This window comes from Vipera berus (assembly GCF_964194415.1).
Source record: "Vipera berus genome assembly, chromosome: 6".
NCBI classification, from domain to species: Eukaryota; Metazoa; Chordata; class Lepidosauria; order Squamata; family Viperidae; genus Vipera; species Vipera berus.
Window position 1 is genome coordinate 8,351,606 of NC_138208.1, and position 142,323 is coordinate 8,493,928.

General features: G+C 44.4%; 6 protein-coding genes across 12 annotated transcripts in view; 4 read left to right on the plus strand and 2 right to left on the minus strand.

Annotated features, from left to right (window-relative positions):
• The window catches only part of LOC308670438 (phospholipase A and acyltransferase 1-like), a gene marked incomplete at its 3' end in the record, with an annotated part of 16,162 nt that extends 15,273 nt beyond the window's left edge, over positions 1 to 889 (plus strand). The window contains exon 5 of the mRNA XM_081331940.1: positions 815 to 889. Within this exon, the coding sequence (XP_081188066.1) occupies positions 815 to 889 (75 nt within the window). The remainder of the gene's footprint in view (positions 1 to 814) is intronic.
• Positions 890 to 4,099: 3,210 nt separating this feature from the next.
• On the minus strand, positions 4,100 to 10,130 carry MED21 (mediator complex subunit 21). Its single transcript, XM_081330861.1, has 4 exons — positions 9,937 to 10,130; positions 8,870 to 8,984; positions 6,465 to 6,565; positions 4,100 to 4,913 (listed from the first exon to the last, which is right to left on the minus strand). The coding sequence occupies exons 1-4, from the start codon at positions 9,976 to 9,978 to the stop codon at positions 4,740 to 4,742; spliced, it is 432 nt and encodes a 143-aa protein (XP_081186987.1). The 5' UTR covers positions 9,979 to 10,130; the 3' UTR covers positions 4,100 to 4,739.
• An 840-nt stretch (positions 10,131 to 10,970) lies between these two features.
• Positions 10,971 to 36,651, plus strand: TM7SF3 (transmembrane 7 superfamily member 3). The gene is made up of 12 exons (XM_081330841.1): positions 10,971 to 12,340; positions 19,318 to 19,478; positions 21,035 to 21,185; positions 21,688 to 21,808; positions 27,188 to 27,359; positions 27,685 to 27,904; positions 28,792 to 28,878; positions 29,890 to 29,970; positions 32,303 to 32,455; positions 33,806 to 33,903; positions 34,415 to 34,577; positions 35,394 to 36,651. The coding sequence occupies exons 1-12, from the start codon at positions 12,262 to 12,264 to the stop codon at positions 35,654 to 35,656; spliced, it is 1,749 nt and encodes a 582-aa protein (XP_081186967.1). The 5' UTR covers positions 10,971 to 12,261; the 3' UTR covers positions 35,657 to 36,651.
• Positions 36,652 to 39,610: 2,959 nt separating this feature from the next.
• Positions 39,611 to 51,095, minus strand: FGFR1OP2 (FGFR1 oncogene partner 2). 3 transcript variants are annotated; one of them, XM_081330860.1, is made up of 6 exons: positions 50,860 to 51,095; positions 47,069 to 47,205; positions 46,067 to 46,184; positions 44,972 to 45,114; positions 43,823 to 43,936; positions 39,611 to 42,255 (listed from the first exon to the last, which is right to left on the minus strand). In XM_081330860.1, exons 2-6 carry the CDS (start codon positions 47,201 to 47,203, stop codon positions 42,124 to 42,126), a joined length of 642 nt encoding a protein of 213 aa, XP_081186986.1. In that variant the 5' UTR covers positions 47,204 to 47,205; positions 50,860 to 51,095; the 3' UTR covers positions 39,611 to 42,123. The 3 variants fall into 3 exon arrangements, with proteins under 3 accessions (XP_081186986.1, XP_081186984.1, XP_081186985.1); XM_081330858.1 differs by having other exon boundaries at positions 39,611 to 42,258; XM_081330859.1 differs by having other exon boundaries at positions 39,611 to 42,258; positions 50,843 to 51,069.
• On the plus strand, positions 50,806 to 88,237 carry INTS13 (integrator complex subunit 13). Of its 3 annotated transcripts, none has more exons than XM_081330823.1 (17): positions 50,806 to 51,041; positions 54,204 to 54,435; positions 56,404 to 56,478; positions 57,807 to 58,045; positions 59,560 to 59,640; positions 60,210 to 60,300; positions 62,872 to 63,000; positions 66,455 to 66,539; positions 77,421 to 77,528; positions 78,125 to 78,214; positions 80,122 to 80,300; positions 80,662 to 80,832; positions 82,474 to 82,628; positions 83,640 to 83,870; positions 85,724 to 85,863; positions 86,719 to 86,854; positions 88,068 to 88,237. In XM_081330823.1, the coding sequence occupies exons 1-17, from the start codon at positions 50,911 to 50,913 to the stop codon at positions 88,105 to 88,107; spliced, it is 2,313 nt and encodes a 770-aa protein (XP_081186949.1). In that variant the 5' UTR covers positions 50,806 to 50,910; the 3' UTR covers positions 88,108 to 88,237. The 3 variants fall into 3 exon arrangements, with proteins under 3 accessions (XP_081186949.1, XP_081186950.1, XP_081186951.1); XM_081330824.1 differs by having other exon boundaries at positions 57,807 to 58,009; XM_081330825.1 differs by lacking the exon at positions 50,806 to 51,041 and adding an exon at positions 51,472 to 51,546.
• A 38,364-nt stretch (positions 88,238 to 126,601) lies between these two features.
• The window catches only part of ITPR2 (inositol 1,4,5-trisphosphate receptor type 2), a 182,328-nt gene continuing 166,606 nt past the window's right edge, over positions 126,602 to 142,323 (plus strand). For 2 of the 3 annotated variants that reach the window (XM_081330820.1, XM_081330821.1), the window contains exon 1: positions 126,619 to 126,988. In XM_081330820.1, coding sequence (XP_081186946.1) covers positions 126,897 to 126,988 — 92 coding nt within the window. In that variant the 5' untranslated portion in view covers positions 126,619 to 126,896. Of the gene's footprint in view, positions 126,989 to 142,323 lie in introns of all 3 variants that reach the window. The other variant, XM_081330822.1, reaches the window with a different exon arrangement.

Below are 142,323 nucleotides of genomic sequence, written 5' to 3' on the forward strand. Positions count from 1 at the left end.
CATGACTAGACGCCAAAGGCGCACGGAACGCTGTTACCTTCCCACCGTAGTGGTCCCTATTTTCCTACTTGCATTTTTACGTGCTTTCGAACTGCTAGGTTGGCAGAAGCTGGGACGAGTAACAGGCGCTCACTCTGCTACGCGGCACTCGGGATTCGACCCGCCAAACTGCCGACCTTCTGATCGACAAGCTCAGTGTCCTAACCCACTGAGCCACGCGTCCCTTTTGTACCTCCTACTGGTGGCCAATTTATTGGAAATTACTTACTGTAATGCAATAGCCTTGTTTGTAACCAAGCTTTGGAAAAAGTTGACTTAACCGTAGCCTTGTCTTCTGTTGCTTCTCATTTCCAAACTCCAGATTTGGAATTTTGTCAGCAGTGACAAAAGGTTTCCATCACAGGCATTCAGTTCACATACAACACCAAGGCAAAATTTGCCTGTGTTGAACTAAATCAGGGTTGTGACGCTCTGATGACCTCTCAGGCCGAACCCCAAGCGGGCGCTTGTTTCAAATCTTGCCCGATTTGATTTTTCCAACTACTTTTTTTAAGCTCTTGAGAGAGTTGAAAAAGCACACAAAAAATACAGGAGGAAGTTTAGGCTCTTATCAGCTCTCTTTTTAAAAAATATTTTTTTTAAAAAAATAGCATGGACAACAAGTCATCACAACCAAAACGGTTGTTAACTAGGATTGCGGGGTGGGGGTGGTTAAAAATGATTCCTCACTGAATGTTTAGAACGAAATATTTTGACCGAACATAGCCAAAGTCTGACAAATTTCTCTCTCTCTCTTTTTCCTTTTCTTTTAAAGGCAGAAAGATTTAACTTTACGGTAGATCGGGATTTCGAGCAAGAGATCAGAAGATGCCTGGCTGAGGTCGATTGAGGAAGTGGAGAATGTCTTTCCACCTTCCAGAAAAAGGTTCCTTGAGCCTCACCGATGTGGATCAAATCTTTTCAATATAATAAAAATTGAGTTTTCAAAATCGACCTCGCTCAAAAAGTGTATCTTATGCTTTCAGCCTGGACAAAATTAGGAAGGAATTTGGGACTTGGCTTCGTTTCAATCGGGGCTTCTCAAACTTGGAAATTTTTGAGACGTGTGGACTTCGTCTCTCAGAATTCCCCAGCCAGCACGGTCCCCGAAATTACGAGCAAAATGGAGCCCAGAATTTATGTTGCTAAGCGAGTCATTTGTTAAGTGAGTTTTGTCCCATTTTATGACTTTTCCTGCCACGGTCGTTAAGGGAATCACTACGTCGGTCAAGTTAGTAACACGGTTGTTAAGCGAAGCTGGCCTTCCCCCATTGACTTTGCTTGTCAGGTCGCAAAAGGGGAATCACGTGATCCTGGGACACGGCGACCGTCATAAATGTGAACCAGTGGTCAAGCACCTGAATGTAAATCACGTGACCACAGGGATGCTGTAGTGGTTGTGTGAAACATGGTCAGAAGTCCTTTTTTTTCAGAACCACTGTAACTTTGAACCATCAGTAAATGAGCTGTTGTAAGTCGAGAACTACATGTACACAGCTTTGGTGTCAGCGCTGCTGACATCTGACGTTTTTGCATTGACAACAGAGGGAGAGGGAGCCATTTTCTTCTCTTTGCTTTTAGAGTTAGATGATGCTGGGGAGGTGGGGGGAATGTGCATGAGAGTCTAGCTCATGGGTTGGCAACCCGCCACTGTGGAGCCCCATGCAGCTCTTTCAGCCTTCTCCTGTGGCTCCCAGTCGCCCTCTGCCATTTGCAGAGAGACAGACAAGAGACAGAGAGAGGCACTTGCGCTTCCCTTCTCTCTCTCTCTCTCTTTGTGTGTGTAAAAATGAGTGGCCTCACGCTGTTCTCTGACAAGCTGACAAGCTTACTGGGCAGAGCTCCTGCCTTTGCTGCATCTCCACAGGAAGCAGCAGCTCTCTCTCTCCCTCTCCCACACACATACACACACTCACACACACTGAGCGGGGGAAGAGGACTGGCAGACCAAGGGCATGAAACCCAGCCCAATAAGAATGTGTGTTAGCTTGTTGGAGAACAGCATGAAGCCAGCTTGCCAGGTGAGCAGAAGATCGGAGAGAGGGAGAGAGAGGGAGAGAAATAGAGGGAGAGAGAGAGAGAAGTCATGCACAGCAGCCCGTTTTTTTTTAATTAAACTCTTCAGTCAAGCTCCCTCCCCCCCTCGCACGCGGGTTTTGCGGCTCCCAGTGTTTTCTTTTCTCTGGGAAATGCTAGACCAGGGGTTGGCAACCTGAAAAAGCAAAAGAGCCACTGGGAACCGGTTCCATCACACATAAAAAAAAGTGGGAGCTGCGCGCGTGCATCCACGCACGCGCATAAAACAAAATGTTTTGTGCATGCGCAAAATGTTTTTTGCGCATGCGCGTGCATGGATACATGCGCGCGGTTCCACTTTTTTTTTATGTGGACGCACCTGCACGCCAGCGGCGACGGGTCTCCGTGGTGACGGGCGCTGGGTTGCGGCGCCGCCTTCAGCCCGGGCGTCGCCGGAGCCACCCCCAGGACCTCCAAACTGCCGCCCGAACACCCGTTTGGAGACCTCCTGGTGCCGGTTAAACCGGCACCAGCAGGTCTCCAAACCGCACCTCCGCTCAAACACCAGCAGGTCTCGACACGGGTGTTTGAGCGGAGCTGCACGTGCAGGTCTCCTGCGCCCGCAGCTCTCCAAACCTTTGGAGAGCTGCGCGCGCAGCTCCGCCCGAACAGCGGTTTGGAGACCTGCTGGTGCCGGTTTAGAAAGCTGAAACCGGCACCAGCAGGTCTCCAAAACGCACCTCCGCTCGAACACTAGCAGGTCTCGACACGGGCGGAGCTGCGCGCGCACCTCTCCAAAGGTTTGGAGAGTCTCTTTTCCTTTATTTTCAGCAATAAAAAAAGCTTTAGGTAGGTGTGTTAATTTAATTCTCGCATGGTCAGCCTGATCTTCCTGAATTCACAAAACACATTGAATCACACACTTAATGATGTGGCTTGATAATAGAAGATTGTCAACAAAAATGTCATCAGCTAGCTTGTTCTTCAATATTTGGTATGAAGAGATTAATCCCAGAACTTTAAAGGGCTGAGGGTTCCCCCCCCCCTTTTTGTCTGACTTCATACTATTTTCATTGTGGTTTCTTCAAGCAGCTGATCAGGAAGCAAATCCTTAAAACAAGCCCATTCATCTGATTTTAACACGCCTTTTTGTTTTTCATAAATCCAAGAAATAAAAAACAGGACGCATCTGAGACCAGATCCAATTTCTATACAGCTGTTCTGTACCAGCCTGCTACCGGCCCTGCAGCAAAAGCAGGGACAACCCCTTTACAAATGGCAAGAGGCTGGAATAAAGCCTGCCAAATTTATTCACATAAAACAGAGCAAGACAAGACACCAACCATGAAACAGGAGCTAAGAAACAGGAACTATCCAAGCGGTTGCCTTCAGCAAACCAGCCCTCCCACACATTCCCCTTAAATACAGTTCAGGGCGTGGCCTCTCTCTGCCTCCTTCCGAGGTGCCCCATTGCCTTCCTCTGTTTACTCCTGATTGACTGCCTCCTGCGTCGGGTGTCCTTGAACAGGGCCAGCTGTGGGTCATCTTCATCCACGCTGTCAGGCTCACACAGCTGGGTCTGCGTCGTGACCAGATGAGAGGGGCCTGGCTGGGGGCTCTCATCAAGCTGTCCAATCCCCTCAGCAAGCTCTTCAACACCCCCCTCCTACTCCTCTGAGTCGTCCGACCCAAATGCCGAACCCACAGGCTGATCCTGAATCACAACAACAGCAACCCCAAATTTAACTGAGGTACCCCAAAGATGCTTTTTTCACGAGGCAAGTGGACTTTCTTGTTGTTTTTTTCCTTTGAAGAGGGTTTCGCTTCCCGTCCCAAGAAGCTTCCTTAGCTCGAGCTGAAGAAGCTTCTCGGATAAGAAGCGAAATGTCTTCAAAGAAAAAAAACAAGAAAGTCCGCTTGCCTCGTGAAAAAAGCATCTTTGGGTTAACTATGACCTGGATGACTGAGAAGACATTTAACTGAAATACCCTCATGCACGGACCCACATTTAATGTATTAAAATGAACTTAAAAAACATCATTACTCAATGTAACACCAAACCTTTATTCACGTAAACCCAGGACTACAAAGAGAGTCCTTTTAATAGTAGTTGGCTAGTTCAGTATTTTGGCTTCTGTTGCCCATCAAATTTAGCCAGTTATGTGCTGTGTGGAAAAGGCAAGAAACCTCCTTTTCGTTCTAGTTCCAAAGCAGACCGCACAAGTATCGCTATACCGAATAATTACATTTCTAAGTGAAATTGACACTGCTTCGACATTTCCCAGGATGCTTTTTTCCCCCTTCTACAGAACTTCCAGATAATATTCAGGCATCTTCAGTGAGAAGCAAGTAGCCAAGCATCTCTCTACCTCTTGTAAATTTGCTATAAAGTATTGTGTCATTGTTGGCGTGAAGACACAAGAAGCTTTGCCAGAGGCCAGCTGTTCCAGCCCACTGATAAAGCCAATCAAAGTATAAGGCTGAACTGAAGTTCCTAGAAATCTTCTCAAACCGGCATACTGTCACAGAAAAGGTATGGCTAAATGTTGCATCTGGTAAGCAGAGTCTCTCATAAAGAGTTCAGGGTGCAAAAGCAAGTTGTGTTCGTTGCTCGTTCTCTTCCTTTTGCACCATATCGCACCTGTCAAGCTGGCGTCACGGCCAAGCCTTGCCGGGTGCCCCAATTACTCTGGGAGAGGTTGGCAACGGCTGCCACTCCGAGTCTTTAATTGGGACTGGGCAATGTCGGCTAAGGCACTCTGTATTTTTTCCAACAGCAAGTCTCCACGATAAACCACTTCTTCGAGACGGGCGGCAGCCTCGTGGTTCTCTTCCTCCAAGCGGTACAAGTTGGCAGCCTAGGGGTTCAAAAGGGGGAGGGAACAGGACTTTGGGGTGACTACTTGAAAACTGCACTTCAAAGAGGGAGAAAGGAAACAGTTATTCCATCATACTTTTTCTGCCTGGAACTTCTTGATGATGTAATACCTCGTAATATCACACGTTTATATCATTCAAAATAAGAGAAAATGTCTACAAAAAACTGCGCTACTCGGAACATCTTACATTTTAAGGAGATACCTGGTTGATACCTAGGACGCTGGCAGCAACCCGTGTCAACCATTAGTGCCAGTCAGTTTGAGTGTTCAGTTGACTGAGGTTTATGCTTTATGAATAAAAGCTTAATAACAACAATAATAATAATAACGTTGGAAGGGACCTTGGAGGTCATCTAATCCAACCCCCCTGCTCAGGCAGGAAACCCTATACCATTACAGACAAATGGCTGTCCAGTCTCTTCTTAAAAACTTCCAGTGTTGGAGCAGTCACAGTTTCTGGAGGCAGGTTGTTCCACTGGTTAATTGTTCTAACTAGCAGGAAATTTCTCCTTAGTTCTAGGTTGCTTCTCTCTTTTTTTGTTTTTCACACTTTGTGTTTCAGAGTTTGCAACATTCGGAATGAGACAAAATGTATTTAAGTCTGTCCTGTAAGTTTTTTTTAAAGCTTCTGTATTAGTAATTTTGTTTCACACATTTGCAACATTTGTATAATTCAGAATGAAACAATATGTATTTAAGTATGTCCTGTAGGTTTTTGAAGCTCTTGAATTAGTAATCGTTTTTGTTTTTAAATTCAACTCATCTAATTGTGTTTTCTTAATCATGGATTGTACCCACTGATTAGGTTCATTTTTTTCTTTTTGCTTAATGCTACAGTCTTTGAGTTTTGTTAGTTTAATGTTCATAGCAAGGTGGAGTAGAAGTATTTTCAGTTAAATAAATGTTGCAATAAACTCACGAGTTTACTTCTAGATTTAAAACAAGAGAAGATCAGTTAAATATCAGGATTCAAGCAATTTTGCAAGATATTGCAATTAACTTTAAAAACCAAACTGTTCTGCAAAGAGCTGAGATGCTGGCAGATTCTTTACTTCCTATTTATCTTTTCCTTAACAGTAACCAGATAAATATTTTCACTATTCTAAATTTTGGATGCAAGCAGTTCTTTAAATGTAAACTTAATATAAAGCTGCAGCATAAATGTGTACTCGGATGCCTCACGTAATCTAACGACATGTAGTGCATATATATAATTGTCTGCAATGTGGTATCCGTTATGTAGAATGACATTAACAAAAGTGAAATTTTACCAAAATTGATACCATTTTGCACCATTTATGTTGTACATTCGTATTTGCTTTTGGCTTTAACTGTCTACTCTGTTAGCTAAGTAAAGTCATAGTGGGCTATACTGAAACTAATCAGCTTGGTAGTAAATGCTAGTACTCTTTCCAAGCATGAATTTATGCTACAGCCAAACAAAAACTATGCATTATCACCCAAACATTTTGTGATACTCTGATTGGAATGAATATAGTAGTACACAATGTATGAATGGTGAATTCCCACCTGTAATGTAGCTGTGGACTCTTCACTTGGCAAGGAATCTATTAAAACATCAATGTCCTTAGCTGTTCTTGCAATTAATGCAGCAAAGAGCTGTGCATATTCTATAAAAGCAGTAAAAAATAATAATTTGCATCACACGTATCACTGAGGAATAAAAACTATGTTGTTCAGTAATATTTTAGATGAAATATGCTTCATACACCTGAGGAGGTATTTGCCGAGTTATTTTTCCCCCGTGGGATAATATATTTGGAGTGTAGAAGGGAATTCGTGTCTCTGAATAATTTAAAGAAAAAGGTCATAAGGGTACAAGCACCTGGTTTATTATTATTATTTAAATGTACATGCTGCTTATGAGAAGGAAGGACTCACTGGAGAAGAGCCGAATGCTGGGAAAGATTGAGGGCAAGAGAAAAAGGGGACGACAGAGAATGAGGTGGTTGGAAGGAGTCACCAAAGCAGTAGGCGTGAGCCTAAATGGACTCCAGAAGATGGTAGAGGTCAGGTAGGCCTGGAGGAACGTCGACCATGGGGTCGCGCTGGGTCGGACACGACTTTGCAGCTAACAACAACACATGCTGCTTAACTCCCAACAGCTCTGGACAATTGAGAGAACCAACTGTATGCTTCAAAGCACAATTTGGAAGTGGTGAGTAGCAGTTCCAAGTGTGGCAAAGTTTGGGGAGAAAACTAAGGTGTGCATGTAACACACTTGCCTACAATTTCTATATGTGTATATCACACTCCAAAAAAAGAGAGCAAAGCCAAGACAATAACACTGATTCCTATGTGCAGGCATATCGTTTCTTCCCTTTGCCCCAAATAATTACAAATATACAGGTAGTCTTCGACTTACGACCACAACTGAGCCCAAAATTTTTGTTGCTAAGTGAATTGCGCCCCTTTTTACTACCTTTTCTGCCACAGTCGTTAAGTGAATCACTGCAGTTGCTGAGATAGTAACGTAGCTGTTAAGTGAATGTGGTTTCTTCATAGACTCTGCTTGTCAGAAGGTCGCAAAAGGGGATCACGTGACCCCAGGACTCTGCAACCATCATAAATATGAGTCAGTTGCCAAGTGTCCAAATTTTGATCAGGTGACCATGGGGATGCTGCAACGGTGGCAAGCGTGTAAAACAGATCATAAGTCACTTTCTTCAGTGCCGTTCTAACTTTGAGCAGTCACTAAATCAACTGTTGTAAGTCAAGGACTTCCTGTACACTGCTCTACTAAAAGGTAAAGGTAAAGGTTCCCCCGCACATGCGTGCTAGTCGTTTCCGACTCTAGGGGCCGGTGCTCATCTCCGTTTCAAAGCTGAAGAGCCAGCGCTTTGTTGATCGCAGACTAGACGCCAAAGGCGCACGGAACGCTGTTACCTTCCCACCGTAGTGGTCCCTATTTTTCTACTTGCATTTTTACCTGCTTTCGAACTGCTAGGTTGGCAGAAGCTGGGACGAGTTAACAGTTAACTCTGTTACGCAGCACTCGGGATTCGACCCGCCAAACTGCCGACCTTCTGATCGACAAGCTCAGCGTCCTAACCCACTGAGCCACCGCATCCTTTATACACACTGCTCTACTACTTTCCAGCAAAAACCACAAACAAGAAAGAAGAGGCAATAAGGTAACAGGAAGGGAAGGGAAGAATAATAAAAAAAATTGAAGGCGATAGAAGTATTTATTATTTATTTATTTAATTGGATTTGTATACTGCCCTTTCCCGAAGGACTCAGGGCGGTTTACAGGGAATTAAAACAAGAAATATAAAAATTAAAAACAATTAAAAAGATTATAACAGTCCCTGAAAGAGTAAAAAACCCCAATTAAAATTAAAATTAAAATTCTCAGCCTGGGCCAGAGCGCTCAGTAAAGGAAAGGAAAGGTCTTCAAAAATTTAATATTGAAAGAGAAATTTACAATTGAATTTGCTGCAGTGGAAATTTACAACTGAATTTGCTGCAGTGGAGAAGCAACCATAATAGATGGGAAACAGGAAAGGATAGCATAAAGGAAGGATGCAAGTGAAACACATAGGCAAAATTGTTATCTGGGTCTTCAGAATGGGAAAAGGAGCTATAAGAGAAAATAACTAGCAAAAGCGGAAAGAACCTATTTTTCTAAGAAGTCACCAAAAAAAGGGGAGCCAGAATTCAGGCAACTGAGCATGTGCAATTAGTTGGCTAATATTAACTGACACACCTTGCATAAATTATCTCTTAATTGTAATGTACATGTGATGTACGATTTAGTATGTAGTAGGAAATATGTAGGAGGCGGTCGGAAAACCTTCAAGGGCCCTCCTTCATGGCATCTGCATCTCCTCTTGGGTGGATGTGAGCTCACCGCCCCACTGACAGATAATACTTCGGTATAATAGAAGAGATAAAGGATACATTTGACTTGCCTTCGGTTGGATTAGCAGGTTGATCTTTGTTGATCGCAGTCTGTATGTTGCTGAAGGAGGCCGGGGGCGCGCATTGCTGCAACACCCCAATGGCATTGCAGAACTGATCTGCAAGCTATAAAGCAAGGTAACATGGTTAGCTTTCAAAACTAGAGCATTGTAATAGATCTAGACTCTGAGGAAAGCCACATTTGCAAACTAAAGTTAAAGACTTTAATAATAAATAATGATAGCCTTCCTCGTGCAATTATTTAATGCAGTTACATAAATAAGCCTGGTTTCACTAGGAATATGAAAAGAAGATTAAATAAATGGTTAGCAATCCTAAATGTGGATTGCTCCACAAGATGGCCTATTGTGAAATGGATAACATTTTATAAACCATTAAAATTTACAGTGTAATAATAATGTGAACAGAAACTACAGGATATAATTTCTACCTGTTTAAATGTATATCCCTTAACTACACACATACACACAAACATATATACATACACACACATATACATACACACATACATACACACACACATATATACGTTAATCACTGTTTACATAGATGGCAATAGAATTTCATTTTTAACGTGTGCGCTTAACAGTAAAAAATAACATTAAAGATAGTCTTATTATATTATTATTTGTTAAATTTATTTGCAGCCTATCTCACCATAGGGCTACTTTAGGCGGCTCACAATAATAATAATTTTTAAAAAAGAAAATGAAAGGAGGGTAAACCAAAGGAAAAATAGACAATAAAATAAGCAATATAAATATACAGGATGACAATATTATATTATAATAATAACAATAATGTAATAATTTCCAAATTCAGAAGGAAGAGAGTGGGGGAAAGCAGATGCCAAGGCTAAATAAATGGGCCTATTCTGCTCCTACATTCTCAAAGAATAGGGACTTCCAGGTCTGGAGGACAGCATCTCCCAGAATTCCCCAGCCCCCAAAGCCAAGGCAAAGGATTCTGGGGGTTGTAGTCTACACTTCCAAAGGCCCAGCCCGAAGCAGCACCGGGGCTCGCCTTCGGCCCCCAAGCCCGCCGGACTCCCACTCACCGAATTCACGGCGTCCTGCAGCTGCGTTAGACGGTCCGCCATTTTTCTCCCGAAAGCTCCGAGGAAGAGCGACCAGCCAATGGGCACGTTTTATATTGGATGCGGAAGCGGGCAGGAAAGCTGCTAGGCAACGCTTCATCGTTGCCTCTCTAGGCGGCTCGCTTCCGAGATAAAGTCGCCGTAATCAATGCCGCTTTCCTGATCTCTATGGTAAGGGTGATGCTCCTCTGGTGGACGGGAGGAGGTATTGCTGTTCTCTTCGCTATAAGAGTACTTTGGTACTGAGAAACGAAATAATTTTATGCAAATATATTTCTAAGAAAAATCTCAATCCCAATATATATTCCTATTACTTTTGAGAAAATGTGAATGAAATGCTATATTTATGTTTGCTTACTAATTTTATGTAACAAAGAGCTTGTTGAATAAAGTCTCCAGACCATTTTTAATCATTTATAATGTAGATTTATAAAGGCCTCTCCAATTATTATAGAGTCTAGGCAGGAGGAAAACGTTTTTATTTTCTTTAAAGAAAATTTATTATCAAGCATAATATATTTCTAGCCCTGGTTAACCTTCATGACATTGACCACTTTGGGCATATATAATCTGATTTTTGATAGGAAAAAATGTTTCACCTGCTGGATTTTAGGTACAGAAAGCTAGAAGTCCTGCAAAGATTCCTCTTGGGAAATAATTATCAATTGCAAGCTTTACATAATTATTTGCTCGCGATCACCGTCTGGGGGTGTGTGATATATTTCGGGAAAGTGCATAGACTCAGACTGGGAGATAAACCTTAATTTAGGTCAGTGGAAAATATTTTTGGCTGGGTCAACAGACTGACCTGGGAAAGGTGTTGTAACCACAAGCCATAATTTAAACAAACACACACAGTTGTAGATTATTTCTGTCGCCTAAAGTGAATTGTTTCTCAACTAGCTGGGAATTCTGGGAGTTAAAGAGCACACATCTTAAAGTTGCAAAAACTGAGAAACCTCAGCCTAACTCAGCTCCAGTCTGGTCTGTCTGAACCTTGAAAACCCAAGGATCTTCAGCTCACAGTTGCAGGTGGAGATAATGGATATTCTTGGAAGTCAGAATGGAAGGAGAGACATTTCACAAATCTTTAAACCAACTAACGTCAGATCAAGTGTTTGTTTGTTTGTTTTAAGGACCTTGAATTCCTGGGTGTGAAAAAAGTGGGGATCCTATCTTTTGTGCTGGGATCAATCCGAAACCTAATGGCTGCATTTATAAAAGTGTTTCTGCTTGACTAGTTTTAAGTGTTTTCTTCTTCCCCGCGGCCGCAGATGCATTGGGTTCAAAATACTGGGCTTGTGAACTAAGCCAGAACCCCCAAGTCTAGATTTGTGGTGTGTCAGAGCTGGGTTTTCTGAGTTAGAGAACTTCTTCAAATTCGGGCTCTGAGTTGAACACTTCCCATTGCTTCTACACTTAAATTGAGCTTGGAGAACTGTGGATCCGAAAGACCACATTCTCCACATATAGCTAATGCTGGTGCTCTTCTCCGCCTGTTCATCATCTCCTCCTATCCTATCTCTGGTTTATCTTCTCCCTCTCTTTCTCTTTCTCCTACTCCTGTTTTTATTCCTCCTTCTCTTCTTCTCCTGTTTACCTTTTCCTTCGTCTCTTTCTCCAATTTATCTTCCCCCTCTCTTTCTCTTACTCTCTTTCCCCTTCTCCTGTCTATCTTCTCTTTCTTCTCCTTTTTATCTTTTCTTTCTTCTTCTTCTCCTCCGGTTTCTCTTCCCTTTCGCTTTGTCTTTCTCCTCCTCCTCCTCCTCCTGTTGATCTCCTCCTCCTCCTCCCCTCCTCCTCCTCCTCCTTTTTTTCTTTCCCGGTTTACCTTCTCCTTCTCCAATCTCCTCCTTCTTTCCCACCGCGCAGGCGGCGCTCGCAGAGATCTACCCCCACCGGGGCTCCACGGGGAGAGAGAGAGAGAGAGACTCTCCATCCTCCCACGGCCACCCGCAATTCCCCAACGAAGACCCCAGCCGGGCCGCTGCAGGAACCAGCCGGGCAGAGCGCTGGGCTCGCAGAGAGGAGGGACCAGCTGCGCCCCCCCGTGCGCAAAAGGCTCGCCCGCCCCTGCGCAAAGCCCGGAAAAGCAGCAGCAGCGGCGGCCGCGCGCGTGGGCGTCCCCGGGGGCGCGCTTGGCAAAGGGGGGGGGGCGGGGAGGGGCTGCGCGGCTTCTGGCTGGGCGAGCGGAGCAGCCGCGGGGTCTCCACGCGCGGGGAGGTTCTGCGGGTGGCCCTCCCTTGCCTCGTTTTCCTTCGGAGAAGCGGCCGAGCTTTGGGTACCATGCTGCTTCTTCTGCCCGGCTGGGTGCTTCTCTGGGCGCTGCTGGGCGCGGGCGAAGGGGCGCAGGAGACCCCCGCAGGTGAGGCCGGCCGGGCAGGGCGCTCCCCCACCCGGGAATAAAGACAGGGCTGGGGATGGGATGGGGATGGGGTGGGGTGGGGGGAAGAGAGAAAGCCGGGGATGGCCCTGCGCAAAGGCGCAGCGCGGATCTCCAGTCGCCTCGCCTTGTTGCGCGCCTTGGCTTTGGGAGGGGTCCCCTTCCACCCCCACCCCCACCCCACAAGCACTTGGGGTCTTGGAGAACGATCTGGGGGGTGGGGAGAGCAGGGAAGGATTTGTCTTTGAAAGACCACCTCGGTTTCTGATTCAACTTCCCCCGAATTTGGGAGGGGGGGAGATAAAGAGGGATCTAATCAGGGAGATCCCTGGGGAACCCCAGGAACGGTCGTGGGGGGGGGGCGGGGGAGGGAAAGAAGAGGTCAATCATTGCAACAAGGAGGGATCGTTGTTGCGGTGCCCAAAAATCTTGTTTGGTAGTAGATTATGCAACAGGTCTCGAAGGAATGCAAAGAGCCGGCTGGGGATACAAAAAAAACAACAAAAAACTGATGTCAGCGCTTGGATAATAAGTAACGTTTGTGTGTCTGTGCCTGGGTTTATATGTTTTTTTGTCTATCCGACAAAGAGAATGTCTGTAGCTCAGGGTTGAAATGAGAGGTCCTTGGCGCTCTCTGAACTTGGCTGTTTTCTTGCAGGCGTTTCATGACCCAACTAGGTAACCTCATCAGTGCTAGAAGGGAGGGGGAGATAAACAGGATTCCCACTTGCTCAGAGATTTGAACTGTGGGGTCCTTGGCGCCCTCTGAGCTTGGTTGTTTTCCTGCAGACGTTTCATGACCCAACTAGGTAACGTCATCAGTGCTAGTTTGGGTAATGAAATATGTGCAAGAAAACAACCAAGCTTAGAGAGCACAAAGGACCCCTCGTAGTTTCCCCCCCCCCTCTGCTTTTCACCTTGATGCCTTCAGTTTTAGGAGACAAATGTTGAACTAGACATCAAAAAGCTTGTGGGTTGATTTGGGGCTCAGTCGTGCTTTCAATCTATCCGCCTGGGCTTAAGGAGGGATCTGTTCTGAGGTTAACATGAGTAAGTGGGAATCTAACTCAATTAATTAAATGTTGCGGGTTGTCAACAGAGGCCCGGCTAGCCAGTGTTGCAGGTTGAAATAGGCCTGGCTACTTTGTGGTTTGGAAGATCTTGCAAAAGGAGGCAGAGTGTACAAGTGAAGACAGGCTGCGAATAAACTTAAAAACATTTCATCACTGCTGATATAGGAGAGTGGGGGGGGGAGAAATAAAATAAAACGCCTTCCGCTACAAGACTGAGCAGAAAAACTTGTGTTGGATGTTGGGTGAGTCATTGTTAAAATGACAAAGCCCTGAAGGCTGGAAAATATGCTGGACCAAGATGCAGGCAATGAGTGGGGTCTGCCTTCCCAAATGAAGTTGCTTCCAGAGGAAACGAAGCAGTCATGGGAATTGTAGGCCATGAAAGAACTGATCATGTGTCCTTGTGTTATAGTCATGGGTTTTGCTAACAATGAAGCTTGTCCTTTGCTCTCTCAGCAAATGAACAAGTGCATTCTTCTTGCGGAGGGAGTCTGAGGGCTAAGCATGAGATGTTCCTTAGCCCCGCAATTTAATTATCTTTTCCAATTAGTTCTGCCAATCTTCCTTGTTTTCCTTGCCGAATTGCACAAAGGTTCAGCTTGTGGGACGTTGCGGTGCTGTGAAAAACCAGAGGAACAGGCAAAGTACAAGAAGAGCCGGTCTAAGAGATATAAGAATATTCTTCATTGTCCAAGTGTGATTGGAAGCACGAGAAATTTATCTCCGGGGCAGAAGCTCTTTATGGAGATTTTCAGTTATCCAGGCCATGATTGTCAAGGTGTTTTTTCACGAAGCAACTGGACTCTCTTGTTTTTCTTTGAAGACGTTTTGCTTCTCATCCAAGAAGCTTCTTCAGCTCTGACGGGATGGTGGGGAATGGAAGGATTTATACTCCTTGCAGACAGCTGGTCATTTGCATTCTTTTAGAGAGGTGTTGAGGCCACCTGGAGGTTTATCTGTGTCCTCAGAGTCACCTGAGTGGGGCAAATGGGTGTGGAGGAAAACATCCTGCATCCAAGAAGCCCACACACCCACTTGCACTCCTCAAATGACCCTGAGGACACAGGTAAAGCTCCAAGTGGCCTCAACGACTCTCTAAAAGAGGGGTGTCAAATTCAATTTCATTGAGGGCCAGATCAGCATTGCGGTTGCCCTCAAGGGGCCGGGTGGGTATGGCCAGGGTGGGCATGGCCTACTGGGTGGGCATGGCTAGAGTGCGTATGGCCTACTGGGTGGGCGTGGCCAGCTCTACATCGTTCGCATCAAGGGTGCCTATGGGGGCCTGGGCAGGAGTGGGACAGATCTGAGGGTCTCTGGCAGAAGGAGGGTCTCTGGGCCAGGGCCAAAGCAGTGGGGGCCGTTCCCTCACTGTTTCCAGGATGGCTTCGCGGGCCACATGAAACCACTTCGTGGGCCGGATCCGGCCCCCGGGCCTTGTGTTTGACATGTCTGCTCTAAAAGAATGCCAATGTCCAGCTGTCTGCAAGGAATATAAATCCTTCCATTTCCCACCATCTGGTCAGAGCTGAAGAAGCTTCTTGGATGAGAAGCGAAATGTCTTCAAAGAAAAAACGAAGTCCAGTTGCCTCCAGAAAAAGTACCTTTGGAACAAGCTCTCAGCATCAGCCAAAATCCATTTCAAGTAATCAAAATTGACTTGTTATTATGAAGAAAACAACAACCCCACCATCCACAGTTGGACAGTATCTTTATTAGGGGCGAGCAAAGTATCTTTAAAGACATTAAGCCCAAACTGAATCAATCCCATTTTGACTTAGCCAGCTGTGTGAATCGAAGTATTGGCTACAGGTGGTCTTTGACTTATGACCACAATTGAGCCCCAAATTTCTGTTGCTAAGCGAGACGGCTGTTAAGTTTTGCCCCATTTTACAAACTTTCTTGCTTCAGTTGTTAAGTGAATCGCCATATTTGTTAAGTTAGGTTGTTAAGTTGCTAAGTGAGGTTTTGCCCCATTTTTCGACCTTTCTTGCCACAGCTGTTAAGTGAATCACGCCGTTGTGAAGTTTGTAACGGGGTTGTGAAGTGAATCTGGATTCCCCCATGGAAGGTTGCAAAAGGGGATCACACGAACCTGGGACACTGTGACCATTGTAAGTAGGAGTCAGTTGCCAAGCTTCTGAATTTTGATCAGGTGACCCTGGGACACTGTGACCGTCATAAATACATGTCAGTTGCCAAGTTTCTGAATTTTGATCACATGACCCTGGGGATGCTGCAACGGTCGTAAATGTGAACAATGGCCATAGGTCCCTTTTTCAGTGCTGTTGAAACTTTGAACAGTCACTAAATGAATTGTTGTAAGTTGAGGACTGCCTGTACAGTTAATGCAGTGTTGTTGTTGTTGTTAGCTGCGAGGTCGTGTCCGACCCATCGTGACCCCATGGACAACGTTCCTCCAGGCCTTCCTGTCCTCTACCATCTTCTGGAGTCCCTTTAAGCTCACGCCTCCTGCTTCAGTGACACCATCCAGCCACCTCATTCTCTGTCGTCCCCTTCTTCTCTTGCCCTCCATCTTTCCCAGCATTAGGCTCTTCTCCAGTGAGTCCTTCCTTCTCATTAGATGGCCGAAGGATTTGAGTTTTAGCTTCAGGATCTGGCCTTCTACAGAGCAGTCAGGGTTGATCTCCTCTAGGACTGACCAGTTTGATCGCCTTGCAGTCCAAGGAACTTGCAGGAGTCTTCTCCAGCACCAGAGTTCAAAGGCCTCAATTCTTTGGCGCTCAGCCTTTCTTATGGTCCAACTTTCACTGCCATACATTGCAACTGGGAAGACCATAGCCTTGACTATACACACTTTTGTTGTTGTTTTGGCCTATTGACCTGGATTGCGTTCAGTGTATAAGCATTTCCCTTCTGTACGTACCCTCTTTTTACACAACCGCTGTAGTGCATAGCGTACTTAATGCCAGTCTGCTCACCCAGCCAAAGATGCAATACAGGTAGAATACAGGTAATCCTCGACTTACAACAGTTCATTTAATGACCGAAGTGACAAGGGCACTGAGAAAAGCCACTTACGACCGTTTTTCACGCTGACGCCCTTGCAACATCCCCACAGTCACATGATCAAAATTCATACGCTTGGCAACCAGTTCATACTTATGACGGTCGCGCTGTCCCAGGGTCACGTGATCTCCTTTTGCGACCTTCCGACAAGCAAAGTCGTTGGGGGAAGCCAGATTCACTTAACAACCGGGTTGCTAACTTAACAATTGCAATGTTTCATTTAACAGCAGTGGCAAGAAAAGCCATAAAAGGGGGCCAAAACTCACTTAGCAAATGTTTCATTTAGCCACGTAAATGTTGAGCTCCATTGTGGTCGTAAGTCGAGGACTGCCTGTATTTAGCTTAAGGCACAAACCTAAACTTGAGCATGTGAGTGAGTTTTGTTTTTTTCTCCTTGTGACCACCAGTAGCATGCAGGCTATTTCCTTCTGCTTTGATTTCTCACAATCTCCAGTCTGTTTAACACAGGCTATGGTTTATACTAGGATGCTTTCAGACCCTGCTTATCATCAGTGTAATTAAATTTAGCTGGGCAGTTAATCAGAGACAGAAGAAACATTCTCATTTTTTGCTCCAAATTGGGACAGCAGGAGGATGGGCAAGTTAGTTCAGAAACTCAAGGATCTCCGTGGCTCACTCCGAGTCTGTGTACTTTGTAGGTCTTGTGTACACAGGACCTAAATCAGCTGTCCACACAATTTGACCTGTTGCACCGTCAAATTGCATGTCTGTGTTTGCGCCATCCAAGAAAACCAAATTGTATTATTAAGGTAATTTTTCCCCCCTTAAAGTCCTGATTGCAAGAATGCTGCAATCTCTGTTACTGTGCTGAATAAATTGTGGATGTGGATATCTAGTCAGAAGCTTCTCTCTCTGTTAAAAGTCTGGTGCAGGATGCTTAGTTTCTGGTTGCCTAGGGACCGGGTGTCGTTATGTTGCACAACTTGAAGAAGAGTTGGAAGGTTAAAAGAGTTTTTGGATTTGAATATCTAGTGGAAGGACAGCGCACAGGGGTAGGCAACCTTGGCTCTTGAAATTCTTTTAATTCTTTTTCCACCCTGTCAAACGTGTTATCCAAGCAGTTTTCCAAGCAGTTTGTATCAAAGATACAATCCTAGAGACAACAAAGATACAATCCTAGAGACAACAAATACAAATGGGCCTTTTTTTTTAAAGAAAGCTGTAGAAAAAACCCCACTTTGTCCACGATGATGCCGAGCCTCCTTGAGCCAAGACAGAGTTTTTAATTTTGATTTGGAGGAACAGATTCTCCCTCGCCCGAATTCAGTGCTTATACGTTGCGAGGCTAAGTCAGTTGCCTGGAAAAAAGATGAACTTGGGATTTTGATAATCCAAACGGACCTGCTAGGTTTCTGGGCTTCAGATGGCTTTCTACCTAAGAAAAAGTCATTTTTAATATCACAAATTCCTAACTCGTTTCCAGAGATAAGCAAGCGCCTTCATTACTTTCCTTAGCGGCAGGCCAGAGGCTTAAGCGTTGAACTGCAAATTAAGCGTTGAACTGGAGAGGCTAGTGCTTTACTTTTTAATTTGTTCACTATTTAAATTTGTTTGCCGTCATCTAGCTTCGACGTGGTCTCCACCCTCCGTAAATTGTTCACTTTACTTCAGTCAGGGTCAAAAAAAGATTGTGGTTGTATGGAGTCTAGACGACTTGGGCTGAACTTAAGTTGCAAGATTAATAATCAAAACCTATATTTGGTTTTATATATTATAACCGCAGCAAGAATAAGTTATGCGCAATCCTGGAAGAATGAACGAATACTTTTAGAAGAAAAAGTAATAAAAAAGATACCGGAATGCGCGGAGATGGACAGATTAACTATGAGGCTGAAAGATAAAGAAGAAACAGAATACTACCAAAGCTGGAATTTATTCTACAAATGGCTAGAAGAGAGAACCAAAGAGTAGGACTTGATTATGTAATAATAATAATAATAATAATAATAATAATAATAATAATAATAATAATAATAATAATAATAATAATAAGAAGAAGAAGAAGAAGAAGAAGAAGAAGAAGAAGAAGAAGAAGAAGAAGAAGAAGTAGTAGTTGGAAGGGACCTTGGAGGTCATCTACTCCAACCCCCTGCTAAGGCAGGAAACCCTATACCATTTCAGACAAATGGCTGTCCAGTCTCTTCTTAAAAACCTCCAGTGTTGGAGCATTCACCACTTCTGGAGGCAGGTTGTTCCACTGGTTCATTGTTTTGACTGTCAGGAAGTTTCTCCTTACTTCTAGGTTGCTTCTCTCCTTGACTAGTTTCCATCCATTGCTTCTTGTCCTGCTTTCAGGTGCTTTGCAGCCCCTGAGATATTGGAACACTGCTATCATGTCACCCCTCACCCTTCTCTTCGTTAAACTACATATACCCAATTCCAGCAACCGTTCCCTATATGTTTTAGCCTCCAGTCCCCCAATCATCTTTGTTGCTCTTCTCTGTACTCTTTCTAGAGTCTCGACATCTTTTTTACATCGTGGTGACCAAAACTGGATGCAGTATTCCAGGTGTGGCCTTACCAAGGCATTGTAAAGTGGTATTAGTACTTCACATGATCTTGATTCTATTCCTTTGTTAATGCAGCCTAGCACTGTGTTGGCTTTTTTGGCAGCTGCAGCACACTGCTGGCTCATGTTTAAGGGGTTGTCTACTAGGACTCCGAGATCCCTCTCACAGTTACTACTATCGAGCAAGCCTGTATTAGCATTTTATGAACCCAGATCACATGCTGTTTGAAAAACTAACGTATGTATGTAGAGAAGAAAAAAAAACCAATAAAAAGCTTATAAATTAAGTTGCAATCCGTCTTCAGGAGCCTGTTTTCCCTTTTTTGCAGCAGGCCTTCTCCTCGAGTTGTCCTTGGGGAAGTTCAGGAATTTCTTGTTGAATGAAAGTGTCCCAGCTGAAGCTGTCCTGAAGAACATCGCCGGCAACGTGACCGTCATCCTCTTTCAGATCCACGCCCACCAGCAAAATGTGACCATTTCCTTCGACAAGGTATTGCAAGACCCATTTTCCAACAGTCATTTAGAACAGAGGTCCCCAACATTTGGGGCACCAGGGACCGGTTCCGTGGAGAGAGGTTTCTTTCCGCGGACTGGAGAGTGCGTGGTTTTGTGTGCTGCCTGCATCCCGCGGATGGGGCTTTGCTTGTTTGTGCAGACCAGTTGCTGGCATGCCATGGCCCGGTACCGGTCCACACACCGGGGGTTGGAGACCCCTGATGTAGACACAGAAATGTTCGTATTCTCAGCAGAAAAGCACTGTGATGGGTTTAAAAAAATATTTTTGGTTTCCAGTGATGCAAGTTCTTCACGTCAATAGCCGGTTCTTAGTCTGAGCACATGAGAGCATTGTTTTTCCCTGCTCTGGGTATCATACTAATATCTGGTCCGCTTGTATTTGGAATGACCCATTAGAATGGTTGTCAAAATTAGTAAGATTCCATGCAGGGGGACCCTAGTGGGTTGTGCTGAGTTGTGTGTTGATTTCTCCCTGAAGCTGAAAGAATGAAAAGAGTGAATCCAACAGAAGAGAAGATTTGTAGTTCAGGATTCAACTGTGGGGTCCTGGGGGCTCTCTGAACTTGGTGGATTCCTTGCAGACGTTTCATTATCTAACTAGGCAACATCATCAGTGCTATAAGGGAGGAAGATTGCAAGGAGGAAGAGGAGGATGAGGAGGAGCTAAAGAAGAAGCAGAAGCTTAAGCAGAAGCAGCAGCAGAAGAAGAAGGAAGAAGAAGAAGAAGAAGAAGAAGAAGAAGAAGAAGAAGAAGAAGAAGAAGAAGCTTAAGCAGAAGCAGAAGCAGAAGCAGCAGAAGAAGCTTAAGCAGAAGCAGCAGAAGAAGCTTAAGAAGAAGAAGAAACTTAGGAAGCAGAAGCTGAAGAAGAAGAAGCTGAAGAACTACTACCACTACTACTACTACTACTACTACTACTACTACTACTACTACTGTGGGTCCTTAGTGCTATCTGAACTTTGTTGCTTTCTTGCAGACATTTCATTACCCAACTAGGTATCATCATCAGGGCTAGGAAGGAGTGGGGTTAGCTCAAGTGGTTTACCCTGCCAGTGTAGGTGAGAATGTGGTTCACTAAATTAAATATCATTATTAAATATTAAGCATAGTTAGTTAACACAGAATAAATCACTAATTATTATCAGCTATAATAAATTAGATCAGTGTCCATAATTTAATTTCCCGTGAAATAGAAATAGAAATTCTGCACTATATGTTGAGAAGCTCAAATTTAGGGTGGGTTATAAATTCCTATATTAAATTACAACCCAGCAATGGTTTCCAGTTGCATTGAATTCTACATCAAATTTACTTTTTGGAGGTGAGGTTATTCTGGACCCTAAAGTATATTCCTGCAAGTTGACTAGCCATTCTTTACTACTATTTTTAATTAGAATTGTTTATTCAGTTTATAAGCTGCCTAGGAAGTAGGGTTACCTTGAAAAGTGGGCTATTAACAAGATAACAACAGAAGAAAATTGAATGAAAATATTTGTTGCTAGAAATGCACAATAATTTATTTCATTTCTCAGGAACCTTTTCCTAGCAACTCAGGAACTGGAATAGACAAAGGATTAATTTCGGTGCTTCGACCTGAACAAACTGTTTGCACCTGGTATTTGCAAGCTGCGGGTTCGAATCAGGTGTTGAGCACAGCGGTTTCTTTACCATACACCGAAAAAGGTAAGTTTGGTCTTACTGAGGTTCAAACTTCTATCTATCTATCTATCTATCTATCTATCTATCTATCTATCTATCTATCTATCTATCTATCATCTATCTATCTATCTATCTATCTATCTATCTATCTATCATCTATCAATCTTATCTATCTAGCATATTTATCTCTCTCTCTCTCTCTCTCTCTCTCTCTCTCTCTCTCTCTCTCTCTCTCTCTCTCTCTATCTATCTATCTATTGTCACTAAATGAATTGTAAGTGAAGGATTGCTTACCTATAGCTGTCCAACTGACAGCAATATACATCTGTATACACAGCTGCATATTATATTTCAGCCTGGGCTGAATACAACTCAGTTGTATTATTATCTTATTACCAAAGATTATCAAAGTTAATATATTGTTATCAAAAGCAGTGGAAAAAATGTTTCATTTTCAAGATCTGGCATACTCCTTCCTTACTCCTGTTGTTTGATCCCCCCCCGCCTTTTTTTTTATTCTGCCTAGATCCAATACCTGGTGGATGCAACTTGGAATTTGATTTGGAAACGGACCCCAACCTTTATCTAGAATATAACCCGGCTGCGACACACATTAAATTTGCTCCGGCAAATCTGGGGTACGCAAGGTAGGTACAGTTGGCTGTTGTTCTTAGGTGAAATAAATAAGAGTTCAGAGCAAAATTGTGGGTGATGGTTGAGGTCCATCTTAAGACATGGTACCGTGTTTCCCCTAAAGTAAGGCCTACACCAACAATACGCCCTAGCTTGATTTTGGGGGGTGGGCCTAATATAAGCCCTATGCCAAAAATAAGCCCTAGTTTTGGGGCGAGACACACACCTAAAAATCAAGCTAGGGTGGGGGTGTGGAGCTGCCCCACCTGCCCCGCACGCACTTTCCTTGCAGCCAGGCCTCTCCTTGCTGGCCCACTTCTTCTTATGAGGGCTCTTCTGCAGCCAGGCCTGCATTTCTCAGTCCCAGCGCTTTCTAGAAGGCCTCTGCAGCCAAGAACCGAGCTATGGGTTCAATCCATAGCTCGGTTCTGCAAGATCTCAGCAGCCGAGCATCAAGCTATGGATTGAATCTATAGCTTGGTACTCGGCTGCTTAGGCCTTCTGGAAAGGCCTGACTGCAAAATGCAGGCCCGAATGCAGCTGCAGAACTTTGGCCCCAGAAGAAGTGGACTGGCTGGGTGGGGCTGTCGGTGCCAAAAGTTAGGTAAGGCCTACCCCGAAAATTAGACCAGGTGCCTCTTTTGGAGGCAAAAAATAAATAAAGACCCAGTTCTTCAAAAATGTAGTAAGGAAACAGAATTTGGATAACTGGAAGTAAGCTATCTTAAAAGGGTAGGGCTATCACCAAGAAAGAGCCTAATGCTGGGAAAGGTTGAGGGCAATAGAAGAAGGGGACGAAAGAGAATGAGGTGGCTGGATGGAGTCACTGAAGCAGTAGGTGTGAGCTTAAATGGACTCCAGAAGATGGTAGAGGACAGGAAGGCCTGGAGGAACGTTGTCCATAGGGTCGCGATGGGTCGGACACAACTTCGCAGCTAACAACAACAACAATCACCAAGAAGGCTTAACTCTGGGGTAGATCTATATATCTTTAAATATTTACATAAATGTTCACACAGTTCAAAGTTTGTTGTTGTTGTTAGCTGCGAAGTCGTGTCCGACCCATCGCGACCCTATGGACAACATTCCTCCAGGCCTTCCTGTCTTCTACCATCTTCTGGAGTCCATTTAAGCTCACGCCTACTGCTTCAGTGACTCCATCCAGCCACCTCATTCTCTGTCGTCCCCTTCTTCTATTGCCCTCGATCTTTCCCAGCATTAGGCTCTTCTCCAGTGAGTCCTTCCTTCTCATTAGGTGGCCAAAGTATTTGAGTTTTAGCTTCAGGATCTGGCCTTCTAAAGAGCAGTCAGGATTGATCTCCTCTAGGACTGACCGGTTTGATCGCCTTGCAGTCCAAGGGACTCGCAGGAGTCTTCTCCAGCACCATAGTTCAAAGGCCTCAATTCTTTGGCGCTCAGCCTTTCTTATGGTCCAACTTTCACTGCCATACATTGCAACTGGGAAGACCATAGCCTTGACTATACGCACTTTTGTTGACAGGGTGATGTCTCTGCTTTTTAGTGTGCTGTCTAGATTTGCTATGGCTTTCCTCCCCAGGAGCAAGCGTCTTTTAATTTCTTGGCTACAGTCCCCATCTGCAGTGATCTTGGAGCCCAGGAAAACAAAATCTGTCACTACCTCCATTTCTTCCCCATCTATTTGCCAGGAATTGAGAGGGCCAGTTGCCATGATCTTGGTTTTCTTAATGTTAAGTTTCAACCCAAGTTTTGCACTCTCCTTCTTCACCCGCAACAAGAGGCTCTTTAGTTCTTCTTCACTTTCTGCCATTAGAGTGGTATCATCTGCGTATCTTAGGTTGTTGATATTTCTTCCGGCAATCTTAATTCCAACTTTTGATTCATCTAGCCCTGCCTTTCTCATGATGTGCTCTGCATATAAGTTAAATAGGCAGGGCGACAGCATACAGCCTTGCCGGACTCCTTTCCCAATTTTGAACCAATCAGTGGTTCCGTGTCCAGTTCTCACTGTTGCTTCTTGACCCGCATATAGGTTTCTCAAGAGACAAATAAGATGGTCTGGTACTCCCATCTCTTTAAGAACTTGCCACAGTTTGTTATGATCCACACAATCAAAGGCTTTAGCATAGTCAATGAAGCAGAAGTAGATGTTTTTCTGGAACTCCCTAGCTTTCTCCATGATCCAGCGTATGTTGGCAATTTGATCTCTAGTTCCTCTGCCTCTTCGAAATCCTGCCTGTACTTCTGGTAGTTCTCGATCCACATACTGCTGAAGTCTAGCTTGTAGGATTTTAAGCATGACTTTACTAGCATGAGAAATGAGTGCAATGGTGCGATAGTTTGAACATTCTTTGGCACTGCCTTTCTTTGGAATTGGAATGTAAACTGATCTTTTCCAATCCTGTGGCCACTGTTGAGTTTTCCAAATTTGCTGGCAAATTGAGTGTAGCACTTTTACTGCACTGTCTTTTAAGATTTTGAATAGCTCAGCTGGAATACTGTCACCTCCACTAGCTTTGTTGTTGCTCAGCTTTTCTAAGGCCCACTTCACCTCACATTCTAGGATGTCTGGCTCGAGGTCAGTGACCACATCATTGTGATTATCTGGGACGTTAAGCTCATTCTTGTATAGTTCTTCTGTGTAATTTTGCCACCTCTTCTTAATCTCTTCTGCCTCTGTTAGGTCCCTGCCATTTTGGTCCTTTATCATGCCCATTTTTGCATTAAACGTTCCCTTCATCTCTCCAATTTTCTTGAAAAGATCTCTGGTCCTCCCTATTCTATTGTTTTCTTCTATTTCTTTGCACTGTTCATTTAAGAAGGCATTCTTATCTCTTCTAGCTATTCTCTGGAATTCTGCATTCAATTGGGCATATCTATGTTTTTCTCCCTTGCCTTTTGCTTCCCTCCTTTCCTCAGCTATTTGCAAAGCTTCCTCAGACAGCCATTTTGCTTTCTTGCATTTCTTTTTCTTTGGGATAGTTTTGGTTGCTACCTGTTGTACAATGTCACGAACCTCTGTCCATAGTTCTTCAGGCACTCTGTCTATCAGATCTAATTCCTTAAATCCATTTGTCACCTCTACTGTATATTCAACAGGGATATGATTTAATTCATACCTGACTGGCCTAGTGCTTTTCCCTACTTTCTTCAGTTTAAGCCTAAACTTTGCAAGGAGAAGCTCATGGTCTGAGCCACAGTCAGCTCCTGGTCTTGTTTTTACCGACTGTATAGAGCTTCTCCATCTTTGGCTGCAGAGCATATAGTCAATCTGATTTCTGTGTTGACCGTCTGGTGATGTCCATGTGTAGAGCCGTCTCTTGGGTTGTTGGAAAAGAGTGTTTGCTATGACCATCGTATTCTCTTGACAAAATTCTATCAGCCTGTGCCCTGCTTCATTTTGTACTCCAAGGCCAAACTTGCCTGTTATTCCAGTTATCTTTTGGCTTCCTACTTTAGCATTCCAATCCCCCATGATGATAAGGACATCATTTTTTGGTGTTACTTCTATAAGGTGCTGTAGGGCTTCATAGAACCGGTCAATTTCATCCTCTTCAGCACTGGTGGTTGGGGCATAGACTTGGACTACTGTGATATTGAATGGTTTGCCTTGGATTCGAACTGAGATCATTCTGTCATTTTGAGGATTGTATCCCAGTATTGATTTTCCTACTCTTTTATTGACTATGAAGGCTACTCCATTTCTTCTGAGGGATTCTTGCCCGCCGTAGTATACCTGATGGTCATCTGAATTAAATTCACCCATTCCTGTCCATTTTAGTTCGCTGATACCTAAGATGTCGATGTTCAGTCTTGTCATCTCTTGTTTGACCACGTCCAGCTTTCCTTGATTCATGGATCTTACATTCCAGGTTCCTATGGAGAAAAAATCTTTACAGCATCGGACTTTCCTTTCACCACCAGACATATCCACAGCTGAGCGTCCTTTCGGCTTTGGCCCAGTCGCTTCATTCTTTCTGGCGCTACTAGTACTAGCCCTCTGCTCTTCCCCAGTAGCATATTGGACGCCTTCCGACCTGAGGGGCTCATCTTCCAGCGTCATATCGTTTTGCCTTTTGGTGCTGTCCATAGGGTTTTCATGGCAAAGATACTGGAGTGGGTTGCCATTTCCTTCTCCAGTGGATCACGTTTTGTCAGAACTCTCAGCTATGACCTGTCCGTCTTGGGTGGCCCTGCACGGCATAGCTCATAGCTTCATTGAATTACGCAAGCCCCTTCGCCACGACAAGGCAGTAATCCATGAAGGGGAGTTCAAAGTTAGAAGAAGTTTAAAAAAGAAATTGTAATTTGGCTGAAGTTTGGTGGCTGTTTCTCAGATGAAATCCTCTATAGTAACAGAATAACAGAGTTGGAAGGGACCTTGGAGGTCTTCTAGTCCAAACCCCTGCCCAAACAGGAAATCCTATACCATTTTGGACAAATGGTTGTCCAATATCTTCTTAAAAGCCTCCAGTGATAGAGTACCCACAACTTCTGGAGACAAGTCGTTCCACCGGTTAATTGTTCTCACTGCCAGGAAATTTCTCCTTAATTCCAGGTTGCTTCTCTCCTTGATTAGTTTCCATCCATTGTTTCTTATTCTGCCTTCAGGTGATTTGGAGAACAGGTTGACACCCCCCTTCTTTGTGGCAGCCGCACACCTAGTTCTTCTTGCATTAAACTAGACATAATTCATTTCCTACAACTGTTCTTCCTATGTTTTAGCTTCCAGTCCCTTAATCATCAGCAAGCTGTTGCTGTTCTCAGCACTTCTTCTCCAAATATTACAAGATTTGTCACCATTAAACCAGAAAGAGTCATTATTTCCCAGTTAATTTCACTATGCTTGTAGCATCAACATGCAACTTAATTACACAAGGCGTAGCAACAGCTTACAGATCAATTATCCAAGGTGTAAACCTGTGGGTTTTTCAAGTGTGGCTGAATTACACTTCTCAGCATTTTTGGGGCTTGGATCTGCTACTTGAAGTTGCTTGCATTTGTATTACAACATGGTTAAAATTGTCCCTCAAATTGAAGTAACACATGATAACTCATAGACATATATACGGTATTCATGTAATGTTTTGCAGTGGTTCAGAAATGGTTTGCCATTGTCTTTTTCTGGGATATTTTTTTTTACCATTTCATCCATGCCAGTGGTATTTTCTCATAATCTCTGGTCCAGGTTCTAACCAGGTTTCAGTCGGATGAGTATTTGGAGGTCAAGGGAAGTCAGGTAGTTGCCATCACCTGCTGACATGCTCTTGAGATCCATAAGTTTCTTTTTCTGTTTGAAATTATTCTTTTAAGTGATTGGGTGGGGAGGAACAAAAGATCTTAAACACTCTGGAGGCACGGCACGAAGGCGTGGTTCCCATCTAAACCTACTTTAATTTCCTTCTATTATCCAGAGGCTCAAACCCACCATCATGTGATTCAGGAGCAAGTCTGGCTTCCAGGTGGAGGCTCAATTATGATGTCTATCAGTATTTTCTTCCTGAGAACGACTTATCTGAAGCCATGTTTGTGAGTCACATGAAAAGAATGTCTGAAGTTCAAAGTATCCAGGGTCATGGATCTAAAGTAAGTCAACGCTGTTTTTCATTGCAGATGGAGTGGTGTTTTGGGTACTCTGGGATATAACTAACTTAAAATGCAGAACAGCCCTCTTGGAAACTTGAATGGTTTTCTTCCAGTGGGAATCTTTAGGTCTGTGTGTCATGATAGATAGATAGATAGATAGATAGATAGATAGATAGATAGATAGATAGATAGATAGATAGATAGATAGATAGATAGGAGGATAGATGGAGAAAGAGAGAGAGAGAGAGAGAGAGAGATGAGATGAGATGAGATCTGTGACTCGATTTTTTTCTTTACACGCCATCTATTTTTTATATCCTCACAGATGATGACCTTAACTAGCCAAGATAGAACTGAGCTGTACTTCTCTTCGCTTCCTGGGCAAGGCGTGATCTACAATGTCATTGTGAGAGATCCTAAGTGGAACACTTCAGCTGCATATGTGCCTGTTCACACATATGCCTGTAGCTCTTCAGCTGCATATGTGCCTGTTCACACATATGCCTGTAGCTTCTCTGCCTTGGTGAATAACTGCTACACCTTTAGTAAGTCAACGGAGCACCCATGGTTGTGTAGAGGCATCCACAGGTGGCCAATAATGTCAAAATGGCAGCCGCCACCACCATGACGTGAAAACCCTTCTTTTTTGCATGTCTTTTGATGGAAGTTTAAAGTGGGTTAGGGTTTTCAGCCATGGGCAAGGCCGTTGTAATGCCAAACGGTCACTAACAAATGATTGAGGATGGCCTGTAACCTCCATAGTTTAACATCCATCGTTATATTTTGAGAATAGCGCTGAGAAGAAAAGAATTATCAGAGGAATAAACCAGAGGACTTATCAAGAGGCCGTTAGAAGTTGTGTTGGATGAGTTTTATTAAACTTCCCTTAAAATATCAGGAAGACATCCTTGAACTTAATAAAAACCAGTAATTATGGAGGATGATAGAGCTAAACTTAGGTAGATTTCTTAGGCAGTATTGCACATTGGTTGTGGTAAAAATAGTCAAGATGTCAGCCACAATGGTGTAATAGAAGTTCTATATATATAAAAAACAGCCGGAGCTTAGGCCACATAATCACAATCACCATTCCAATGTTTTGACCATATTGGATTTAACAACATGGGGTCATTTGTTTCTCCAAGTGGTCTGATAACTCTAGAAAAAAGAATTTAAAGGGGTGGCAATTTTAGGACCTGTGGACTTACTTCAACTCCCAGAATTCTTCAGCCAGCCATCCTGGCTAGGGAATTTTGGGAGTTGAAGTCCACAAGTCTTAAAATGGCCAAGGTTGGACACCCCTTCATTTAATCCTTCTAGAACCCACCCTCTGGAGAGTCTTCCTCTAGCTAAGGAGGTGAAGTCATATTTGTTGATGAGAGAACCCAATAATAAACCATAGCTTAATCCTAATTCTCTTCTCTATTTATAGGAAGGTTGTCCACTAAAATATTTTTCACCACGTTGGCTCTTCTTGGTCTCTTCATCTGTTTCTTTGGACACAGATTCTGGAAAACAGGTACTTTTCAGGAGGCGTGTTTGATTCTGGGGTAGACCTTTCCAAATCAGGGTTGATCTTGCCCGGTGTTAATCCTATGGAATCGTTGGATTGATAAGAAGTCTAGGATCTGGAGTCTAGTTTATTGTTTTGAAGAATATATATATATATATATATATATATATATATATATATATATATATATATATATATATATATATATATATATATATATATATATATATATATATATATATATAGCACACACTTCTCAATTTAATCCAGAAAAAACATGTCATTATTGTCATGGAGAGAAGATCCTTTTCCAATGGGATTAAGAAGTCTATGGTCCTTCAAATGTTGGAGACCCAGTTCCATCCAGCTTGACCAAGATTGTCAGTCTATCCAGTGAGATAGACATAAAGAGATATAAGATGTCAGTGCCACGCCTTGTGCATTGTGAACTTGTGTGGGCTTTTATATCTGTAGAGTGAGACCTTCTCAAGATACCCCCTGGTTAGTGTCCATTTTTGGCATTCCTGTTTTCTAAGAGTGTCGCCTCCCGTCTTTTGCTCGGGAACCGTGTTTTGCCACCGCTCACTGTGTGGGTTTAACTGTTTAATCGTCCTTTCATCTCCTGTTCAATTCTGAGCTGTTTACAACTAAGAACCAATACAATATACATCTGTAAAAAGATCTAAATATAAAAGCATAATAAAAATATAAAAATATAAGAGCAAAGTGCACTTAACGATTTGGGGGGAAAGCCGAGCAAAGCCGAGAGATGCGACTGTTGTGATGAGGGAGCAAAAAAAAGCAAACGCTTTTTTGAGAAGGGAACAGGAGGACCTTTTAAAAAGATTTTTTTTTAAAAAAAATTAAATTTAAAAAGTTTTAAAAAGACATTTGGGGCTCAATTGCTGTCATAGGTTGAAGACACTGTACCTGTATATCCTGGAGAGAGAGAGAAAAAAAAAGATTTTGTTTTATTTTTATTTTTTTAATTTTTATTTTTCTCCCCCTCCCCCTTAGGTTTATTCTTTAGTGGCTTTATCTTCACGGCTTTCTTTTTCTACATTGTCATTACAAAAACAACTGCTCTCAGCTATGATGGTGAGTTGAAATTTGATCGGAAGGCGAATCTACGTGTCCCAGGATAATGTTGCAGGATCCCATCTGGGTCGGTCACCTGGAACAAACATTTTGTCTTCTGAGCTTTCGGATGTACTGGAGTCCATCTTGAGGTAAGTTTTCTCTACTGGAATATGTGCTTTGGGCTATTCTCTGTGTGATGTTTATATTGTGCCTGTTGTGTAAATGGCTTTTTAGGTGTGGATTGAGGTGTGGATTAACACACCAAGGACTTAATATCCAGCCATCAACACCCCAATCAACATTTAAAAAGCCATACACAAGAGGCACCACATAAATACAACACACAGAACAAAGCACGCATCCTTCTAGAGAGAAATTCCCTCAGGATGGGCTCCAGCCGGAATCTTAAAAGCTCGGAAGATGAAACCTCTGGTCCCGGTGACCAAACCAGATTGGATCCTGAAATTTTACATGGTTATATTTGTGCCTTGCAAAAGCTGTTGGAGGCTCCACATTGGAACAGAGATTGGTGTTTCACGAGGGAGGGTGGACTTGAACCAGATTCACCCCGATTCTGAGGTGACATTTCTCATTCCTTCAGCCAAATTAAGCAACCACTGATGTGAGAGAAGGGGGAAGAGGCTGGGAAACACACAGAAGGAAAAATTGATATAAGCAATCAAGAGGTAGTAGGTTGGTACTTTTGCATATAAATTGCAACTCAGCCTACAAAGGGAAGACATGTTTTGGATTCTTCAATGGTGAATTTGCTGGTAGATGGGAAATTTCTTTTTGAAGATTCTCTATTTACTCAAAAATTAGCCCGAACGATGCCTTATATTAAGTCCCAGGTTCTCTGCAATTACTCAATAGTGTCAAAGATCAGTTGGAGCTTGATTTACTGTTCTCGTCAGTGCTTAATATACTTGCTTTCATAATGGGACTGTAGAACTATGGGGGTGGGGAAAGCTGGCTGGATGTATAATAAATGATAAATTTACATGCTTTACTTTTCAACAAAAAAGGGACGCGGTGGCTCAGTGGGTTAGGACGCTGAGCTTGTCGATCAGAAGGTCGGCAGTTTGGCGGGTCGAATCCCGAGTGCCACGTAGCAGAGTGAGTGCCTGTTACTCGTCCCAGCTTCTACCAACCTAGCAGTTCGAAAGCACGTAAAAATGCAAGTAGAAAAATAGGGACCACTACGGTGGGAAGGTAACAGCATTCCGTGCGCCTTTGGCGTCTAGTCATGCCGGCCACATGACCACGGAGACATCTTCGGACAAGTGCTGGCTCTTTGGGTTTGAAACAGAGATGAGCACCGCCCCCTAGAGTCGGAAATGACTAGCACGCATGTGTGGGGGAACCTTTACCTTACCTTACTTTTCAACATTTCAAAGCATGTCTCAGTTCTATTGAGGGGCCATCTCTTTCTGCAGTAATGACATTACAAATAGCCTTGGAATGGATAACGTTTGCAAAGCGTTGTGTCCATAAGGACCACTGCACTCTAGAAAGTTTGCAGGGAAGAGCAACAAAGATGATTAGGGGACTGGAGGCTGAAACATATGAAGGACAGTTGCAAGAATTGAGTATGTCTAGTTTAGTGAAAAGAAGGATGAGGGGTGACATGATAACAGTCTTCCAATACTTGAGGGGCTGCCACAAGGAAGAGAGAGTCAACCTATTCTCCAAAGTCCCAAAGGGACCTTTGGGATAACCATGACCTGGAGAATCTCCATAGACTTCTATTCTCCAGAACTTGAAGGTAAGACAAAAAGCAATGGATGGAAACTAATCAAGGAGAGGACTAACTTAGAACTAAGGGGGAATTTCCTGACAGTGAGAACAACAGCTTGCCTCCAGAAGTTGTGGGTGCTCCATCACTGAAGATTTTAAAGAAAATCTTTTAAAATATTTTAAAAGAAGGGATTGGGCAGCCATTTGTCTGAAATGGTATAGGGTCTCCGGCTTGATCAGGGGGTTGGACTAGAAGACCTCCAAGGTCCCTTCCAGCTCTATTCTATTCTTCGATATTCAACCATGGTTTCTGTAAGATTTTAGAGATGTTACTGTATGGACATCAACTCTCAGAATTCTCCACCAGCATGGTCATTGCTAAGAACTGTGGAAATTCAAATCCACAGCATGGCTTCTCATGGGGAGTCTGGTTACTAAAGTCAAGCTCATGTCAGTTTTTGAAGAACCAGGATAGGTCTGCTTCCCTTGTGGTGAAAATGAGCGAGTAAATAATGAGTAATCTTGCAAAGACGAGGTATAGTGGAATACTTATTCCTACCGCTCTAATCTTTCTTCTCTTCTCCTCCTTCATCCCATCCCTTTGTTTTTCCAGTCAATCTTGGTCTTGCTGCAACAGCCGGTATCAACGGAGGCCTCCTCTTAGTAGGAATTTGGTGGCTATTTGGTCTTGTGATCCCATGTATGCTAATTGTAGGAGTAGTGCTGGGGTTTCTTGTGTCTTCTTCATTTTTCTTCACTCCAATAGGTAAGCAACAGAAGCGTTTCCATCATACTCACTTCAACTTCAACATCTAAGAAGCATTTTTTTATTGAGAAACAAATTGCCAAGGCATCCATATAACAATAGTGGCCCGTGAACGGACCTCATGCTTTAAAAAAAACTTGCATTTTTTAAAAAGTTCTATTTATAATGGTAGTAGTTAAACACTTGTATAGAACGTATACAGTTACATGTGTGGTTTGTTTTTTAAACGAACTAGTTATAACCTAGAATAAGCTCAAATAAAATGGAAGAAGAACTAGTTATAACCTAGAATAGGCTAGAAGAAAATGGAAGAAGTAGTTATAACCTAGAATAGGCTAAAAAGAAAATTTGGCCTATTACAGGTAGTCCTCAATTTACAACAGTTCATTTAGTGATTGTTCAAAGTTACAATGGCATTGAAAAAAGTGAGTTATGACCATTTTCATAACGTTGCAGCATCCCCATGATCATGTGATCAAAATCCAGTTGCTTGGCCACTGGTTCATATTTATGACAATCGCAGTGTCCTGGGGTCATGTAATCCCTTTCTGTGACCTTCTGACAAGCAAAGTCAGTGGGGAAACCCGATTCATTTAACGACCGTGATGCTAACGGCAGTGATTCACTTAACAACTGTGGAAAGAAAAGTCATCAAATGGGGCAAAGCTCCCTTGACAAATGTCTCACTGAGCAACAGAAATTTGGGGCTCAATTGTGATCGTAAGTCGAGGACTGCCTGTATCGTTGTTATTTGATTTTTGTACATAAATGGTGCATTCAAAATAAGATGAAATAGTTTACTCTTATGTATTATATATCATTTTCCAGGCTTGCAAATTTGAATTGCTTTACACTCGGTGTGGCACCGAAAAAGTAACTTACAAGTGGTCCTCGCACTTATGACCGTTGCAGCATCCCCACAGTCACGTGATCAAAATTTGGACACTTGGCAAACTGACATGTATTTATGACAATTGCAGCATCCCCATGATCTCGTGATCACTATTTTGAGACCTTCCCAGCCGGCTTTCCAACAAGCAAAATCCAGGGGGAAAGCTGGATTCTCTTAACGACCGCAACGATTTGCTTAGCTGTGTTAAAAAGATTGTAAAATTGGGCGTGAGTCATTTAACAATCCCTTTGCTTAGCGATGGAAATTCTGCCAAAATCTCCACTCCTGAGTCACTTTTTAAGTACAAGTCAACTGTCCTTGAAGCAAAATTGCGAAATTTCTAACACACACACACACACACGTCTTTTCTTTAGGGAGGAAACTTCCTAGAATTTGACAAAGTGAAGCTGTGGACAGAGGCAAGAAGCTGTGTTACAATTCTGTGTCTATTGTTCCAGGAGACTACAACGTCTTTCAAGACGATGCTGTTTACTGGCTCACTTTCTGTTGTGTCGCCTTGGTGATTCCAGTAATTTTTGTCTGCTGCCCCAGAGTTGTAAGTATTTCTTGCAGTTGAACATGAATGCCAATGTTCCTAGGCTGGGAGGTGAATCAGATGCCACAACTGAATAATCTTCAGCAAACTTCGGCCTTGTGATTTACAACTCTGATTTAACTTCTCATAAAAAGGCCGTCATCCAGGAAGGCTATATTCAAGATGTGAGGATGGCTGAGGTTGGTCTATTGTTATGTCCCCAATGGGGAAACATCTCTCTCTCTCTCTCTCTCTCTCTGTCTATCTATCTATCTATCTATCTATCTATCTATCTATCTATCTATCTATCTATCTATCTGAGATATATGAGAGACCCACCAAATTACAGGTACTCCTCAACTTACAACAGTTCATTTAGTGACTGTTCAAAGTTACAGCGGCACTGGCAAAAGTGACATGACCATTTTTCACATTTACAACCGTTGCAGCATACCAGTACCTACTTTGAATGGCTTTCCTTCCATAGAGTACTGTCACCAATCCTAAAGGCATTGTATGTTCTTCCTCTTAGCTCAATATCTTGACATGCGGCTTTGTCGGTTCCTACACGGTAGTGTTGGCTACAGCGTGTTACATCTACACCAGCCTCTCTTACATTGGCATAGATCTACTCTGGAGGATTCTGAATGAAGACTTTAGGAGAGCTTACACCAGTGTGCCCTTCCAACCTAATGGTAAGTTTTGAGATAGACTTATATACCGCTTCACAGCCCTTTACAGCCCTTCACAGAGTTGGCATGTTGCCCCCAACAATCTGGGTCCTCATTTTACTGATCTCGGAAGGATGGAAGGCTGAGTCAACCTTGAGCCAGTCAGGATGGAACTGCAGGCAGCTAGCTGGCAGTCAGCAAAAGTAGCCTGCAGTACTACATTCTAACCACTGCGCCACCAGAGGTGAGTGAAATTGGGTGCTTGGTGGGTCAGACTCACCAATAAGAGCATCTGCAGCAAGTCTATGGCACCTCTTTCTCTAAAAACATTTTCAAGACCATGGAGGACCAATGGAAGTTGAAGGGAAATAATGGATGCAGTGAAGATGGACTTAGCTTGAACTGTTTCGAAGTCTACGGAGATTCTCAGTCATCCAGGTCATGGTTGTCTATTTGTCTATTTCAGGGGTCTTCAAACTTGGCCCTTTTATGACTTATGGACTTCAACTTCCAGAATTCCTCAGCCAGGCACGCTGGCTGAGGAATTCTGGGAGTTGAAGTCCACAAGTCCTAAAAGGGCCAAGTTTGAAGACCTCTGGTCTATTTGTTAATTCAGATTTCCTTGAAGCCTTCAAAACAGTTGTCCCAAAGGTGCTTATTTTTCCAAAAGGCAACTGGACTCCCTTTGTTTTTTCTTGAAGACGTTTCGCTTCTCATCCAGAACTGAAAAAGCTTCAGCTGTTTTGAAGGCGTCAAGTAAACCTGAATAAACAAACAGACCTTTGGACATAAAGAAAAGGGGCGGTGGAAACATTCTAACTGTATGGCTTCATCTTGTAGATATTATCCTCCTGGCCGTTTGGACTATGCTAGCAATCGGAGGAATAACCATTCAGTTGCGACGAGAAAGACATGAAGCTCCTTTCCCACCACACCCGTATCGGATATGGAAGCGTGAGAGAGAGCGCAGGGTCACCAACATCTTGGATCCTAGCCATCACGTCCCTCCCTTGAGAGAGAGGATCCATAATCAGCTGTCCCAGATCAAGGACCTCTTTCAGAAAGAGCAGACGGCAGGCGAAAGAACACCGCTACTCTTATAAACTGATTTACGGATGGAAAGACTTGAGAAGCGTGGATGGACACCTTTGGGATGGGGCACGGAAGCCAAGGACTTTCTCGGTGGCCTTTTCCACGTCTGCCGAACTGGAGAAGAATCCACAGTTGGCCAAGAACCAGGGGTAGGCAACCTTGGCTCTTTTACGACTCCTGGACTTCAACTCCCAGAATTCCTGAGCCAACCATGCAGGCTCAGGAATTCTGGGAGTTGATGTCCACGAGTCGTAAAAGAGCCAAGGTTGCCTACCCCTATCCAAGACAAATCTACTCGTATTTGTTTTCAAGCACCCAGGAATTTTTTGTCTGCAATTTTAATCTTTGATAGAAAAATGTGTAGTTATTGGGGCAGGAAAGGTAGAATAAAAAGGTAGCTGAATACGCGGAGTGTGCAACTTTAAAACCTCGGAGCCCTGAGAGACAGAAAATGGTAATTTCATATCCATGGACCCTCAACAGTCCAAAAAAGGCATCCCGTTTTAAGGGAAACTTACCTTCTGGACAGGATGTGCAAAATGTTGTGTGTGTGTGTGTGGGGGGGAATTACTAATTGTGGCCTTTGTATTTTTAGGTACTGAAACAAGTTCAATGATCAGTGCTAGTAAAAGAACAGGTTGAAATTGTCAAGCGGCACTAAAATTTGAATTTTCTTGGACTGTGTTTACTAGCTGTGTGTGACAAACAAACATTTTGACTTTGAAATATGGAAGAGGGGGTGGAATTTCTCAAATACTGTAACAAAACTCTCCATTTAAAAAAAAAAGGCTAGAAAAGTGAATGATTTCTGAAATTGAGAATTTTTTTTAAAGAAAGGACAAGCATGTAATATATCTAATGAGATTTAACAGTAGTTTTCAGATTGGGCTGTTGTTTCTTTAGAATTAATTAGCCCCCAAATATTTTTTTTCCTCTTAATATTTTTATAAGATAAAAAAATAGTATGGAGAAGCATCTTTGACACTCTGATTGAGAAAATGTAAACAAAAAAGGCCTAAGCTCTTTTCAAATTGAGCATACTTATGTAGGTTAGTTATGCAAATCCAAACCCCAAATTTCTAATTATTTTCCCCTGACTATTCTGAACAGCTATTCAGAGATCATTTCTGCAGTTTTGGAGAACAAGCAATGATCCAGGGCAAGACAACTGTTCGGTTTTAATTTATTACGGAGGAAAAAAAAACACACATGTAAATGATGTTAGTTATATTCTGAGCCTGCTCAGTCGTGGAAAAGTATTTGAGAAATCCCTTTTTTATTGGGATTTTGTGATGTTTCTAAACTATGGAACTAAGTTCCTGAATTTTCTGAAGGTGTGGAGCCTATTTCCCCCCCCCCCTCAGATAATGCTTTCCTTCTTTTTCCCAGTTGTAAAAGCTATTCTTATAATTCGATTCGGTGTAGGAGCCCCAGGCTTACAGATTTAACGGTAGCCTTTAAATGTTTTCCCCCTAGTGCAGAGAGGCAGCGTTTATTCATCTCTCTTTTCTGTTTTAAAACTGTTGCGTTGGTTGTTTCTTGGGCTATTTGAGTCAGGTTGGAACTTCACATAATTGGGAACGGGAATTGGAAGGTAGTGCCTAAAATGGGTTGAATAGCACAAATTGCGGTGATTTTTCCATCCAGCCAAGAGATACATTTTTTTTTCTCACGTGAGAAAATAGTGCCTAGCCAAACCAGTTTTATATCTCCCGTTTAAGAGAAACGTGATATGCCTTCTATTTTCTTGGTGCAGAAAAGAAGCAATTTATTGCTTTGCTAACTCACCCCTTTGCGTCCACGTATGCTGCAGATAAGAGGCCGCAGAACAGATTGTGCTGTTGCCATTTCTGGAAAAAACACCCGTAATTTTCAGACCGGATTGTCTTAAGTTGTGTCCCTCTGCTGTTTTACGGTCTGAAACAGTTAAAACGGATGGCAGCAATGGTTGGATGTTTTTGAAGATCTTCTAAAGCCATTCTTGTGCTTGACCTTCAAAAAAAATATAAACCTGAAATAATTTTTAGTGCAAGAAAGATGGGTTAGGAGGCAGTAGATTTGATAAAAGGTGTACAGTTGCAGTTTGTAGTAGCTGTTCATAGGTCAGCTGCATTTTAAGGTTGAAAGAGTGAAGATAACCAACATGCCTCCAGCAGTTTCGTATTGCTGACTACTTTTTAGTGCCGGGATGAATTGTCACATCTGAGGGCATGACACTCGGGAATCAATTAGCTATGAGTTTTTAACGTGCTATAATTGACAATGCAACCAACAAAAGTCACCCAATCCCTTTTTATAATAAACGTAAGTTTAAAATGGAAGTGAGCGTGGTTTTTCTTCCACAGTACTATCCCTATCTTGCCTTTCATCTAAAGCAGGGATCCCCAACCTTGGCAACTTTTAAGATTTGTGGACTTCAACTCCAAGAAGGCTGGGGAATTCTGGGAGTTGAAGTCCACAGGTCTTAAAGTTGCCAAGGTTGGGGATCCCTGATCTAAAGAGCCTTAAATGTTTTCCAGTCCAGAAAAAGAGTGAAGTGTTCAAAGCCACCTTGATATTCCAAAGGAACTACAGAAATAAAGTGATTATTTGACTTGTTTGGGTTTCGTTTAGGAATAACTTCCCTAGTAGGACCAAATCTATAAATGGGCTCTAACTGGCATCAGGTTTCCTAATTCACCTACGATGGCCACCACACTGCGTGCTGCTCTTTCTTTGTGCCCTAAGCAGGCTTGTAGTAAAGTACAAGAAATGGTTCTGGTTATCTTGCCTAGCCTCCCAAAAGCCAGACTTTGTGTCTCCTCCTACCAAACTTCCAAGAACATTTCTACAACTAATGGTGATCCTTGAATGTGAAGACCGAACCAGCCAGGCTCCGAGTGGGTTTCCTGACTGATAAAACCAGACATCACAGAAGATTCAAGGTTAAATTTTGTATCGTATGGTAAGGGTTAGGGTGAGGCCAAGACAAGATTCACCAACAGGCCCAACCCTGGATCTCAAGGTCTTCTATCAACAGGTGAAGGTGAAAGACTTGCGTTGCTCCTTCGCATTTTTTTTGCTGCTGAATTTGTGAGGCCACAAAATTATAGGTGAATTAAATTATGTTAACATTTGAGCTCGGGAAGGGTGGTGATAGATGAATAGAAGCAGAAGCCGAAATCCACCTTGTGAGATTTCTTCTCTTTAGAAAAAAAGGCAAGCACACATGTTCACGAGAACAATGTCCTTTGCTGCTGCTGCTGAATTGCTCTCTAATTAGGGGATCACTAGCAACAAAGCATTTACACACAAAATGGTATTTGGGAACCTTAAGAGTAGATTAACCAGGAATTGTAAATTAGGGATCTTTGGTTGGTCTCTCAGCTTGGTTGTTTTCTTGCAGTTTCATTACGCCAAATAGGTAACATCATCAGTGATCGCGTTACCTAGTTTGAGTAATGAAACATCTGCCAAAAAAAACCCCATCCCAAACTAGAGAACAAGGACTCTTCATTTTAACCGAGCTACAAATATTTTACTTTGTTTGAAAAGCTGTATGCCAGACATGTCAAACTCATGACGTCGCGTGACGTATCGGAACTTTTTCCCCATTGCCAGCAATGGGGTGGGTGCAGTCTCCTCATGACATGTCCGGCCCACAGGCCAGTAGTTTGACACCCCTGTTGTATGCAATTATGGGTGAAGGAATCTGACAGTCACTTTGTGGACTTTTCTGTTATGCAAATTTTTCTATCTATATACTTGATTGAAAATCAACTGTAATTGGCTTTATCCCCGTTATCTTCCAACAGTTCCTAAGCTTCTATTAGTTTCTTGCAGTTCGATCCAATAGAAAAACCTAATTATTAAGAATTAAGATTATGCTCAACGAGAAAAAGGACTGGATTTGATCAACTACTATTACATATTCTTGGGGTTTTCTTCAGTGGTTATAACAGCTGTATCGGACACGGGATTTCATTTCTCCAAATGGAACTGTTGAAACATCTACCCAACCTGGTTTACTGGTAAAAATAAGTTTACTGTACAGAATGCATTCTCACCAATAAGGTCATTTCAAGCATTTGCAATACAAAAATGAGATAGAAAATGGACACGCCACAGACTAGGAAAGTAATTGGTAGGTACGCACTTTGACAAATGAAGGTTTCAACTACATGACCACAATAAGTTACACATACATTTTTCAAGCATGCTTTTCCATAAATAATTATTGGTGAGCTAATGACATCTATTTCACAAACTTGAAAGTTTCCACATATACATAGTAAGGTTCTGAGGAAGACTGCATTTTGACAAGTGCTGTATCAAGTGCACAACAGATAGTTTTTACTTTACACACCAAATATCAAGAAAATAATTTTTTGTTAGCTTCTATTTACAAACATGTTCTAGAATTTACAAAGGGGGAGACATATCTGAGAAATTCTTGTCCAGACAAGGAAAACATGTTATACAAATTCTTGTGCTCAGCCTAATAGATCTTTTGACTACAGTTTTGCTTTGTAAAGTTAGATTTCATCTTTCTAAGCAAAAATTATGAATAAATTCCTTTTTACTGAGGTATTTAATAAACTGGATATAGACATAAATGTCTGAATATTGAAATTATCAATGAGCGGCTCATTTTTGAAAACTATTGGCATTAATATAAATAAGTTGTGGAAAGTATTTTAAGACTGGAATGCCAGATATGAAAATTATCTAGAATGTACATCTAGAGTTCAGCTAAAAATATTTGTTGACTAAATATGTACTATGTTTGAACTACTATGCTAAAAATATTTAGCAATAAAAGCGTTAATAGTAGGCCACATTTTAAAATTAGGATTAAATAGTGATGGAATAGAACTTTGATTCTCCCCAACCAGTGTAATCAGATTACTGATAAAGTCTTAATGAGCTTAACAAAACCTCTAGGAACAACTTGGGAAAAACATTATACCGGTAACAAGACATGCAAATTTGATCCTAACCTGTATCACCAAGTGTTATTCCAAGCAAATTCGAGAATTCAACATAGTCCCCTTCCATTTTTAATTTTATGTACATTCCTCAAAAGAGTAAAGCAATGGAAATAATTTCATTATTAGGCTTAACTGTAACATAAGTGGTTTATAAATGACTACAGGAGGCCTACTTTTTCAGCCAGGCTCCCCAAAGGCTAGAATCTCTTCTTACAAAAATGCATCTAACCATTTTCAAAAAGATTCAGCTTATCAGGACAAATTTACCTGTTTTTCCATGTCGTTATGTCAGAACCATGCTTTATTTGCTCTCATATACGAAAAGAGCGGCTCCCAGTACATTTTTGAAAAGTCGCTTATTAAAATCTAAGGTTTACTCTTATGCGACACTTTTACATTCAACCTTAATTCCCAAATACCCTTAATCATGGAAGCAAATTAGGAAAGGTAAACTATCCTGTTTCTTCTTTCAAAGGCAAATATTCAACTTCCTGATACATCATTCTGGAAATACTTTGCAAAGGGCTATGACATTTCACCAGCTAGGAGCAGAAAAGGACAAAGGCATTGTGTGCATGGAACACCGTGAACCCCACTGCTTAAGGTATCAACACAAAGTGTTTCCCATTATATAAATGGGTAATTGTTAGCTCCAAAAATATTCTAAAAAACTCAAGCATTTCATAAGCGTGTTTTTTTTAATTCACAGGGTATCTCACATGAAAGCACATATGAACCTCAAGTTATTTACATACAAGTTAATGACTATCTTGATTTACTGAAAGGTACAAAAGTTCTTGCATGTTTATGCTAACCAAACATGATGTGAAATCTGTTAAATTTCATAGGGATCTAAACAATATTTTTTGTATTTTTTCTACAGTAGCTCCCATCAATTACTGGTTGTAAAAGAATATATTTCAGAAGTACTTCAATGTGCAAAAGTTCCCTCAACTGTTATTGCTTACTGGCTGATCTTAACACATCCTATTAATCCATAAGTTTTGAGAAGAGCTAAATATGCTTAACACTAACCACAAATGCCAGCAAATTTTTCACCAGCCCTGCCATCTTCCCCAATGAAGTTATCTTAAAAAGCACCTTATCTTTAAAAAAAGTGCTATTACTTAATGTATGTGTGGAATTAATTGTATTTAAAAATGAAGTTCCTGCCCACATGGCAGAGAGTTTCAAGGGTTACACTAGCAATGCTCTAAAACTGAGTTCTTACGAAACCACCCCTCTTAAATTTAAGAAAGCAACAGATTAAAAACATCAGCAATACAGTGACTGTGTCCTGGAGTAGATCAGTTACTGTGTATGACTGTGCTCTGAATGACTTGATATTTTCGTACACCAATCGCTGAGTATTATATACTATACACGGTGTAAAAGAATAAACCGGATTTCGGATATATTAATTTCTCAATGCCCATTAGAAAACCTCTGCTCTGATAAGGGATGCCTGATACGTTTTGCTGTTACGACAGACCATCTTCGTAAGAGCTTTAATTTTTTCTCAGACTCAAGTCACTGTTTGTTACTAGTGCTGACAGAGATGTACTTTCTGATGTATCTTCTTTAAGATTCAGGAACGATTCTCTGGTGATCTGCAGTATTTCTCTCAGTCCTTTGTTTTCCTGCTGTAGGCAACAAAATGATGCTTTTAAAGTGGCATGACAAAGTATTAAAACACTCTTCCCGTTCCCAGCACTAAATGGTTGTTTCTCTTTCCTTAATGCAGGGGTGTCAAACTCAATTTCATTGAGGGCCACATCAGCATTGTGGTTGCCCTTGGGGGGCCGGGTGGGTATGGCCAGGGTGGGCGAGGCCTACTGGGTGGGCGCAGCTGGAGTGCGTATGGCCTACCGGGTGGGCATGGCCAACTCTACATCGTTCGCATCAAGGGTGCCTATGGGGGCCTGGGCAGGAGTGGGACAGATCTGAGGGTCTCTGGCAGAAGGAGGGTCTCTGGGCCAGGGCCAAGGCAGTGGGGGCCATTCCCTCACTGTTTCCAGGATGGCTTCGCGGGCCACATGAAACCACTTCGTGGGCCGGATCCGCCCCCCGGGCCTTGTGTTTGACATGTCTGCCTTAATGCGTTCTTTCATCAAGGTTATCTCCACATTCTTCTACGGTCCCATCCCTTGAGGTGGCGTTGATGTCCCATCCTTGAATACCAGAGTACCAGTGTACTGATGCACCCAAGCTAAGCCTCTTTTTACTAGAGGAGTTACTCATTAGAGGCCAGGAGGGCACACAAAGATTTTCTCAGGAAGATTTCAGCTTTTCAAGGGTATGGGAAACTATTAAAATTCAGATTATGCGGCAGATATACTTTTTTTTTTAATTCGAAACTCTACCCTCTCGTTCTGACTGTAAGGGAGGGGAAAAAACAAAGGGACCTCGTGAATTGGTTGAGGCAACAGCACTTTATAGCCATGCAAAATATAGGTAGCCTCGACTTACATTTTGTTTAGTGACCGCCCAAAGTTACGACGGCACTGAAACATGTGATTTAAGACCGTTTTTCCTAGTTACTACTTCTGCAGCATCCCCATAATCATGTGATCAAAAATTCAGACGCTTGGCAACTGACTCACAATTACGAATGGTTGCAGTGACCAAGGGTCATGTGATCCCCTTCTGAGACCTTCTGACAAGCACAGTCAATGGGGAAGCCAGATTCATTTAACAACCATGTTGCTACAGTGATTCATTTAACCATTGTGGCATGAAAGGTCATAAAATGGGGCAAAACTCACTCAACAACAAAAAATTTGGGCTCAATTGTGGTCATAATTCAAAGACTACCTGTAGCTGTCATTTCCCCTGGAATTCAACCTAAGTCTAGACAGCTGGACATGGAGTGGGATGCAGAGGTATATGTGAACAAACGGTGCTTTTAGTTCAGGAACTAAATAGAAGTTACTAAGAACAGCATTTCTTCTCGCCACTCTGAGCAAACAAATTGAGAATCTGAACACCTATCTTTTAAAACAAATCTTTAATTATAAACTAGACACTGTTTTCCATTGTACATTGAAAAGTCAGCTGTGTTTATACTGGATTTGTAAAAAGAACACTTCCAGATTACTCAATACAATTTATCTTCAGGTAGGCATGTGACTTTAACATTATCTTAATAATTCTTTGAATTCACTAGTTTAAAAACATGTATTCGTTTTTCCATAGTTTAAAACCTACCTCAAGCTGAAAAATACGTTCTTGTTCTTTGCAACCCTGCTGCTCATCAATTTCAATGGCTTTTCGCATCACTGCTGCCATTTCTGTGATTTGGTCCACGTGTACTTGTAATTCCTAAATCAAGAGTAAAGTAACATTAACAAACAATACTTTAGATTTTAAAATACCACCTGAATGCTGTTTTGCTGTTACAGCAGACCATATTCATATTCATAATGTGTAATCAATTGGGGAAAAAAGCTAGTTTAATTTTTGGTTAAGTCTTATATTTCCTCCACAATAAATAGCTTCATAATAAATGGTTTTCAAGCCAATACATTATTTCTTGTAGATTGAATATTAGTTATGATCACAGAACCTATCTATAAAATTTTGAGCTGTGTGGATTTGAATTTCCACAGTTCTTAGCAATGACCATGCTGGTGGAGAATTCTGGGACTTGATGTCCATACAGTACATCTCTAAAGTTTTATAGAAACCATAGCTGAATATCATTGTTACTGTGACCCACCCAGAGGTGACATGGTGGGCAATACAAATTAAATAAAATCAATCAATATTTTGCTAGCTTTTTTTGAGATTTTAAGTATTTATTGGCTAATAAAGAAACCACATCCATGTCTATATAATAGCTAAAGTGATCTACCAGGAGGGATGATCTTATTTCAGGGTGCCATGTCTGGTGCAAAGGATAGCTCCACAAAGATGAGCCCTGGTGGTGCAATGGTTGGAATGCAGTATTGCATTCTGACTCTGCCCCCTGCCAGGAGTTCGATTCCTTCGATCCTGATTGGCTCAAGGTTGACTCAGCCTTCCACCCTTCTGATGTCATTAAAATGAGGACTCAGATTGTTGGGGGCAAGATGCCGACTCTGTAGACTGCTCAAAGGGCTGTAAAGTATTATGAAGCGGTATATAAGTCTAAATGCTATTGTGATTGCTATTGATTCAACTACATCCTTAACAAAGGACCGGTTTTGATTTTGCAAATTTTCCTTCTCTCGCTGCCATTTTGCAGATCAAGAATGTAAAATTTGATTTAAGTTGTGTATTGATTTGTACCAAATTAAGACAGCAAATCCAATCTGTAGTACCCAAAATAAAGCATAGTACCAGAAGAGATTTACATAAATATTAAGGGCATGCTACCTTGGAGTGCTGTTCCTTTAACTTCATTATTATACCCGGATCATCTTTTTTGCTGGCCATGAGCAATCTAAACATCTGTTCTCTATATTTGCTCATTATTAGTTCCAAGGCACACTGATGTTCTTCGAGAGACGTTCGGAGTTCTGTCAAAATACAAAGCAAATTTAACATGCGTGGGTATTTTTATTTATTAAATTTATATACAAGTTAGCCCTACATAAATACAAAAAACCCCTTCTACTTGATAAATAGAATCACAGAGTCGATTGCCTTTAAGTATCTCATGAAGGAAAAATTTCTTATCTGTGCAGATAATTCAAATACTGTGAAATATATTAGCAGTTTCCAAAGTTTTTACTTTTATGGACTACTGCTACTTCATCATGAAAAGCTTATACGACCCCATGTAAGAAAACAGTTTTAAGTATTTTGAAGCATAGCATATGGCCAAGGGAAGTAAGAGAGGTTATTTAAAATGCAGCTATTTCTAATAATTAGAATAGTATTCACAATAACAGTTGGCAAAAAGGCTATTTAAATTTATAAAATATTATATTACAAAAATATTTGTAAAGCAAATTACACTGCAAATAATAAAGCAATGTACAGGTATTTAGTATCTAAGTCCTAAGTACTTGGGCAAAGACGCTTGCCAGTTCTGACAATATCCCTTGAACTCAAAAGGAAAATTTTCTTGATCCTATGTACTTACTGAGTGAGCTAGGAAAATACCTGGCTCCTTTAAGAAGGGCCAACACCAACCCTAAGACTTTGCCTGCGTTTGGCTCTAATGCTGCATACTTCCAATGCCATGTTAAGAATGATACATTAAAATGTGTACAAAATCGTATTATTACATTAGCTCTCCGCTCCCGACATGCATACATACTAAAGCACCAGAAGTTGGAAATAACTGCAACAGATGCTTCAGATATTTTACTGGCTTATGCACATCATAATAGGAAGATGTACTGATGTATTATTGTAAGCTATTAAGTATTTGGCTATCCTAATAAAGCATGCTGAATTTTAAAGAGAAACCTTGGACTATTTTGATAGTAAGCAGGACTATTCTTAAACTGAATGCTTATTCACCTTTATTTTCTTGTTGTAGTTCTCTGATCTGTCTATTTTCCTGCTGGATACCCAAGACCAAGGAAGACCGAGGCCTATGTCTTGCTACTTCATTAAGTTCTTGAATTTCTTCCTGGTACTGAAATCATAAAACAGACAGAATGGCAAAAAATTATCAGACATCTGGTATTAAAAACAAAGATGATCTTCAATTTCAAAACATTTTGATACAGTATAATTAGACTATGAACCCATAAAACTTTGTCTTTATAGTTTTCAAATGTGAATTTAAAAGCTGAACATTCTGAACAACTTAACCATAAAATACAGAATATTTAATTTTTTCATTGAAATAAAATTCTATTTCAGTAAAATTGAACTCACTAAAATGTCTGTCTGAAGCTTCTTGTGAAAACATTAGCATGCTGCAATCATATTACAAATTATTGTTTGCCATAAATATTAAAAATGTTGCAGCATTTTAAAAAATACCATTTACCACTGCAAAGGTAAATATTGTAATATTGCTTAAAATTAACTGCAAAAGAAATAGTCTACAACTTTAACATGTTCATCTGGCACCTTCACTAATTAAGAGATGGGCAATAGGTTTTAATGGTACCATTTCAGATGTTAGAGAACAGATTTTAACTACGTAATTCTAGATTATGTTATGCTTGTACTGTTGTTCATATTTACATTCTTGATTCATAGTAATAATTAAGAAAATCTAATCAGGGCAAAAAATGCAAAATAGGTTCTCTGTTTGAGAGTAGATACATGAGGATTTGTAAAATTATGGAATATTATATAGTAACTGAACTATTATGTTTTAAAATGTCAAGCTTTGCACTCTTAAAAAGTGAAATGCCGTTTTTAATCGCAATGCTCATGCAAAAAAGATAACATTCAATACCTTATAGCCTTATCAAAGTGTAGAACCGAGCATTTTGCACTTTTAAGTCTTAAAATACCATAACGAAGCAGTCAGCTTCTGAATAATAATTAAATGAGAAGAGAAACCTGTTTCATTGCTTCCACTCGTTTGTTGAGATCGGTAGTTTGCTCAATGAGAGCTTCTGCTGCAGTGTCATGCTCTCTTAGTCGCTCCACTAATGCTTTGGCATCAGCTAGGGCCTTCTCAATTGTGCAACTCATTTCTAAAAATTAAAATAAGATGCTATATAATACCAGCTATCATTCCACTTTGTCAGAAGCAGTGTAAGCTGCCTCACATCCTGAACATGCAGACTGAGTGAAGTACGAAAATGTACAAGTCCTCTTCCTTTTGTTAATGTCCTTTACAGTATTATCCTACATCAAGTATCTCGATGCAGTACAGAAGCAAGATTAAGGGACTTGCAAGTCAAGTTCTCCACAGGACTGTCTTAATTTATACCACTTGTAAATCACAGCTTGGAAATGATATTGCCATGTTTCCAATCTGGATGTCCTGTATTTTGATTAGAATATTAACCTACATATTCTGAAATTTATGTTGGGAGACCTCTTAATTTTTGAAACAGTATTGCAGAGGTGTCAAACTCAATTTCATTGAGGGCCGCATCAGCATCGCGGTTGCCCTCAGGGGGCCGGGTGGGTGTGGCCAGGGTGGGTGTGGCCTACTGGGTGGGCGTGGCTAGAGTGTGTATGGCCTACTGGGTGGGCGTGGCCAGCTCTACATCATTCGCATCAAGGGTGCCTATGGGGGCCTGGGCAGGAGTGGGACAGATCTGAGGGTCTCTGGGCCAGGGCCAAGGCAGTGGGGGCCATTCCCTTACTGTTTCCAGGATGGCTTCACGGGCCGCATGAAACCACTTCGCGGGCCGGATCTGGGCCCCGGGCCTTGTGTTTGACATGTCTGCAGTATTGTATAAATATATATGCCCCCTGGCGAATGAGGCATCTTTATTGACAATGTATACACCAATAATGATGTAAAAAACCTTTTGCACCCTCATAATACAACATCAGATACAACATCAGAATCAGAGGAAAGTTTAATAAGTTTTGATTTCACAGAAGGAATCTACTGCTCGTAGTTATTGCACCCTCGCTAAATGGTGACACTAGTAAAATACAAAAGCAATTCAGGCCGCCCTTTCCTGTTCAGAGGTATTATTTGTCACGAAGCAGCTGCAGCAACAAGAACCTACTTTACAAATTACCCTAATTTAATACTTCCTGTCTGACACACATGTAGAGTTTTTGTAACAGAAAATGAAATGACAAATGAGTCTTTAAATAAAGCTCCTAAATTAAAACATAACCCTTTCTGCAAAGTTTTCTTACTGTTTTTAGATGTCTATTGGTTTTCTGGGTCACCTTGTTTAGAAATTAAGTCTCTTCAATGATCATTAATCACTTTCTCTAACCTAGAAAAATCTGAATATCAAATCCATAGGGTGGCCTTATCAGTATCACTCAGCATACTGCATAGTATTTGTGAACTAGGTGAAATAGAGATGCAGCCATGGAGGGAAGCCATTATTGGCTGCATTTGAAATTAAATGGGAAGCCAAGAAACTGTCACAGGCACCAAACTACAATGACATATGCAAAATGTAAGCTGTGTTGTATCTGTAATCACAAAATTTTGAATAATTTCAATTAAGGATCAGGGACAACACTTGTGAGTAAATTACACCTGCAAAGAGCTAATCATCAACATTTCCTGGGTGCCTGAATTTTGAGGCGATAGTACGTTTTGGTAAAAATGAACATGTTGCTAAAGGCTAAACAGTGGAGTCCTGGGTGCTCTCTGAGCTTGGTGGTTTTCTTGTAGACATCTCATTACCCACCTAGGTAACATATCAGTGCTAAAAGGGAGGGGTGAGGTTGATAGAATGGAAGGGAAGGAGGAGGATTGTGGGGTCCTTGGTGCTCTCTGATCTTGATCTTTTTTGCAGATATCTCATGACTCAATTAGGTAACATCCTCAGTGCTGGAAGAGAATGAGATGTGTGGAATGGTGGAGGAGGAGGAGGAGAACCGTAGGGCCTGAGCTTGGTTGTTCTCTGAGCTTGGTTGTTTTCCTGCAGACGTTTCATGTCCCAACTAAGTAACAGCATCAGTGCTAGAAGGGAGCGGGCTTTGTTCTGTTTATATACTGATGGCTTGCCCTGTCGATGTTGGTGGGTGTCTTCTTGGGGGTTCCTTGATTAGGCTATTGCTTAGAGTTGAAATTATTTGTTTAAGCTGGTAGCTCCTTGACTGGGGTTCATATTTCATGACCCAACTAAATAACCACCATCAGTACTAGAAGGGGGGGGGGTTGTGGAGAGGAGGAAAACTGTGGGGTTCTTGGTGCTCTCTCTGATCTTGGTTATTTTCTTGCAAATGTATCACTACAGAACTAGGAAGCATTATCAATGCTAGAAGTGGGTTTGCAGGGAAGAGAATAATAATTAATAATAATAATAATAATAATAATAATAATAATAGTAATAATAATAATAATGATGATGATGATGGAGAAGGAGAAGGAGGAGGAGGAGAAGGAGAAGGAGAAGGAGAAGAAGAAGAAGAAGAAGAAGAAGAAGAAGAAGAAGAAGAAGAAGAAGAAGAAGAAGAAGAAGAAGAAGAAGAAGAAGAAGAAGAAGAAGAAGAAAAAGAAAAGAAGAAGAAGAAGAAGAAGAAGAAGAAGAAGAAGAAGAAGAAGAAGAAGAAGAAGAAGAAGAAGAAGAAGAAGAAGAAGAAGAAGAAGAAGAACTTGGAGGTCATCTAGTCCAACCCCCTGCTCAGGCAGGAAACCCTATACCATTTCAGGCAAAGAGGAGGAAGGACAAGTAGGTGGTGCTTCTGAGGTTGGGTATCTTTTTGCAGATGTCTTATTACCAAATTAGGTAACATCATCAGTAATAGAAGGGAGATGGGTTTGCAGGGAGGAAGAGGATGGAGGGGTCCCTGGTGCTCTCTTGAGCTTGGTGGTTCTCTTGCAGACGTTTCATGACCCAACTAGGGAACACTGTCAGCACTAGAAGTAGGAGGGGTTTGTGGAGGAGGACGAGGTCGTTGTCCTTGATGTTTTCTGAGCTTGGTGGTTTTCTTGCAGACGTTTCATGACCCAACTAGGTAACACTGTCAGTGCTAGAAGGGAGAGGGGTTTGCAGAGAGAAGGGGAAGGGAAGGAGGAGATGGAAGAGGACGATTGTTTGGTCCTTGGTGCTCTCTGAGCTTGGTGTTTTTCTTGCAGATGTTTCATTACCCAAACTAGGTAACATCATCAGTGCTGCAAGAGCGGTGTGTGTGTGTGTGTGTGTTTGCTCTGTTTACCCACAGTGCCAAAAACTAAACTCCCAACGAAGCTCAGGAAAAAGTATAAAACGAATAGGCCTAAATATCCACACAACACACTGGCAAAAAAAAAGAAAAAAAAGCGGGGGATGAGGGGACACCCAAGCCCCGTTGAAGGAGAGGAGAGGAGACCCAAGAGTTCTGGGTCGAGCTCGGCCCACCTCCCGCCGGGCCCGGCATTGCTCCCTCAGACCGGCGAAGGAGCCGGGCCAGGACGGAGGAACTCCCCCAGGCAGGGCCGCCCCGTTTCCAGGAGAGCCCCGCGGCCTGAAGGGGAGAAAAGCGGCTTCCCCTCAGGAAGCGTTTAACGGCCTTCCGAACCGCCGCGCCCGCGCGCCCACCCCGCCAGCCAATCAGAGCGCGGCTTTGCCTCTCTCTCTCTCTCTCTCTCTCTCTCTCGCCCCCCCTCCCGCGCGCATCCACATCGGAGGCGAGTGCGCGCGCACCCAGCCAGAAGAAAAGGGGGGGGAAACACGCACGCACACACACACACACACATACATTAAACTTCTCCTCACCGATGGTTCCAACTCATTCCTCTCCACCGGGAGGGCGCAGCGCAGGCGAGGATGTGGAAGGACGCCGGCGGCCCCGCCGCTTCGCCGTCCGCCTACCGCGTCGCCCCTTCACACGGCGGCAGCTCGAAGGACAAGAGGAAGCGGCACCGGCCGGCCGGGCGTCCCCATGAGGCAGCGGTGAGGTAGGTACGCGCGAGAAGCCGTTCGCCGCCACAGAGCGCGAGCGAGAGACGATGCGGGCGAAGTCAGTTATCGCGAGATTTGGCTTCTTTTCTCTCTCTCTCTCTCTCTCTCTCTCTCTCTCTCTCTCTCTCTCTCTCTCTCTCTCTCTCTCTCCCTCCCTCCCCCTGCCCTGCTCCCTAGGTAATGAAATATCGCGAGGCGGGTTGTTTTTGGTTTTTGGTTTGTTTTTGTTTTTTTGCTTTTTCCCTCCCTCGACGCTCCCTCCCGGAGGAAAGGCGGCAACTTTGTCAGGAAACATCGCGAGGTTTCCTAGCCCTGAAAAGAGGCGGGGAATTCCCCAGCCAATGAGGGTTTTCGCTCCAAAGTCTCGCGAGATGTCAGTTTCCTCCTCATTCTCTCTCTCTCCCCCCCAGTTATTTACCCGAGAGGGAAAGATGCTTAGAGCGCAGGCGCGATCTTCTCCGTTGAAGTAGAAGAGAGTCTTGAAAGTCAAGAGTGGCTGCTGTAAGGCAACATACGATGCTTGTGTGTGTGTCTCTGTGTGTGTGTGTCTGTGTTTTATGGGCGGGTCGTTAGGGGTTGAAAAATACTGGTGGGGGCTCTTCTTTGAAGCAGGCTTCCCACGTGCCATCTGGGTTGCAAAGGGGAGCAGATCCTGGAAGGCCCCAAAAGTCCTTTTTTCCCCCCAAGAGGCAACTGGATTTTCTTGCTTTTCCTTTGAAGATGTTTGGCTTCTCATCCAAGAAGCTTCTTCATCCATGACCTGGATGACTGAGAATCTCCATAGACCAGGGGCAGGCAACCTTGGCTCTTTTAGGACTCGTGGACTTCAACTCCCAGAATTCATGAGCCGGCATGGCTTAGCCTGGAAACACTCCCTTCTCCCTCAGTGTGCCTGGCTCGGGAATTCTGGGAGTTGAAGTCCACGAGTCATAAAGCGGCCTAGGCCAGGGGCAGGCAACCTTGGCTCTTTTATGACTCGTGGACTTTTTAAAAAGTGGTGAGTATGGCAGCAATCAAGAATCTTTTTGTCTGCAAAGGAACAAGAAAATAGTCCATCATTTTGTAAGGATTGTCAGGATATTTAATAATCTATACCAGGGATAGGCAACCTTGGCTCTTTTATGACTCGTGGACTTCAACTCCCAGAATTCCTGAGCCAGCACGGCTCAGCTTGGAAACCTCTCCCTTTCCCCTCTCAGCGTGGCTGGCTCAGGAATTCTGGGAGTTAATAATAATAATAATAATTTAATTTTTATACTGCCCTTCTCCCGAAGGACTCAGGGCGGTGTACAGGGCAATACAATAAAATACAATATATAAAAATTAAAAGAAATATTAAATACAATAGCCCAATTCAATAGATTAATACAAAACGTTAAAATACCCCTAAACCCATCAGACCAGGCCGGCTTGTTCAAGTTGAAGTCCACGAGTCATAAAAGAACCAAGGTTGCCTACCCCTGCCCTAGACCATGCAGAATATAAAGCTGAATTTAGATTCCTATGTCTAGAAATTCTGATAAAATGTCACTTGAAAATTGGGAAATTCCTCTAAAGATTCCGAGATGCTCTCAACATGAATCCCTGACTAGTCTCATGAAAAAGCATCATAATATATTGTGAATAGGCCACGGACCGCTAGTGGGCTGTGGCCCACAGGTTGGGAACCCCTGCACTAGACTAGAAGTGGCTGTTTAGAGTTTTCTGAAAGCAGATTTTTTTTTAATTTGTCTATGGAGATTCTCAATCATCCAGGTCCTGATTGTCTGAAAAGAGCTTTGTCAAGAAGCAATTGGACTTGGTGGTGCTAACTTAACAACTGCAGCAATTCGTTCAACTGTGGCGAGAAAGGTCGTGAAATGGGGCAAAACTCATTTAAGAAACGTCTAGCTTAGCGAGAGAAATGTGGGGATTGGTTGTGACTGTAAGTCGAGGACTACCTGTGTGGCGTTTCCCCCCCCCCCCCCAGCCTGTTTAACAACCATCTTGCTCAGCAACTGCAGGAAGTGAGGAAGGGGTCTGTCCAGGCTCTGTCCTCCTGCAGCAATTGCAGATTTGTCTCCCAGAATCCGAGCCGTGTTGATGCCAAGCCACAAAACCAAAATAATCATGCAAAAGGACTTGCCTAAGTCAGGTTGTTTGATGTTGTCAGGATGCCTCTGCAGATGCTCATAGTCTGTACTAACTTTGAGTTTTTGCTCAGTTACTCCACCCTGAATGCAAAGTCCATCTCGCTTGAATCCATTCATCACCTATTCCCATAGGTTTGCAGGACACACAATTAACAACAAATCTTATTTTGTTTAGCATGTTGTGTGGAACAGTAGGAAAGCTGTAAGCTTTAAGGAATGTGCAAGGCGGAACACCAGGAAGTCTTTGTGATGTTATTTTGGTGAAGGTTAAAATATATATATATATATATATATTCAGAACTTTTTTGAATTATGTTATCCTAAGATCACAACAAAGCGTTCATTGAACCTGTCTAGTTGTAGTTCAACCTGTCCATGTGGTTTTCTTGTCAACAATCAGGAAGCAGTTTGCCACTGCTGCATTCCAGGATATGTGTATGTGTGTGTGTGTTTTCTGCTGGGTTCACAATCTAGGAGCAGGAAGTTGTAGCACCTGGCTGACCTTAGCTGACCTCAGAAAAGCCAAGTGGGATCAGATCTGCTTAGGACATAAAGAAAGAAAACATAAAAAAAAATCCTGGGTTTTTTTTTTGGGTCAATACTGGCATCTAATAGTTTCATGGAATTCTCTTACGTCAGTTTGGAACATAAAATATGAATACATATGAAACAACAGGATCGAACATATCTTAATAGTGAAATGAAAAATTGCCCAGTTCAAATTCAGTGGGTATAGAACTGTAACTTAAGAATGTAAAGTATTATAAATATCTGAAAACTTAACCAGATACTTTCATATCTTCATTTTTGTGATTTCTCTCTCTCTTTCCCCCTCCCTCTCTCCCTCCCTCCCTGCAGTGCAGTCCTTTTGGTTTAATTTTGTTTAAAGCATAATCTTTCGTGTGTGTAAGAAGCTGTTTTACGCAGAGAATTTTCAATGTTGTCGTCATAGTATCACCTATGTTTAATAGCCTAGTTTTTAATTTATACAGCGTTTGCCTAAATCTTTCATTTAATTTGTTGCAGAAAGAAAATGAAGCTTTTCTCGGAGTCACACAAAACAGTTTTTGTGGTAGATCACTGTCCATATATGGCAGAATCCTGTAGACAACATGTTGAGTTTGACATGTTAATAAAGAATCGGACGCAAGGAATCATACCGCTTGCACCCATATCCCGATCGCTCTGGACTTGTTCAGTGGAGTCCTCCATGGAATACTGTAGGATAATGTATGATATATTTCCCTTTAAAAAACTAGTAAGTACCGGTAACAATTATCTTTTATAAATAATAAGGTTTTGTAAATAAGAGGTTCTCTGCTACTTTTCTTATTCGTACTTCATGCTAAGTCGTGAGTTTTGGTCACCATGATAGTTGAATGTTATATTCACAATCAGAGTAAGTCAAATCCCCACGAATCAAATAAGGGTTTAATGTTAAATATTGATTCTGTATAGTAACATAAGGCAATGTATACCGGTAGTCCTCATGACCACAATTGAGCCTGAAATTTACGTTGTTAAGCGAGACATTTGTTAAGGGAATTTTGTCCCATTTTACGAACTTTTCTTGCCACAGTTGTTAAGTGAATCCCTGTAATTCTTAAGTTAGTAACACGGTTTTTAAATGAATCTGGCTTCCCCCATTGACTTTTGCTTGTCAGAAGATTGCAAAGGGGGATCACGTGACCTTGGGAAACTGCAACTGTCATAAATACGACTCAGTTGCCAAACATCTGAATTGTGATCCCATGACCGCGGGGATTCTGCAACGGTCTTTCTTAAGAGTAAAAAAAAGTCATAGAAAAGTCGAGGACTCCCTGTATTTATTTTGAGTTCACTGGAATGCACTTTTCATTAATTCAACAACTGAGGATTCTAATCTAACATACTGTACATCTTGCATTTTTGCTATTTAGACAACTTGCCCTGCACGCTTTTTAAAATACAAAATTGTTCAGGCTCAGTATTAAATTAGAATATATTTAAATATACACAGTGGAAAATCATGCCACTGGAAGCTTAGTTCATAACACAGTCCCATCCATGTTTTCAGTAAAGCAGGCTCCCGAGGATTCTGGTTTTTTCCCCCCTTTTCTTTTAATTTTTACAGTCAAATTGGAGCTAGGATATCAGGTGCTAAGTGCCAACAATATGGAGGCCATTTCTGGCATTTTTCCCCTTCCAGTTTTTGCACAGATGCATTGACTATACCAGGGGTAGGCAACCTCGGCTCTTTTATGACTCATGGACTTCAACTCCCAGAATTCCAGCGTCAGCTATGCTGGAATTCTGGGAGTTGAAGTCCATGAGTCATAAAAGAGCCGAGGTTGCCTATCCCTGGACTATACGTTCATATAATGTGCCAAACCATAGCAAAGAGATAACAGACCCCCGTTATCCTTTTACCTCCCTCCTACCTTTACTGGGGCGGGGGGGGGGCGGGCAGCATATCCTTCAGGTCACGGTTGACTGCAGGGCTGACAAGTATGCTGAGATTGCAATCTAAAGAATCCGGAAACATTCTTAATTGATGATTTCAATTTTTATAGCACGTTCTTTGACGAAGCCTCATAAAGGTATTCCTGTGAGAATAAAACGACGTCCGGGCATTTTTATTTGAACTGTATGCTATTATATAATCTGGCACAGGGGTTCCCAGCCGGGGGTGCGAGACGATACTCCAGGGGGTGCGGAAATTTGGGTTTAGCAGTTTCAAAATTATAGTGTACATGCATAACCAGCTATTACTTTTGCAAGGGGTGCGAGAATATATCAGAAGAATTCCAGGGCTGCGTGGTATAGAAAAGGTTGGGAACTGCTGATCTAGCATACGCATAGGACATTTATCAGCTGTCCCATTTGAAGGCATAAGATGCTGCCTTGGACTGAAATTTTAGGCAATGTATTGATTGACTCTTCTCTTTCACATGAGGTGATAAACTCTTCCTCCAGTAACCTGCAATGGGGTTATCTTTCTTAAAAGGTTCTCAGGGTTACACTTAACCCACTTTTACTGGGTTAAATTGTCTCGTAATTTTGCATTTGTTGTTTAATTCTTTTTTAAATTTTTTACTCTGTTTTTTTAATTTTTATTGTTGTGAGCCTCCCTGAGTCCTCAGGGAGAAAGGCGGCATATAAATTTAATAAAATCAAATCAAATCAAATCATGGATACATTTGAGCAATGTTGGTTTGCCTCATTAAACCTTTACCTACACTTTCAGGTGAACTTCATTGTAAGTGATTCTGGAGCAAATGTCTTAAACTCGTGGAACCAGGAAGACCAAAACTTGCAGGAGGTAAATTAAGTCATTCGGAGTCCACACAATTGCATTTACTTCACCATAAAACAGACAAATGTTTGTTTGGATTCAGACAGAGATAGATTCTACTAAAATAAAAATTTAGGTCAGCCACGGCTTAAATTCAGCTAAAGAACTAGTTGATGAGATTGTAGTACTGAAAGGGCATCTGCAAGTGGAAACAGTCCCTCCCATTCAGAGTGATCTGTAGAGGTTGTATATCCAAAGCAAACCTCAGACACACATTTATGAAACCCAGGGAACTTACGATTCTCCCCTCCCTGTCCCATTTTATTCTCTCAACAATTCTGTTGAATACATTTAAGGTGAGGTACATTGACTAGCCCAAGATTATCTGCTGCGTTTTATGGCCAAATGATAAATTCAACTCATTCTTGCAGAAATATACCAAGTTATAAAATGATGCTTTTTTTTTAAAGTAGTGAGACAGTTTGGTTTTTCCTAGTGATACTGTAGTCCCATCAAGTTTATTTTCATTTCTGTTTCCTGTTTAGTTTTACGGGGCAAACTGGTTGGTCAGCAAGGAATTATTCCATTTCTGTTTCATAGAGCTACGTATTGACCAGTTGGCTAAGTATTTATCAACAGATTGAGAAAACATTGGTCAATCGTTTGCCTTTTCCTATCGTAGGATATCAACTGTCAGTTGAAGCAATGCTTCGTAGAGTTTGGTCTGTGGTTGACCAACTTCAAACATAGTCTGTACGCAGTTCACATGAAAATATGCAAGTCACTTAACTGTACATTCATTTCTTGTTTCATTTAAAAAAAAGATTACTGTACTGAAGCAAAACAAATAGCAATAGCACTCAGCCTTATATACCGCTTCAAAATGCTTATACCAAGGGGTTTGCAGAGTCAGCCTCTTGCCCCCAACAATCTGGACCCTCATTTTACTGACCTTGGAAGGATGGAAGGCTGAGTCAAGCTTGAGCCGGTCAGGATTGAACTGCTGGCAGTGGGCAGCGAGTCAGCCTGCAATGCTGCATTCTGAACCACCGTGCCCCCACGGCTCAAATGTTCTCTCCCCCGCGGGGGAAGCCCTATCCCAGAGAGCCAGTTGCTATTCTTTAGCCTGGCAGGACGTTTACCAAGTAGGGCTTAGGAAGGAATAGCTTTCGGTTTAAAGAAGAAGGGATAGGAAGAAGCGTTCCTGTTCAATTAAAATCGAAAGAAAGAGTTTTAAATCCAAGGTAGCTTCGTAGCCATTTAAATTATGCAGGAGAAACCTTTCTCACTCGTAATCTGTTTCGCTTTAGAAAGGGAGAATGGTGTATAACCAAGCTTATTTCTTTCTTGATCAGCTCATGGCCGCTCTGGCAGCCGTTGGGCCTCCCAATCCTCGCGCGGACCCAGAATGCTGCAGTATCCTGCACGGCTTAGTGGCAGCCGTAGAAGCTCTTTGCAAAATTACCGAGTACCAGCACGAAGCCAGGACCTTGTTAATGGAGAACGCCGACCGGGTGGGAAACAGAGGGCGGATCATCTGCATTACTAACGCGAAGAGGTTTCTGGACACCCCCCCCTTTCCTGTCATGTTACGGTACCACTCTTGGGGCTAAGCCACCCCCACCCATGTTCTGATTGGTCTGTACCGGTGGTCCTCGACTTGCGACCGCAACTGAGCCCAAAATTTCTGTTGCTGAGCGAGACAGTTGTTAAAGTGAGTTTTGCTGCATTTTACAACTTTTCTCGCCAGGGTGGTTAAGGGAATCACTGCAGGGGGTTAAGTTAGTCGCATGCTTGGTAGGCGAATCTGGCTCCTCCCCCCCGCCCGATTTTGCTTGTCAGAAAGTCGCCAAAGGGGAATCACATGACCCCAGGACACTGTGACGGTCGTAAGTATGAGCCAGTTGCCAAGCGTCTGAATTTTGATCACGTGACCCTGGGGGATGCTGAAATGGTCGTGAGAGAAATGGTCATAGGCCACTTTTTTCAGTGTCGTTGTAACTTCAAACAGTCACTAAGTGAACTGTTGTAAGTCAAGGACTACCTCTACGTGACTGAAGTATTAGTCAGTTGAATGTGGCCATTTCCGTGTCTCAGAGCAGATTTGGGTGGGGGGATAACATTCACCTCAGAATCAAGCTTGACTCCTTGGGAAGATACAGCTACGTCCGTGTTGTTTTCTTGACGCAATATTGAAGTGGTGGATTCTTCATCCAAATTGTCTACTAAGGAGGATATTTGTTAATACTGAAGACCACCAGCCTTGATTAATTTGATCCTGAATCCGCAGAAACATTTCTCCATTAACTTTGGAATCAAGTTATAAATTAGTAATAAAAGTATTTGTTAAGGTGAAGTCTCCCCAGAGTTGAGCAAATTACTGGTAATCATACTGACGTGATGTTTCTTTGGGAATAGAAAAAAAGCATTTTACCATAGAGCATTCCCCCCCCCCCAGTTTTGCAGATCAGGATAAAACAGTGGCAAAACTGTAATGAACTGAAAACTTACAGCTTTTAGATTTAGATTTAGATTTTATTAGATTTATATACCGCCCTTTCCTGAAGGACTCAAGGCGGTTTACAGGGCATTTTAAAATCACATCAATATGAAATACAAAGTTAAAAGAGAATTAAAAGATTAAATTATCCCTGAAAATAAAACCCCAGTTAAAATTCTCAGCCTGGGTCAGAGAGCTCAAAGAGCCAAGTCTTCAGTTTTCAACTTCAGTTCAGAAAAAAGCTATTCCCTAGAGCACTAGGATATACAATAGCATGTTTTAAAAATAATCTTAATGAAAACATTAAACTTTCCATGAGTTATTTTTTTTTAATTTTTATTTTAATTCCATTTATATCCCGCCCTTCTCCGAAGACTCAGGGCGGCTTACAAGCTTAGCAGTAGCCTTCATTCTATGTATATGCCTGCTTATTAGGGCTTTCACACATACCCCCCCAAGCGGCATTATTACAAAGTCAGCTTAATTGCCCCCAACAATCTGGGTCCTCATTTTACCTACCTCGGAAGGATGGAAGGCTGAGTCAACCTTGAGCCTTTATGATGATTACTCTCTATTTCTTTCTAAAATTGGGTTTTTTTTCTTTCCAGTGATAGCCATGTACGAATGCTTGAGGAATTTGTCCAGGAAACAATACACGAACACAATAAGTTAGCGGCGAATTCTGATCAGTAAGTGCACAAATCTGTAGCATTTTGACTATACCTTATGTTTGGAATGTATAATCTTAAGAATGAAATGCGCAGTTGCACTGTGGACATAGAATCTGCAAGAGCTTGTTAGCTGTGGTCCCTTCTGTATGAATTGCACAAGAAGTTGAATAATTCAGTGGAACAGCAAATAGCACAATATCCAGTTCCACTTTTGACATCTTCAGTTAGAGCCGGCAAGATTCCAGGATTTAAGATCGAAGGATTCAGTATGCTTTTAATGAAACACTAATATTTCTATTTCATCAGTATCTTTAAATAGTTGGTTGAGAATCCTTCCCTATCCTCCATGTAACGAGAGGTCGGGGGCCGAATGCTTCTCTCAGAAATTTGCATAGAAGAACGTAGGAGAGCATGTAGAATATTTATTGGAATTAGAGATGCTTTATGCCTAATTATTTCCTGAATTTAATAATAACCGCATTCCTGTAAACGTTACAGCGACCTCTGAAAGTTTTGGTCTTCGGTTTTCATCAGTGGTTTGAATGCACCGTTATTTACTTTATAACAAAACATTTTGGCTTTTTCAGTCTGATGCAGATCCAGAAATGTGAGCTGGTTTTAATTCATACTTATCCTGTTGGGGAAGAAAGCCTTGTGTCAGATCATCTTAAAAAAGAGGTAAGCATCTTAAAAGTGTAAAACATTGGTTTATGAATTGTGTCTTTAAAACATCAGTTAAGCTTGCATACAATATTAGAGGCAGCCAAGTCCCTGCCCCAAGGCCACAGTAGTTTGGCTTTTTCTGTTTTTGACTTTGCTTATTAATTAAAATGTAAATGTGGGTTTCTTAACGAAAAGCCCTCCCCAGGCCGCCAAGAATAATTTAAAATTCATCATCAAATAAGTAAGCTAATTAAATCAATTAAAAAGCATGAATTTGCCTCTCACTGCATGACTGTCTCCCACCCTATACATTTTTAAAACTGTTCCATCTGTCTGATTGAAAATTCCCCCTTTGTAGAATCCCATTCAGATTGAGTGGGCATTCTCGTTAAGGAGTAGATTTTTTTTTTTACATTAGTAGCCCATTAGATCAAACATCTGATACAGCAAGTAGATGGTAAGGCTTGAGTTTTAAGCCTGAATGATCAGATTGCACTGCAGTTTTGCACTTATTAGATTAAATAAATCTGTGCAACCGAGAAGGTATCTAGACGGGTTGAGTTTTGTTCTTTGTGGTTTATGTTCTTATCAGCAGAGCAGGTGAACTTTCTTAATCCAAAGTCATCTTTTTATGTCCTAGCAGGGCACACCAAGCACTGCAGAAGATAACTTGTGTCAGCCCTGAGTTTTGAATAATTTGTTTTTCCACAAAGTATCCACCAGGAATGCTGAAGGAGAAGTTGGCCTAGAACAGGGGTAGGCAACCTTGGCTCTTTTATGACAATAGCTGACTCAGGAATTCTGGGAGTTGAAGTCCACAAGTCATAAAAGAGCCGAGGTTGCCTAGCCCTGGCCTAGAAGACCTCCAAGGTCCCTTCCAGCCCTATGATTCTATGATTCTGAGCACCATCATTACTAAGAAGCAAGGTTAGACTGGGCTGAATCCATGATGGAGGCTACCACAGTGAAGGCCCCCAGACTTGAGAAACTGACTTAATTAAACTCAGCTTCTCCAAGCTGATGTTCTCCAGATGAACTGAATCTCATCTCTTAGAATGTCCAGTAAAGGTGAAGAACTGTAGGACATGAAATGCTGCAGTTTCGGCTTTGTGCTGAGTGTCTGAGGTCTTCTTTGAACCGATCCACCTGTTCTCTGGGCTCCTGAGAACATGTTAGGTGGGCTAATAAACGCCACCTGTGCATTTGGCTTTTGGAGGTGTCATATGAGTGCAGGCCACAACGTACGACCACAGTTGAGCCCCAAAATTTATGTGGCTAAGAGAGAGATTGGATAACTTGCCCCCATTTTAAGACTTTGCTTGCCACGTTTGTTAAGCGAATCCCTGCCGTTGTTTCAATTAGGAAGATGGTTGTTAAGCGAATCTTAACTTCCCCATTGATTTTGCTTGTTAGAAGGTCGCAAAAGGGGATCGCGTGACCCCGGGACTCTGCGACCGTCATAAATGTGAGTCAGTTGCCAAGCGTCCGAGTGTAAATCGTGCGACCACGGAGATGCTACCATAAGTCACTTTTTTCAGTGCCGTTGTAACTTTGGACGGTCACTAAATGAACCATTGTAAGTCGAGGATTACCTGTACTGGCGAAGTACAGGCAGGTCCTCGACTTAAAACCATTTGTTTAGCAACCGCCACAGTTACAACGCCGCTGAAAAAGGTGCCTTGGGATCAGTCCTTGCACTTAAAACTACCAGCGTCCCTGCGGTCACCCGATCAGAATTCGGGACCTTGGCAACCAGCCGGCGTTTACAAGGGTTGCGGCATCCCAGGGTCACGTGTTCGCCGTTTGCAACCTTCCCAGCCAGCTTATGACAAGCAAAGTCAGCGGGGGAAGTGAGATTCACCGAACGGCCTGCAGTGATTCACTTAACAATCGTGGAAGGTCGTAAAATTGGGCACGAATCACATTCATTGCTTAAGCAATGAAAATTCTGGTCCCACTTACGATCACAAGTCGAGAACTGCCTGTACTTAGAAAAAGCCACTTGCAACCAGGTGCAACCCCTTCATGGCTTGGGGCCAGGTTATCTGAGGGACCGTCTCTTGCGGGGCACGTCCACCCGGCCCACCAGAACAGGGAGGCAAGGAATGTTGCAGGTCCCATCCCCTAAGGAGGTACATCTGGGGGGGAGGAAAGACCCAGGAGAAGGGCCTTCTCCGTGGTGGCTCCCTCCCTCTGGAATATCATCCCTTCGGAAATTAAACTGGACTCCCATTTCGACACTTTCCGTAAGGCCCCAAAGACTTGGCTTTGCCAGCGGGCCTGGGGAAGCCAGAGTGGGATGGGGCCCATCAAATGGCTTTATTTGGCTGTATGTTAATGACCGAGGGGTGTGTGTGGTTTTTTTTTATTATTTTATTACGTTATTTTATTATTATTTATTCCTTCTACATTGCATTTTTATTTTCTGTAAGCTGCCTAGAGTCACCGTAAGCGAGCAGGTGGCTACATAAAATGTTCCAAGATAAATGAATTAAGCCCTTTTTAAATTGTTGTCTTGAATTGATTGCCACTGAGTATATTCTACGTCTTTGTACGTGTGTGTATTTTGTCTTTTCTTTTAAAAAGCTCTCTCCTGTTTTAACCAGCGAAGTCCATAGCGTTCGGGCTGGACGGCACCTGGCCACCAGACTGAACCTTTTAGTTCAGCAGCATTTTGATCTGGCTTCAACCACTATAACTAACATCCCCATGAAGGTAAAGTTGCCCGGAACAGCGTCGCGGTGCCGATGCCGCCGAGCCGTTTCTTTTAAATCCGTCGAAAACGGGTGGTTTTTTTTTTACGATTTATTTTACTGGAAATGATTTACCTTTGCTTCTTTCCTCCCCCCCCTCTTCATTATCACCTTTTTTTTCTTGTTTCTCGTTTTTTTTATTAGCCTACATTCAATGTCTGTGACCAGGTTAGTAAATTTTTACGGAGGAGGAAGAAAAAAAAAAGGATCACAGAACAAACAAATAGCCTCATTGGCTTTTTTTAGCAGTTTATTCAATTGTTTTTAATGTAGCATTGGAATGTTTTGTTTTGTTTTTTTAATAAAAATTTTGTGTAAGGGTAGCCTCGTTTGCTTCCAATGGCTTTGTCTGTGATTCTTTTGTTTTTAAGCCTGTGTTAAAAATTTCCCCCTGCTCCGCCTTGTGCATTTTAGTGGCCTAGTCAGCCTTTCTCTCCTCTGTGTCATTTCCACGTCCTCTCAATGTAAAGGTGTTTGTAACAAGCAGAAATCAGGCCTCGTTATTTTAACAAAGAAAGCACTTTTGATGAGACAATACATTTATTTATTTATTTAGCGTATGGCATATCATACATGTAGGGACGCGGTGGCTCAGTGGGCTAGGACGCTGAGCTTGTCGATCAGATGGTCGGCAGTTTGGCGGGTCGAATCCTGAGTGCCGCGTAACAGAGCGAGCGCCTGTTACTCGTCCCAGCTTCTGCCAACCTAGCAGTTCAAAAGCACGTAAAAATGCAAGTAGAAAAATAGGGACCACTCCGGTGGGAAGGTAACAGCGTTCCGTGTGCCTTTGGCATCTAGTCATGCCGGCCACATGACCACGGAGACGTCCTCGGACAAGCGCTGGCTCTTCGGCTTTGAAACGGAGATGAGCACTGGCCCCTAGAGTCGGAAACGACTAGCATGCATGTGCGGGGGAACCTTTACCTTTACCTTTATATCATACATGGACAAGCAATATAGGATAAGATTTCATCTAGATTAATAAAACACAATAAAATATAAATGTTAACAAGGCAACAAAATGTGGCCCGTTGTCTATATACCTTTTTTAAACTAGTAAATGCAAGGTAATCCTCTGCATGTCTATTCAGAAGTAGGACCCAGTGTGTTCTCTGCAGCTCGCTCCCTATTATGTACGTTTAGGGTTCCAGATTTAACACAGATAGTCCTCGACTTACAACTGTTTGCTTAGTGACTGTTTGAAGTTACAACAACACCGGAAAAAAGTGATCGTTTTTCACACAGGTGACCGTTGCAGCATTCCCCATAATCACGTGATCAAAATCCAGACACTTGGCAACTGACTCATATTTGTGACGGTCGCAGTGTCCCAGGGTAACGGGATCCCCTTTTGTGACCTTCTGACAAGCAAAGTCAAGGGGGGGGGAAGCCACTTAACCATGTTACTAACTTAACAACTGCAGTGATTCACTCCCTTAAATGTCTCAGTGATGGAAATTTTGGGCTGAATTGTGGTCGTAAGTCGAGGACTACCTAGTTATTTCCCCCTGTTTTGTTGGCCTGATTATGACTGCTGGAGGAAGCCAGACGTATGAACTGCAGTTGGGCCGACGTAAGAAAGTGTAAGAAGGGACGCGGTGGCTCAGTGGGTTAGGACGCTGAGCTTGTCGATCAGAAGGTCGGCAGTTTGGCGGGTCGAATCCCGAGTGCCGCGTAACAGAGTGAGCGCCTGTTACTCGTCCCAGCTTCTGCCAACCTAGCAGTTCGAAAGCACGTAAAAATGCAAGTAGAAAAATAGGGACCACTACAGTGGGAAGGTAACAGCGTTCCGTGCGCCTTTGGCATCTAGTCATGCCGGCCACATGACCACGGAGACGTCCTCGGACAAACGCTGGCTCTTCGGCTATGAAACGGAGATGAGCACCGGCCCCTAGAGTCGGAAACGACTAGCACGCATGTGCGGGGGAACCTTTACCTTTACCTTTTAAGAAAGTGTAAAGCATTTCTGTTTGCATTGGGGTTTGTTTGTTTTTTTAAAAAAAAACTGCACAGAAGAAAAAGCTAGAGTGATAGTTTTCTGAATTTTAAATCTGTTGTTCAGATCACAAATGCTAAAGCAGCATTTGAGCTCTTTTGTGCTCAGTAGGATTTGGCCATTTTGTTTACACTTAAGTAAAGGTAAAGGTTCCCCCGCACATGCGTGCTAGTCGTTTCCGACTCTAGGGGCCGGTGCTCATCTCCGTTTCAAAGCCAAAGAGCCAGCGCTTGTCCGAGGACGTCTCCGTGGTCATGTGGCCGGCATGACTAGACGCCAAAGGCGCACAGAACGCTGTTACCTTCCCACCGTAGTGGTCCCTATTTTCTACTTGCATTTTTACGTGCTTTCGAACTGCTAGGTTGGCAGAAGCTGGGACGAGTAACAGGCGCTCACTCTGCTACGTGGCACTTGGGATTCGACCCGCCAAACTGCCGACCTTCTGATCGACAAGCTCAGCGTCCTAACCCAGTGAGCCACCGCGTCCCACCTCTTAATTACACTTAATTACACTTAATTACACTTAATTAATTAAGACGCCTTTTAATGTTTGCAAATACCTTGTTTGCAACTGACTGACCTGTGTGTTGCCGGTCTGCTTTTTTTCCTTCTTCTTGCCTTTTGTCCTTTCTTGTAATATCTATTTCCTCTGTATGATTCATTGAAAAACTTAAGTCCTAGGTCGGTGGGTTGGTTTTGCTAATTTGCCATACATCACATTTGGTGGTCTGCCCCAGCCATTTAAAAAACCCTGCTTATTTTGCTTTTTTTTAAAAAAAAAAATCCTTCTGCATGCAGCTTCTAGGCTTCAGCAGTCAGATAAGACTATATGTGGCTTCTCTCATTTAAACCCCCCCCCCAAAAAAAAACTTCCATAAAAAATAAGACTGACTAGCTTTTCGATTATTGTCAGTTCCTTAAGAAATGGAAATACTTCCTTATCCGCCATCAACTGGGCAGAAGTGAGTGCTGGCTCTGTTTTTAATATTGCGCTTTTATTTAATTCGGCAAATACAAATTAAAACGAGTTCCCCTCTTGGCTTCCCACTAAGCCAGAAAAGGCAATTTGAAGAAATCTTGAGGTTTTGCACTCCAAAATTGGTGCTTACATGAAAGCAGGTTCTTTTGAACAATGTTCTGAGTAAACATACATTGGTCCAAGCTGCCTACGTCCTTTTTTTTTCGTAAAAAAAAGCGTCTCTCTCTTCTCTCTTTCTTTCTTTTTTTGTTTGTTTGCAGAATTTTTAAGTTGTTCACATCCTGAACATTCTTTTCTTTTTTTTCCTTTTGGCAATTTTGTATTAAAAGGCAAAAGGTAACATTGTCCCTCTGTGGTTTAAAAAAAGAAATTAAACTAAGAAAAATGTTTGTTCAGGCAATGGTACAATGCTTGTCTGTTTTGTTTTTTTTCTAAATTCAGGAAGAGCAGCATGCCAACACCTCTGCCAACTATGATGTGGAACTGCTGCATCATAAGGAAGCCCACGTGGACTTTTTAAAAAGTGGTAAGTATGGCAGCAGTCAAGAATCTTTTTATCTGCAAAGGAACAAGAAAATAGTCCATCGTTTTGTAAGGATTGTCAGGATATTTAATGATCTATACCAGGAGTAGGCAACCTTGGCTCTTTTATGACTCGTGGACTTCAACTCCCAGAATTCCTGAGCCAGCATGGCTCAGCTTGGAAACCTCTCCCTTTTCCCTCAGCGTGGCCGGCTCAGGAATTCTGGGAGTTGAAGTCCACGAGTCATAAAAGAGCCAAGGTTGCCTACCCCTGCGCTAGGGGATGCTGCAATTGTTGTCAGTGTGGAAAACTGTCATAAGTCTCTTTTTTCCGTGCTGTTGTAACTTTGAACAGTCACTAAATGAACTGTCGTAAGTGGAGGACTACTGTACCTGTAGTCGAGTCTGGGAGAAAGTGAAATAAAGTGCAGTTTTGTGGGTTGCCCTGGATCTTTCAGTGCAAGGGTCTCCAACGTTGGCCACTTTATGACTCGTGGACTTCAACTCCCAGAATTCCTCAGCCAGCATGGCTCACCTTGGAAACCTCTCCCTTTCCCCTCAGCATGGCTGGCTCAGGAATTCTGGGAGTTGAAGTCCACGAGTCATAAAAGAGCCAAGGTTGCCTACCCCTCATCTATACAGATTGAGCCCAAAACTTCCATTGCAGGACAGTTGTTAAGTGAATATCGCCCCATTTTATGGCCTTTCTTGCCACAGTTGTTAAATGAATCACTTGAGTTATTAAGTCAGTAACATGGTTGTTAAGTGAATCTGGCTTCCCCCATTGACTTTGCTTGTCAGAAGGTCGCAAAAGGGAATCACGTGATCCCCGGGACTCTGTGACCATCGTAAGTACATGCCAGTTGCCAAGCCTCTGAATTTTGATCATGTGACCATGGGGGGGATGCTGCAACGGTCGTGTGAAATCCTAGGTCAGGGTTTTTTCAGTGCCCTTGTACCTTTGAATGGCCACTAAATGAACTCTTGTAAGTCGAGGGCTACCTGTAATATAAATTTCATAAATAGTAACAAATAAGGATATTTTACACTTTTTTTCCAAGAACAACAGCAAAAGAAACATGTATCATTTTAAAGCATCCAAGCTTCCTGGATAGGACCCACCGCATTTCTTGCACCAGCAAAAAACAACAACAACAATTTCCTATTTTGACATCCAAGGAAGTTTTGTAGGAAGAAAAACGAGAAATCTCTGTTAAAAAGAATTATGGGATCGAAATCACTGCTGTTGTGTCTTCAGAGTAATATTAACGCTAACGGATTTGTCTACAGAATATAATGGGGACCTCAAACAACATGCATTCTTGCTTTCCTTGGTTAATGCTTGTTTTTAGCAAGACGGTTATTTTGTCCCCTTTTCGGTCATGTTGCTATTAAAACATTGTTGAGTTATATTACCGTATATACTTGAGTATAAGCCGAATTTTTCAGCCCACTTTTTGGGCTGAAAAACTCCACTTCGGCTTATACTCCAGTCAACAAAAAAAAGAACTGTCCGTTCGTTCGGAACAGGCTGCTGAGAGAAGCTGCCTCGCCTGCTGCGCCCCCAACAACCGCCGCTGCCGCTTTCCCCCCCCATCGCTCACCCGCTGCCCCCGAAAATGCCGCTGCCGCTTTCCCCCCCCATCGCTCACCCGCTGCCCCCGAAAATGCCGCTGCCGCTTTCCCCCCCCATCGCTCACCCGCTGCCCCCGAAAATGCCGCTGCCGCTTTCCCCCCCCCATCGCTCACCCGCTGCCCCCGAAAATGCCGCTGCCGCTTTCCCCCCCCATCGCTCACCCGCTGCCCCCGAAAATGCCGCTGCCGCTTTTCCCCCCCCATCGCTCACCCGCTGCCCCCGAAAATGCCGCTGCCGCTTTTCCCCCCCATCGCTCACCCGCTGCCCCCAAAAATGCCGCTGCCGCTTTCCCCCCCATCGCTCACCCGCTGCTCCCGAAAATGCCGCTGCCGCTTTCCCCCCCCATCGCTCACCCGTGCTTTCCCCCCCCATCGCTCACCCGTGCTTTCCCCCCCATCGCTCACCCGTGCTTTCTCTCCCCATCGCTCACCCGTGCTTTCTCTCTCCATCGCTCACCCGTGCTTTCCCCCCCCATCGCTCACCCGTGCTTTCTCTCCCCATCGCTCACCCGTGCTTTCCCCCCCATCGCTCACCCGTGCTTTCTCTCCCCATCGCTCACCCGTGCTTTCCCCCCCATCGCTCACCCGTGCTTTCTCTCCCCATCGCTCACCCGTGCTTTCCCCCCCCATCGCTCACCCGTGCTTTCCCCCCCCATCGCTCACCCGTGCTTTCTCTCCCCATCGCTCACCCGTGCTTCCCCCCCCATCGCTCACCCGTGCTTTCCCCCCCCATCGCTCACCCGTGCTTTCTCTCCCCATCGCTCACCCGTGCTTTCTCTCCCCATCGCTCACCCGTGCTTTCCCCCCCCATCGCTCACCCGTGCTTTCCCCCCCATCGCTCACCCGTGCTTTCTCTCCCCATCGCTCACCCGTGCTTCCCCCCCCATCGCTCACCCGTGCTTTCTCTCCCCATCGCTCACCCGTGCTTTCTCTCCCCATCGCTCACCCGTGCTTTCTCTCCCCATCGCTCACCCGTGCTTCCCCCCCATCGTTCACCCGTGCTTTCCCCCCCATCGCTCACCCGTGCTTTCCCCCCCATCGCTCACCCGTGCTTTCTCTCCCCATCGCTCACCCGTGCTTTCCCCCCCATCGCTCACCCGTGCTTTCTCTCCCCATCGCTCACCCGTGCTTTCTCTCCCCATCGCTCACCCGTGCTTTCCCCCCCCATCGCTCACCCGTGCTTTCCCCCCCATCGCTCACCCGTGCTTTCTCTCCCCATCGCTCACCCGTGCTTCCCCCCCCATCGCTCACCCGTGCTTTCTCTCCCCATCGCTCACCCGTGCTTTCTCTCCCCATCGCTCACCCGTGCTTTCTCTCCCCATCGCTCACCCGTGCTTCCCCCCCATCGTTCACCCGTGCTTTCCCCCCCATCGCTCACCCGTGCTTTCCCCCCCATCGCTCACCCGTGCTTTCTCTCCCCATCGCTCACCCGTGCTTTCCCCCCCATCGCTCACCCGTGCTTTCCCCCCCATCGCTCACCCGTGCTTTCCCCCCCATCGCTCACCCGTGCTTTCTCTCCCCATCGCTCACCCGTGCTTTCCCCCCCCATCGCTCACCCGTGCTTTCTCTCCCCATCGCTCACCCGTGCTTTCCCCCCCCATCGCTCACCCGTGCTTTCTCTCCCCATCGCTCACCCGTGCTTTCCCCCCCCCCATCGCTCACCCGTGCTTTCCCCCCCCATCGCTCACCCGTGCTTTCTCTCCCCATCGCTCACCCGTGCTTTCCCCCCCCATCGCTCACCCGTGCTTTCTCTCCCCATCGCTCACCCGTGCTTTCTCTCCCCATCGCTCACCCGTGCTTTCCCCCCCCATCGCTCACCCGTGCTTTCTCTCCCCATCGCTCACCCGTGCTTTCTCTCCCCATCGCTCACCCGTGCTTTCCCCCCCCATCGTTCACCCGTGCTTTCTCTCCCCATCGCTCACCCGTGCTTTCTCTCCCCATCGCTCACCCGTGCTTTCTCTCCCCATCGCTCACCCGTGCTTTCCCCCCCCATCGCTCACCCGTGCTTTCTCTCCCCATCGCTCACCCGTGCTTTCTCTCCCCATCGCTCACCCGTGCTTTCCCCCCCCATCGTTCACCCGTGCTTTCCCCCCCCATCGTTCACCCGTGCTTTCCCCCCCATCGCTCACCCGTGCTTTCCCCCCCCATCGCTCACCCGTGCTTTCTCTCCCCATCGCTCACCCGTGCTTTCCCCCCCCATCGCTCACCCGTGCTTTCCCCCCCCATCGCTCACCCGTGCTTTCCCTCCCCATCGCTCACCCGTGCTTTCCCCCCCCATCGCTCACCCGTGCTTTCCCCCCCCATCGCTCACCCGTGCTTTCTCTCCCCATCGCTCACCCGTGCTTTCCCCCCCCATCGCTCACCCGTGCTTTCTCTCCCCATCGCTCACCCGTGCTTTCCCCCCCCATCGCTCACCCGTGCTTTCCCCCCCCATCGTTCACCCGTGCTTTCCCCCCCCATCGCTCACCCGTGCTTTCCCCCCCCATCGCTCACCCGTGCTTTCTCTCCCCATCGCTCACCCGTGCTTTCCCCCCCATCGCTCACCCGTGCTTTCCCCCCCCATCGCTCACCCGTGCTTTCTCTCCCCATCGCTCACCCGTGCTTTCCCCCCCATCGCTCACCCGTGCTTTCTCTCCCCATCGCTCACCCGTGCTTTCCCCCCCCATCGCTCACCCGTGCTTTCCCCCCCCATCGCTCACCCGTGCTTTCTCTCCCCATCGCTCACCCGTGCTTTCCCCCCCATCGCTCACCCGTGCTTTCTCTCCCCATCGCTCACCCGTGCTTTCCCCCCCCATCGCTCACCCGTGCTTTCCCCCCCCATCGCTCACCCGTGCTTTCTCTCCCCATCGCTCACCCGTGCTTTCCCCCCCCATCGCTCACCCGTGCTTTCCCCCCATCGCTCACCCGTGCTTTCTCTCCCCATCGCTCACCCGTGCTTTCCCCCCCCCCATCGCTCACCCGTGCTTTCCCCCCCCATCGCTCACCCGTGCTTTCCCCCCCCATCGTTCACCCGTGCTTTCCCCCCCCATCGCTCACCCGTGCTTTCCCCCCCCATCGCTCACCCGTGCTTTCTCTCCCCATCGCTCACCCGTGCTTTCCCCCCCCATCGCTCACCCGTGCTTTCCCCCCCCATCGCTCACCCGTGCTTTCCCCCCCATCGCTCACCCGTGCTTTCCCCCCCATCGCTCACCCGTGCTTTCTCTCCCCATCGCTCACCCGTGCTTTCCCCCCCCATCGTTCACCCGTGCTTTCCCCCCCCATCGCTCACCCGTGCTTTCCCCCCCCATCGCTCACCCGTGCTTTCTCTCCCCATCGCTCACCCGTGCTTTCCCCCCCATCGCTCACCCGTGCTTTCCCCCCCCATCGCTCACCCGTGCTTTCCCCCCCCATCGCTCACCCGTGCTTTCCCCCCCCATCGCTCACCCGTGCTTTCCCCCCCCATCGTTCACCCGTGCTTTCCCCCCCCATCGTTCACCCGTGCTTTCCCCCCCCATCGCTCACCCGTGCTTTCCCCCCCCATCGCTCACCCGTGCTTTCTCTCCCCATCGCTCACCCGTGCTTTCCCCCCCCATCGCTCACCCGTGCTTTCCCCCCCCATCGCTCACCCGTGCTTTCTCTCCCCATCGCTCACCCGTGCTTTCCCCCCCCATCGCTCACCCGTGCTTTCCCCCCCCATCGCTCACCCGTGCTTTCCCCCCCCATCGCTCACCCGTGCTTTCCCCCCCATCGCTCACCCGTGCTTTCCCCCCCATCGCTCACCCGTGCTTTCCCCCCCCATCGCTCACCCGTGCTTTCCCCCCCCATCGCTCACCCGTGCTTTCCCCCCCATCGCTCACCCGTGCTTTCTCTCCCCATCGCTCACCCGTGCTTTCCCCCCCCATCGCTCACCCGTGCTTTCCCCCCCCATCGCTCACCCGTGCTTTCTCTCCCCATCGCTCACCCGTGCTTCCCCCCCCATCGCTCACCCGTGCTTTCCCCCCCCATCGCTCACCCGTGCTTTCCCCCCCATCGCTCACCCGTGCTTTCTCTCCCCATCGCTCACCCGTGCTTCCCCCCCCATCGCTCACCCGTGCTTTCTCTCCCCATCGCTCACCCGTGCTTTCCCCCCCCATTGCTCACCCGTGCTTTCTCTCCCCATCGCTCACCCGTGCTTTCTCTCCCCATCGCTCACCCGTGCTTTCCCCCCCCATCGCTCACCCGTGCTTTCCCCCCCCATCGCTCACCCGTGCTTTCCCCCCCCATCGTTCACCCGTGCTTTCCCCCCCCATTGCTCACCCGTGCTTTCTCTCCCCATCGCTCACCCGTGCTTTCTCTCCCCATCGCTCACCCGTGCTTTCCCCCCCCATCGCTCACCCGTGCTTTCCCCCCCCATCGTTCACCCGTGCTTTCCCCCCCCATTGCTCACCCGTGCTTTCCCCCCCCATTGCTCACCCGTGCTTTCTCTCCCCATCGCTCACCCGTGCTTTCTCTCCCCATCGCTCACCCGTGCTTCCCCCCCCATCGTTCACCCGTGCTTTCCCCCCATCGCTCACCCGTGCTTTCCCCCCCCATCGTTCACCCGTGCTTTCCCCCCCCATCGCTCACCCGTGCTTTCCCCCCCCATCGCTCACCCGTGCTTTCTCTCCCCATCGCTCACCCGTGCTTTCCCCCCCCATCGCTCACCCGTGCTTTCCCCCCCATCGCTCACCCGTGCTTTCTCTCCCCATCGCTCACCCGTGCTTTCCCCCCCCATCGCTCACCCGTGCTTTCCCCCCCCATCGCTCACCCGTGCTTTCTCTCCCCATCGCTCACCCGTGCTTTCCCCCCCCATCGCTCACCCGTGCTTTCCCCCCATCGCTCACCCGTGCTTTCTCTCCCCATCGCTCACCCGTGCTTTCCCCCCCCATCGCTTACCCGTGCTTTCCCCCCCCATCGCTCACCCGTGCTTTCTCTCCCCATCGCTCACCCGTGCTTTCTCTCCCCATCGCTCACCCGTGCTTTCTCTCCCCATCGCTCACCCGTGCTTTCCCCCCCCATCGCTCACCCGTGCTTTCTCTCCCCATCGCTCACCCGTGCTTTCTCTCCCCATCGCTCACCCGTGCTTTCTCTCCCCATCGTTCACCCGTGCTTTCCCCCCCCATCGCTCACCCGTGCTTTCCCCCCCCATCGCTCACCCGTGCTTTCTCTCCCCATCGCTCACCCGTGCCGCCCCGAAAATGCCGCTGCCGCTCGCCCGCTTGCTCGCTTCCTCGCCCGGGGACCAGCACCAGCCAGCCAGCCCGCCGGCGAGAAGCCCGGCCCGGAGGTGAGGGGAGGGAGCGGAGTCGCTCACCCGTGCTTTCCCCCCCCCATCGCTCACCCGTGCTTTCTCTCCCCATCAAAGATCCTTGGAAGTAATGGTTGGAAAAGTTTGCAAGTCTTTGGGAAAGTTCAAGAAGTGAAAGGAATACCCTCCTCTTGAAAGACCAGATAAGGCAGACAGGGAGATGAAGAGTTCAACCGAGTTTCCTCTTTTGTTCAGGCATCTGCACCCGCTGCTTTTAAACTCGCCGGGCGCTGCAACGGCACCCGTTTTCCCCGGCGAGTTTTCCCTACCTGGCCCCTGCAGAATCGCGGCGGCGCCCCCGGAGAAGCCTACCCCGAGGCTGCGGCCGATTTTTCCTTCTCCTAGACTCTGCCGCCCAGAGCGTTGTTTCTCCCCCTCGTGCGTGCGTGGGATGAGGCGAGAAACCAACAGCCTGCGTCCGTCTCTCTTTATGTATATTTCTGTATATATCTTATCTCGGGATCTAGACCTTTCGAAGGAGAAGGGGCGGCTGGAGTTCGTGAGTTGCTGTGGGACCCAAGGGTTGGGGGAAGAGAGATGGGAGGGAAAAGGGGAGAAACCTGCCGCTGGCTAGTTCTTTGTCTGATCGGGGGAGCCTGAACAAAAGAGGAAACTCGGTTGAACTCTTCATCTCCCTGTCTGCCTTATCTGGCTTTTTGAAACGCACCACCGGCTGCTCCGTCCAGAAGCCCAGATTCGGGAGGGCTGCTTGGCTTCCACTTGAGCCCATCTATGTCCGCGGGCCCCCCCCCCACTACCCCTAGACCTCCGCCGCCGGCGGTGCCCAAACCTCCCCAATCATCAGCAGGTCTCCGGATCTCCGTGCCTTGCCTGCCTGCTTCTTTCTGCTGGATCCGCGCCCTGCCGCCGGCAGAGGCTTGCGGAGCGCGGATCCAGTGTGGGGGGGGAGAAAGCCCTTTAGCAGGATTTGCCTGCATGCCGGCGGAGGCTGGATCCGTGCTCCACAAGCCTCTGCCGGCGGCTGGATCCGCGCCCTGCCGCTGCGGAGCGCGGATCCAGCCTCCGCCGGCGGCGGAGGTCTAGGGGTAGTGGGGGGGGGGGCCTGCGGACATAGATGGGCTCAAGTGGAAGCCAAGCAGCCCTCCCGAATCTGGGCTTCTGGACGGAGCAGCCGGTGGTGCGTTTCAAAAAGCCAGATAAGGCAGACAGGGAGATGAAGAGTTCAACCGAGTTTCCTCTTTTGTTCAGGCTCCCCCGATCAGACAAAGAACTAGCCAGCGGCAGGTTTCTCCCCTTTTCCCTCCCATCTCTCTTCCCCCAACCCTTGGGTCCCACAGCAACTCACGAACTCCAGCCGCCCCTTCTCCTTCGAAAGGTCTAGATCCCGAGATAAGATATATACAGAAATATACATAAAGAGAGACGGACGCAGGCTGTTGGTTTCTCGCCTCATCCCACGCACGCACGAGGGGGAGAAACAACGCTCTGGGCGGCAGAGTCTAGGAGAAGGAAAAATCGGCCGCAGCCTCGGGGTAGGCTTCTCCGGGGGCGCCGCCGCGATTCTGCAGGGGCCAGGTAGGGAAAACTCGCCGGGGAAAACGGGTGCCGTTGCAGCGCCCGGCGAGTTTAAAAGCAGCGGGTGCAGATGCCTGAACAAAAGAGGAAACTCGGTTGAACTCTTCATCTCCCTGTCTGCCTTATCTGGTCTTTCAAGAGGAGGGTATTCCTTTCACTTCTTGAACTTTCCCAAAGACTTGCAAACTTTTCCAACCATTACTTCCAAGGATCTTTGATGGGGAGAGAAAGCACGGGTGAGCGATGGGGGGGGGAAAGCACGGGTGAGCGACTCCGCTCCCTCCCCTCACCTCCGGGCCGGGCTTCTCGCCGGCGGGCTGGCTGGCTGGTGCTGGTCCCCGGGCGAGGAAGCGAGCAAGCGGGCGAGCGGCAGCGGCATTTTCGGGGCGGCACGGGTGAGCGATGGGGAGAGAAAGCACGGGTGAGCGATGGGGGGGGGAAAGCACGGGTGAGCGATGGGGAGAGAAAGCACGGGTGAGCGATGGGGGGGGAAAGCACGGGTGAACGATGGGGGGGGAAAGCACGGGTGAGCGACTCCGCTCCCTCCCCTCACCTCCGGGCCGGGCTTCTCGCCGGCGGGCTGGCTGGCTGGTGCTGGTCCCCGGGCGAGGAAGCGAGCAAGCGGGCGAGCGGCAGCGGCATTTTCGGGGCGGCACGGGTGAGCGATGGGGAGAGAAAGCACGGGTGAGCGATGGGGGGGGAAAGCACGGGTGAGCGATGGGGAGGGAAAGCACGGGTGAGCGATGGGGGGGGGAAAGCACGGGTGAACGATGGGGGGGGAAAGCACGGGTGAGCGATGGGGGGGGAAGCACGGGTGAGCGATGGGGAGAGAAAGCACGGGTGAGCGATGGGGGGGGAAAGCACGGGTGAGCGATGGGGAGAGAAAGCACGGGTGAGCGATGGGGGGGAAAGCACGGGTGAGCGATGGGGAGAGAGCACGGGTGAGCGATGGGGGGGAAAGCACGGGTGAGCGATGGGGGGGAAAGCATGGGTGAGCAATGGGGGAGAGAGCACGGGTGAGCGATGGGGAGAGAAAGCACGGGTGAGCGATGGGGGGGGAAAGCACGGGTGAGCGATGGGGGGGGAAAGCACGGGTGAGCGATGGGGAGAGAAAGCACGGGTGAGCGATGGGGGGGAAAGCACGGGTGAGCGATGGGGGGGGAAAGCACGGGTGAGCGATGGGGGGGGAAAGCACGGGTGAGCGATGGGGGGGGAAAGCACGGGTGAGCGATGGGGAGAGAAAGCACGGGTGAGCGATGGGGGGGAAAGCACGGGTGAGCGATGGGGGGGGAAAGCACGGGTGAGCGATGGGGGGGAAAGCACGGGTGAGCGATGGGGGGGGAAAGCACGGGTGAGCGATGGGGGGGAAAGCACGGGTGAGCGATGGGGGGGGAAAGCACGGGTGAGCGATGGGGAGAGAAAGCACGGGTGAGCGATGGGGGGGGAAGCACGGGTGAGCGATGGGGAGAGAAAGCACGGGTGAGCGATGGGGGGGAAAGCACGGGTGAGCGATGGGGGGGGAAAGCACGGGTGAGCGATGGGGAGAGAAAGCACGGGTGAGCGATGGGGAGAGAAAGCACGGGTGAGCGATGGGGGGGAAAGCACGGGTGAGCGATGGGGGGGAAAGCACGGGTGAGCGATGGGGGGGGAAAGCACGGGTGAGCGATGGGGGGGAAAGCACGGGTGAGCGATGGGGGGGGAAAGCACGGGTGAGCGATGGGGGGGGAAAGCACGGGTGAGCGATGGGGGGGGAAAGCACGGGTGAGCGATGGGGAGGGAAAGCACGGGTGAGCGATGGGGGGGAAAGCACGGGTGAGCGATGGGGAGAGAAAGCACGGGTGAGCGAAAGAAGCAGGCAGGCAAGGCACGGAGATCCGGAGACCTGCTGACGTTTGGGGAGGTTTGGGGAGGTGCGCGCGCACCTCCCCAAATCTCCCCAAACTTCGGCAGGTCTCCGGACGGCGGCGGCTTGGGAGAGGTGCGCGCGATCCTGGAAGCACCGAAGCCTCGGCCGCGCGCAAGTCCTCGGTAAGCTCCGGGCGGTCACTTGCTTCGCGTCTCCTGAGGGAAGGGGGGGCGACTGGAGCGGGCGTGTTTCCTCGCCTGCTGGGCGCCGCGATTTGCCCGGGGAACGCGCGGGCCCCGAATGGCAGCGTGGAACGAGGAAGCGGACAGCCAGGGCTTCCCCGAGAGCCGCGGCCACACAGGGTATTCCTGTGTATTCAGGCTTGCAAAATGGCGGATCGAGCCTCTGCTGGCGGCGGAGGCTTGCAGAACGGCGGATCGGCTTATACTCGAGTCACGAACTTTTTCCAGTTTTTGGGGGTGAAAATGGGGGTCTCGGCTTATACTCGAGTCGGCTTATACTCAAGTATATACGGTAATTAATCTTTCAACTCTGCATCACAGGCGATAATCACATGAGCAGCAGCAGCAGCAGCAGCGGCGGCGGCAAAGAGGGCACATTCAAAGAAACCATCACTTTAAAATGGTGTACCCCAAGAACAAATAGCGTTGGTAAATATTTATTATTCCTCTAAAGCAGGGGTGTCAAACTCAATTTCATTGAGGGCCGCATCAGCATTGCAGTTGCCCTCGGGGCCGGGTGGGTATGGCCAGGGTGGGCGTGGCCTACTGGGTGGGCGTGGCTAGAGTGCATATGGCCTACTGGGTGGGCATGGCCAGCTCTGCATTGTTCGCATCAAGGGTGCCTATGGGGGCCTGGGCAGGAGCGGGACACATCTGAGGGTCTCTGGCAGAAGGAGGGTCTCTGGGCCAGGGCCAAGGCAGTGGGGGCCGTTCCCTCACTGTTTCCAGGATGGCTTCACGGGCCGCATGAAACCACTTTGCGGGCCGGATCCGGCCCCCGGGCCTTGTGTTTGACATGTCTGCTCTAAAGCTTTTCACATGTGGCTTAATTCTAGAGATTTATCCTGTTTGTTCTTTTTTTCCACCACTAAATGATAGCAATGGGGGCACGGTCATGTTTTTAAACCAAGAACTTGCCTGGATGACACAAGCTCAAACTCTTTCTGTAAAGAATGTAACTCTTAACTGAGATGAGGTATACTTTAAGAATTGTAAACATTCTCCTTTTTCCTTTTTCTTTCCAGAACTGCATTATTGCACCGGAGCGTACAGAATATCCCCTGTGGATGTAAACAGCCGTCCTTCTTCTTGCCTAACCAACTTTCTTCTTAACGGTAAAACATTTGTCACTCAAACCCTCAAAGGAAAGAACGATTGCAGTTGACTGACTGTGGATTTGGGATTGAAGTAGGAGAAACACCATCTGAGACAAGGGTCAGATTCAGTGTCGGGTCAGATTTAGGAATCTGCTTCAGCTCTAAGAGGGCATCCACCCTTCTGGCAAAAATGGAGGAATTCTCCGGAGCGCCCAGTGGGAATGAGAAAGCTTCAGCTCCTGCCTTTGCTGACCCTGATTTTCCTTTCCTTTAAAGGATGTTGTTAGCCTTAATTTTTTTTTTTAGGTTGAGTAGACCGGATGGATCTGGGATGGAAAAACTTGTATTCTGTTATTCAGGCAAGATTCGCTTCCTAAGAGCCAGTCCAGTCTAGTGGTTTATGGGTCTGGACCATCTCAGGAGGGACCCAGATTCTTGTGGACCCCCAGCTGTGGAGACTTGGCATCCTCCTTCAACCCAATTTCACTTCAGAGATGTTTTTCAAGGGATAAATGGGAGGCGGGAGCATAGATGTGCTGGCTGAAACGTCTGAAAGATAGCCACGACACAACTTTTTAACGCGCTCTGTCTGTGTTAATTATGACAGTGGTTTTACTCACTGGTAGTTGAAACGTCTAATTAGACCAAACCAGCAAGTGGAAAGAAGAAGGAAACTAAGGCCATCCAGATAGATAGGATCAGAACCGGGATGAGATTCTGTCTCCCACGCTGTTCTGAACCAGCCCTCGTCTCGCAACCCCTAATTAAGAGAAGAGTCTGGAAAGCGTCCAAGGCTAAAAGGCTTCTGCCAAGATTTAATTACGCAGTTAACAAAAACACAAGAGCTTGTCTTCTCAAGCGGAAAAGTTGCTTTCAGCAACCAGCCCCTCCCCAAACACTTCTTTTATAGAGAGCTCAGGGCGTGGTCTCCCTGTGCCTCCTCCCGAGGAGTCCCATAGTCTTTCTTTGTTTGTCCCTGCTCGTCTGCCTCCTGCGTCGGGCGTCCTTGAACAGGGCCAGCTGTGGGTCATCATCCTCCGCACTCTCGGGCTCACACAGCTGAGAAGAGGTCCCCGGCTGAGGACTCTGCAAAGCCTCCAAATCATCATCAGCCGGTTCGTTTCCCTCCTCCCCCACATCTGAGTCCTCCGATACATCGGACCCGGCTGTCGGACCCACAGGCTGGCCCTGAGTCACAACACACGCAGTCGGTCCATGAACGGATGGAATGGCTTGGTTTCCCACAGTGGGAAAAATCTCTTATAACCTAGAAGCCTGCAAATGGATTGGTTTTTGATCTATTATTATTTATTCAGCACACAATGAGAGCATGACAGAAGAAAAGCGAACAGAGCCATTTTTGATCATAAACCAGAAGGATGATTAGGTATCGCATAGAACAGAGGTAGGCAATCTTGGCTCTTTTATGACTCGTGGACTTCAACTCCCAGAATTCATGAGCCGGCATGGCTTAGCCTGGAAACACTCCCTTCTCCCTCAGCAAGCCTGGCTTAGGAATTCTGGGAGTTGAAGTCCACGAGTCATAAAGCGGCCTAGGCCAGGGGTAGGCAACCTTGGCTCTTTTATGACTCGTGGACTTTTTAAAAAGTGGTGAGTATGGCAGCAATCAAGAATCTTTTTGTCTGCAAAGGAACAAGAAAATAGTCCATCGTTTTGTAAGGATTGTCAGGATATTTAATAATCTATACCAGGGGTAGGCAACCTTGGCTCTTTTATGACTCGTGGACTTCAACTCCCAGAATTCCCGAGCCAGCCTGGCTCAGCTTGGAAACCTCTCCCTTTCCCCTCAGTGTGGCTGGCTCAGGAATTCTGGGAGTCCACAAGTCATAAAAGAGCCAAGCTTGCCTACCCCTGGCCTAGAACATTATGCCCATTAATTAACAGAGCCTTCCCCCTCTCCACAGGTCGTTCTGTGTTGTTGGAACAACCTCGCAAGTCTGGCTCTAAAGTCATCAGTCACATGCTGAGCAGCCACGGAGGAGAAATTTTCCTGCACGTCTTAAGCAGTTCTCGGTCCATTCTGGAGGATCCCCCTTCAATAAGCGAAGGATGTGGGGGCAGAGTCACTGACTACAGGATCACCGTGAGTTTGGCTGAAATCGAAATCTAAAAACCCAAGTTAATTGTTAGGCTCTCCGCTTCAGTTCTAATAGGCATGGGCTTTAAAATAGGAGCAATCCTCGATCCACAGTGGTTTCGTTCGATGCGACTAGAACGTGTGAGTGTCCCAGCTTTTGAAAACGGCGTATGAGTGATTTTTTTTAAAAAAAAGTTGTAATTTCTTCTGCACCTTTGACCGTTCACGTGGAACAGTGTGGACATCTCTTTCAAACCAAATTAATGTAATATTTTAAAAAAAAGATGTGGGGACAGATATTATATTTTAGCTATCTCTTGGAAAGTCTGCTAATTTTGTTTTATTTTATTTTATTTTTCCTACGTAGGACTTTGGCGAATTTATGAGAGAAAATAGGCTTGCTCCTTTCCTAGAACCCAGGTACAAGAATGACGACAGTCTTGAGATTCCTTTGGAACGAGCCAAAGACCAGCTCGAGAAACACACCCGTTATTGGCCCATGATTATTTCACAGACCACCATCTTCAACATGCAGGCGGTAGGTAACCCTGGCCGCCTTGAGCTCCCCGCCATCAGTCATGTTTTACTTACTAATGTCCAGATCTCCCCGAAGGTGGTACTTTTCAAGTATATTGGGCAATTGAACATCCATGGGATGTGACTGCTTGATGGTTAAATTGTACAAGTGGGTCTTACAAAGTAATCTGTTTCTGCAAATCTCGTGTTCCTATAGATTTTTTTTATAGATTTTATTAGTTTTTATAGGATTAGGGATAAGGTGGGGTCGGGCTTTGGGTTAGGGTTGGAGTTGGGGGTTTTCCAAATAACATTTTCAATATTTAGCAAACAGCATAGTGTCTGGGTACATGTATTTAACTAACAATAATAGATATAGTTAATTATCATAAACAGTATGTTACTTAATCACTCGATAGCCTTCTTCTTACTAATATATATTCAAAATTACATATCACGTTCCTTTCTCTCTGACTCGTTTTTCTAGCCATTGATAGAAATTATCCGATGTTCGAAAGTACACTGAATCTTCTTTCTCTTTAATCTTTAAAGTCCTTTTTCCTGGCTGTTTTTGCACCTTGTCAGTCAGCATTAGAAACACTGAGTTGGGTATTTAAAGGGAGTACATTTTGATAACAGTCTTTGGGAGATTCCAGATGCAGTGCTCCTAGATATTGAAAAACCATTGCTGGCCTATTCCAAGATAAAAAAAAATGGCAGTTGGTTGTCCAGAGAATCTAACAGCTCTTTTGGTTTCTCCATTTTATTATGGTATATAAAACAATAAGACTAATGTCAATGAGCTGGCAGTATTGTCTGTATCTAGCTTTATCTGACCTGGTCCCCACGCTCAGCATTCATCCACCTCGTTGAAGCAGCCTTATTATTTCTTTGTTAATAAAGAATGTTTTCACCCAGCATTGAATCCGAGCAAGTAATTTTCAATTATTGTTACCCTTTCTCTGCCTTCCTATCAATATTTTGAAATTAGGGCCTGCTTGCTTGGCATTCTGTTTCCATACGTTTTTTTAAAAAAAATAACACCATTCAGCAAATGGAAATGCATATTGAATATTTAAAGACTGCTGACTTCCCCATTGACTTGGCTTGGGAAGCTGGTAGGAAAGGTTGCAAATTGTGATCTTTGATTATGGGATGCTAAAACCATTGGAAATCCGGGCCGGTTAACTAAGCATCTGGGTTGTAATCGTGCAAATTCAAATGAGTGATCATTGAACAAGCACTACATAAAGCAGGGGTCTTCAAGCTTGGCCCTTTTATGACTTGTGGTCTTCAACTCCCAGAATTCCTCAGCCAGACATGCTGGCTGAGGAATTCTGAGAGTTGAAGTCCACAAGTCATAAAAGGGCCAACTTTGAAGACCCCTGACATAAAGGCTTATTTGAAAGCATTGATTATGAAGCCAAGTTATGCCTTCCTTGTAAGACAAAGCTGTTAGTCTTTTGTAAGATTTGTGGGTTAAGTCTGTATCTGGATGTGATTAGCATGGACGCTCATCGAAATAATGAAACTTTCAGCAATACTAACAATTCACTTGACTGAAAAACCAGTCCAAGCGTCACCGTTTATATGCCTCTCAAGGAAGTTCACAAAGAATCTTTGTTTTCATTTTTTTTATTATTTTATTTTTTAAATCTTCTAGGTGGTGCCATTAGCCAGCGTCATTGTAAAAGAAGCACTGACAGATGAAGATGTGCTCACTTGTCAGAAAACAATTTACAGTCTAGTAGAAATGGAAAGGAAAAATGATCCGTTGCCGATATCAACCGTTGGGACAAGAGGGAAGGGCCCTAAAAGGCAAGTGTGTGTGTGTGTGTGTGTGTGTGTGTGTGTGTGTGTGTGTGTGTGTGTGTGTTTAAAGTTTGGATGCAAAGATTGACACACCGCTTCCAACCAGCATAATTTTGTTTTATTTAGCTATATTTTACTATGCTAAGAGCTAGGTAGGTAGCTCTTAGGTAGCTGCCTGCCATTAGTGCAGGTTCGCATCCCACCAGGCTCAAGGTTGACTCAGCCTTCCATCCTTCCGAGGTAGGTAAAATGAGGACCCAGATTGTTGGGGGCAATTAAGCTGACTTTGTAATAATGCTGCTTGGGAGGGGTGTGAAAGCCCTAATAAGCAGGCATATACATAGAGTGAAGGCTATTGCTAAGTTTGTAAGCCGCCCTGAGTCTTCGGAGAAGGGCGGGATATAAATGGAATTTAAAAAAAAAAAAGAAGCTGCCATAATATAATTTGCTTTGAGAAAGCATATAGTTTTCATGGAACTCCATTTTTCTAGAGAGTTGGGTCCATCTTGGAAGAGGCACTTTAAATACAGGTAGTCCTCGGCTTACAACAATTTGTTTAGTGACTGTACTAGTTGCAACAGTACTGAAGAAAGGGACTTACAGCCAGTTTTTCACACTTACAACCCAGGGTCACATGATCAAAATTCAGCCGCTTGGCAACTGACTCATATTTTATCGCAATCGCCTTGTCCCGGAGTCGTGTGATTTCCCCTTTCGTGACCTCCTTATGAGCAAAGTCAATGGGAAACCCAGATTCACTTAATAGCCGTGTTACTCATTTAACAACTGCAGCAATTCGCTTAACAACCGAGGCGAGAAAAGTCCTAAAAGGGGGCAAAGCTCACCCTTGTGTCACTTAGCAGCATAAATTTGGGCTCAGTTGTGGCCGTAAGTCGAGGGCTACCTGTGTGTCCAGAAAAATAAAGAGAGAAAGCAGAAGTAAAAGTAAAATTAGGAGGTATCAGCTCCGTGGTGCCTGTTGCTTACTTGGGTTCCTTCCTTTGTGTCCTCGTCCAGAGACGAGCAGTACAGGATTATGTGGAACGAACTGGAGACCCTTGTTCGGGCTCACATCGCCAACTCGGAGAAACATCAGCGGGTCCTGGAGTGTCTCCTGACGTGCAGAAGCAAACCTCCCGAAGAAGAGGAGCGCAAGAAACGGGGCAGGAAGAGAGAAGAAAAAGAGGACAAAGCAGAGAAAGCAGGGAAAGATTACGAATCGGAGAAATCCTGGCCGGAATCAGAAAGGTGAGCTTTCAAGGGTTGAGGGAATTGCGCGAAGGACACCAAGAGCTAGTTTGCCCTACCTTGGTCAGAAAACGGGGAATAAAAGACTTCCAGGAGACATTGGCCTCCGAAATCATTTTCAGGAACCAGCTTGTTTGCCGATAGGACGGGCAACACAACACCACCTTGAAGTCCGCTAGCTATGGGAGTCAATTCCTGCTGGCACCCTCCCTCAGTGCTGGCTTTGTTGCCTCCGTCATTTGTCTGAAGATAATATTTATTTTGGATTAACAATGGAATGCCTCTTAAAACACCAACTGATCGTGAGGTAAAATTCATTGCAAAGACGTCAGTTACATCCCCTAGATTTTTATCTCTTAATATCCAAGACGGGTTTTTCTAAATGCTTTCATCGTAGATACTTAAGGATTTCCTTAAGAGAATTTTGAGTCCTAAAATACACCGGCAAAAATGGGGTTCGGTTAATCCTGTGGAAATTGGGTGGCCTGCAGATAAGCCAGTTAATGAAAATTAAAACATAGGAAAATGTTTAGGGTTGTCTTATCTGAGGGTGTTGCATTTTGATTAAAAATCGCAAGGCTGGATTAACCCTGGATGGGCTTTTGTGTAAGTATCTATGGCAGGAGTAGGCAACCTTGGCTCGTTTATGACTCGTGGACTTCAACTCCCAGAATTCCTGAGCCAGCCACGCTGAGGGGGAAAGGGAGAGGTTTCCAAGCTGAGCCGTGCTGGCTCAGGAATTCTGGGAGTTGAAGTCCACAAGTCATAAAAGAGCCAAGGTTGCCTACCCCTGGCCTAGGCCTAGGCCGCTTTATGACTTGTGGACTTCAGCTCCCAGAATTCCTGAGCCAGCCATGCTGAGAGGAAAAAGAAAGATTTCCAAGCTGAGCCGTGCTGGCTCAGGAATTCTGGGAGTTGAAGTCCACTAGTCAAAAAAGAGCCAAGGTTGCCTACCCCTGATCTATGGTAACATGTCCATATATTTAGAATATTTTTAGGAATATAGAGTCCTAAATGCTTAATGTATAAATTACAAAACTCAGTTCTTCGTAGCTTTTAAAGGCTAACAGAGTAGCTTTATCCTCACTCAAGATCTACTAATACTGATCCCAGTTGTGTTTCTGAAGGAGCTTCAGCATTTTGGCCTCCACTGGCAACAAATGTTCGGAAAGGTTTTGTTTCCTGCCTATCCACCACCGCTTTTGTTTGGAATTTATCCATGGGGTTAGTTCTGATCTTGGCCCCCACTTGCACGTGGCCTCCGCTGTCTTGGTGAACAGCTTTGTAGTGTCAAGAACATTGGCATCCCAAGAAATGAGCTTTATGTGCTGGTGAACCCTTCCCAGATAGGGCAGCGTTTCTGCCGGGCTTCATCCTCCTCGCTTGAGTGTTTCCATATTTGCCTGAACTTTCTGCACATGTTCCTTGGACAGAGCGATTAGCAGGTTCTCCGCATTCTCCGAACGTTCGTGATTGATGACATGTTTGACACCCCCCCTCCCTCGGGCTCGTCTCCTACATCCTTATTCCTTAGCTGGTTTTGTGACGTGGATTTCTAGTTCCTCCTGGCAGTTTCATCTCTGCTGTGATTTGGGTCCAAAGCTGCAACGGAGACCATTGAGCGAGGTTGCCCCTTCAGTTGCCTTGTCATTGGGAGATGGATGCAGGAGGAACCATCCAAGGCCATCCGGTGTGGCTTCAAGGAAAGGCTGCATCATTATCCGCTTAGGTAGCCATCCTTGGAATTGAGAGGACTGAAAGGGCCAGGTTAAACAAGTGTGTAACTTACACACACCACAAGCATGCATCCTTGAGGTCGCCATTACCAAGCTGTTTTCTCTTTGTCTCTGAAGGTTAAAAGGTTTATTAGATCGCGAAAAAGAGGAACTTGCCGAAGCAGAAATCATTAAAGACTCTCCAGATTCCCCAGAGCCCCCCAATAAGAAGCCTCTTGTTGTAATGGAAGATTTGCCAGGGCCGGAAAAAAATAAAGGTACAGTCCAAATAATTGCAAGTTATCCAAAAAAAAAAAAAGCAAAGCGATGGCTTTATGGAGGGCATATTTTTTATTTATAGCAAAATATACATAATATACATGCTGGGTGAGCAGAATGTTGGTAAGAGCTGCAGCTAAGCCTCTGTTAAGAAAAACACTGCAGATCCATTCTGACAATTTAGATCCTGCCTGGATTTATGGAATGGGTCTTATTCCAGAAAAGTAAGTAGAATTAAATGTTGTTTGGTGTCAGTTCGTTACACCATGGCATTACAGGCTGCAATGGTCGTAACTGCAAAGAACGGTCATAACTCGCCTTGTAAGTCAAGGACTACCTGTATATACTAACATAGATTCTTCTGATTTATACCTTTTTGTTGTACAGAGGCAGTTTTGGTAGTAGATGTTTTATTTGCTCATTAATGCCCTGTCCTAGAAAATCTTTCTTCCATATGGGGAGGCGGCCTGGTGTGGAATAACTTAAGTCCACTCTGCCTTTCCCCCCCCCCATTATCACATTTTCTTAAACTCTGCAGTTGTCACTGTGTTACAGGTCAACAACCAGACTCTCCCTGTAGTTTTCACACACTGGTGACTGTCCAAAATTGTACTAAGGCTTTGCTTTGGATTTTCCCTGGTGCGAAAATAAAAAAAAAAATAATGTGAATTCTAGATCATTATTCTTAATAAATTGGAGGGGCGATTGTGGATTTTACTACAAAAAGTAAGGCAAATATCCATACAAACCCAGGAAAAGGCATTTTTCTTTGGAGTGCATGTATGAAAGTAAGATTTAAGAATGCAAATTAATAAGGGCACTTACCTTTTCTTCATTAATTTTTATTTTTTTAGGGCCGATATCCCTTCTGTCTCTTTGGAGCAACAGGATTAATGCAGCAAATTCTAGAAAACATCAAGAATTTATTGGCCGCTTAAATTCTGTCAACAATAAGGCTGAACTGTATCAACATCTTAAAGAGGAGAATGGGTTTGTATCTCAACATAGCTTGTTACAGGATGTGTGGTTATTTCTGGTTAGTAACCTATCTGAAAATGGGTTTTTCCCTTAAACCCATTAAACTATAATCTTAATAAATAATATGAAGGTAATTGAGCTTCCCTTCTCTTGGTTCAAAATGATGGCATTGAAATATTCTGATAGTGACATCACATGCACATATAGTTCGCCACTCAAAATAAGCATTCTGAATAAGGAGCAAAATGGTGACATTCTTATTTAGCCTTTGAAAAATTTCAAAGATTTAATTGGTGTAAATACGTTGTCTTGCAAAGGAAATTTTTATATGGACATTGGTTAACTGATAAAAAAAAATCTAGCGTATTAGTATACATTTTTCCTCAACTCAGCAGGAATTCCTAAGCTGAATTCTGCATTCTTCAACTTAAACGGTAGTTACAGCAAATATTGTAGTTCACTGTAGCCTATGTGCAACATTGAATATAGTTTCTCTTGCATTTGCAAGTCTTGCTGAAGATCAGCTTATTTCATCTTGCTTCAGAATCATTGAATTTTAGAAATGATAAGTTTATTTCATTAATCACTAGCACCTGACTAAAATAAGTGTTCAGTAAGTACCCAGCACAATTAACATTATGGGGAGCAAAGTTGATTGTTTTGCATTATTCTGTGCCAGGGCCAGCCACCTATTATACACAGGTAGTCCTCAACTTACAACAATTCATTTAGTGACCATTCATAGTTGCAACGGAACAGAAAAAAAATGACTTGCGAGCATTTTTCACCCTTATGACCGTTGCAGCATCCCCAGGGTCATGTGGTCAGAAATTGGATGCTTGGCAACTGACTCATACTTATGACGGTTGCAGTGTCCCAGGGTCACGTGCTCCCCTTTTCTGATCTTCTGACAAGCAAAGTCAATGGGGAAAAGTCATAAAATGGGACAGAATTCACTTAACAAATGTCTCGCTTAGCAACATTAATTTTGGGCTCAGTTATGGTCGTAAGTCGAGGACTACCTTTACTTCAGTTCAACAGGAATCTCCAAGCTGGCTTGTGTATTCTTCAGCTTTTATTCTACCATGCTTTCAACACATAATTTTTTAGGACTGCGTCTCTCCTTTTAAAGGAGAAAATAGAAATATTTCTGTCAGCCTCATTTTAGGAAATTTAGATAAATGACAAAGGAATTCATTAACTTTGTAACGTTGATTTGTTTTAGAATGGAAACCACAGAAAATGGAAAACCCAGCCGGCAGTGAATTCTGGGATATGGACCCTGATCTCTATCTAACTGTACAGTTCTCTACTTCGATTGCTTTTTTACATTTTTGTAATAATTTTAGCGCCTTTGTATGAAAGTGCAAAAATAAATATGCTATTTGTTCCAAACTGCGTTTGACTCTTTAACAACAAACAGAATTTCAATTATTATTCAGGTCTTTATGACTGAATAAAAATGACTTGCCTGTTTTGTTGTTGTTGTTGTTTTTTGTTGTTTTTTTTTTTAAGAAAAAGCACAATGCCCGCTACTTGAGTTTTTTCTTTGGTTTATGATATTGCTATATCCCCTTCATGGATTACTGCCTTGTCGTGGCGAAGGGGCTTGCGTAATTCAATGAAGCTATGAGCTATGCCGTGCAGGGCCACCCAAGACGGACAGGTCATAGCTGAGAGTTCTGACAAAACGTGATCCACTGGAGAAGGAAATGGCAAACCACTCCAGTATCTTTGCCATGAAAACCCTATGGACAGTACCAAAAGGCAAAACGATATGACGCTGGAAGATGAGCCCCTCAGGTCGGAAGGCGTCCAATATGCTACTGGGGAAGAGCAGAGGGCTAGTACTAGTAGCGCCAGAAAGAATGAAGCGACTGGGCCAAAGCCGAAAGGACGCTCAGCTGTGGATATGTCTGGTGGTGAAAGGAAAGTCCGATGCTGTAAAGATTTTTTCTCCATAGGAACCTGGAATGTAAGATCCATGAATCAAGGAAAGCTGGACGTGGTCAAACAAGAGATGACAAGACTGAACATCGACATCTTAGGTATCAGCGAACTAAAATGGACAGGAATGGGTGAATTTAATTCAGATGACCATCAGGTATACTACTGCGGGCAAGAATCCCTCAGAAGAAATGGAGTAGCCTTCATAGTCAATAAAAGAGTAGGAAAATCAATACTGGGATACAATCCTCAAAATGACAGAATGATCTCAGTTCGAATCCAAGGCAAACCATTCAATATCACAGTAGTCCAAGCCTATGCCCCAACCACCAGTGCTGAAGAGGATGAAATTGACCGGTTCTATGAAGCCCTACAGCACCTTATAGAAGTAACACCAAAAAATGATGTCCTTATCATCATGGGGGATTGGAATGCTAAAGTAGGAAGCCAAAAGATAACTGGAATAACAGGCAAGTTTGGCCTTGGAGTACAAAATGAAGCAGGGCACAGGCTGATAGAATTTTGTCAAGAGAATACGATGGTCATAGCAAACACTCTTTTCCAACAACCCAAGAGACGGCTCTACACATGGACATCACCAGACGGTCAACACAGAAATCAGATTGACTATATGCTCTGCAGCCAAAGATGGAGAAGCTCTATACAGTCGGTAAAAACAAGACCAGGAGCTGACTGTGGCTCAGACCATGAGCTTCTCCTTGCAAAGTTTAGGCTTAAACTGAAGAAAGTAGGGAAAAGCACTAGGCCACTCAGGTATGAATTAAATCATATCCCTGTTGAATATACAGTAGAGGTGACAAATAGATTTAAGGAATTAGATCTGATAGACAGAGTGCCTGAAGAACTATGGACAGAGGTTCGCGACATTGTACAACAGGTAGCAACCAAAACCATCCCAAAGAAAAAGAAATGCAAAAAAGCAAAATGGCTGTCTGAGGAAGCTTTGCAAATAGCTGAGGAAAGGAGGGAAGCGAAAGGCAAGGGAGAAAAACATAGATATGCCCAATTGAATGCAGAATTCCAGAGAATAGCTAGAAGAGATAAGAATGCCTTCTTAAATGAACAGTGCAAAGAAATAGAAGAAAACAATAGAATAGGGAGGACCAGAGATCTTTTCAAGAAAATTGGAGAGATGAAGGGAACGTTTCATGCAAAAATGGGCATGATAAAGGACCAAAATGGCAGGGACCTAACAGAGGCAGAAGAGATTAAGAAGAGGTGGCAAAATTACACAGAAGAACTATACAAGAATGAGCTTAACGTCCCAGATAATCACAATGAGGTGGTCACTGACCTCGAGCCAGACATCCTAGAATGTGAGGTGAAGTGGGCCTTAGAAAAGCTGAGCAACAACAAAGCTAGTGGAGGTGACAGTATTCCAGCTGAGCTATTCAAAATCTTAAAAGACAGTGCAGTAAAAGTGCTACACTCAATTTGCCAGCAAATTTGGAAAACTCAACAGTGGCCACAGGATTGGAAAAGATCAGTTTACATTCCAATTCCAAAGAAAGGCAGTGCCAAAAAATGTTCAAACTATCGCACCATTGCACTCATTTCTCATGCTAGTAAAGTCATGCTTAAAATCCTACAAGCTAGACTTCAGCAGTATGTGGATCGAGAACTACCAGAAGTACAGGCAGGATTTCGAAGAGGCAGAGGAACTAGAGATCAAATTGCCAACATACGCTGGATCATGGAGAAAGCTAGGGAGTTCCAGAAAAACATCTACTTCTGCTTCATTGACTATGCTAAAGCCTTTGATTGTGTGGATCATAACAAACTGTGGCAAGTTCTTAAAGAGATGGGAGTACCAGACCATCTTATTTGTCTCTTGAGAAACCTATATGCGGGTCAAGAAGCAACAGTGAGAACTGGACACGGAACCACTGATTGGTTCAAAATTGGGAAAGGAGTCCGGCAAGGCTGTATACTGTCGCCCTGCCTATTTAACTTATATGCAGAGCACATCATGAGAAAGGCAGGGCTAGATGAATCAAAAGTTGGAATTAAGATTGCCGGAAGAAATATCAACAACCTAAGATACGCAGATGATACCACTCTAATGGCAGAAAGTGAAGAAGAACTAAAGAGCCTCTTGTTGCGGGTGAAGAAGGAGAGTGCAAAACTTGGGTTGAAACTTAACATTAAGAAAACCAAGATCATGGCATCTGGCCCTCTCAATTCCTGGCAAATAGATGGGGAAGAAATGGAGGTAGTGACAGATTTTGTTTTCCTGGGCTCCAAGATCACTGCAGATGGGGACTGTAGCCAAGAAATTAAAAGACGCTTGCTCCTGGGGAGGAAAGCCATGGCAAATCTAGACAGCACACTAAAAAGCAGAGACATCACCCTGTCAACAAAAGTGCGTATAGTCAAGGCTATGGTCTTCCCAGTTGCAATGTATGGCAGTGAAAGTTGGACCATAAGAAAGGCTGAGCGCCAAAGAATTGAGGCCTTTGAACTATGGTGCTGGAGAAGACTCCTGCGAGTCCCTTGGACCGCAAGGCGATCAAACCGGTCAGTCCTAGAGGAGATCAATCCTGAGTGCTCTTTAGAAGGCCAGATCCTGAAGCTAAAACTCAAATACTTTGGCCACCTAATGAGAAGGAAGGACTCACTGGAGAAGAGCCTAATGCTGGGAAAGATCGAGGGCAATAGAAGAAGGGGACGACAGAGAATGAGGTGGCTGGATGGAGTCACTGAAGCAGTAGGCGTGAGCTTAAATGGACTCCAGAAGATGGTAGAAGACAGGAAGGCCTGGAGGAATGTTGTCCATAGGGTCGCGATGGGTCGGACACGACTTCGCAGCTAACAACAACAAAATTGCTATATACTTGAAAGTCCATGCTTTTTGTGAAACACTGTTAACACCATCCACGCTGTCTGGGGAATTCTGGGAGTTTTAAGCTCACACATCTTAAATGTTGCTAAGATTGATAAATGCTTCTTTAGACTAATTCCATAGAAACCCACTTAAACTCACACTATTTTTTGAACTGGCTAGTTCTTATGTTACAGTGTGTTACAGCAAGCCCTTCATGGTCACACTTAAGATGGAGTTAATAGTAGAGGGCTAATTTTAAGTCTTTTGACTTCGAAGGAAGAACTATATATAATTCTGTATATCCAAATGTATAATTGTTCATATGTGGACAAGTTTCGCCAAAAAAATCAGTTCATTTTTTTTTATGCCTAGAAGGTTTAAAAAGAAGAAATGAATTTTGGATTTCAGATGGACTTTTACATAGACTCCCTTTGGATAACGAGATAGAGCAGCATATATATTTAATAAATAAATAAAAATAGACTTGCACTGGAGCAAGCGAGTAGGGCTGTGGTGGTGAACCTATGGCACGGGTGCCACAGGTGGCACGCAGAGCCCTCTCTGTGGGCACGCGCGCCGTCGCCCCAGTCCCAGGCCTTCAGCTGGGTTTTATAAATCCTTTTCGCTTTAGGCCTCCACCACTGTGTGTGGGGGGAAAAAAGGGTTCAATCAATTTCAACTTCTCATGGGGAAAAAAAATCTTGCAAAGTTGGAATTGATTGATTGAACTTTTTAGTCCCACCTAGTTTGCCGTTACCACCACAGCCACGCCCACCCAATGGGCCACGCCCACCCGGCACCCGATGATACATAAGTGGGTTTTGGGTTGCAGTTTGCGCACTCGGTCTCTAAAAGGTTTGCCATCACTGGAGTAGGATCATACCGGATCCCTATCAGTTCTTCCGTACAATGGCGGAAGTCTGTATTTTGGAGGTGATGGCAGCCTTGAGATAACCAGACCTTGGTTTGGTCTGAAGGGAGGCTGTTGAGAAACCATTGGCACAGCTAACGGTAACCGAGCTGATGGCGGAACATCTCGTTCCCCTAGAGGAGATCTACGAGAACTCAGCAGGTCCATCTCGAAATCGACGTTGCCACAGGAAGGCGGACCCTGTGGTTGAAATGTTTTCTTGTGATATTTCTGATAATGAACAACTATGAGGAACGCTAGCGTTGTGGAACATATCGCAATTAGCAAGGCAGAGAACATGTTCGTCATCCAACAATTGCCGCCTTTAAATGCCGCCACCGTCCTGTTGAACGCGGCAGAATCATTGGTTGGCTTTGTCGTAGATAAGCAGATCCCAGCATACGTCACCTTTTCGATGCGTTCAATTTTGAATTCTGGCAACATGGCCTCAGCCAAATCTGGATTGACGTGCTCCCCAGGTCTTCCTAGCTTCCTTAGCACATCCTGGATTTCGTCTCTTGGGCATTGTTCAGTCTCTACGCAAAGCTGCTTATTGTACCACGTAAACACGGTGGACCCAGTTCTGAGATGAAGTAGAACCATGTCCCCGGGACTCTCTGCAAACAAATATTTGGAAAGTTTCTTTAAAAAGAAGTTCATTCTTCTTCTGTTTTTCAGGAAGGAGTGGTAGCTATTTGTTGTTACTACTGTATAAATATGGCAAGGGACAGCAGTTGGTCTGAATATTTCTACGGTGAATTTATCTTCGACCTTCAGTCCTCCCGAATCTATGGCAAAGAGTGAAAACTCCTGAGGGGAATACTGGAAATCGGCATCAAGCAGATAACCGTGCATATTTTGATCCCGTGCATTAAATTGTAGCCAGCTTTCCAGATCTGTCAGTGGGCCGTTGATGGGTTTCATTCCGAGGGTCAGCTGTGTTGAATTCCCATCTTCTTGATCCTGAAAGGTCTCTGGTGGTATGGAAAACGAGAACCTGTGTCCGACTGTTGCTGCGATACACTTAATGGCATTAATGATCCTGGGAGGTGTGTTTGGCTGACCTGAATGAAAATGAAATTGCAAATGTAAAAGTTTGAATAACCTGGCCCTGAAAAGACAAAAGGAGTGACTATGGTTGCGCAACACACTTCCCAGTTCCCATTTGCACTGCGCAACTTAACAATCGTTGGTTTAGTGACTGTTCAAAGTTACAATGATATTGAAAAAAGTGACTTATAACCATGTACCACCCTTACAACCGACGCAGCATCCCTGTGCTCATGTGATCATAATTCAGGCGCTTGGCAACTGGTTCATATTTATGACCTTTGCCCTGTCCCGGGGTCATGACATCCCATTTTGCCACCTTCTGACAAGCAAAAGTTGATGGGAAAGCCGGATTCATTTAACCGCCATGTTACTGACTTCATAACTGCAGTGATTCGCTTAACAGCTGTGGCAAGAAAAGTTGTAAATTGGGGTGAAACTCCGTTAACAACCATCTTGCTTAACCTCATAAATTTGGGGTTCAGCCGTGGTCATAAATCGGGGGCTACTTGTACTGACGAACGCGTGTGATTTACCTTCTATTTTGTGGCTCATGGCGGTATGAAGTCCGATCTCTGTGGATATTCCTTTGTTGTTGAAAACAACGGCTGGTTCTTTCAATTTTGAGGCAATATCCCCTGTAATTTGGACATTAATTTTGGTTCCAAATGAGCTTTTCAAACTTAAATCATTTATATCCAGTTGTAAGGCCTCAGGATCTACCATGGAGCTTCTATCTAAATTGTTCATGGAGTCACATTGATTTGTAGAAAAATAAAAACTGGAGGTATTAAGTTCTAGAGGGTGAGTAATCAGTGAAGATCTGTAAGAGAGCAACTCCAGTGCCTGACTTTTTCTGTGAGACATTTCTGTTTGACTAAGGAATCCACTGCTTAAGATAACAGCACTGGGTGTTGTAATATAAAATAGAGATGTTCCTTCTTCCCACAGGGAAGTGTCCATTTCAGTTTCCGTAAATACCAAGACACTGTTTCCTGTAGTAACAAATCTGTAGGTTAATGAAATAGTTGTAAAAGATTCATGGGTGTTCGTTCTGTCTGAGCTAACTTGTCTTCTGTCAGGCAATTTTTCCATTGGCAATATATTACCAAGTCCAAATAATAATGTCAATTCCATTGGAACCGATGAGGAGAAAGAAGGAAAAACTACGGGGTTGCTAATAGTTTTAGACAGGAAACTAAATGTTAGTAGAGTTTTACTGGATAAAAAAGTGCTGTTATTTAACGTATCTGTCAAATGTTTTGATGAAGCTGGAGCTTTGTGGTAATACAACTGAGTTGGTGGGCATGCATTGGACGGAGAACCAGGTTTGGGGTAAAAATCACCATTTGTAATGATGGCATCAAATATTGATGGGATGTTGGTCAAGATGGAGCTTTTGGTCCATTTGAAAACTTCCGTCTGCTTTACCAGTGCTAATGTCATAGAAGTCTCTGAGGCAGAAGTGTAGACATTAAGTAGTTTTTGATTCTGATAGCTGTCATGTAACAAGAGCAAAGATACTTCAACACTAGATGATGATGATGGTGATGACCTTAAATATGCTAATGTCGACATGGAAGGCAGAGAAAGTTTGATTATAGAAATGATCTCTCCATATTTAAATCCAGATGCTGTTCGATGCATGAATGGGCTATGATCATTTAGATTTCTTATTTCTCCTGAGAAGGGTTTTGAAGACAGAACTTCTGCTGAAATGTCCATGAGGTGGTGAACAGGGTGTGAGAAATGATTTTTGGTCAAGGGCATCAACAAGCCCAAATAATCATTATCCTTTAGCTCAGATTGTTGAGTTGTGGGGAGACGCTCTTGTGTTGAAGTATCTAGCGATGCTTCATACAGGACATGCTCTGATATTGGTGGGGTTTCAAAAGTCACTTTATCCTCAAATTCTGCAGAGCTTAGCATCAACGAAGGTGAAAGTTCAAAAGAGAGAGAGTGAAAGATGGTAGACGCTGCTGATTTAGTCTGAATGGTCTCCACATCTATAGTGATGATTACAGGCTGAGTGCTGATCTCCACGTAAGGATGGATAACTGAGATAGTGGCCTTGTCGCCAAGCGATGCACTCGCTTCAGACTTTACAACGGAATGTGTCTCTTGCATAGCAGCTATTAAAGCTGTGAGGTTCTGAGTTTTGATGGGTCTCCGTGTAGGTTTTGGGGTGGCCATTTTCCCATTTTGCCATTTGTTGGGATTTCTTTTTTCATAACCTTGTTTAAGGACTCTCCAGCCAGCAATTTCGTAGCCTAGGAGCTGCGAGAGATTGTTTGACTCAACGTTGTGGCTCAGAACTTGGACCAATTCAGACAGCATAGCAAACACCCCAAACCCAACTGGCCAACAGAGTCCTACATAATGGCCTTTCGTAGAGTTGATGTCTCTGATATCTTCAGCCAACGTGGTTAGATTCTGAAAATATTTATTTAGTGAGTCTTCGACTGGCATAAGTGCGAGTGAGGAAGGATCCAGATGGAGATACTCTGCCATGGTACAAATCAGAGTTAGTTGTTCTTTAATTGCCAGAGTGTGGTTTGTTTGAAGTACGATCTCGGCGAAGGTGATGGAGGCGTGTTTGGCGTACCATCCTCCCGAACAAATACTGAAAGCCCCAAAGCAAATACTGTTAAAAGACTGACATCTTTTAAAATTTGGCATTATAATGTAACATTTTCCAGAACTACTCAACAGTATACTGTATATTGATCAGTGGTGGGATTCAAATATGTGAACAACCGGTTCTCTGCGTGGATGCCGCTTCCGGAAGTCCATTCTGGGCCTGGGCAACAAAAAAATTAGCTACTGGTTTTGCCAAAGTGGTGTGAACCGGCTGAATCCCACGACTGATATTAATATATATATTGAGTATTTATGTTTATGATTGCAGTCATAAAGTTAGTATATATTTCTCACAAACATATCGATGAACAAGTTAGCTTCTAAGGTATTATTTTAAAAGTGACTCTTAGGTTAGGTCAGGGTTAGGCAACCTTGGCTCTTTTATGACTCGTGGACTTCCACTCCCAGAATTCCTGAGCCAGCCACGCTGAGGGGAAAGGCAGAGGTTTCCAAGCTGAGCCATGCTGGCTCAGGAATTCTGGGAGTTGAAGTCCACGAGTCATAAAAGAGCCAATTTTGCCTACCCCTGGCCTAGGCCTAGGCCGCTTTATGACTTGTGGACTTCAACTCCCAGAATTCCTGAGCCAGCACGGCTCAGCTTGGAAACCTCTCCATTTCTCCTCAGCGTGGCTGGCTCAGGAATTCTGGCAGTTGAAGTCCACGAGTCATAAAAGAGCCAAGGTTGCCTACCCCTGGTATAGATTATTAAATATCCTGACAATCCTAAATATTCTAAATATATGGACATGTTACCATAGATCAGGGGTAGGCAACCTTGGCTCTTTTTTGACTCGTTGACTTCAACTCCCAGAATTCCTGAGCCAGCACGGCTCAGCTTGGAAACCTCTCTCTTTCCTCTCAGCATGGCTGGCTCAGGAATTCTGGGAGTTGAAGTCCACAAATCATAAAAGAGCCAAGGTTGCCTACCCCTGGGTTAGGTGAAAAAACAACTATTGGGCTTGGTTGAAAATTGCATTAAAACATTTCTTTTAAAATGAATAGTGCACGACTATTGTGGAGTATTTACACTTTATTTGATAATTTGTTCTTCATCACTTAGCTTCTGCTAATTTAAAGCCTACTGGCCTGCTTTTTTTAAAAAAAATATTGGCTCTAGTCTGTCTAGGAATCACTGCAGGATCGAAGGTTCCCATAAAATATAGGAAGATGCATGAGTTTTAAGTTCTACACAGGCAGTCCTCGACTTACGACCACAACTGAGCTTAAAATTTCTGTTCCCTAGCACGACATTGGTTAAGTGAATTTTGCCCCATTTTATGACCTTCCTTGCCACAGTTGTTAAGTGAATCACTGCAGTTGTTAAGTTAGCAACCCGCCTGCTAAGTGAATCTGGCTTCCCCCATTGACTTTGCTGGTCAGAAGGTCACAAAAGGAGATCAGAGGACCCTGGGACACTGCAACCGTCATAAATACGAGTCAGTTGCCAAGCATCTGAATTTTGATCATGTGAACATGGGGATGTTGCAAGAGTCGTAAGTGTGAGAAATGGTCATAACTCACTTTTTTGAGTGCCCAGATTGTTGGGGGCAATTAAGCTGACTTTGTAATAATGCCACTTGGGGTGTGTGTGAAAGCCCTAATAAGCAGGCATATACATAGAATGAAGGCTACTGCTAAGCTTGTAAGCTGCCCTGAGTCTTCGGAGAAGGGCGGGATATAAATGGAATTAAAATAAAATAAAATGAAACTTTGAACGCTCCCTAAATGAGCTGTTGTAATTCAAGGACGACTAGTATAGAAGCAGAACTTTTCAAAGTTCTTATGAAGAGAAGACAGAAGCTCAGATACAGAAAATAATCCGATTATGGAGGTTTTTCTAGCCATTAATGGATCAGGTTTGGATCTATTTAAGTCACTTTGGACAAAAGAGTAGGAAAACTCCTATTAAACTCTCTCTCTTTCTTTTAATGTTTTATTGATTTTCTAATTTTATATTTTATATTTATAAGTATTTGAAAAGTATCTTTAGTGCACGTCTCAAGCTGCTACATTAAATTTTTCCTCTCTTTTCCCCTTAGTATTTACTGTCTCCTGTTTAAACTAATGCAATTCTTATTAAATCAATTAGATAAAAAATGACATTCTTACATTCATCTATAATTTTTGGCTTATACACATCCTTATTATTTTAACATTCCGTCTTTATAGACAATCAATGTCCGAATTAATTTCCCCTAGTTTTTTTAATTCCCCATTCATATTTAACGTTTAATATTTCTAGTTCCCAAGTTTTAAGTAACCACAGTTCCCATTGTCGCAATACGTCACAAAGTCTAATATTCAGAATACATATCCTATCTATTTGAATATATTCTATTTCTCACCATCGTACATCAACTAATTAATAATACGACATAGCATTCTTATTTGAATGTTTGAATTTGAAAAGTCCTGTTAATCTCTGTTTCTGCCCTGGCCTTCATCCCAAAAAGAATGTTGTGGCCAGGTGGGAACTTCAGAGAACAGTCGGGTCATCTGAGATTGAATGCAACTCAATCCCATCAATAGGTCTCTGCTTCTGAAATGGAAGGAGCCAGAAGCCCCGATTGTCTTCTAAAGTTTTAAATCCGTGTCATAAGTATTTGAAAATACACCCATATAAAGATGGTCAAAACCTCTTGTTCCTACGTGTCAATGCAACTTACATGTTCTTCGCATGGACGCAAATGCGATCTTGACCACAGCGTGTAAAATCTGCCTTTGTGGTTGGGATTTTGCATGCCTCACCATACGCCACGACACGTACACGAAATCCTCCATTCTTCTCCATCAGCGGCATCCCTTGGCGTGCATTTGTGGAAATACTACATTCTAGCCGTTTCGACAAAGTTGAGTCATTCGCCAGAGTAATCTAAACAACAATAATCATGTGCAACGTATTAAGGTGCAATGAAGCTATTGCTAAAAATATGCCATTGGAAATTAATAATAATAATAATAATAATAATAATAATAATAAAAAAATAAAAAAAATAAAAAAAATAAAAAAAAGTTGGAAGGGACCTTGGAGGTCATCTAGTCCAACCCCCTGCTCAGGCAGGAAACCCTAGACCATTATAGACAAATGGCTGTCCAGTATCTTCTTAAAAACTTCCAGTGTTGGAGCATTCCCCGCTTCTGGAGGCAGGTTGTTCCACTGGTTAATTGTTCTCACTGTCAGGAAGTTTCTCCTTAGTTCCAGGTTGCTTCTCTCTTTGGTTAGTTTCCATCCATTGTTTCTTGTCCTACCTTCAGGTGCTTTGGAGAATAGCTTGACTCCCTCTTCTTTGGGGCAGCCCCTGAGATATTGGAAGACTGGTATCATGTCACCCCTAGTTCTTCTCTTCATTAAACTAGACATATATCTGAAATTCTTTAATTTATCTAATTGTTTATTTCTTACATGTCGATGATCGGTATGGTTAAAAGGAGAAATAAGAAAATGTTGCCTAATTACTTGATGGAGCTCCCTCGTTAAGGAAATGCAACTCTTAGCAAGAATTAAGGAAATGAATTGGGATAGATGCAAACCACTATTTTTTTGTTCCAGGGAAATAAAATGACACCCCCCCCCACTTAGCCTCCTGGGACATTTATATACTGATTGGGTCCCTGGCATACAAAGATGAATTGATGCATTTACAACTCTTTGCAACGTCCCGTGGTCACGTGATTAGCATTTGCGACATTCCCCAGCCGGCTTCTTACAAGCGAAACGAATGGAAGAAGTTGGATTCACCTAACAACCACGTGATTCATTTAACAACTGCGGTGATTCGCTTAACGACCGTTGCAAAAAAAAAAGCTCACTAAACTGAGCACGACTCACTTAAGAACTGGCTTGCTTAGCCATGGAAATTCTGCTTCCTTGGAAATCTCTTCCGGACTTAGCTTGAAGTGGGGAAAAAAATGAAACTTTGATTTTTTGGGGTTTTGCTGTTCAAATAGGCTTGCTGCTATAGAAATGGCTAGTATGCAGGTAGTCCTCGACTTACGACCACAACTGAGCCCAACATTTATGTTGTTAAGTGAGACATTTGTGAAGGGGGTTTGGCTCCATTTCGTGAGCTTTCTCGCCACGGTTGTTAAGTGGAATCACTGCAGTTGATAAGTTGGTAACCCGGTCGTTAAGCGAATCTGGCTTCCCCATTTGACTTTGCTTGTCAGAAGCTTGCAAAAGGGCATCATGTGACCCCGGGACACTGCGACCGTCATAACTATGAACCAGTTGCGAAGCATCTGAATTTTGATCACGTGACCAAGGGGATGCTGGAAAGGTGGTAGCTGTGAAAAATGGTCACTTTTTCCCAGAGCCGTTGTAACTTTGAACGGTCACTAAACGGGCTGTTGCAAGAGAAGGACAACCTGTATATTGTTATGCAAAAGTAAAAAAAAAGTTGAGGCTGTATGTTATTACCCTTTTTCTTTTCCTTTTTAACCCTACACTTTTCCCTCCTTCCCCTTTTTCCTCCCCTATTTTCCCATTATTTTATATCTATTTTATACCGATTTGCACAGGAAATTCTGGGTCCTGTTTTGGTTGTAAGTCGAGGACTGCCTATGGTTCAAAGTCATTCAGCAAACTTCAGAGCTAGCAAATGTGATGAGTCAAGTCCCAGTTCTAACTCAAACAGCATATCCCCCCTACCAGTATATATTTAATTGGAAAGATCAGCTGCTCTTAACTATTGTGTTGACCTGAAGGAGTGGCAAATACTTCAGATGTTTTTAAAGCAGTAGATCTGCTCTATGCCTCACTAAACACAGTCAGGCTTATTTCCAACTCAATAAAACATTAGATTTGCTGTTGAACGGTAGAACACATATGAAAATAATGGTGTTTATATGCCAGTAAAAAATGCTGATGGCCTCAGCAGAGATACCATTCTGAGTTCTTAAGTGATCCTATCAGTGAGATGTTGTAATAGACTGACAGATAGCCAGCAAGTTTACTAAAAATAATAGAATAGAATAGAATAGAATAGAATAGAATAGAATAGAATAGAATAGAATAGAATAGAATAGAATAGAATAGAATAGAAATACAGAATAGTATAGTATAGAATAGAACAGAACAATAGAACAGAACAGAACAATAGAATAGAATAGAATAGAATAGAATAGAATAGAATAGAATAGAATAGAATAGAACAGAACAGAACAGAACAGAACAGAAAAGAAAAGAATAGATATTGGAATATAGAATAAAACAGAACAACAATAGAATAGAATAGAATAGAATAGAATAGAATAGAATAGAATAGAATGGAATGGAATGGAATGGAATGGAATGGAATGGAATGGAATAGGTTAGGTTAGGATAGGATAGGATAGGATAGGATAGGATAGGATAGGATAGGATAGGATAGGATAGGATAGGATATGGAATAGAACAGAACAGAACAGAACAGAGAAGAAGACTGGATCAAAGAGAGGGAGAGAACAGGAGATAAGAAAAGAGGAGAGGAGAGGAGAGGAGAGGAAAGAAAGCAGAGGAGAGAAAAGAAAAGAAAAAAGAGAGGAGAGGAGAGGAGAGGAGAGGAGAGAAGAGAAGACTTTATTTGACCAAGTGTCATTAGACAAGGAATTTGTCTCTGGTGCAGAAGCTTTCAGTGTACACGGCAACAACAAAGCAACATAATCCTAAGATACTAGTAAGAGAAGGCAGCAGAAAAGATGAGAAGGATCATATAATACAGCCATACTACATGGGTAAAAACACTTAGGCATAAGACAGTGCCGTGGGAATTAGGTGTTCAGCAGAGCAACGGCATGAAGGAAAAACGGTCTCTGTGTCTAGTTGTTTCGGCATGCAATGCCCTGTAGCAGTGTCTGGAGGGGAGGAGTTGAAACAGTTTACGCCCAGGATGCGAGGGGTCTGTAGATATTTTCTCAGCCCTCTTTCTGACTTGATAAAAATGCAGATTTATCTCTGTGTGGACTGAAGCCCTGGGCGAAATGCTCTCTCCCATCCCCATCACGACAGCCCTTCTGTTTTCTAGCAACTTCATCACAAAGTGAAGTAAATCCATTTCACTAATCAAGCCTGGCTATCAATTCGATTCTCACCGGTCTTTGAGGAGCATTACCTCGTAGTACATTATTTTTCCTTGGCAGGCAAACAGGGATAGGGGATAAGACACTGCTTTTCCAGCGACTGCCCTTCTTCCTGGAACTCCTTGAAGGATCTGTACGTCTTCACACGTGCGGCGTGGTTCCTTGATAACAAGAGAAATCCCGGCTAAGGTGAGGAACATCGAGAGAAGGAGCAAGGAGAAGGCTGTCAGAACTTGTTTCCCTGACAGCAAAGGAAAGGCCGGGTAGATGTTGAAGACCATCGTGGGGTGGCTGAGGCATCCATCCAGTTGTGGAGAAGGGACGTTTTCCTAACACCGCAGATCTGATCTGTAGAAAGATACAGCAGGTTCAAGATTATGCCAAAAAAATAAAATAAATAAATAAATAAATCCACAAAGACTTCCACAATCGGTCACTGAAGCTTTGATCCACGCAGCGACTGATTTGCAAAACGGTAGGAGTCTCAGAAACAAAGCAGGCACTCGCATTTCACTTCAGATAAGGTGATATCTAAAGACAGTCTCTCTGTGTGTGCCTCTTCCCCAGATCCACCCTACATCTCCCTTTTCTCTGATAAGGCCACTTCCATCAGATGAAATCCTATACTAGTTCTCCTGGGGAGAAGGGGAGGGATTTAACTGCCAGTTTGGAGTTAGCCATGTGTATTGCTGGGAGAAATATCAACAACCTAAGGTATGCAGATGATACCACTCTAATGGCAGAAAGTGAAGAGGAACTAAAGAGCCTCTTATTGCGAGTGAAGAAGGAGAGTGCAAAAGTTGGGTTGAATGTAAACATTAAGAAAACCAAGATCATGGCATCCGGCCCTCTCAGTTCCTGGCAAATAGATGAGGAAGAAATGGAGGCAGTGACAGATTTTATTTTCCTGGGCTCCAGGATCACCGCAGATGGGGACTGCAGCCAAGAAATTCTGGGGAGGAAAGCAATGGCAAATCTAGACAGCACACTAAAAAGCAGAGACATCACCCTGCCAACAAAAGTGCGTATAGTCAAGGCCATGGTCTTCCCAGTTGCAATGTATGGCTGTGAAAGTTGGACCATATGAAAGGCTGAGCGCCAAAGAATTGAAGCCTTTGAACTATGGTGCTGGAGAAGACTCCTGCGAGTCCCTTGGACTGCAAGGCGATCAAACCGGTCAGTCCTAGAGGAGATCAACCCTGACTGCTCTTTAGAAGGCCAGATCCTGAAGTTGAAACTCAAATACTTTGGCCGCCTAATGAGAAGGAAGGACTCACTGGAGAAGAGCCTGATGCTGGGAAAGGTTGAGGGAAAGAAAAGAAGGGGACGACCAAGAATGAGGTGGCTGGATGGAGTCACTGAAGCAGGAGGCATGAGCTTAAGTGGACTCCAGAAGATGGTAGAGGACAGGAAGGCCTGGAGGAAAGTTGTCCATGGGGTTGCGATGGGTCGGACACGACTTCGCAACTAACAACAACAATGATTCAGTGATCTCAATTTAACAGAATAACAGAGTTGGAAGGGACTTTGGAGGTCTTCTAGTCCAACCCCCTCCTCAAGCAGGAGACCCTATACCATTCCGGACAAATGGTGGTCCACGTTCTTCTTAAAAACCTCCAGTGAGGGAGCACCTACAACTTCTGGAGGCAGGTTGTTCCACTGGTTAACTGTTCTCACTGTTAGGAAGTTCTCCTTAGTTCTAGGTTGCTTCTCCCCTTGATTAGTTTCCATCCGTTGTTTCTTGTCCTGCCTTCAGGTGCTTTGAAGAATAGGTTGACTCCCTCTTCTTTGTGGCAACTCTTGAGATATTGGAAGACTGCTCTCCTGTCCCCCCTAGTCCTTCTTTTCATTAAACTAGACATACCGAATTCCAGCAACTGTTCCTCATACGTTTTAGCCTCCAGCCCCCTAATCATCTATGAATAGCACGGAAGAAGCATCGTTATAAACATCCCGCGGATTATTTTTCCCTGGGGCTCCAATGTTATTCATATCAGGGGTATCCACAGGACAGGGGTTTAAAAAAAGGGCAAGATGGCAGCACAAGTGCATGAGCAAAGCCTTAACCCTTTATTTATTTATGTCTGTATTCGTTTATTGCTTCACAGATGGGATAAGAACCACATTTATGGGTGGATCAGATAATGAATTATGAAAGGAAACCCAGTGAACTGAAACCTTAATTTAGGCAGTTTCCTGACAGTGAGAACAATTAACCAGTGGAGCTACTTGCCTCCAGAAATTGTGGCTGTTCCATCACTGGAGGCTTTTAAGAAGAGACTGGACAGCCATTTGTCTGAAATGGTACCAGTAATGAATGTTTGAAGTTAGAACAGCAATGAAAAAGGTAACCTCTGGCTGCTTTTTCACACTTACGACGGTAACAGAATCCCCACGGTCATGTGGATCAAAATTCAGAGGCTTGGCAAACTGACTCATATTTATGACGGTTGCAGTGTCCCGTGATCTCCTTTTGCAACCTTTTGACAAGCAAAGTCAACGGGTAAAAGCCAGATTAACTGAACAACTGTGGCAAGGAAGGACGCAAATTGGGGCAAAAAATTCATTTAACAAACGTCTTACTTGGCCATGGGAATTTTGGGCTCGATTGTGGTCGTAAGTCGAGGACTACCTGTCTAGGGCTTCCTGCCTGAGCACGGGCTTGGACTAGAAGACTTCCAAGGTCCCTCCCAACTCTATTATTCTGTTATTCAGATCTACTGGATCTACGTACGTTAGATGCTTCCAACAGAGCTGAGCTTGCTATGTTTCTTCATTTGTTGCTGAATTAGCAATTCACCAATAAGACTGTGAACCTTGTTGGGATGGCTCACCTGTGCCTTTGCCTTTTAGGGCACCCTAAGACGTGTTCTTTGTGTTCTCGTTGCCAGGTTACTCTAAGGTAACGCCAGCTTGCTGCTTCTCTGGTTTACGAGGCTGTACGAAGCCAGCCTGTTCCTGGGAGGAAACAGGATACTTGTTATGAGATGAGATTACAACACGTTGGGGGCTGTGTGACAGGATGGGCTCCGTCATTGTTGTTGAATGACAATTTCTAGGTGGGGCCATTTTGCTCCTCAGGTTACTTGGAAGCATTTGAAAGACAGGTTGATGGAATCCAGATACCCGAAATTGGAGACAATTTCTGTCTTCGCAAGAGTCAGCTGTAGGTAGGCAGCATCGTAAAAAGGCAAGGGACTAAATTTCTTTAAGAAATGTAACCGTAAGGATTTTACTGGCGGATTTTAAGAAAAGACTGGACAGCTACCTGTCTGAAATGGTCTAGGCCAGGGGTAGGCAACCTTGGCTCTTTTATGACTGGTCGACTTCAACTCCTGCGCCAGCACGGCTGAGGGGAAAGGGAGAGGATTCCAAGCTGAGCCATGCTGGCTCAGGAATTCTGGGAGTTTAGGTCCACCAGTCATAAAAGAGCCAAGGTTGCCTACCCTTGCCCTATGCCTAGGCTGCTTTATGACTTGTGGACTTCAACTCCCAGAATTCCTGAGCCAGCCACGCTGAGGGGAAAGGGAGAGGTTTCCAAGCTGAGCCATGTTGGCTCAGGAATTCTGGGAGTTGAAGTCCACCAGTCATAAAAGAGCCAAGGTTGCCTACCCCTGGTATAGGCTCTCCTGCTCAAGCAGGGGATTGGACTAGAAGACCTCTAAGGTCCCTTCCAGCTCTATTTTGATCGAACCCATTTTCCAAAAGGTAGGGACAATCGGAATATGCAGAAGAGCTTCAGGGTTTCCACTCAGTAGGTCAGACTTAGCTGTAGGGTTTCCATCAAATGACTGCATCAGAAGACAACTACTATGGTAGAATTAATCTGGCTTTGGTCTTCTAAAGATAGAGCGTCTCAGTTATGAGCACAGAGAAGACACTCTCCGTGGTTTCAAACAACCTGATGGAGCTGCCCGCTAGAAACTCTTTATTTTCCTTCGAAAATGTACAGAAGAAAGCATGACTTCCATTGTTCCTGTTTACAAAGCTTTTATATAACCAGTCCTTTGAATTTCATCTGAAATGCATCCTAAACCACAAAGGAATAACATACTCGCTAAAGTTATGTTCCGGGTTGCCTTCTCACTCAACGCTGGAGTCTGCCTCTAACAATGACATCATGTTTACTGGCAAGAGAGCTAGCCTAGCCAGAATTAATTCTTGCTTCCCCAAACCACAGATTAAACTTCTGGCTAGGCAGACAACATGGCTAACACTAAGTAACTGAATTAGTTAAGTTGACTTCACCCTGTTAGGTCAACTTACCAGAAAGACGTGGTGGCACAGTGGTTATAATGCAGTATTGCAGGCTAACTCTGCCCACTGCCAGCGGTTCGATTCTGACTGACTCGAGGTTAACTCAGCCTTCCGTCCTTCCGTGGTCGGTAAAATGAGGACCCAGATTGTTGGGGGCGACATGTTGACTCTGCAAACTGCTTAGAGAGGGCTGTAAAGCACTGTGAAACAGTATATAAGTCCAAGTGCTATTGCTATTGCTATCTCTGCCACGGTAGCACAATGGTTAGAATACAGTATTGCAGGCAAACTCTGCCCACTGCCAGCAGTTCGATTCTGACTGACTCAAGGTTGGCTCGTCCTTCCGTCCTTCCAAGGTCGGTAAAGTGAGGGTCCAGATTGTTGGGGGGCAACATGCTGACTTTGTAAACTGCTCAGAGACGGCTGTAAAGCACTGTGAAACAGTATATAAGTGCTGTTGCTATTGGTGTTCATGCAACATCCTAGATGAAAAAGTGGTTACTTCGCTCGTGGCCCCGATAGAAGCTTCAGATCGCGTGGATTGACTGGACAGATTGTTCAAGTTTCCTCGTAGTGGTAGAACAAGTGGTGTCTCGCAAATAGGAACTTGGTGGTGCATGCTGTCGATATGCAAAATTACTTGGGAGAGATTTTTAAAAAAAGAGGTCACTGGAGGTCTTTAAGAAGAGACTGGACATCCATTTGTCTGAAATGGTATAGGGCAGGGGTAGGCAACCTTGGCTCTTTTATGACTCGTGGACTTCAACTCCCAGAATTCCTGAGCCAGCCATGCTGAGGGGAAAGGGACAGGCTTCCAAGCTGAGCCATGCTGGCTCAGAAATTCTGGAAGTCCACGAGTCATAAAAGAGCCAAGGTTGCCTACCTCTGGTATAGGGTCCCCTGCTTGAGCAGGGGGTTGGACTAGAAGACCACCAAGGTCCCTTCCAGGTCTGTTCTGATTGACTGACTGACTGATTGATTGATTGAGCCAACTAAAACGCATTTGGCTAGTTTCTACTTTAAAGTATTGAGTGAACCCAGCCAGCCAACTAAGGTTTGCTCCGACGGTCGTGATTTTTCACCTTTTTTGAATGGCTTCATTGAGTGAACTTTGGTTCCTCCGGAAAAGCAACGAGCGTTGGACCTGACTAGTAGCAGTTGGACTGAAGATTACCAGAACACCAGGGCCGAGGGTTAGATTGCGATGGAAAGAAGAAACAAATCTGGAAAAAGCAATGGACACCCTCTTCCCTATTGTTACCAAGGCAACCACATGGACATTGTAGAGTGTTATTAGTGTTTTTGACTGATGAAGCATGTCTGCTAACTTGTATTATTTCTCAATAACCTGAGCTTGTCTGCACATGTTGCAATTCTCACAGACTCCCTGGAGTCATTACTCTTCAGATTACTTCATGGGTTAAGGGGGAAAAAAAAATCCACTGGATCTGTAGAATCACTAGGAATCGAAGTGGATTTGAAAGTGGGTTTAGGGTGGTAGTTGGGAGCTGACTTATGCAGGCAATCCTCAACATATGACCGCAATGAGCCCCAAAATTTCTGTGAGATATTTGACAAGTGAATTTTGCCCCATTTTATGACCTTTCTTGCCGCTGTAAGACGGCTGTTAAGTGAATCTGGCTTCCCCCATTGACATTGCTGATCCCGGGACATTGCAACCGTCATAAATGTGAGTCAGTTGCCAAGCGACTGACTTTTGATCACGTGACCCTGGGGGATGGTCCAAACGGTCGTAAGTGTGAAAAACAGCCATAAGTCGCTTTTTCCCCAGAGCCCTTGTAACTTTGAACGGTCATTAAGCGAACTGCTGTAAGTCGAGGACTAACTGTAGGATCCAGTCGGTCCCATTGGCTAAAATATTGGGTTGTTTCATTATCTGGCAGGGCTTTCACATCCCAGAAAAAATGTCTCTTCCAGGGACCTTTCTTTGGTATGGAGACTGTTGACTGACAACTGTGAAAAGGAACAGAATTTCCTCTGTTTGTCCTAACTGGACTCTAGAGATTATGCTCGCCCCAAACTCCAACAGACAGGAAGTGATTTTGCAAAAGCCTTTCTGTGCAATTGATAGAGTTCCTGTTGATTCGTTTTTATAGCTTCCCAAAGGCATTTTCCAGCATTATAAAATAATGCCATGGATATTTTTACATCAGAGAAGTCAAGGACCACCTCCTTCCCCTTTTCGCTCTTAGGCTTTAAAATTTAGCAACCTTCCTTCCACCAACTTCCATATTATTGTAGTATCCTCTGAGCATTGCTTTTCTTTTCTTTCCCCCCCCCCTCCAAAGTGTTCTGCAAGAATTCTGTTTCTTCTTGATAGGAGTGCTCCAATTTCTTTCTTTTTTTTCAGAGCACATTTATATCTTTCAGCAAGAAGGGGAAAAAAATGAATAAGAGGATATGCTAAGAAAAGAAGCAAGATTGCATCTGGAATGTAGAATTACCTCTCTCGAAATCCAGCCCAGGTGCGGAGAAGTGTTTTTTTGGCTTGCGCTAACTAGTTCCATCCAGTCTTTGTGTTGCTGTGTTGCCTCAAAGGCAAACAAAAAATGAGCTGGGAGACAAAACCGAGGGCTTAACAAGTCCTTGCAGAGGGCGTTTTGCTTGGGAAGGTTTACTAAACAATTCAGAGAAAAGTTTTGTGACACCTGCGGGATAAAACTCTTTTATTCCAGGATTTTTCCCAAGCAAGACTTTTGTGAGGCCACATAGGCAGGGTGTGTGGCTTTATGATGTGTCCAAGTTGAATAATGCTGCTTTTCCCCAGGAGAGAAACAACCTTCCTGGTGGTTAGAATAATTTAACCAGTGGAACGACTTGCCTCCAGAAGTTGTGGGTGCTCCAACACTGGACGTTTTAAAGAAGAGATTGGACAACTGTTTGTCTGAAATGGTATACGGCCGTGGTGGCGAACCTATGGCATGGGTGCCACCGGTGGGACACAGAGCCCTCTCTGTGGGCACACGCACCGTCACCCCAGTCCTAGGGCTTCAGCTGAATTTTATAAAACCTTTTCTGTTTAGGCCTCCGCCACCATGTGCAAAAAAAAAAAAGGTTCAATCAATCAATCAATTTCAACTTCTCACGGGAAAAAAAAAGATCTCGCAAAGTTGGAATTGATTGATTGAGCTTTGTAGTCCCACCCAGTCTGCCGTTAGCACTGCAGCCACGCCCACCCAATGGGCCACGCCCACCCAATTGGCCACGCCCACTCGGCACCTGATGATACATAAGTGGGTTTTGGGTTGCAGTTTGGGCACTCGGTCTCTAAAAGGTTCGCCATCACTGGTATAGGGTTTCCTGCCTGAACAGGAGGCTGGACTAGAAGACCTTCAAGGTCCCTTCCAACTCTGTTATTCTGAATAGGAAAATTCTGAGGGCCCCAGCTGTGCTCAGCATTTGCTGAGCTACATGCTCATTGCTGCCCAATGAAGGAAAAAAAAACGCAACTCACCTATTTTTCAAGGAATGGGGCAGTTGCATGGTGAGATTTCATCCCCTGCTTTTCCATCGTAGGACCTTCTCAAGATGTTTTGCAATTTGAGGTTATGTGCAGAGAAGAGCAACAAAGATGAGGAAGGGTCTGGAGAGTAAACCGTAGGATGAACAGCTGAGGGAGCTAGGTATGTCTAGCCCAGCAAAGAGAAGGATTAGGGCAGGCGTCTTCAGACTTGGCCCTTTTATGACTTGTGGACTTCAACTCCCAGAATTCCTCAGCCACCGTGCCTGGCTGAGGAATTCTGGGAGTTGAAATCCACAAGTCATAAAAGGGCCAAGTTCGAAGACCCCTGGATTAGGGGGACATGATCACCATCTTCCAGTACTTGAGGGACTGCCACAGAGAAGAACTGACTTATTTTTCAAAGCACCTGAGGGTAGGACAAGAAATAACCAGTGGAAGAACCTAGAACTACGGAGAAATTTCCTGTCAGTAAGAAAAATCGATTGATGGAGTTGTGGGTATTTCATCTGTTGAAGGTTTTCAAAAATATCCTGGACAAACACCTGACTGGGATGGTGTAAGGCAGGGGTAGGCAACCTTGGCTCTTTTATGACTCGTGGACTTCAACTCCCAGAATCCCTGAGCCACCTACGCTGAGGGGAAAGGGAGAGGTTTCCAAGCTGAGCCATGCTGGCTCAGGAATTCTGGGAGTTGAAGTCCACAAGTCATAAAGCAGCCTAGGCCAGGGGTAGGCAACCTTGGCTCTTTTATGACTCGTGGACTTCAACTCCCAGAATTCCTGAGTCAGCCACGCTGAGGGGAAAGGGAGAGGTTTCCAAGCTGAGCCATGCTGGCTCAGGAATTCTGGGAGTTGAAGTCCATGAGTCGTAAGAGAGCCAAGGTTGCCTACCCCTGGTGTAAGTCCTCCTGTTTTGAGTAGGGGGTTGGACTAGAAGACCTCCGAAGTCCCATCCTTATGATTCTGTGTCCTATGTAAGAGGCAGAACTACAAATGATTCTTATTTTCCCAGCATTGGAGCTTATGACCCAGCAACGTTTGTTTGTAAGGCAGATCACCTCAGAGCTGTTTCTGTTTCCTGGCAATCAAAACATGTTGCTAAGAAAGTAATCAAATCTCTACACTTTGCTCTTAATAGGTGTGTGTGTGAATTCCAGACTTACACTTAAGTAGGTTGGTAGCACTGACTGAACTTGGCAAATCTCAAAAAACGGTATGGCTTATAAGGTTGTCCTCAACTTACAACAGTTCATTTTGCGACCATTCAAAGTTACAACGGCACTGAAAAAAGTGACTTATGACCCTTTCTCACACTTACGTCTCTTGCAGCATCCCCCTGGTCACGTGATCAAAATTCAGATGCTTGGCAACTGATTCATATTTATGACGGTCGCACTGTCCCGGGGTCACGTGATCCCCTTTTGCGACCTTCCGACAAGCAAAATCAATGGGGAAGCCAGATTCACTTAACAACCGTGTCACCAACTTAACAGCTGCAGTGATTCACTTAGTAACCGCGGCAAGGAAAGTCGTATACTGAGGCAAAACTCCCTTAACAAATGACTCGCTTAAGCACAGAAATCTTGGGCCCAGTTGTGGTCGTAAGTCAAGGACTACCCGTACTTGGATAGGAGACAACAGGCTATATTGTGAAGTTAAAAAACAACAACCCTATATTGTTGCTAAGAAAACTATATGGATATGTCTGGGATGCAAAGCTGAATCAAAAGAGACTTTCTGGTGGTGGAGACCCCTGGAGACCCCTTGTGTAGTCCTCATGGTTACTTTCTCATTTTTTACCCCCCCCCCTCAACATTGCAAGATTGTTCTCCTGAAGAACCTTTTTGAAGCTTGCTTTTGTTGTTGAACTTGGGAAGAAGTCCAGTTTCCTGCTAACGTGGCCAATGGTTGCAAAACATTTTATATTTAGCTAATATATCAAACTGAGAGTGGTTGCCTTAACCGAGAACGAGATCTACACTGTTTCTGCCCTTCTGGAGTCAATGGGAAAAGCTGATTTCTCCCACGCTATTTCAGACATGCGTGCCTAGCCATAGTTTGGAGAGAGCTTTATTTCGAATAATACGCCTCTCGTCTTCCCTGTTTTAAAAAAACGAGCAGAGTTGCTTGGAGACAAACACAGTGACCTTTTAGATCGGTTTGTCAGGCTTCCAACGAGGAGAGAGAGGTTGGGATGGCCTTAGATTACTCCGTATTGCCTGGAGGTTAAAATAAACCAAGAATCCAAAGTCTACCTACAATTCCTGGCTTGCTTCCTTGCCGAAGAAGCATTCCAGACTTGAAGAAGGAAAAAAAAAGTCGAGGGGGGGATTCATAGTTGTGGTCCAGGCTCACCCACACCGAGGACTGAATCATGATGAAGACTTTTCCTTCAACAGTGCTATGTGGCAACTAGGAATGAGAGGGGGAAAAAAGAGGGCTGCAACCACGCTCCTTCTAAAGTTGACACAGGGCTCTGCAGAGAAAGGGAAGTCTAAAACTCCTCTGAAGCACCTGTAGGCCTGCAGGTAGGCCTCAAAGGCTGTGTAGAAGATGCTAGAGCAGGTAGGCCTAAGGACCTAAGAGAAGTGGGTTGTCTAGGTTCAGGAGAAGATGTTGCTGGAGGTCACCAGACAAGGCATGGAGCAGAAGAGGCCACGGCTGGGAGACCCAGAAGTCTCCAGGAAGAAGATCCAGGAAGGTCTCCAAGACAGCTGAAGCCAGAGAAGGAAAGTCAGCAGGAAAAAAAAAACAAAACACACAAAATGCAGAAGGGGGCATAATGAATGAGTCCAGGTGGTTCAGGGCTTGGACAGCTGGCCATAAACCCATTAAGAGAAGACACTCCCTAACGTTTTAAAGCCAGTGGCTAAGTCAGGTGGAAGGAGGGAGCAATTTGCAGCGGAGATGTTTGGTTTTAAAAGCAAAGTAGTAAAAATTTAAGTTGTTTAACAAGTCGCTAAAGTATATATTTGTGCTTGGTGCCTATAGTGTTTGTGTTTCTTTTGAGTCAGGGTTGATTCCTGGCAACTGCCTGGACAGGTCCCTGCAGTTTTCTTGGCAACATTTCAGAAGTGGTTTGCCATTGGGCCAGCCAGTCTCTCTCTCTCTCTCTCTCTTAGCCCTAGGAAGCAGGCAATGGCAAATCATCATAGATAGATAGATAGATAGATAGATAGATAGATAGATAGATAGATAGATAGATAGATAGATAGATAGATAGATAGATAGATAGATAGACAGACAGACAGACAGACAGACAGACGACAGACAGATGAAATAGATGAGATATAGACAGACAGAGACAGACAGGCAGATAGATAGATAGATAGATAGATAGATAGATAGATAGATAGATAGATAGATAGATAGATAGATAGATAGATAGATAGACAGACAGACAGACAGACAGACAGACAGACAGGCAGACAGATGAAATAGATGAGATATAGACAGACAGAGACAGACAGACAGACAGGCAGATAGATAGATAGATAGATAGATAGATAGATAGATAGATAGATAGATAGATAGATAGATAGATAGATAGATAGATAGACAGACAGACAGACAGACAGACAAATAGATAAATAATGGATAGATAGAAATAGAGACAGATAGACGAACTAGATGAGATATACAGACAGAGACAGACAGACAGGCAGATAGATTATGGATATAGAGATAGCTAGCTAGCTGCTAGAATGATAGATAGATGATAGATAGATAGATAGATAGATAGATAGATAGATAGATAGATAGATAGATAGATAGATAGATAGATAGATAGATAGATAGATGAAATAGATGAGATATAGATAGACAGACACAGATAGATGAACTAGATTAGACAGAGACAGACAGACAGGTAGATAGATAGATTATTGATATAGAGATAGATAGATAGATAGATAGATAGATAGATAGATAGATAGATAGATAGATAGATACGCAGACAGACAGACAGACAGATAGATGAGATCTAGATAGACAGACTGACAGCTAGACAGCTAGATAGATAACAGGGATAGATAGATAGATAGATAGATAGATAGATAGATAGATAGATAGATAGATAGATAGATAGATAGATAGATAGATAGATAGATAGATAGATAAACATTTATACACATAAAATTTGGTAAATACACATTAAACTGTGTTTGTGTCATGTAGTAATAAACAGCACTACCTGTAACTTCGTTGGGTTTTCCTCTTTCTCCCCGTGGCTTCATTTTTATCCCTTCCCAGAGAGGTTCAAGAAGAAAGGGATCATCTTGGCTTTCTGAGAGATGGTAAACATGATTTTTTTTTAAAAAAAATAATAATAAAAAGAGGCCTATCTAAGAAAGAAGGAGAAATAGATTTAATCTACAAGGTTAGCCAGTCTGCAGTTTGAAACCAGTGATGATATCCTGTGTTATCCAAACAGACTTCTCTTCATGCAATGGGTCTTGCTCCGGACAGGAAGGGAAGGATTTGTTGATACCTTTTTTCCAGCAAAGCAAGACCTTTGAGTAAATTTAGAGTTTATTCAATAACCTAACATTGTTAAGAGTGTAAAACTCTAGAGGGTCCGCAAGAGTCGATTTTCTAATGAACAAGAATATATGTAGCTCAGCCTTAAATTGTGGAGCCCTTTGGTTATCTCTGAGCTTGGTTGTTTCCTTGCAGACATTTCATCACCAAACTAGGCAACATCATCTGTGCTATAGGAGAGTGGGGTTTGCTCTCTGGCTTGCCCTGACAGTTTTGGTAGGGAGTGTATTTTTTTTAATCTAGGGAATTCCTTGACGTGGGTGTTGTGTTCTGCACAGTGCGCTCAATACCGTAGATCAATATTGTAGTGAAGAAACTACCAAGGAGAAGATCTGGAAATCAGCATTTATTTCTGGTTTCCAGCAAAAAAACAAACAAAAAAACAAAAAAACAAATTGCAAACAATGTGGTCACTTAACGATTGCAGAACTTAACGTCCATCGTATAAAAAAAAAAATCTTAAAATCAGGCGTGGAGTGTGATGTCCTACTTAACCATCGGCACGTCTTGCAATTGTAATTCCAGACTCAGGTACGGTCGTAAGTCGAGAACTACCATTGTTGGGAGCAGAGAAAGTCCCAACCACGGAGCAGTTCAGCTGAGTACGGGGAGTGACCTATTGTCATCGCTTACGGCATCGAAACATTGAGTCTTATACAAGCATCTTTTTCACTGGTGCATAATGCAACACTGGCTTGTTCCTTCGGGTTCCTCTGCTTCATTGCCTTTCTTGTTAATCTTTAACGTTTTAAAAAAAAATTATACCGCTGACTTGCTTTACAGAGAAAGTCCTTCTAGGTTTTTGAAAATGTGTTTTCCCCACCCCGCCCCATTTTTGCCAAGAAAACCACATTTAACAGGGAAGTCTGGTCTGATGTTGAACATCCAGCAAAGGATTTCAGCCAGGTCTTAAGAGAGAATTAATTATGCACAGGTGAGCTCTGTAAATAGGTAGGCCAACTCTAGCTCAACCTACATCTCTTATGTAGATATTACTATGAAATAAGAGCTGTTCTCCTTTTGAAATGTGGATAATTTGCTCACCAATATTCAAAGGTTAAAAAGCTGGAGAGGGTACTTGAAGTAGACCTGGATAGTGATTTCATGAGAGATGTTTAGAACTTCTAAAGCACACCATGTCTGCAGTTCTTTCTGTGATGAATTTGATTGGCTTCGGAATTAAATTCAGACAGGTTCTTTATGACATTGATCTCTTCGTCCCTGTTATCAAAGGCGTCCAGGATTTCCCATTTGTTTGGAAAATTGCAATTGCACCCTGTGCTTTTTTCTACTTAAAATTCCAATACCTCAGCATCCGTGACCACGGGGATGCTGCAATGGTCGTTAAGTGTGAAAAATTTTGAGCGGTCACTGAATGAACTGTTGTAAGTCGGGGATTACCTGTACTATGTAACCGAATTACAAAACAAAATATGTGTGGATGTTTTAGCTATCTTCCTAAGAGAAAGCCAAATAATAATCTTTTATTTTTGTCAACCTATCTGTATTTTAAGAAATAGCCAGACCAGGGACCTGTGTTGGGGATGGAACAGAATCAAAAAGGCTAAGAGGGCAGCCATGATTTTGCCGTGCAAGCCCCTCCCCTTTTTAATGCCATATTCTCCTCCAGAACCCACAAAGAATGGAAAATGTGTGACACCTCACCATAGATAGCTGAGATTTCTCCAGGTTCTCCTCTTGCCTTTGGGCTAATTCATACTATAGAAAACCACCTCTATTCAACTCTGATTTTATTGCCAACACTAGTTAACTTTCATTTAGACCAATTAGCCATGCATTATTTTTTTTTTACCAGCGGCCCAATTTGCATGCCGCATTTTTGAGTGGGCGGCAGTAGGGATTAAATCTCATGTTTAAATTATTTGTTCCTAGGGGTACTTCTAGAAAAACCAATGGCATTATAATGCCAGTTCGTAATGCCTTGGTAAGGACACATCTGGAATACTGCATCCAGATTTGGTCACCAGGATGTAAAAAAAAGATGTTGAGACTCTAGAAAGAGTACAGAGAAGAGCAGCAAAGATGATTAGGGGACTGGAGACTAAAACATATGAAGAACGGTTCCTGGAATTGGGTATGTGTAGTTTAATGAAGAGAAGGGTGAGGGGTGACATGATAGCAGTGTTCCAATATCTCAGGGGCTGCCCCGGAGAAGACTGGGTCAAGCTCTTCTCCAAAGCACATGAAGGCAGGACAGGAAGCAATGGATGGAAACTAATCAAGGAGAGAAGCAACCTGGAACTAAGGAGAAACTTCCTGAGAACAATTAATCAGTGGAACAACTTGCCTCCAGAGTTGTGAATGCTCCAACACTGGAAATTTTTAAGAAGATACTGGACAGCCACTTGTCTGAAATGGTCTAGGGTTTCCTGCCTGAGCAGGGGGTTGGACTAGATCACCTCCAAGGTCCCTTCCAACTCTGCTATTCTATTCTATTCTATTCTATTCTATTCTATTCTATTCTATTCTATTCTATTCTATTCTATTCTATTCTATTCTATTCTATTCTAATTTTCCAATATCTATTCTATTCTATATTCCAATATCTACTCTATATTCCAATATCTATTCTATTCTATTCTATTCTATTCTATTCTATTCTATTCTATTCTATTCTATTCTATTCTATTCTAAATTTTCCAATATCTATTCTATTCTATATTCCAATATCTACTCTATATTCCAATATCTATTCTATTCTATTCTATTCTATTCTATTCTATTCTATTCTATTCTATTCTATTCTATTCTATTCTATTCTATTCTATTCTATTCTATTCTAATTTTCCAATATCTATTCTATTCTATATTCCAATATCTACTCTATATTCCAATATCTATTCTATTCTATTCTATTCTATTCTATTCTATTCTATTCTATTCTATTCTATTCTATTCTATTCTATTCTATTCTATTCTATTCTATTCTAAATTTTCCAATATCTATTCTATTCTATATTCCAATATCTACTCTATATTCCAATATCTATTCTATTATTCTATTCTATTCTATTCTATTCTATTCTATTCTATTCTATTCTATTCTATTCTATTCTATTCTATTCTATTCTATTCTATTCTATTCTATTCTATTCTATGGGTTGGTTTGTTTTTTTAAGATGGAAAAGCTATTAGGGCGCTATCTCCCCACCCTACCAGATCAAGCAATTAGAAGTGACAGGGGGTTCATTTGTAATTTGAGATTTGCAAGATAGACGTTGGCCTTCCGAAATAAATTAGACAGGAAACGTGATTCGCTGAACTAGATCTACTTTATTGGAAAGCTACATTAACAGAATGGTTGTGAAGGTTGGACCTTAAAAAAATCAGGACAGGAAGAAAATCACCTGGTTTACGCTGTGGTGCTGGAGAAGGTCCCTGCATATTCCTTGGACAGCAAAAGTGACCAGCAAGCAAGTCCTGGAGCACACCGCACCAGGCCTGTCACTGGAAGGCAAAGTCATGAAACTGCGTCTCACTTACTTTGGCCACGGTCATTCCGGGGAAATTCACTGGAGGAAGCAATTATGTTTGGAAGAGTTAGCCATAAAAGGAAACCAGGTTGCCAAAGAACACGGTGGCTGGACCCCATGGAAGCCGACACCAGCCAGAGCATAGAGCAACTCAAAAGGAGCAGTGCAAGAGCAGTAGAGAGCTGGCCCAGGGCATCGCTGAGCGTCGGACTCAGCTGAATGGATGAGGCCATCATCACATTAACAGACTCTTGCAGGTCTGAAAATACAAACCTCCCGCTCTCCGCTTTTAAATGGTTTGATCCATCAGGCAAAGTCCTTCCTGAGCTTCTTCCTCTGACCGTTAAGCGACTGGGGGCTCCTGATACTCTTCTCAGTGTTTTTCCAGGCACCATCTCTTCTCTTTCCTCACGGGATGCCCCAGGAAGAAAATGTCCTGCTGCATCCCTACAGAAAAGGGGGATCGGGATGTTGTTGACCCCTCCATCCTTAGACCCGCCTTCCTGGCCATGTGACCCAAACCCAGAGTTGCTGTTAAGAGCAAGAAGTCCGGCTTTGCATAATTGCTTCATTCACGCCTAACATCATAGTGAGTTTGCCCTCTCCTCCCAATTAAATTTATTTATTTATTTATTTATTTATTTATTTATTTAATTTTATTTATATACCGCCCTTCTCCCGAAGGACTCAGGGCAGTGAACAGGGCAGATATATAAAAAATACAAAAATACAAAAGTTAAAAAAATTAAACATATGCCCAACTAAAAACAGTAAATACATATATTAAAAATGACAATAAAAACCCAACCCATCCCCCATCAGGCCAGGCCGGCTTGTTCAAATAAGAGTGTCTTCAGATCGCGACAGAAGGAGATGGACAGTATTTAATATTTTATTGTTCTGTATATGTAGGGATGTGGGTGTATGCATATGTTGCATGTAGTGTGTTTTAGGTGTGTGTCATGTATGTGTTTCACTTTTGAGAGCGGGCAACTAAATTTCATTTTTGATGTGTGCCGTTGTGCCCACGGTAAAAAAATGACAATAAAGATTATCTTACAAATAACCCACGGACTACAGGTAGTCCTCGATGTACGACCACAATGGAGCCCAAACTTTATGTTGCTAAGTGAGATAGTTGTTAAGCGAATTTTGCCCCGTGTTGCGACCTTTCCTGCCACGTTTGCTAAGTGAATCACTGCAGTTGCTAAGTGACAAACAAGGTTGTTAAGTAAATCTGGCTTCCCCATTGAGTTTGCTTGTCAGAAGGTTGCAAAAGGGGATCACATGACCCCAGGACATTGCAACCGTCATAAATACGAATCAGTTGCCAAACGTCAGAATTCTGATCATGTGACCCCCCCAGGACACTGCAACCATCATAAATGTGAGTCATTTGCCGAGTCTCTGAATTCTGATCATGTGACCCTTAGGGACACTGCAACGGTCGTAAGCAGTGGTGGGATTCAGCCGGTTCACACCGGTTCGGTACAACTGGTAGCTAAATTTTGTTGAGTTCGGAGAACCGGCTGAATGCACACAGTTCCTGTGCATTCCACTTCCGGAAGTCCGTTCTAGGCCTCAGAGGCCTGGAGAAGGCCTCCCAGACCTAGAACAGCTCATCGGAAGTGCATGGATGCCACTTCTGGAAGTCCGTTCTAGGCCTCAGAGGCCTGGAGGAGGCCTCCCAGGCCTAGAACGGCCTGCCGGAAGTGCATGGTGATTCAACGTCCGGAAGTTCGTTCTAGGCCTCGGAGGCCTGGAGCAGGCCTCCCACACCTAGAACAGCTCGCCGGAAGTGCATGGATGCCACTTCTGGAAGTCCGTTCTAGGCCTCGGAGTCTCAGGCTTGCATCCACTCAGAGCAACGGTTGTTCAGGTATTTGAAACCCACCACTGGTCATAAGTGTGAAAAAGGGTCATATTTTTTCCAGTGCCATTGTAACACTGAACGGCCACTAAAGAACTGTTGTAAGTCGAGCACTGCCTGTATCATCAAGCACGGAGATATATTTATTCCACATCTCTAAAAAGAAATAAAAATTCCATGCTTCCGTCTGATGTCTTGGTGTAGGGTTGCCTCTCCCTTCCTTCCAGCTGCGATGGTAAGAACAGATAAGAGCAACGCCAGACTTTACAGCCGTGTGATTTAAATGCCCACGAAGAGCACGTTTTAAAATTATTTGGGAAGCTTCATCCAGCCCCCTCCGTCTATCGTGTCGTAACTTAATTAATTCTTACAGCTCAGAAGAATGGGATCAGTGCTGTTGCGGAGAAGGGCGGGATATAAATGTAATAAAAATAAAAGAAATAAATAAAAATAAGTCGTAGGTGAGAACAGGTTCCTGAAATGGTGATTGTTATGTAATCATAGTAACAATCGCCATTTCAGGAACCTTGAATTTTTTTTTATTTTTTATTTAATCCCATTTATATCCCGCCCTTCTCCGAAGACTCAGGGCGGCTTACAATCTAAAGCACAAATCAATGTGCTTAGCAATAGCCTTCATTCTATGTATATGCCTGCTTATTAGGGCTTTCACACACACCCCAAGCGGCATTATTACAAAGTCAGCTTATTGCCCCCAACAATCTGGGTCATTTTACCTACCTGGGAAGGATGGAAGGCTGAGTCAACCTTGAGCCTGGTGGGACTCGAACCTGCACTAATTGCAGGCAGCTGGCGTTACTTAAGGAGGCAGCCCACTGCTTTGATAGGAAGGATGGAAGTTTGGGGCCATCTGTGTCACTTCGCTTTTTAAAGCAAGCTTCTTACATTTTGGTTCTTCTCCCCCATGATTTTATACAGTACCTGTTTTTACAATTGCTTGGAATGAAATGTCTATGGAGATTCTCAGTCTATCCAGGTCCTGGTTGTCCCAAAGATGCTTTTTCAAAGGGCAACTGGATTTTCTTGTTTCTCTTTGAAGACGTTTCGCTTCTCCTCCAAGAAGCTTTCTTCAGCTCTGAAGAATTTCCTCCATTCCCCAGTATCCAGTCAGAGCCGGAGAAGCTTCTTGGAGGAGAAGCGAAACGTCTTCAAAGAAAAACAAGAAAGTCCAGTTGCCTCCTGAAAAAAAACACCTTCGGGACGGCTTGGAAATAAAGTTTCCTTAAACTGAAGCTTGATCTCTGATAATCTTATATAGTAGATGCTTAGTTGTCATTTTCTTGGAAACAAAATGGAAATTAGGATATTTTTCAACTTAACAGAAGAGTATAACAGAATTGGAAGGGACCTTGGAAGTCATCTAGTCCAACCCCCCTGCTCAGGCAAGAAACCCTATACCATTTCAGACAAATGGTTGTCCAATCTCTTCTTAAAAACTTCCAGTGTTGCAGCACCACAACTTCTGGAGACAAGCCATTCCATTATCCTCACTGTTATGAAGTTTCTCCTTAATTCTGCAATTAGTGCAATTAGTGCAATGCCTGCAATTAGTGCAGGTTCGCATCCCACCAGGCTCAAGGTTGACTCAGCCTTCCATCCTTCCGAGGTAGGTAAAATGAGGACCCAGATTGTTGGGGGCAATTAAGCTGACTTTGTAATAATGCCGCTTGGGGTGTGTGTGAAAGCCCTAATAAGCAGGCATATACATAGAATGAAGGCTACTGCTAAGCTTGTAAGCCGCCCTGAGTCTTCGGAGAAGGGCGGGATATAAATGGAATTAAAATAAAAAAAAATTCTAGGTTGCTTTGCTGTATTACTGATTATATATATTAGGAGTACTGAATAGCAACTTACAGATGAAACTGTTATTGTTCCAGGTTACAAATTTCCCCCCGAATTAGCTGGCAACACATCCATCAGGCTATCCGCATCGTTAAAAGAGTATGCCTATACTGGTTAGGTAGGGACGCGGTGGCTCAGTGGGTTAGGACGCTGAGCTTGTCGATCAGATGGTCGGCAGTTTGGCGGGTCGAATCCCGAGTGTCGCGTAACAGAGTGAGCGCCTGTTACTCATCCCAGCTTCTGCCAACCTAGCAGTTTGAAACCACGTAAAAATGCAAGTAGAAAAATAGGGACCACTACGGCGGGAAGGTAACAGCGTTCCGTGCGCCTTTGGCGTCTAGTCATGCCGGCCACATGACCACGGAGACGTCCTCGGACAAGCACTGGCTCCTCGGCTTTGAAACGGAAATGAACACCGGCCCCTAGAGTTGGAAACGACTAGCACGCATGTGCGGGGGAACCTTTACCTTTTTATACTGTTTAGATTCATTTATACTTCCCAGTCTAGCCTACAATTTGGGGATGGGGGCGGTGTTATCCCTCAACTGACTTCCAAACAAATCTGATTCTAATTAAGTTTCCAAACCTGGGCACAACCAGCCAAATGCTGATATCTGCATTAGTGATAATATAAAACAGAACCAGATGAATTTGCTAGCCTGGATTTAAAAGGGACATACAGTTTTTCATTCCAAACTACTCTGCATATTTACTTCCACCATTAAATACATTTACGTGGGATTCAGTGGCAGCCTAAAACAGGAAAGGATTATCTGTAATTGACTACTTTTTTCTGTTCAAATGAACATCTCGATTCAAGTACACGCCTGAGTAATTATTCCCTGTTTCTTCTGCCCAAAGAAGGATTTTCCAAAATACCTTTTCAGACAGCTGGCTGTCCAAACTCTTCTTCAAAGCCACCAGTGATGGAGCACCCACAACTTCTGAAGGCCAGTTGTTCCTTCTGAAGGTTAACTGTTCTTAACCTTTATGAAGTTTCTCCTTAATTCCAGGTAAGTTGTTAGGCTATTTTTCACTTTGCCGTTGGGTACGCAGGGCTGGAACTTTATATGATTGGTTCCCACAACCTTAGAAAAATAAAGTTGGAAGGGATCTTGAAGATCTTCTAGCCTATCCACCTGAGAGCCATCTTCAAGGCAGGAATCCTCATAGCCTCGCTGACAAACGGCTGTCTAACTTGGTTTGAAATCTTTGATGGAGCTTCCAGTACACCAGGAGGCAGACTATTCCACTATTTAATAGGTAATTACAGTCGGGAAATTCCTCTTTATTTACAGTGTGGGTCTTCCTCTGTTAAGCCACCATAGATTTGGTTCTTCTCTTACTTCGGTTGCTCTGGATAATAAATCCACACCTTCTTCCTTCTGTAATGACAGCTATTATGTTTCCTCTTAAGTCTTCTCTCCTTTAGGCTAAACATACCCAGTTCTTTAAACTTGTTTTTCATTGGATTCCTGAATTGAAGTTCCCGAGTGGATCTTTTGTTCAGGATTGCCATCCATGGAACTTTTTGCCTTAGGTTAATTGAAGGCAACCTCTTGGAATCTAGAATGCTACTCTTTCCGCCTGGGGTCCTCCCTATCTGCATTAGGGAAAATGCTGGGATCACACGATCGCTCTCTTCCAAAGTTCTCACAATTTCCCCGAATTCCTTTTTCTCTTAGCAAGAATCAGATCCGGTAGAAGCTGATCCCCTCGTTTTCTTTTCCACCCTTTGAATTGTTGAAATTGTCTGCTAGGAGCGTCAAGGAGCTGCTGGCTCTCCATTCCTCACAGACTTTGATTCCCAATTCATGTTGAGATAATTGAAATCCTTCATGACCACAATACGACGTTTCTGGACGCCTCAGTTATCTGATTTGTGAAGATTAATCCACCTCTTCTGTTCGGTTTCATGACTTGTACTATGTACTGATTTGGTCTCCTGGTTCAAGAACCAGGGGATGGTGAGTCCTAGTCCCACTTTAGGCATAAAAACTGGGTGGGTGACTCTGGGCCAATCACTAGGAGATGGTGAGTTCTGGTCCTGACTTAGCCATGAAAGTCAGCTGGGTGACTCTGGGCCAATCACCAGGAGATGGTGAGTTCTAGTCCCACCTTAGGCATAAAAGCTGGGTGGGTGACTATGGGCCAATCACTAGGAGATGGTGAGTTCTAGTCCTAGCTTAGGCATAAAAGCTGAGTGGGTGACTATGGACCAATCACCAGAGGTGGTGAGTTCTAGTCCTGACTTAGCCATGAAAGTCAGCTGGGTGACTCTGGGCCAATCACCAGGAGATGGTGAGTTCTAATCCCACCTTAGGCATAAAAGCTGGGTGGGTGACTATGGACCAATCACCAGAAGGTGGTGAGTTCTAGTCCTGACCTAGCCATGAAAGTCAGCTGGGTGACTATGGGCTAAAAACCAGGAGATGGTGAGTTGTAGTCTCAACTTAGGCATAAAAGATGGGTGGGTGACTATGGACCAATCACCAGAAGGTGGTGAGTTCTAGTCCTGACTTAGCCACGAGAGTCAGCTGGGTGACTATGGGCTAATCACCAGGAGATGGTAAGTTATAGTCTCAACTTAGGCATAAAAGATGGGTGGGCGACTATGGGCCAATCACTAGGAGGTGGTGAGTTCTAGTCCTACCTTTGGCATAAAACCTGGGTGGGTGACTTTGGGCCAATCACCAGAAGGTGGTGAGTTCTAGTCCTGACTTAGCCACGAGAGTCAGCTGGGTGACTATGGGCTAATCACCAGGAGATGGTGAGTTGTATTCTCAACTTAGGCATAAAAGATGGGTGGGCGACTATGGGCCAATCACTGAGTTGTAGTTCCACCTTAGCCATGAAAGTCAGCTAGGTGATCGTGGTCAGTTCCCCTCTCTCAGCTCAACCCACTTCCCAGGCTTCTTGTTGTGGGAAAAATAGGAGGAAGAAGATACGTTGGAGATGTTGACTGCCTTGAGTTAATTGCAAAAATAATAAAGGCAGGATGCAAATAAACAAACACACTCAACAGTGTAACGTTTTGGGGTTTTTGGGAATTCTCATTTTCACCCTGTCAGCTTCTGCAGTGCTTTCACTTGGTGTTATGAATTTTCATATAGGAAAAGGCATCCTTGATAAAAAAAAATATTAGTCCCCTCTTCTCCCCTCCCCCCCACCATTTTGAGAGAATGTTCCTTTGGGACAAATTGTATCTTTCCACTACTCTACTCCAGTTATTGGTTCTGTCCCCCCAGATTCCCTTTTATCAATGCCTCATTTGCCCACTCCCTGACCCCTTCCCTCCCCAGAATTCAAATTCTCCTACTTCCGTGGTGGCGAACCTATGGCACATGTGCCACAGGTGGCACGCACAGCTCTCTCTGTTGGCACATGCGCCCAGTCCTAGGCCATCAGCTGGGTTTTATAAAAACTTTTCGCTTTGGCCCCGCCACCATGTGCAAAAAAAAAAGGTTCAATTAATCAATCAATCAATCAATCAATCTCAACTTCTGGGGGGGGAAGATCTTGCAAAGTTGGAATTGATTGATTGAACTTTTTAGTCCCACCCAGTCTGCTGTTACCACCGCAGCCACGCCCACCCAATGGGCGACGCCCACCCAATCGGACACACCCACCTGGTACCCGCCGATACATAAGTGGGTTTCGGGTTGCAGTGGTCTCAAAAAGCTTCGCCATCACCCTCCTAGTTTGTTCCCCACACTCTCTGTGCAGTCCTTTCCTTATTATTGTCCCATTTTACATGGATAGCAATAAGATTGATAACTGGATCAACTGTTGCCCGTGAAAGATGCACCTTCTCCCTGATTTAATAGAACGACAGAGTTGGAAGGGACCCCCGGAGGTCATCTAGTCCAACCCCCTGCTCAGGCAGGAAACCCTGCCTATACCATTTCAGACAGATGGCTGTCCAATCTCTTCTTCAAAACTTCCCGTGTTGGGAGCATCCACAGCTCCTGGAGGCAGGTTGTTCCGCTGGTTAGTTGTTCTCACTGTCAGGAAGTTTCTCCTTAAGTTCTAGGTTGTTTCTCTCCTTGGTGAGTTTCCATCCGTGGCTTCTTGTTGTCCTGCCTTCGGGGACTTTGGAGAAGAGCTTGACTCCCTCTTCTTTGGGGCTGCCCCTGAGATACTGGACGACCCGCGGTCAAATCACCCCTGGTCCTTCTCTTCATTAAACTAGACATACCCAATTCCAGCAACCGTTCACACGTTTTAGCCTCCAGCCCCCCCCCCCCCACCCCTTAGGCATCTTGGTTGCTCTTCTTTGCACGCTTTCCAAAGAACTTCAGTCACGGTATTTGGAATCTATTAGATACCGAGAATATGATGGGTTGGCTAATGGAAAGAGCTTTGGAGGAGGAGGAGGGGGGGCGCAGAGACACCCCCACCCCCAAACCGGAACCCAAGTCCAGAAAACTCGCCCCCTCCCCTTAGGAAAAGATCTCTTCCACCACCACCCCAGTCCCCCCCCCCCGGCCTGCGCCCGCATCTTACCCTCTTCCTAGATCTCTCATAGGGCCGCCCCCCCCTTTCCCTTCCGACGCCTGTGATTGGTCGGGACGGGCGAGCGGGGGGGGGGAGAGGGAGGGAGAGGAAAGCCCCTCCTCTGAGCTGCTTCAATGGGAAACTCGCTCGCCGGAGTTTCAGTTTGTCTGCAGGGCGAAGCGGCCGGACCCCGACGGGGCTGGAGAGCGGCCGAGAGAGACCCCCGCCTCCACCCCACCCACCCACCCCCCCACCAGTCCGGGAACCGGCCAGGAAGCGAGCAGAAGCCGCGGAGAGGATTGCAAAGGGGCGGCGAGCGCGGGGAGAGGGGGGGGGGTTAAGAAAGCAGAGAGGGGAACCGGAGTGACTTCGGATTAAAAGAGGAGGCTGGAAGAGGATTTGCCAAAAGCAGACGTGGGGTTTGGCAGCCGGCAGCCCCAGCTGGCGCGTCTCCTGGCTCGGCTGGCCACCAGCTGGGGAGGGGGGGGGGGCTCCGGACTTGCCCTGCCCCGCTTGGAGTCCCCTTGGGTGGGGACCAAGAGGAGGAGGAAGAGGAGGAGGAGGAGGAGGAGGAAGGCAGCCGCCGGCCAAAGATGAGCCAGCATGTCTGACAAAATGTCCAGCTTCCTCTACATCGGCGATGTGGTCTCGCTTTACGCCGAGGGCTCGGTCAACGGCTTCATCAGCACCCTGGGGTAAGGCGCGGGGAGGGAGGGAGGGTGGGGGTGGGTGGGTGGGTGTCGGAGGGGCTCTGCGGACCGACCCCCTCCGCTCGCTTTCCCTTCTTGAAAGCCCGGCTTGCGAAGAGGAAGAGCGGGCCGGGCGAGGGAGGTAAAAAAAATAAAATAAAAAATAAAAATAAAAGCCCCGTACAGGAAGCAGAGCCCGGGCAGGGGTTGGGGGTGCAATCAGAAGAGTCGCTGCAGGTCGCTAAGCGAGGCGCGGGAAGGAAACATCAGAACGGTGCAACCCCCCCCCCTTCCCCTCTCTCCCCCTCCCCGCCTTCCAGCTACTTCGCCGAACAATATATATAGGGTCTTTTGGTTGAGCAGGGGGTTCGACTAGAGGACCTCTAAGGTCCCTTCCTCGTCGGTTAGTCTAGGATGCCGTGAGGGTCTCCTGGTGGAGCAGGGGGTTGGACTAGAGGACCTCCAAGGTCCCTTCCTCGTCGGTTAGTCTAGGATTCCGTCAGGGTCCCCTGGTGGAGCAGGGGGTTGGACTAGAGGACCTCCAAGGTCCCTTCCTCGTCGGTTAGTCTAGGATTCCGTCAGGGTCTCCTGGTGGAGCAGGGGGTCGGACTAGAGGACCTCCATGGTCCCTTCCTCGTCGGTTAGTCTAGGATTCCGTCAGGGTCTCCTGGTGGAGCAGGGGGTCGGACTAGAGGACCTCCAAGGTCCCTTCCTCGTCGGTTAGTCTAGGATTCCGTGAGGGTCTCCTGGTTGAGCAGGGGGTCGGACTAGAGGACCTCCCAGGTCCCTTCCAACTCTGTTCTTCCGTTAGGGACCCTCTGCACCTTTGGCAGAGTTTTGACTTCGCTCCGGCCTGCCAGCTTCTCCTCCACGTGGCCGGGGCAAGTTGGGGTGTGCCAGATCAGAACCCCATTTGGGCTCAGCCGGGTCCCGTTCTCGCTTCCTCCTCTCCGTCCCGAGAAGCCCGGTTGTGTGTGTGTGTGTGTGTGTTCCGGGTGCTCGGGGCTGTCGAGGTTGCCGGTTGCGAATTTGTCCTGGAAGATCCCTGCAACCTTGTGCCTGCCGTGTGTCGACTTTCTGCCCGGAGGTGGCCTGGCGAGGCAGGAAGTTTACAGCAGGCGGCTGGGATCTGCTGCCACCTGTCCCAGGTGAGAGGCAGGTGGGCGAGGCGCATCCCCAGAGGGATCCTTGACTGTGGTCCCCCTCGGTGGATGCGGATGCGTTTGCCTGGGAGGGAGGAGTGGGGGGGGGGCTTAGACGGAAGAGGAGGGCGGGACCAGAAGCAAGGGGTGGAAGGAAGGTCATTAAAGAGAGATCCCAACCTGGAATTAAAGAGGAATTTTCTGGAAGTGAGAACAGTTAATCCGTGGGATGCAAGCCCTCCCCCCCCCACTTTCCAGCTACTTCACTGAACAATTAACCAGCGGAACGGCTTGCCTCCAGAGGTTGTGGGTGCTCCATCATTGGAGGTTTTTAAAGAAGAGATTGGACAGCCATTGGTCTGGAAAGGTCTAGCGTCTCCTGCTTGAGCAGGGGGCTGGACTAGGAGACCTCCATGGTCCCGTCCATCTCTGTTGTTCTATTAAGTCAGAGAAGGGGCATCTTTCACGGGCAACGGCTGATCCACTTATCCACCTTATTGCCATCCATGCAAAATGGACTAGATAGAAGACCTCCAAGGTCCCTTCCACCCTGTGTCTCTATGATCTTGGGCAAGGGGTTGGACTAGAAGACCTCCAAGGTCCCTTCCACCCTGTGTCTCTATGATCTTGGGCAAGGGGTTGGACTAGAAGACCTCCAAGGTCCCTTCCACCCTGTGTCTCTATGATCTTGGGCAAGGGATTGGACTAGAAGACCTCCAAGGTCCCTTCCACCTTATGTCTCTATGAACTTGGGCAAGGGGGTTGGACTAGAAGACCTCCAAGGTCCCTTCCACTCTATGATCTTGTGCAAGGGGTTGGACTAGAAGACCTCCAAGGTGCCTTCCACCCTGTGTCTCTATGATCTTGGGCAAGGGGGTTGGACTAGAAGACCTCCAAGGTCCCTTCCCAATGCTGTTACAGATAGCCTTCGGCTTACAGCCACAACTGAGCCCAGAATTTCTGTTGCTAAGTGAGACATTTGTTAAGTGAGTTTTGCCCCATTCTACAACTTCTCTTGCCACTCTCTTTAAGGGAGTCACTGCCGTTGTTAAATAAGCAACACCGTTCTTAAGCGAATCCAGATTCCCCATTGACTTTGCTTGTCAGAACGTTGTAAAAGGGGATCAGGTAACACACACACACACGGACACGGACACTGCAACTGTCATAAATATGAAGCTGTTGTCAAGCCCCCGAATCACGTGACTACGGGGATCCTACAATGGTCGTAAGTGTGGGAAGAGGTCGTAAGTCACTTTTTCAGTGCCGTCACTGAATGAACTCTTGTAAGTCGAGGACTATCTGTATCCTGTGATTCTGACTTGGCCCCAGATTAAATCCTGAGCTGACAGGATGCTGAGCTGGGACCTCGGTGGGAAAGGAAGGCCCTGATTGGCTTAAGAGAGGGACAGTTGGTGTCACTTTTCAATTTCCACTTGATGGTCCTAGGAGACGCGGGCTGCATAATCTATTCACATTTAGAAATAATATGTGATATGTGGGGGATTTTGCCCTGTTATTGATTGCTGGAGTTTCTTAAAAGGAGGTCCAAGAAGGAAAAAGTTGTGTCATATACAGGAATAGTCCTCGACTTACAACAGTTCGTTTAGCAACCGTCCGAAATTAAAACAGCACTGGAAAAAAGTGACTTGCAACCATTTTTATACTTATGACTGTTGCAGCATCCCTAGGATCACGTCATCAGAATTCAAACGCTTGGCGACTTGTCTCGTATTGACGGCGGCCGCAGTGTTCCCGGGCTCACGTGATTCCCCCTTTGCAAACCTCTTGACAAGCAAAGTCAGTTAACAACCGTGTTACCAACTTAACAACTGCAGCGATCCGCTTAAAAAAGATGGCAAGAAAAGTCATAACATGGGGCAAAACAAATGTCTCGCTGAACAACAGAAACGTTGGGATTCAATTGTGGTCGTAAGTCAAGGACAACCTGTACAGCATGGGGTTGGGTTGTTTTTTTTTTTCTGTCTAAGTAACTCATTCACCCAGGTCTGATAATTCATAATATTGTGACTTGCCTATGGGAACAAACATCAAGATTTTCACTCCCCTGAAGCTGGTTCCCTTAAAAGGATAGGGCCCTTCTCTTCTGGAATGTTATTCTTTTTCTCGTCTGCCAGCTTTTAAACCAGGCTTGTGGGGGACCTACAGGGCTACTAAAAGATTGGAGCCCGCCATTTAACAGAATCGGAAGGGACCTTAGAGGTCATCTAGTCCAACCCCCTGCTCAAGGAGGAAGCCCCACACCATTTCAGACAAGTGGTTGTCCAATCTCTTCTTAAAAACTTCCAGCGTTGCGGCACCCACAGCTTTGGCTTGAGGATTCCTTCTCTGGTGTGTGTGTGTGTGTGTGTTTGTGTGTTAAACTCCCCAAATCTCTTCCAGCTGCTCTCCAAAATGCAACACAGGTGTCAGCTTGGGAGACTTGGTTTGCAAGCTCCCTTGCCAGGCTTTGCGAAGGGCTTGTGTTTGTGTTTGTGTCTGTGCGGTACACTAGCCTGCTAAAGATCCCACTCTGACACACTCAGCCTGTCACTGCTTTATGATGCAATTTTACCAGTTATCAGAGTGAAAATCTGGTTCAGGGGAAAACCAATTCGGGGGTGAGTCATTCCAGGGTAAGAATTGCTGTGAAGCTTCAGATGTGTGTGTGTTGGTGTCGGTCGCTTACACTAGCTTGCACTCGGTGATCGGCCTGGGTTTTCCGAATTCTGTTTGAGCAAAGGTGAGCTGTCCAACTTTATCCAGCATGGAATATAACCTCTCTCATTTGCTTCCAGCCAGGAAGAAGGCAGCTAATTAAACTACAGTTGCTTGGCCTATTGACTACAGCTAGTTCTCGACTTACGACCACAATTTACCCCCAAATTTCCCTTGCTAAGCGAGACGGTTGTTAAGGGGGTTTTGCCCCATTTTACGACCTTTCGTGCCCCGGTTGTTAAGCGAATTGCTGCCCTTTGTGAAATGAATCTGGCATCCCCGTTGACTTTGCTTGTCGGAAAGTCTCAAAAGCGGATCACATAACCCCAGGACACTGCAACCGTCATAAATACGAGTTAGTTGCCAAGCATCCGATTTTTGATCATGTGACCACGGGGATGCTGCCATGCTTTTGGGTGCCGTTGTAACTTCGAAAAGTCACTAAACGAACGTTTGTAAAGTCAAGTCTGAACTGGCAGCCCTGTCCGTTGCTGGCTTTGCTCCCAAGCCAGAACTGGAAAAGAAGAACAATTTATTGTGAATTACAGCTCGGCATTTATTTATACAGCCGATTTCAACCGTGCAAATGCCTGGGTGTATGCAAATAATCCTCGACGTACGTCCACAACTGAGCCCCAAATTTACGTTGCTAAGTGAGAGATTGGTTAAGTGACTTTTGCCCCATTTTATGACTTTTCGGGCCACAGTTGTTAAGTGAATCACTGCGGTTGTTTAAGTTAGTTGCCAAGTGAATCTGGCTTCCCCACTGACTTTGCTTGTCAGAAGGTCGCAAAAGGGGATCGCGTGACCCCCGGGACACAGCGACCGTTATAAATATGAGTCAGTTGCCAAGCGTATGAATTTTGATCATGTGACCCTGTGGGGATGTTGCAAGGGTCGTAAGTGTGAAAAACGGTAATAAGTCACTTTTTTCCCAGTGTCCTTGTTAACTTTGAACAGTCGCTAAACAAAGCGTTGTAAATTGAGGGTTTGGAAACCTTGTCTGTGTCTGGCTTCTCTTCCAAGGCAGAAATAGAATAGAAAAGCAATTTATTGTGAATTATAGCTCGGTATTATAGCTCAGTGGGTTAGGACGCTGAGCTTGTCGATCAGAAGGTCGGCAGTTTGGCGGGTCGAATCCTGAGTGCCGCGTAGCAGAGTGAGCACCTGTTACTCATCCCAGCTTCTGCCAACCTAGCAGTTCGAAAGCACGTAAAAATGCAAGTAGAAAAATAGGGACCACTACGGTGGGAAGCTAAGACCGTTCCGTGCGCCTTTGGCGTCTAGTCATGCCGGCCACATGACCACGGAGACGTCCTCGGACAAGCACTGGCTCTTCGGCTTTGAAACGGAGATGAGCACCGGCCTAGAGTCGGAAACGACTAGCACACATGTGCGGGGGAACCTTTACCTTTACTATTTATTTACGCTGCAGATTTCAGCTCTGCAGACACTCATATGTGGCTGTCACCTTCTGTTCCACCTGGCTGGCTGGCTGGCTCACTCTTTCAGCCTGTGAACGTGGCATGTGCTACAGGACAATTTACAGATGCAGCAGTCAAAGTATCAAAGGCGTAAAAGTGCAAGGCGGATTTTTCATTGGGAAGCAGGTTCTTGCTAAATGTAAACAGGATTATCAGAGAGAAAATTTCTAACCGAGGCTTTCTCCTTAGATGCTAGCTTTCTCTCCGTCTGGGAAACCGTGGGGGGGGGGGGGAATAAATCTTAACGTTTCTTCCAGCACTCTAGACACAGTTTGTGAAATGTTTGCAGCCTGAGACAATAATGGGAATTTTCCTGAGGCGCCTGGGTCTGACTTTCAGGAGCCATCTTGCTCTGTTAATTAGCTTTGTGTTCAGTTTGTGGTTTATTTAGCCTTGTTTGTTAAATGAACCGGAACTGGCTAGCGTCACACAACCCTGGAACCAATCTATGTCTGAATCTGGTCTTCATATATCCTGCAGCTAAGCCAAAATTGAACAAAGCCCACTATGTCTTGGCATAAAGCGTGAAGTTGACTTCCATTTAGCACTCAATGGACAACCAAAGCTAAATCTAGACTGGTGTTTCTCCAACTTGGCAACTTTAACCTGGCTGGGGAATTCTGGGAGTTGAAATCCACCTATCCATTTCAGAAATGTTGAAATTAACAGATCATATTTACAGGTTTAGATTTCTCGCTCTCTCGTGACTTGTTATCTTGGCACAGAGATGGTCCACTCTTCAAAAAACGCACATAGTTAGTTGTCTGCAAGCAAATATTTGGCATCGCAAATAATGTTCTGATTCTACAAAATGCAGATTTTTTTTATAATCCGACTGAGGATATGTCTGCCTTTGGGAATAGGCCAGATCAGGAAATAATTGACTAAGACCCTGGAATTCTGTTGTCGCAATATATAACGGCAATCTTTTAAAACTTGACAAAGATAAACTTCGTAGATAGCATTGTTTAATGCAAGCATTGAAGTGTCTCTTAAAAAAAATATATCAATGCATTCTTACTTGGAAATGATCCCGAACATGGTTGATTACTCTCAAGGAAATATTCCTAGGATTGGATTGCACACACATTTTAATTGAAGATGGGTTACCTGATTCGTTTATTTGAAATTCTGCCTCCAGTGGGACAGTGTCGCAGTCTATTTATTCTTTTGCCATAAAATATAATTACTTTGAAAGCAGTAATAGCGACAACATTCCTTTAATAAGAGAAGGAATTTGATGCAATTGCATGGAACCGATAAATTTCTGAAAGCTGTTCAACCTGTAAACTTTGGATTGAACAGATTTGATTGAAATCAATGCAATTCTAGGAAGCTGATTAAACACACTGCTGTACTAAGTGTGTTAAACTACGTTTTTTTAGCCTTCCAAACCTGATTTTAATGGCCTACAAACAGAATGCAGACCTTTCAAAAATCCACTTAAGTGACAGCTTAACTTTGCAGATGGTCATAGCTTAAATAAGAATCTCCTTTGGAACATGATTTGAAGATTTCATACCCCTTTTTAAAAAGGAACTTGCAAACAATGAGTGGGTGAATGAGGCAGTGATGATTAAGGATAGTGTAACTTTTAGTGTCACAGTGACAAAAATAAGCCGTGTTTTGCATGTTTCACTGACAATGCTATGCTGGTTGCCGTTTTCCTTTCTAATATGTAAGATAGTCCTTGACTTACAACTAATAATTTTGTGACCGCTCAAAGTTACAACAGCACTGAGAGAAAGGGCGCACGACCATTTTTCACACTTACAACCGTTGCAGCCTCCCCTATGGTCACGTGATCAAAATTTGGATGCTTGGAAACTGGCCTGTACTTATGACGGTGGCAGTGTCCCTGGATCACGCGATCGATCCCCTTTTGCGACGTTTTGACCAGCAAAGTCAATGGGGGAAGCTAGAGTCGTTTAACAGCCGTGTTACTAACTTAACCGTTGCAGCGATTCTCTTAACAACTGTGGCACGGAAAGTCGTAAAGTGGGGCAAAACTCACTGAACAGCCGTCTCTCTCGGCAACGGGAATTTTGGACTCGGTTGTGGCCGTATGTTTGAGGACTAACTGTATATTGCATCTGTCGTAGCCGGGGCAGTAGTTCACTTGAGAGAAACTGTAGGAAAAAAACCCCACCAAGTCTGTGTTTACAATCTTTTTATAAATCTGGCACTGTAGCAAAGAAGGCTCTTTCATTTTCCTCTGCTTGGTGGAAAACCTCCCAAAGGTTCTTAAGATTTTTATCCCCAAGTTCCAAAGCAAACATAACGCTCTCATCCGCTACTAGTTAGTGGAAGTGGCTCACGGATTATTTGAATCACCAGCCTCGGGTTGATTTATTCTGACACAAAACAGCACCGCCCAGCGGGAGAGAGTCTTGGCGACATGGAACAAGGTGAAATTCCAGGAGTTGCACACGGAAACCTTGCTTTCCTGCTCTGGATTTTAGCGGATAGCCGTACGTAACCTGTGAAAATGTCCAGTCAATCAATCGCATAGATATACACGCGTAAAGAGAACAAAGACCGTCTTTTCTGATTCCAGGAATAATTTTCAAGAACCGCTGCAATGTGCATATTACTTTGATCTTTTCTTTCTTAAATATCCTGTTACGCTTCCTCACCAGAAGGTGCTCCGAGGAAGCGCAGGTGGTCCTTTATAGTGCAGCAGTTCACTTAGCGACCGTTCAAAGTTGCGACGACACTGAAAAAAGCGCGGCTTAGGACCGTTTCTCACACCTGCGACGCTTGCAGCCTCCCCTCGGTCATGTGATCAAAGTTCGGACGTTTGGCAACTGACTCATATTTATGACGGTCGCAGTGTCCCGGGGTCACGACATCCTCTTTTGCGACCTCTTGACGAGCAAAGTCAGCGGGGAAAGCCGGATTCACTTAACAACCGTGTTACTAACTTAACAACCGCAGCGGTAGAAAGGTCACAAAATGAGGCGAAACTCCCTTAACAAACGTCTCACTGAACAACAGAAATTTTGGACTCAGTTGTGTTCGTAAGTCGGGGACTACTTTGGTAGTTTGCAAAAGAACAATTAAAACCGTGGGTTGTTGTAACTTTTATTAATATAAGTGAAATATACGCTGATTAAAAAGGATGTTATCTCTATAAGTTAGATAAGAAGTACAGTATTTCTACAATGCATGACATAAAATATTGGGATGGCACACCTAAATGGGAAAATTTGGATGTTTAGATGACTTGGCATATGAAGAAATCATGACTGATAAGAAATGGGTTGAATGTAAGGGAAATTAAGCTTACACAAAAATTACGAAAATAGGATGCACGGTGAACTAATGAGAAGAGGGTTATAAGAATAATATAAGCTGAAAAAAACTGCTATACATAGAGATTATTATTATTTGTATAAATTAAAAAAATGCATATATTTAATCCTTTATATATTGAAAATAGAAGGGATGTGGTGGCTCAGTGGGTTGGGACGCTGAGCTTGTCGATCAGAAGGTCGGCAGTTTGGCGGGTCGAATCCCGAGTGCCGCGTAACAGAGTGAGCGCCTGTTACTCGTCCCAGCTTCTGCCAACCTAGCAGCTCGAAAGCACATAAAAATGCAAGTAGAAAAATAGGGACCACTCCGGTGGGAAGGTAACAGCGTTCCGTGTGCCTTTGGCATCTAGTCATGCCGGCCACATGACCACGGAGACGTCCTCGGACAAGCGCTGGCTCTTCGGCTTTGAAACGGAGATGAGCACCGGCCCCTAGAGTCAGTGTGCGGGGGAACCTTTACCTTTACCTTTATATTGAAAATATTAAGAATTACGTTTTGTTTAAGGTTGACGAAGGAGAATACGAATGGGAGAAGGGAAGATCAAAAGAAACATATTTTTAATTAATATACTAATTATGGAATTATCAAATTCAATCATTACTGATTGTTAATTCATTATTATTGTCTCTTTTTTTCCTTATTAAAATATAAACCAAGAAAACAGAGAAGGTGATTTTTTTTTCTTGGGGCGGGGAAAAATGTTTTAGGCCAAGTTTTGCTTGCTTTTGCTTTGGGCAGGTCGACAGTTGAAAGAGAGGTTTTAAAGAGAGAGAGGGAGAGAAAGAGAAGGAAAAATAAAGCTTCCTGTGCTTGGTAGGGCAGTGGCACCAATTAACATAGCCAGCAAAAAGGCCTTTGATTGCAGGATTCGAGTTTTAGCAAGAATCCTGGCCTGGTCTTTGCACTTTGGTGGGGAAGGCTGCGGAATGCAACTTATCCTGATCTCCTTTCCCTTCAGACTGTATTTTACAATGCGGCTGTTAATCGCCTGTCTTGTAGAGTAGGTCTGCCCTCCGCCCTTAAACTGCTTCTGTCCTATATACCCTTGGGTCTTAACCCAGGAAGTCCTCTCTACACAGAGATGTTTGGGAGCGGTTTTCAAGGAATTCAGCCAATATGAATGACGGCCAGTTTGGTGTAGTGGTTAAGACAGAAGGAGAGAAACTGGGAGAGTGTGAGTTCTAGTCTTAGTTTAGACACAAAGCCAACTGGGTGATCTTGGGCTAGTATCTCTCCCTCTCTCAGCCCTAGGAAGGAGGCAATGACAAACCATTTTTGAAAAATCTTGCTGAGAAAACTGGAGGGAATTCTATTATCTATCCTATCCTATCCCATCCTATCGTCTGTCTATCATTGCTCTATCTCTCTCTTTCTATCATCTCTCTATATATATCATTTCTGTCATGTTACATGAGAAGATAACAACCCTCTATCTAAATTCTTTCTTTCTTTTTTTCTTTCTTTCTTTCTTTCTTTCTTTCTTTCTTTCTTTCTTTCTTTCTTTCTTTCTTTCTTTCGTCTGTCTATTATCTTTCTACCATCTCTATTTATTATCTATCATTTCTTCTATTTATCATCTCTCTATCATTTCTTTCTTCTATCTATCTCATCTCTCTCTCTCTCTCTCTCTCTCTCTCTCTCTCTCTCTCTCTCTCTCCCAACATACATTTTCTTACATACTACATTTTATCCAAGGTTTGAGAGTCACTGCCCTTTCGGAGTCTAGAGAACAGAGATCTCTTTAACATGGATTATGGTTACCAAACCAAACCAAAATCCCATTGTGGTTGAATGAAGGTTGGCTTGTCATTGAGATGAGGTGCGGATTTACCCATTTGATGCAATTTTGAGGGTTTGCATGACACCAAATTATACATAAACCACATGGGTTGAGTCCGTAAACTATAATAATCCCAAAATGTGGTTGCCGAATGTACGGTTCATTGTCTAGTGCGGTGCTCCAGATGGGGTTAATTGAAGTTAATGATCATAATTCAAATAGCTGTGGATAAACATACTGTGAAGACAGAGTCACTGAGTTCATAACAATTGCAAACTGATGTCATGAGTAACTTACTTAAAATTTAAGAAAAAGCTTCCTTCAGGCTTGCCCGTATTTAAACTGTTGTATGCAAACATTGAGGCAGCTTTGGTCAAATGGCATATTTCAAGAAATCCCTAACTAAACAAATTGACATGGCTTCTACATGGCACAAAATTAAACATGACACCTTTCAACAGCTTGGAACACACACACTTAGTATTGTGCAGCTGCTTACAGATTGAAAATATGAAAATGATTAATATGGCAGGGGCAGGAATTTGGAAGCCCTTCCAGCTAGTACTTGGTAGAACTAACATGCTCAGTCGGGATATATTATGTCTAGAGCATTCCCACAATCCATTTATTTTATTTATTATTTACTAAACAAATTCATATAGCCACTCACACATACTGGTTACTATTTTATAAGTTAAGTAATGGTGGTGAACATACCTAATACTCCTTCTTCCTACTATTTTTCCCATAACAACAAACCTGGAAGGTGGATTGGATTAAAAGAGAGTGATTGGCCCAGAGTCACCCACCTGGCTTTCATGCCTAAGGCGGGACTAGAACTCCCAATTTCCTGGTGATTGGCCCAGAGTCACCCACCTGGCTTTCATGCCTAAGGCGGGACTAGAACTCCCAATTTCCTGGTGATTGGCCCACCCACCTGGCTTTTATGCCTAAGGCGGGACCAGAACTCCCAATTTCCTGGTGATTGGCCCAGAATCACCCACCTGGCTTTCGTGCCTAAGGCGGAACAAGAACTCCCAATTTCCTGGTGATTGGCCCAGAGTCACCCACCTGGCTTTCATGCCTAAGGCGGGACTAGAACTCACCGAGTTTTGGTTCCTAGCCTTATGCCTAAAAACATCCTTCATCGTTGCCTTGAAATTTAGTCCTGTTTAGGATCTCACGAAACTGTGAGTTTGTGTGTAAAAACAAATACGAAGGAGCACCTGGTTGGCATTTAATTTTGTCTTATCTCTCAGCTGGAGGTTTGTTGATCACAAACAGAATTAGGGACAAAGCTCTCAAATTAGAAAATGATGTGTCCCCCTAGGATATTATGTTCAGGTACAAGGGTGTTATCCTTTTATTTATTTCTGTTTATTTAAAAGGTATATGCCTGACTGTAGCCAAAGGGCCAATGACATTAATTGTTGCCAGACAAGTTAAGTTTTGCCATCAAAGATCCTGGAATGGAGTTATTTATTTAAATCAGGGGTCTTCAAACTTGGACCTTTTATGACTTATGGACTTCAGCTCCCAGAATTCTTCAGCCTGGCTGAGGAATTCTAGGAGCTGAAGTCCACAAGTCATAAAAGGGCCAAGTTTGAAGACCCCTGATTTAAACCTTCAGTCCCCAAATCAAACCCATGCAGGCTGTTATCAAATCAACTTCGCTTATTCAGCTCAGCTGAACCATTCGTAGTATAATGTCCACATATAAACCACTCCCATTGTTCTATGGAAGAGAAAATAATTCTCCGTTAAGGCAGTAAATCCTCAGAAATCTAAAAAAAAATTATTAAAATATTGTACAGTCATGATTGCTGGAGGAAACTCTGGTCATACTTAAATTTGGTAGTCAATTTTTGTGTTATACATAGTTCCCTTTTTATTTTATTACATTTATTATTATTTATTTTTGATTGATTAATCAGTCACCCATCTCAGCAAGTGTCTCCGGGCAGTAAGCAATCTTAAAATATTTTAAAAAAAGAAATTCCCATTAGAAATGCAAAAAAATAAATTAATTAAAATACATCGCAACTGAGGAAGAAGTCACTATGGATGGTGGTTCGCATAACTCGGCGATAGGAACCAATTTTATGATATGTTCATTGTTTGAGTTTTTGGACATAGACTTTTGAACTAGGACCATAAAACAATTGAAATTTGGGTTGTTCAGACCCTCTGGAATTTTTGCCTTTCTCTTCCTGACTGAGCAAGCAAGATTCAACCAGCACAACAGCTTGTTTCTGTCTCCTCACCCTGACATTTTGATTCATCGCCGTAGAGACTGCGAAACTTAAGATCCTGAAACCTTTGGCCATATTTTAAGAGCTTGGCTCTCCTTGCTCTTTTGAGTAGGTTCGGAGCAGAGGATGTATTCATTCTGTTTATTATAAGCTGCCAAAAGTTAATTGTTGCTTAAACAAAGCTGAGAGCTCGCAATTCTATAAGGAAGACGGAAAGGAACAGAGACGCTGGGCTTCAGCAGCAGCTTTAAATACATTTTGTAGCTGTGGCTAAACTTTGTTAACACTGTAATGGACTTCTCAGTAAATCTGGCCAGGATTGAAGCTGTATGTTACATTGTTCTCGGCTAATCCTCCTGTGTGGCTTAAAATTAGTTCTTTCTGCTCCAGCAAATGCGGTTAAAGGGTTATGTAATATATGTTGTGTGTTCTGTAATGCTATTAATGAAACACAGTTGTCCAAGTTTGGTGCCAAACGCAGATCAAGAAGGGGATCATGAATGCCTGCATTGTGTGATCTTGGAGCTTTGTGGGATTAATCGCAGAACGATAGAATTGTACAATTGGAACGTAGCGTAAGGCTCTTCATATTCAACCCTGTCTGGTCTTCCAGAAAATAATTTAAACTGTCACAGTCAGGCAGCTGTCCAACCTCTTTATTAAAACTTCCAGAGATGGAGAATACACAGGGTAATTATTCAATGGCTGGACAATTCTTATTGTTGGGAACTTGATACTTAAATAAAACCTCATAATTTTAAAAGCGTGCTGCTAACAAAATTCAGGAAGTTCTCGGTTTATGACGAGTCCCAAATTTCTGCTGCTAAGCGGGACATTCGTTAAGTGAGTTTTGCCCCATCTTACGACCTTTCTCGCCACAGTCCTTAAGTGTATCACTGCAGTTGTTCAGTTAAATGAATCCGGCTTCCCCGTTGACTTTGCTTGTCAGAAGGTCGCAAAAGGGGATCGCACAACCCCGGGACACCGCAACCATCGTAAATATGAACCAGTTACCAAGCATCCGAATTTTGATCGCATGACCGTGGGGATGCTGCCAGGGACGTTAAGTGTGAAAAAAGGCTGTAAGTCACTTTTTCCAGTGCTGTTGTAACTTTGAACGACCACTAAACGAACGATGGTCAACCTCGGATTCCCTGTAGTGCAGAATTTGGCTGATATTGTTGAATACATCAGCTTAGCTGAATTTTCCAAATTTTCATTTCCCGGTACACATGTGCCAATCATATATAACAACAACAACAACAACAACAACACCATCAAACATCCACATCTGCCTATCCCAGGTCCTTGTTAAGGACTTGATAGGTAAACAAAAATGCCAAATCCAGTCTGAACATCTGGCTGACTGTGTGATGATCAATACTAATAATAATAAAGTTGGAAGGGAACTTGGAGGTCATCTAGTCCACCCCCCTGCTCAGTCAGGAAATCCTATACCATTTCAGACAAATGGCTGTCCAGTCTTTTCTTAAAAACTTCCAGTGTTGGAGCATTCACCGCTTCTGGAGGCAGGTTGCTCCACTGGTTAATTGTTCTGACTGTCAGGAAGTTTCTCCTTAGTTCTAGGTTGCTTCTCTCCTTAATTAGTTTCCATCTGTTGCTTCTTGTCCTGCCTTCAGGCGCTTAAAGACAAGAAATGGAAGAGACTTGCAACTTACTCACATTTTTTTTCTAATTTAGGCCTGAGTTCTTTATCCTCAGGTGGACAGGCAATGTTTAATGTTCACAAAACATTACAACAATGCAAAAGCCCTTGAAACAGCCCAGTGTCTTCAACACCCAAAGCAACCACTTTTATGAGTTTCCCCATATCATCTGGGCAAGTGTGCGCAATGCAAAGAAATCACATCCACTAACACTGCTGCTTGGGTGGATGTCTGCAAGACAAAAACAAAAGCAAAAAAAATTGGTTTTGTCACCCTGTGAATACTGGCTTCTGAGCAAGCAAGCGTTTTGAACGTGAGGGGTACACCACAACTGATTTGACAATAGGGCTCCAGTTTCCTTAACCAAGTTGGCATTTTCAGATCAATTAACCTGAAAGTGAAAGGTTAAATATAAACTACAGAATAGGCGGTAGATTTTTTTTTTAATCCCATTTACATCCCACCCTTCTCCAAAGACTCAGGGCGGCTTACAATTTAAAGCACAAATCAATGTGCTTAGCAATAGCCTTCATTCTATGTATATGCCTGCTTATTAGGGCTTTCGCCCCCCCCCCCATGCAGCATTATTACAAAGTCAGCTTATTGCCCCCAACAATCTGGGTCCTCATTTTACCTACCTCGGAAGGATGGAAGGCTGAGTCAACCTTGAGCCTGGTGGGACTCGAACCTGCACTAATTGCAGGCAGCTGGTGTTACTTAAGGAGGCATTAGCCCACTGCTCCACCAAGATTATAAAATTAGAGGCCCTCTGCCATGATTTTGTGTGTAAGGGAGAGAGTGAGTGAAAGAGAGGGGGAGAAAGAGAGTTTAAGACTGTAGGAAGTCAGATTTAAAACCTTTCTCGTTCTTTTTTTTACGATTGTTTAAACCGTAAGGTAATTTTACAAGCTGGAGGAGTTTTGATCGCATGGAAGTTTTCTCTGGCACGTTTTTTAAGATTTTTATGTGCCCATTACATTTTG

Bases quoted from the DNA above. Each gene is read 5' to 3' on its own strand.
- MED21 (XM_081330861.1), bottom strand. From the start codon at position 9,978: ATGGCGGACCGTCTAACGCAGCTGCAGGACGCCGTGAATTCG. The intron at 6,566-8,869 runs GCAAGTCAAATG...CTGCTTTTATAG, and splicing joins ACCTGCTAATCCAACCGAAG to AATATGCACAGCTCTTTGCT. The intron at 4,914-6,464 runs GTGGGAATTCAC...TTGAACCCCTAG, and splicing joins AGTCCACAGCTACATTACAG to GCTGCCAACTTGTACCGCTT.
- TM7SF3 (XM_081330841.1), top strand. From the start codon at position 12,262: ATGCTGCTTCTTCTGCCCGGCTGGGTGCTTCTCTGGGCGCTGCTGGGC. The intron at 32,456-33,805 runs GTAAGCAACAGA...CTATTGTTCCAG, and splicing joins ATTTTTCTTCACTCCAATAG to GAGACTACAACGTCTTTCAA. The intron at 33,904-34,414 runs GTAAGTATTTCT...TCTTCCTCTTAG, and splicing joins TTGTCTGCTGCCCCAGAGTT to CTCAATATCTTGACATGCGG.
- FGFR1OP2 (XM_081330858.1), bottom strand. From the start codon at position 47,203: ATGAGTTGCACAATTGAGAAGGCCCTAGCTGATGCCAAAGCATTAGTG. The intron at 45,115-46,066 runs GTGAATAAGCAT...GTATTTTGACAG, and splicing joins ACTACAACAAGAAAATAAAG to AACTCCGAACGTCTCTCGAA. The intron at 42,259-43,822 runs GTAGGTTTTAAA...TGTTGCCTACAG, and splicing joins AACGTATTTTTCAGCTTGAG to CAGGAAAACAAAGGACTGAG.
- INTS13 (XM_081330823.1), top strand. From the start codon at position 50,911: ATGTGGAAGGACGCCGGCGGCCCCGCCGCTTCGCCGTCCGCCTACCGC. The intron at 51,042-54,203 runs GTAGGTACGCGC...AATTTGTTGCAG, and splicing joins CCCCATGAGGCAGCGGTGAG to AAAGAAAATGAAGCTTTTCT. The intron at 59,641-60,209 runs GTAAGTGCACAA...TGGCTTTTTCAG, and splicing joins TTAGCGGCGAATTCTGATCA to TCTGATGCAGATCCAGAAAT.